The sequence below is a fragment of the Gopherus flavomarginatus genome, chromosome 1, assembly GCF_025201925.1.
Source record: "Gopherus flavomarginatus isolate rGopFla2 chromosome 1, rGopFla2.mat.asm, whole genome shotgun sequence".
NCBI lineage: Eukaryota > Metazoa > Chordata > Testudines > Testudinidae > Gopherus > Gopherus flavomarginatus.
In genome coordinates, this window is record NC_066617.1 from 41,576,195 (window position 1) to 41,698,090 (window position 121,896).

At 41.6% G+C, this 121,896-nt stretch overlaps 4 protein-coding genes across 12 annotated transcripts in view; 1 reads left to right on the top strand and 3 right to left on the bottom strand.

Moving 5' to 3' along the window:
• Positions 1-13,959, top strand: part of SELENOO (selenoprotein O) — a 20,452-nt gene extending 6,493 nt beyond the window's left edge. The window contains exons 4-9 of the mRNA XM_050936182.1: positions 6,050-6,180; positions 6,614-6,894; positions 7,095-7,245; positions 9,100-9,285; positions 11,944-12,100; positions 12,533-13,959. Coding sequence (XP_050792139.1) covers positions 6,050-6,180; positions 6,614-6,894; positions 7,095-7,245; positions 9,100-9,285; positions 11,944-12,100; positions 12,533-12,724 — 1,098 coding nt within the window. The 3' untranslated portion in view covers positions 12,725-13,959. The remainder of the gene's footprint in view (positions 1-6,049; positions 6,181-6,613; positions 6,895-7,094; positions 7,246-9,099; positions 9,286-11,943; positions 12,101-12,532) is intronic.
• Positions 13,960-39,852: 25,893 nt separating this feature from the next.
• Positions 39,853-66,500, bottom strand: TUBGCP6 (tubulin gamma complex associated protein 6). 4 transcript variants are annotated; one of them, XM_050936018.1, is made up of 26 exons: positions 66,391-66,500; positions 63,936-64,758; positions 62,059-62,222; positions 60,510-60,720; positions 59,779-59,952; positions 58,938-59,059; positions 58,284-58,359; positions 56,918-57,027; positions 54,824-54,915; positions 54,587-54,726; positions 53,532-53,681; positions 52,793-52,874; positions 52,613-52,701; positions 52,010-52,125; positions 50,882-51,020; positions 50,670-50,786; positions 49,038-50,445; positions 48,447-48,502; positions 48,179-48,362; positions 47,742-47,910; positions 46,664-46,805; positions 44,950-45,144; positions 44,470-44,602; positions 43,821-44,034; positions 42,453-42,652; positions 39,853-40,332 (listed from the first exon to the last, which is right to left on the bottom strand). In XM_050936018.1, exons 2-26 carry the CDS (start codon positions 64,680-64,682, stop codon positions 40,241-40,243), a joined length of 5,322 nt encoding a protein of 1,773 aa, XP_050791975.1. In that variant the 5' UTR covers positions 64,683-64,758; positions 66,391-66,500; the 3' UTR covers positions 39,853-40,240. The 4 variants fall into 4 exon arrangements, with proteins under 4 accessions (XP_050791975.1, XP_050791973.1, XP_050791974.1 ...); XM_050936016.1 differs by lacking the exon at positions 66,391-66,500 and adding an exon at positions 65,506-65,605; XM_050936017.1 differs by lacking the exon at positions 66,391-66,500 and having other exon boundaries at positions 63,936-64,905.
• A 4,451-nt stretch (positions 66,501-70,951) lies between these two features.
• On the bottom strand, positions 70,952-109,324 carry HDAC10 (histone deacetylase 10). 6 transcript variants are annotated; one of them, XR_007772053.1, is made up of 22 exons: positions 109,181-109,324; positions 108,112-108,178; positions 107,402-107,536; positions 102,597-102,693; positions 101,950-102,047; positions 101,579-101,683; positions 101,315-101,383; positions 100,441-100,567; positions 96,485-96,550; positions 96,070-96,129; positions 95,616-95,705; positions 92,233-92,339; positions 89,513-89,580; positions 86,486-86,774; positions 85,687-85,777; positions 83,876-83,961; positions 83,169-83,222; positions 77,532-77,616; positions 76,748-76,933; positions 74,940-75,099; positions 73,448-73,534; positions 70,952-73,321 (listed from the first exon to the last, which is right to left on the bottom strand). XR_007772053.1 is itself a non-coding variant. In XM_050936186.1 (21 exons), the coding sequence occupies exons 2-21, from the start codon at positions 108,174-108,176 to the stop codon at positions 73,524-73,526; spliced, it is 1,875 nt and encodes a 624-aa protein (XP_050792143.1). In that variant the 5' UTR covers positions 108,177-108,178; positions 109,181-109,324; the 3' UTR covers positions 70,952-73,523. The 6 variants fall into 6 exon arrangements, 5 of the variants coding, with proteins under 5 accessions (XP_050792143.1, XP_050792140.1, XP_050792141.1 ...); XM_050936186.1 differs by having other exon boundaries at positions 70,952-73,534; positions 86,486-86,600; XM_050936183.1 differs by having other exon boundaries at positions 70,952-73,534.
• Positions 109,325-112,112: 2,788 nt separating this feature from the next.
• On the bottom strand, positions 112,113-116,776 carry LOC127043073 (secreted frizzled-related protein 2-like). The gene is made up of 4 exons (XM_050936757.1): positions 116,547-116,776; positions 115,769-115,938; positions 114,743-114,835; positions 112,113-113,539 (listed from the first exon to the last, which is right to left on the bottom strand). The coding sequence occupies exons 1-4, from the start codon at positions 116,774-116,776 to the stop codon at positions 113,229-113,231; spliced, it is 804 nt and encodes a 267-aa protein (XP_050792714.1). The 3' UTR covers positions 112,113-113,228.
• Positions 116,777-121,896: the final 5,120 nt, after the last annotated feature.

A 121,896-nucleotide genomic window follows, 5' to 3' on the forward strand; every position in this document is an offset into this window, starting at 1 on the left:
CAAGAAAAGCGCTGGTAAGTGTCTATATTTGATTACCAGCGCTGGATCACCAGCGCTGGATCCTCTACACCCGAGACAAAACGGGAGTACGGCCAGCGCTGCAAACAGGGAGTTGCAGCGCTGGTGGTGCCCTGCAGATGTGTACACCTCCTAAGTTGCAGCGCTGTAACTCCCTCACCAGCGCTGCAACTTTCTGATGTAGACAAGCCCTTAGAATGTAAAAAGAGTCTCTTCTCATTTTGTAATGGGTGGGAAAAAAGGATGTTGACTGAGAAGAATGTAAATTAAAGGTTCACAATTTAAATGCTCAAAAGTCAGAACATTCAGTTATGGTTTTCTCAATAATCATTACTTGAGCTGTTAGCAGACATGTAGCTGTCTGTGTGTGTGTGTGTGTGTGTGTGTGTGTATATATATAGTATAAAATAATATACTGCTAAATTTATGCCTTAATAGAAATAGGTAATGTTGATGAGCTGAAGTTATTGTGGGAATTATAATTTTAAATTTCCTGACTGTTGTGTGCTTATACATCAAAACACCGATATTGTGTTAACACCACTTTTCACACAGTTTCCTTAGTTGTTTGTAAGGTGGTGGAAATAAGTGTATCTTCCTTTATTTCGATGAGCAAAATAAGGGATTAGGGAAGATGAAATGCTTCTGTTTCTATTTCAGTAATTGTACATTCCAATATTATGTGTTTTCTGGGGCTCTGTCCAGTACATCAATTTAAATACTATACCTAAGTTGGGAAACTGGAAAGCAGCATAGGACTTGCCTTCTGGGCTTTTCTGATTTTCTTAAAGGAAGAATGAAAAGTCTTAGCCTAACCACATGATGCAACATAAGGAGGTGTTTGTGAAAGAAGAGGAATTTGCCAGTAAGACAAAACAAGTCATTTCACTTGATACCTAGTTCAGTACTCCAGAAGACTTTGTTAGAGCTGTCAAGGTTAGCAGGAACTAGCCAGCAGCTACTTTAGGAAGCTTAAAATGAACAACAAAAATGCTATTTTAGAATAATTTTTGTAAATGCTACAAACAGAACTGTGTTCTGACAAAATCGCTCAAATTGATTTTTTTTTCCCTGCTGGGTTAATCATTGATTCTTGTCCTGTCTTAAGCCTTAGGGTATGTCTACATCTACAATTTTGCAGCGCTGGTTGTTACAGCTGTATTAGTACAGCTGTATAGGGCCAGCGCTGCAGAGTGGCCACACTTACAGCAACCAGTGCTGCAAGTGGTGTTAGATGTGGCCACACTGCAGCGCTGTTGGGCGGCTTGCAGGGGGGTTCGGGGAACGCGAGAGCAAACCGCGGGGAAGGAGACCTGCTTGCGGGGGGGTTCGGGGAACGCGAGAGCACACTGCGGGGAAGGAGACCTGCTTGCGGGGGGGTTCGGGGAAGGCGAGAGCACACCGCGGGGAAAGAGACCTGCTTCCCCGCGGTTTGCTCTCGCGTTCCCCGAACCCCCCTGCAAACCGCGGGGAAGGAGACCTGCTTGCAGGGGGGTTCGGGGAACGCGAGAGCACACCGCGGGGAAGGGACCTGCTTGCAGGGGGGTTTGGGGAACGCGAGAGCACACCGCGGGGAAAGAGACCTGCTTCCCCGCGGTGTGCTCTCGCGTTCCCCGAACCCCCCTGCAAACCGCAGGGAAGGAGACCTGCTTGCGGGGGGGTTCGGGGAACGCGAGAGCAAACCGCGGGGAAGGATACCTGCTTGATTACCAGAGAGGCTTCCTCAGGTATGCTGGGATACCTGCTTATTCCACGGAGGTCAAGAAAAACGCTGGTGAGTGTCTACACCTGATGACCAGCGCTGGATCCTCTACACCCGAGGTTCGACCGGGTGTACGGCCAGCGCTGCAAACAGGGAGTTGCAGCGATGGTAATGCCCTGCAGATGTGTACACCTCCTAAGTTGCAGCGCTGTAACCCTCTCACCAGCGCTGCAACTTTGTGGTGTAGACAAGGCCTTAGACAGTTGACTTTAAATCTAGTCGAAAAAGTTTTAAACTAGTTTGAGGTAGTAGATCTACCTCTGGCCCACCTGCTAATTATTATGGTCTTAGTCATTTTATATATAATATTGCACTCAAAAAACTACATTAAAACATTAAGGTTGCAAGTCAGGTTCTCAAGTTATAAAATTCCAGAATTTGGGTTGCCTGTGCAAGCTTAATTTGGCCTCTTTGTGCACACACATTATGATGATCTTCAGTTACCTGATCACATTCTATTTTTCCACAGGACTCCTGTCTCATTCAGTGCACAGGATGGATGGTGCTCTCTTGTTGACTGCTATTCAGTATTTTTTCTCGTCATTTTTTCAATTAATGTGTGGCCCCAGGCCTTATTAGCTGCACAGTATTCGAACCTTGCTTTGAAAACAGAATTATTTCCTCATGGATTTTTCTGTGGCTTTAATCATTATTATATCTGAATGCTTCACAAACATTAATTTATATTCACAACACACCTATGAGATGGGGGAGTATAATTATCCCCAATTTACAGATGGGGGACTGAGGCATAGGAACTAAGGTTAAAAGTTCACTCCTTTTGGGTACTCAGTTTGAGATGCCTATGAGCTGATTTTTCAGAGTACTTGTGAATGCTCAGCACCGAGGAACAGTTAGTGTGACCCCCTATGAAAAGTTTTAAGTGACTTTCCTATATGATGCCAGGGACTCTGTTGCCTAGACATTTATAAATCCAGTTCTCCAGGGCAGCCCTTGCCCGTAACTGTCCTTGCTCTCCCTGCAGTCCCCTTCCTCGTTAACTGCACATCTTCCTACTTCTGCACAAATGAAGCAAGGCTCATACAAAAGAGTTTCCTTTGCTACACAACTGTGGTTCATCCCTAGAGTAGGTCCATCCTGTGTCCTGAATGAGGCGGGGGCCTTGTGTGGGAAAAACAGTATGGGGTTGTGTAATTAAAGACTGAATTATAATGAATCTGCACATGGGTGCCAAATTCAAATTGCATAGGCAACTTTAATTCTGGCATTTCCTGAATTCTGTGTGTGTGACTTTGCAGTCTTAATCATCTTTTAACTTGGTTTTTGTGTTTTATTTCCTGGGTTTTTAAAAAAGCAAAGTGAAAACACAAATTCCATCACATGCCATCATAGACACCTATATCATCAGCAGGGTTGCAACTGCTTGATTCCCAACAGACCTCTGTTGCTTGAGCTAATAGAATATATGATAGCAGTAATAGGTTGTCATCGTTTCTGTGGAGAAGGCACAGTAGAGAGGGCACTTTGCCAATGGGTTTCATAGATATGTGGTGACAGCCTAGGAACACTGAGGCTTAGGAATCTCGGGTTACATTCCAGACTCTGGAGGGGATTGTGTTCAAGTGGACACAGACTCTATGCCCAATCCACCCGAACTTGACCCCATCCCATTCTCTCCAACCTGTCACTATCCCAGTCCTAGCTATTTCCATCCCAGTCTCCTCATCCCAGTCTCCACTCCTTAAACATCTTGTCCCTGCTGACTTAGTAAATCCTAGTCTCACTCCTCCTGGCTCCCACCACAAATGCCAGTGAACTTGCCGAGCCAGTCCCTGTTTCCACCACCTTGCTCTTCATCCAGACTGTTTCATGCTCCCATCTGCTGGCTCCCAATTTCCCCCACATGCTTTCCCACCTGACTCCTTCACCCATTCTCCCGCCTCACATATACCCTATATCCCTATTTACCTCCTCCCCATCTTCCTGACAGTTTCATCTGCCTCCTCCCAACTTCTTTTCACAAACTTCTCCTGTCTTCCCCTTCCAGGTTCATCTCTTGTACCCTCCAGATTCAAATGAGTCAGCTTCCTCCTCTACACTGCCTGGTCTAAGCAGAGGAGTCATTGAGAGTGCAGGAGAGAAATTGGTGATGGAGAGAAGTGTTAAATGAAGCTAGAACACAGACAATCTCATTCTAATCAGCAAATGCTTCTCTGGGAATGATCCATGTTTTAACTGCATTAGACTTTTAATTGGCAGTTTAAAGAAAACAGAACTTTGCTAGAATAACAAATCATATTATGCAGTGACATCATACAGTTCACATTTCTGTATCATTATTATGGGGGCTTTTGTTTTCAGTACTCTGGATCTCATCTTTATGCTTCATTTTACTCTGGTGGTATCTCATCTCTCTAGCATAGAGCCATAGCGCAGAGTGTGGCGACTTGCACTTGTTTATAGCGTATTACTAATCAGTTCTGTGCACATGTAGCTACTTGGAGTATCTTGTGTCATATGGCTTTTTACCACCCTTCTGAGCAGTGTGGAACCCATATAAAGTGTTTTGCTTGAAAGCATTATAATGCAGGCCAGCGAGGAACCTGGAAAATGGTGGTGAGGGGAATGCATAAAGTTAAGGTTTCCAAAATGTTGGCGTTCTAAACCCTTCTTTTTGTTTCTCTAATTTCTTGGAACTTTGTTCCCTGGGGCTGAAATTTTTCCAGGCTTTATCTCTGCCCCTGTTGGTTGATTTTGATGAAAGTTTAAGCAAAGATGGTTCTGCCATTTTTGAGAATGAGGGTTGTGTAAAGATGGCTTTCCTGTTATAAAAACACTTTTGCTACCTTAGACAGCTCTAGAAGGAAGGATAGGAAGTTTTGAAATTTGACAAGTTGATAGCTGTTTCGGAGGAAAAGTCAGTGTTCTGGTGCAAATAGGTTTTGATTTGACAAGGTTTTGAGGGTTTGAAAATCATAGTTCCTGTCATGTGATTTTTATATTGATAGCAGTTCAGTAATAGATTTACAAATTAGTTTTATTTTAAAAGTGATAATGACTTCGTTTTCTTGGAACAGACTTCATTTTGGTTGGCAAATAGTACTGAAATGAAGAAATTGATGTTATTTAAAAATATTGCATCCCTTTCTTTATGCACTATACCTCATCTAACTTGTTCACTGCAGAAACAATGCTATGGAAAAGTAATTACAGAACTGTTGTAATGCATGGATACAACGAGGAAGAGTTCAGCTTGTACGTGAAACTTCAATTTTGGCATTTCCTGATGTTTTTGCTTAGCTTTGGATCTTTATTGTTTCCTTAGCGTAGTTAAGGAATGTGATATTCCCCTACCAAAAAGTCTAACACTGAAGATCCTTGTATAACACTTCTTCGTTTTTCTAAATCTTTGTAAGTTTTATTCCCCCTCCCCCCGAAACTTGCACTTTCTCTTACGGGGAAATCATATAGCTCTGGTTCTGGAATTAGAAGTGGGCAACAGGAGATATTTGTTGCAGAGACTGGAATGATGAAGGTTTGTTCAATTTGGATCATTTTTAGCTAAAAGGGGTTTCCGTAGTCTAGTGTTTCTGACCTTTTGTTAGAAGCCCTCTTTGTGATTCTTGGACAGGTGCCCTTAGTTTCATCATGTGCTAGTAGTTGCAAGAGGCTAGGTGTGAAAGAACAAGGGAAGCATCTGTTTTTTGTTTTTTTGTTTTTTTTTCCTCCTGTTCTCTGGTTCCCACTTCTTCCAGCTCACCATTAACAAATTCACTGGCAGGCTACAGTAAGGGAGCCATTGTGACTCACAGGGCCAAGCTGTATGGGGCTGGCTTGTCAGTTAAGATAGATGTAGTAGGAAAGAAAATGGCATGGGGAAAAAAGGAGGAGTGGAAAATAGTCATAATGAATGAAGAAAACAGACACACAGCATTTAGACTAATGAAACTTATTTTGTTTATACATCCTGAGGCCCAGATCCTGCTTCCATTGAAGTCAATATGAATTTTATTTATTGATATTTATTTCAGTAGGAGCAGACTTTTAGTTTGGGGGAGATGCTGATAAAATGTTGTTGCTGCTGGGACTTGGGATAAATCGCTGTTTGCTTTTGGGGAGGTAACTAGGTTAGTGGAGCAGGAGGCCATACTTCAGTGAAGGTAGTTTTTCCCCCCCCTGAATTTCAAGCCCTACAGTATAATGCAGTCGTATCTTGTAAAATAACACAGTTTAGGTTAAAATGATAGATCCCTTGAAATATATAGAAATGTCTAAGTCGTAATCAAAGTTGAAGTGTTTGTTTCTTAGGTAACAAAGCGGACAGCAAGGATGGTTGCTGAATGGCAATGTGTTGGATTTTGCCATGGTGTGCTGAATACAGATAATATGAGCATAGTAGGACTTACTATTGACTATGGCCCTTTTGGGTTTATGGACAGGTCAGTATAGTTTAATTACCTGAAATGTACAATTGTGTGTTTTGCTGTGCAAAATAATCCTCATGCTTTTCCTGATTGTTTTCATTCCTTTTCAACATCCTCCTAAGTGGACTTTATTACGCCTTATATGTGGCAAGTCCAATTATGTTAGCCCTAATGGTTTGTATTCCTTGACATAACCATTTTTAACCTTCTGTAGTTGTCACATCTGTATATGTATAACTTTCTAGTATGGTTCTTTTCTTTGAAAGGTCTTGGGTTTACTCTAAGGAAAGGCAATGCAAGCGCATGCTTAGATTCATAGTTTTGGAGGAATGTCAGAAGTAAAAGCACTCTTCCTTCTTGCACTTTCTAGTCTCCTAAAGGATCTAACACAGTAGTCATTCTCATTGAACTAGAAGAAGACTGTTAACCATTTCTTCTTTATCTGTAGATATGACCCAGAACACATTTGCAATGGTTCAGATAATGCAGGGCGCTATGCTTATAACAAACAGCCGGAGATCTGCAAGTGGAATCTAGGGAAGCTTGCCGAAGCTTTAGTCCCAGAACTGCCCTTGGAGATCAGTGAACTCATTCTCAAAGAGGAGTATGATGCAGAATTTGAGAGGCATTATTTGCAGAAGATGAGGAAGAAGCTAGGTCTCATTCATTTGGAATTAGAAGATGATGATAAATTGGTGTCTGAACTTCTAGAAACTATGCATCTCACAGGTTAGTGATGAAAACAGGACATAACTTGGTTGTCTTGTTTCCCACATTAGAAAAATAACTGATCAGAGAATCATATTCCACTGACCACAAATGAACGTTTCTTCAAAAAGTTGGATGTATCTAATAGAAACAAATTAGACTATAAACTTTAAGTTGAAGTTAAATTAGACTATATCTGAACAATAAAATCTTGTGTTCAGGTGGAGACTTTACAAATACTTTCCGTTTGCTAAGCTCTTTCTTGGGCAATTTGGATCCTCTAAAATTGGAAGATTTCCTGGAAAAGATTGCCATGCAGTGTGCTTCCATGGAAGAACTAAAAGTTGCTTTCAGGCCTCAGATGGATCCAAGGTACGACTGAAGTAAACAATGACAATTTTGAATCGTGTTTTCAGGCATACTATCAATATATAGCTGTTTTTATATGCTTTTTCATGTTTAAATGAGTTTAGTGATCATTAAAGGTGCTGGAGCAACAGTCTGACGATCCACAGACCAGGAATATAAGATCAACAGCAGTGCAAGTTTTCCTGTGTTACCCTGTCAGGACATTCTAACCCTGGCTTGAGAGACTAGTTGTCTTTTTCCACATTTGGCTTCTCTGATGAGTGTGTCAAATTTGGTAGTTTAGTGATAAGGACACAATTCACTAAAAACTGGATTTAAATCACCAAAACCCCTTTCACATGTACTGTTAACAAGCTCAGAGATAGCAGTATCTTTCAATCACTGTGCTAAATACAGATAAAATATATTAGATGCTCTGTATGCTGTTACAAATCCTCAGAACTACTCAGTTTCCATCTTTAGGGCCAGATTCACTGGTACACTCCAGCTGCTCTACACCATTCAGCAATGCAGAGCCGCTGTAAACCTGACTCAGGTGGCCAATTACATCAGGATTACAGCTGCTTTGCATCACAGAAACAGTGGAAAGTAGAAAGAGCATTCTAGTGAAACTGCCCCTTAGTGTTCTCCATTGTTTCTAGTATGAAAGATTTTATATATTTTTCTATGATCTATTAATTGTTTCCATGTTTGTTTGGCAGACATTTTGTGTGCCTGGTGCTGCAGAAGCCAACATAATTACATTTATCTTTTTCTCAGAATTGTCAATGTGAATAAAAGTGTCTGTCTGTTAATTAAGCTCTGCTCGCAGCAGTAGGAATGATCACACATTTCTGATATCACATCGAGATGCTGGTGGTTGTTTATCACCTTGGAGTAGATGGGCACTTGAGTTCCAGCAATGATGTGGTAAATTGAAAAAGGAGGAAATTAATACTTAAGAAGCCAGTTGATATTACTAGATTATGATTTCAATGTAGACCAAACCTGGAGCCTAAACATAAATCTTGTAATAAGGATTAAATCTGTTGATTATACACGAGTTAGTCCTTTTGGGATACTATAGTCAGACTCAGAGGCAGCTCTAGGAATTCTGCTGCCCCAAGCACGGCAGGCAGGCAGGCTGCCTCCCGCAGGCATGCCTGCGGATGGTCTGCTGGTCCCGCGGCTTCGGTGGACCTCCTGCAGGCATGCCTGCTGGAGATCCTCCAAAGCCGTGGGACCAGCAAACCCTCCGCAGGCAAGCCACCAAGGGCAGTCTGCCTGCCGCCCTCGCGGTGCTGGTAGAGCCCCCCCCGTGGCTTGCTGCCCCAAGAACGCGCTTGGCGTGCTGGGGCCTGAAGCCGCCCTGGTCAGACTTTATACAGAGGAGCAGAAGTAATGAATAAATCGCATTCTTAAGTGTTTTTGCTTCCTTTTCTATGACACTATGTTGTTTGTATTACAGTAGTACCTAGGGTCCCCCAAGTAAAAGAGAAATCCCATTATGCTTGGCAATTTACAAACACGAGGCTGCAATTTTCAAAGCTCTCTAGGGCATTTAGAAACACCTCATTAATCTCGGGGAGAATTGTGCATCTAAATCCCCTAGATGGCTGTGAATTCCTAGCCTTACAATCTAGTTTTGATACAACACAAGAAGTGGATTAAACAAATGGGAGGAGGGAGATAACAGTAAAATTAATATACTTTTGCATAATAAGATGTAGTCTTTATCATAGGATACAGGGTATTTAGCTTTTCTGACAAAAAACAAGGTTACTTTGCTTGCTTGCTAAAGTAATCTGGCTACAAAAAGCCAGTCCTTGCCTAATACTGTGAGTTTAATGTCTGATATAATTTTCCTCTTCCCTGCAGACAACTTTCCATGATGCTTATGTTGGCTCAGTCTAATCCTCAACTGTTTGCATTAATTGGAACAAAAGCTAATATAAATAAAGAATTAGAACGCATAGAACAGTTTTCTAAACTGCAGCAATTAACAGCAGCTGACTTACTGAGTAAAAATAAAAGACACTGGAAAGAATGGCTGCAGAAATACAGGTGAGATTATTTAATATTGCCTGCAATACATTTGTGCTGTCATATCTACAGTAGAACCTCAGGGTTACGGATGCCTCGGGAATGGAGGTTGACTGTAACTCTCTGAAATGTTCATAACTGCACAAGAGGTTCCGGGATGCTTCTCAGGGAGGACTGCTCAGAGCAGGGGCTAACAGCTTTGCTTGTGAACTTCAACATCTTCACCTCCTACTCCTTGGGGAATTCTGCAACGAAAAATAAAAAATTCTGCACACAATATTTAAAAATTCTGCATATTTTATTTGTCAAAATAACGCTATATAATCAGGTCAGTTTCAATTATTTTGGTAATTTTATTTCAAAATACCTGTCAGCGACTATGTCTGACACACACAAAAATTCCCCTAGGAGTAGGGAGTTAAATAAACTCCTGTTTTTCTGCCCCCTCCCCCTCAGAGCCCTGCGGTCCCTGTCCCAGCCCAGACACCCACACATCCTAACTCCCAGAGAGCCCAGGGCTTCAAAGAGGGAAACAGCCTGATGCTGGGTCCTGGGCTTGAGTGGAGTTTCCTGCACACTGCCTCCTTCCTTCAGGGCATATGAAGAACTGCAGCTGCCCTCAACCCTCCAGCTCCTCTTCCTCCCCACCACCCCCAGCAGCATCTTTTATTTGCAAACTGGGCTCTGCCAGGTCCAGTAGCCCCTAGTGGCAGCCAGCAGCTCTCCAGCCCATTTCTGTGGGAGAAGAAGGAAATTCTATGCATACATTAAATTCTGCATGCGCAGTGGCGCAGAATTCCCCCAGGAGTAATCTGCTACCTGTAAGTGGCTGCCCAGCGAGTAGGGATGGGGATAGGCAGATGGTTCTAGCCCCCTCACTGCAAGGGTGGTGAGTGAGGCACCCTGGGGCACCACAGCATCAGTGGGTACATGGTGCAGGCTGTGGCCCTTTAAAATTGAGCTGCTCATCCAGAGTGCAGCATGCAGGCAGGAGGTTGGGCTCCAGTTCCAGCTGTTCATTCTCCAGGCCAGGTTCCAGCAGGAGCTCAGGAAGTTTCTTTCCCGGGCTGGGACTGAGCTTGCAGATTTGTCCCGCTCCTGACCACAGAGGGATGTGCGGAACCAGCACCCGTGGCTTACAGGAAAGCGGTGCAGACCTCAGTGCTGCTCCTGCCCGGGGGCTAACAGCTGTGCCTGTGAACTTCAGTATCTTCACCTCCTATCTGGTGGTGAGTAGGGGGTGGAGGTGAGGATAGGCAGCCTAGATGTGTCTACCTTTAAGATGCAATATAAGCACAGTACAGTATTCGCTGGCGGGGGGGGAGGTATGTTTGTTAGTTTTTTTTTGTCTCTGTTGTTGCCTAATTGCATGGTGTCCAGTTGACCAGTCAGTCGGTAACTCTGGTGTTCGTATCTTTGAGGTTCTGCTATACTGAGCAACAGTACATAGCCCTCTACAAATAGAAGACAGCCTGGCCCCAGCCTCAAAAGCTTTACAACGTAGAACAGATGTAGCTGATGCCAAAAAAAAAAATAGAATGTGAATAAGCTACAAAAGTTAGAATAAAACTCCCACATGTTCAATATTTTTCCTTGGAAATTTCATAACTTAATTAGTATTAATCCAGTTTGGTGCATTGGTACACATACATACAGACATTTGGATGCAATTGGGTATTTTGACTTCAATTCTAACATATACCTAAACTTTATTGTATTAGTTTGGATCATTAGTAAATATATTACCAAAACATGACTTACACCGGAGCTCTCCAACCTTTAGGGTAGTTCACCCATCTAATACTACTTCGCCTGAGGGAAAAATCCACACAATAATAGATAAAGCAACTGAAGATACTCAATACTCTTACTGTCAAGATGTGTTGTATTTGAATTTAGAAGAGCATGTGGGGTGCATAAGGTAAAGTAAAACAATGGGACCCACATTCTCTTCACCCCTAAGTCACTTGGTGCTTCATAGAAGTGCCAAGAGACTTTAAGATAAAATCTCCTGTAAAGGTAGGAATCGGCTGGCCCAGAGCTGGTGGGTTTGGTATAGTGTAGAAGCCTATTACACCAGCAGTGTAAATTAGGGCAGGCGAAGTCCTGCTTTAACTTGTGATGGCAGTCACAGCTGGCTTCCTGTGACTGACCCTCTTCAATACATCTGAGAATTGCAGCAGGAATAAGTATCAGTCATAGCTCTGATTCTTGACCATATCCCATGTCTCTACCATTGTAATCATGCAAGAAACTTAAATATACAATAAAGTGAATAAAAAAGCTTCAGAGTTGATTCCTTAAAGTGCAGGAACATTCATGTGATGACTTATGCGGCATGTTTTACCTGTCAAGGCTTCAGATAAGCAACGATATTTTCAAAAATGTGAAGTCTTCAAGAGAAATGTGTGTGCCTGCCACTTAGCACATGCTGTACTTCAATTTGCTGCATCTTATGGACTGTGAAACTAGTTCTTAACTGAGGTGGGAGGTAGAGTTTTTGTAGATTAAATTTAAAAATGGCTGAGCTTTCCAGACCAACAGGGAGGACTGTAGGCCGTGTTCTCATCTTGAAATTCCCATTTACGCTTGCTAATTCAGGAAAATGAGTCCAAATGTTAAAAACAGAATCTTGAAGCAAACAAAATTCTTAAATTGTTTCTTCTTGCTTATTCTCAGAGTAAGATTAGAAAAAGAGAGAGAAAGTGTTAGTAATGCTGATGTCTGGAATGCTGAACGTGTGAAGATTATGAATTCAAACAATCCAAAATATATCTTGAGAAATTACATTGCTCAGAATGCCATTGAAGCAGCTGAAAATGGAGACTTCACAGAGGTACAATATTACCATTCAACATTGCTTAAAACCCTATTTGCCAAATGGTGTTTTAAAATGTGATCACTTTCTATCATATTTAGCTCAACGTTATGTTTAAATACTACAGTGTGCAGATATAATTAACATATGTCTAGTATTGATGCTAATGTAAAGGTGTTCAGGTACTTTATTTTGGATAATATAAGCCTCCCAGTTGCTGTTACTCATACCAAGTTCCATGCAGGCTACAACAGACAATAAAATAATTGCAGAGCTCCATTTTCAGTTTAGATTATATCAGTGTATCACATGTTATTTCACTTTTCATTTGTGGCTCTTCATAGGCCGCTTATCCATTAAATACAGTTTTTCAGATTCCTTCGAACCCATTGAAGGTTCAGTTTTTACTTCTTAATTTCTTACCGCAAAATGTTGCGGCTTTCTCCCTAGGTAAGAGAGGTTTTGAAACGTTTGGAAAATCCATTTGCAGAGACAGAAGATCTCACTGAGCTACAGGAAGATCAAGAAGAGGAAACAGTTGCAGCAGCTGCCACTTGTTCTCCTGTGACCAGCAGCAGACTTCCATATAGCAGTAAACCTCCACTCTGGGCTTCAGAACTCTGTGTTACGTGATCTTCATAATGGCCTTGTTTTATTTTTCACTATAAACTGGAGATGCTGTTGCTTCTTTAGTAGTGGAAAATCAAACAAGGCAAAATCAAAGTGCTGTTAAGTCACAGAAACAGTTCATTTGGATGTATCTGCAACCACACTTCAGCAGCAGTGCTTATTTTGACACAATCATGGATCATAGGTTTAATGGACCAACAACAATCAACAGTTCATGTGCCTTGTTAGATTAATGTTTGGAGAGCTGAACAACTTTTTCTCTTCACCACAATGTAATTAGTGATGTCTAGGTGTTGGCACACCGTGATCTTTGAACATCCAAATGTAACTGTTTTTATATGAAGACAAAAATAACAAATCAGAAATCCTGATATATTTTTGACTGATGATGAATTAATAGTACTTATCCCCAAAATGTGGTTAATGCTTTTACTCTGCAGGGATGTATGATCCTCTTTAATGGGGGAGTAAGCTTATCATTGCTTATCTGAAGCTATGATTCCTTTAACTGAGTAGTTCATTTCTTGTGAACCTTCATATTAACATCAGTCTTTTAGAGAATTGTTTTGCAGGCTGGGGTGGGGGGAAAAGCAACTGAGTATAATTTTTTTATAATATACAGTATAGAAATCAGAATTGGGGGGGGACTAATTTGCACTCAGAAATCCTAGCAGAAAAATATTTAGCTTTAACATGTTTGTGTGTAACACAGACACACTTATTAAAATACTTGACTGCAGCTTGTAAGTCAGTTGACCTAAACAGGATCACTTTGCCAACTTAGCTTGTTCCATATGAACTACCCAGTACTTAATATAAGCGTTCATTTTCTATGATGATTTATGCTGTTGACACAGTCCCTTCTACATTAAACTGGCAGATGTGTACTTGTTCAACATTATTCAGTGTGACTTTTGTAGTCATATTTTCTGCTTGTGTAACTTAGTCTTCAATCCATCCATCATCATCACAGTCTCTGGAAATGTTACTTTGAAAGCTGCCATTCTAGTATTCTTATTTGCTAATATCTGGGGTGGTAATGTCTGAGAATGTACAAATGATGCTTCTATTTCCCCTCTTGTTGACTTTATGCAGTTTTGGTTCTGTATTTTGATGGATACTGATAATACGTTTGAGGTGAAAGGGAGAGCTGTGAATGTTATATCTGCAGTGTGAAACTGTTCCTTGTTAATTAAAATAGTATTCAGGGAGTCCGAAATAGATACTGATTGGTCATACAAAAGGAAGTATGTCTGTGCACAGTCAACCTGTGGAACTTTTTTCCAGAGGATGTTTTGAAGGCCAAGACTATAACGGTTCAAAAAAAGAGCTAGATAAATTCATGGAGGATAGGTCCATCAGTCGCTGTTAGCCAGAATGGTGTCCCTAGCCTGTTTGTCAGAAGCTAGGGATGGATTACTTGATAATTGCCCTGTTCTGTTTATTCCCTTTGAAGCACCTGGCACTGGCCACTATCGGAAGACAGGATACTGGGCAAGATAGACCTTTGGTCTGACTCAGTATGGCTATTCTTATGTATCTCTCACTGGAAAAATGTATTCCAGAACTGAGTGAATCCAGGCACCTTAATTCAGCTTTTGTTAGTCCATAGAGCAGTAGTTGAAAGCATTATTTTTTAAAATTATAGCATTTTATATTTTTAAGTGGAGATTGGATTTAAGTTTTGTTTTAAACTTGATTTGCATGATTATCATCAGGGACAAAGCAAAATAAATTGAATAAAGATAAGTGTGCTGTGGACAAAAGAGATCCCTGTATTGTACGGGGATAAGTAGGGTACTCGGACAAACCGTTAGCAGTAGCTTGTGCCACAAGCTTTCTCCATGGTTTAGTCAGCCCAGACTGTTTTGGACATTGGAGTAATGCTGAGTTCTTTCTCTAACCATAATGGGTACATCTACACTGCAATCAAAGGAGCATGGCACAGCTGTGGCTGTCTGGGTCAGCTGAATCAGACTTGGAGTCTCAGAAGCTGGGCTCCAGCCTGAACCCAAACATCTACACTGCAGTTTTTAGCCCTACAGGCCTGAGTCAGCTGAACTGCGCTCTGAGACTTGGTGCTGCAGGTTTTTTATTGCAGTGTAGATGTACCCAATGGGTCATATCACATCCAGTAAATAGAACACTGGAAACTTCTGCTTTGTTCATAATTCTTTTAGGCAGGCTTACTACCTGTACTGAAACTGCTTCAGGCAGAAAGCTTATAAAATGAATGAAAGATCTCATAATTTCTTTTGGACTCTGCAAAAATAAATAGAAGAGTAACTTTGTGAATCTTACTCATAGTTTTTAAGAGTATTAGTTATGGATTTTGACTGCATTACAGGGTTTGGGCTAACTTGTTTCTGAATGGTTACCCCTGGCCAGTATTCTAATTTCACTTAATTTCTGTGTGTGCAATACTGACCAACAAAAATTAATCTTCCACCCGGTTTGTCACTATCATCCATTAAGTGTTGCTCAGCAACCGACTCTTGAACATAGTACTTGTACATCTCATTCTGCATGTCATACAGAGAAACCACAACTTGGGGCCATATGTATCAAAGATAAATTTAAAAATTACAGCCAATGTGGTCTATATTCACATTAAAAGCAGAATAGCAATTTCTACGGTGAGCTGCCACTGATTGTTAAACTGGTTGAAAGAGGGTGCCAGCAGATCCAAAACAGTCAAAATATTTACTCATTTAAATAGTGCGTTCCTGGTGTCAGTCCCACTGTTACATAGAGAAAATAGAATGGTTGGAGTGGTACCTCTGTGCTTTATTTTAAGGGATGGCCATGCTGCTTCCATTAACAGCGCAAAAACTTTTCAGTTGTGCTTTATGAATTACTGTACAAGGCTTCATTTTAGTGTTGTTTAGTGTAACCAGCCTCCCTGGATTAATCGGCTTTTGCCTGATCAGCAAAAACTAATCAAAGTACAGAACAAGAAAGTAATATTGAAATCTTGTGCTTTTCTTTGTTCAGAAATTAGAAGAGATACCCAAATCCTGTCAAACTGGTTTTGAGCTTTTCAAATAATAAATCTGACAGTCAGAAAAATCAAGCAAGGGTCTACTACATATTGGGAACTTGGATGTTTCTAAAATCAATATACTATGGCACAACCTCTCCCAGTATAATAGTCACACACAAAACACTTATTTAATGTTCATTAGGGTTGCTGTGTCCTTCTCTAACATCTTCCACAAAAGCTGAAAAGCTTGGACTTAAAAGCAGTTAAAGTAAACAGTCACACTGTTGTTTCTCTACCTATGTAATAGAGTCTTTGATATTCTTCTTCCACAACACATTAATACCTAAGGCTTCATAAACTACTGTTTAGACTGACATTGACAGCACAATGTCACATTAAAAGTATGTCTTAAGACATGGGTCTCAAACTCCCGGGCCGCAGGCCGCCTGCAAGTCTCTCCACTGTGGCCTGCAGTCTCTCCCTTGGCCCACCTGCTGCCCCTGGGCGCTCTGCCCTCGGGGGCCCCAGCAGTGTAGTGGAGCTGAGCGATGTCTGCTTGCTTGCTCCAGTGGCTGCTGCCCCTCCCTGCAGCCCGGGGGTGGGGTGGGGCTGTGCTCTTGCATGCTGCTCCCACCCCGAGCACCCCTGAGGCCAATGGGACGCTCTGGGGGCAGAAGAGTGTGGAGGCTGCCCACCCTGCCTTAGACCCCAGGTAAGCGCCGCACCCCCAACTCCCTCCCAGAGCCTGTGCCCCATCTCCACACCCCCATCCCCCAAACTCCCAGAGCCTGCACCCCCTCCCAGCCCCCAAACTCCCTCCTAGAGCCTGCATCCCAGACCACCTCCCCCACTCAAACTCTGTCCCAGAGCTTTAGGCACGTGGGGGGTGGAGTTTTTGGGAAGTGGGTTCTCAGCGGCATGAGTGACATTGGCCCACTGGGAGGATTTGAGGACTGGCCCTGGCCCTAAGGTAAATTGAACTTGAGACACCTGTCTTAAGAGGTGCTTTTGTTTTGGCTTTCTTTGAAGAAAAAGCAATAAATCCAAACACATCTACTTGTACATGTATCAGACCAGTGGTAGAACGATGTCAAAGAAGGGAGTGGCTGTGGTAGATATGCAGCTCAGGGAAATACTAGCAGGTTCAACTCATCTTGCTTTTGGAAAGAATTCATCTTTGTACAAGTGAGTTCTCACAGTTGCTGGTCTCATGAGTGAAATGACTGCCGACAGGGATTAACACTCTATGTGTGAATTTGAGGGCACGGAAAACACCATGCAACCAAGCTTGTTTTGTTTGTTTAAACAAAGTCGATACCATGTAAATATCACCCCAGCAAGAAAGGGAAGAGGAAAGCTGCTGGCAGTGTGAGGAGCATTGCAAAAGCCTTGTTGACTTAAGTTTGCAAAAATAGTGATCTGCCTGCCACATCAACTCTCACTTCTTTTAGACCAGATTCAGACCAAACAAGATAAGTTAGACCGAAGTGATGTGATACATTCATGTGAATCTGTGTCAGTCTAAGTATGTCACAAACCCTTTCCCCTCTGGATTAAATTCTTCCAACAAGTGAAGGCATTCAGGAAAAATGTTAGATAAACCAAGGTGCCACAACTACCTGTAGCGGTTTCCATCTGTAAAAGGGTTTGTGGTATTTGGACAGGAACAGCCTATTACTGGGTGGGCACAGTGCCTAGCACAGTACCATCTTTATTAGTTGGGGCCAGCAGGATACTACTTCTAACTGATGGAAAGGTATAACTGCACAGCTCATTTCTATGCCTATTCAGTGTGAACTGCTGATGTCAAGAGCACGTCAGTGGTCCAGAAATTCCTCATCCTTCACCAGTGAAAATCCCTGATCCAGGGACTATCTTGGACCTACAGACATTCTCCCTTCTTTGGGTTAGCAATCCTGTGAGACAGCCTGAATGTGCCAGAATAGGCACTTTCTGAGAGAGTTCCTTGGGGCTATAGGGAATGCAGCGTTTAGGATGGCACAGTAAATGATCCATCAAATTAAGATTGCTTTAGATAGAATGGGTCAGCTAAGAGTGGAGTGCTAAATTGATTGAGTAGAACTGAGGTGACTTCACAGACATTTGGGACTGCTAAGCCCTCTTTAAAGTAATTTGGCAGCAATTTTTCCTTTTTCCTCTTTTATTTTTTCCTCTATGTACAAATCAGGGATGTTAAATGTAAATATTAGTATTTTACATCAATGCTACATGCATACAATTTATTAATATGTAGCATTTGGCAATAAAGTGCCCAAGGGATCCTTCATAGGGCTAGAGCCTCTAGTGTAAATCAGTGTAGCTCAGCTAAAGTGAAGGGATTTGTGTTCATTTATACCAGCTGTTCAGAATTTGCTATAGAAAAACTTAGGTTCAATTTCTAGTCCTAATAGCCCAAAACTGGACTACTCCCGAGCAGATGTAACCTTGTAGCAGCATGCAGAGTTTTCAAATGAGAAACTAAGACACAGCAAGTCTCTAGACGCTTCCAGTAGTATAAAGCTGGTGGTGTTTTGCCCTCGTAATTAAATAATATGTAGCCACCAGCCTGTATTCATCAGCTTGTAAACTTACACCTGCCTGTTTTGCCATTAATTCATGTTGACAGTTTAAAAAATAATGTTCATATCTTGCTCTTTAAAAAAAAAAAAAGAACCGCCAGATAAAACTGCAATTTTGCCTTCCTTCTTAATGCTTTTAATTCCTTTACTACTGTACTTACAGTGTGCTTGTTTTCTTTAGAAGTAGTTGTATTTACAGTAGTACCAGGCTCCCAGCTCATGCTAGAAGATTAAAACTATGAATACTTTTATGTTGCCTTCTGAGGATCTTAGGATAAGATGCATGCAAAGTTTTATCTCCCCCAACTTCTCCATAAAGCAGCTGAAGCAGGTGCAGAGATTCCAGCAGCTCAGGGGCCAAGGCTGGAAGTCTCAGCTTGAAACTTTTCACTGTGGAGGTGGAGAGTCTGGTTCACAATCTGGCATGAAGAGTTTATTTGTTGTGGCAGCTGGTTGGGGGTGCCCCCTTGCTGGGGCAGAGATCAAGGTGTCACTGGTCATGGGGAAGAGTGTTCTAGCAAGAAGAAAGGGAAGACTGAGAATGAAAATAATGAGTAGCAGGAGGTTTGACCAGTCTTGTTATTTGCTATAGTTGTAACTTCTGCCATCAGTTAATAAATGAAATATGCATGAGCTGGCCTGCTCAGTCATGCCTTTGTAGAGAAGTCAGAGGGAAAGCTAGTTGTGACCTGGTTCTCCAAGGGTGCAGCTGGAGAGAGAGATTTCTCCATGAAACTCCTGCTTCCTGATTATTCTACTCTCCCTATGCACACCTGGTTTTGTGAGGCACCCATCTTTAGTGCAACTTCTGTGTATATTCATTCCCCCACAACTCCAGTCCCCTATGTGGGCTTCCCCAGCAAATGCCAGTCACAATCTCAACACTAGAATTGTATGAGTCTAGGTGCAAGGAGGGGAGGCTTGGAGGAGTGCCAAGGGGATAGGTAGCCCCTACCCTGAAAAAGCCAGGGGGAAGGAATGTGAAAGAAAGACATGCACACATCCATCACAGCCAATAGCCTATAGCCTCTCTCTAGCCTAGTACACTCACCTGGGAGAGCTGGATTCAAGTCTTAGCTCCATGTCAGGCAGAGTGGTGATTTGAACTTGGGTCTCCCACCTCTGAGATGAGTGTGCTAACCACTGAGTACATGCCCCCCTTCCTTTTGAAGGGCAGAACTTAGGCCTCATTCCTCTCCCTGGTATTTGCTACTGACTAGCTTAAGCAGCTCCTGGCTCAGCTTGCAGGCTTCCATGAATTCCATTCTCATTTGTCCAAGTCTCAACATTCATTGCATGGGGAGCCTGGGTGCCTAACTCAGAGTTGTGAATTCCACTAGGTGGCAGGCAATGCAACACCTACAGGTCCATTCAAGGATCAAATAGCATGATCCCATACTAGCCACATAGCAGGTCCCCTCTAGCCCTTATCCTCATCCTTCCAAAGATCAAGGTTCCCTTCTCAGCTGCCTCATAGCCATACAGGAAGCAAGATCCCTGCTTTCCTACCATCCTGCTAATGTAGGTCCATAACCACCAGCTTTCCTCCTCCACCTGTAGAGTAATTAAGAGCAGAAAAACTATGAAAAGGTCCAGGAAACTTTACCCTTGGAAATCGGTCTTTGGGCAGTGCTGGCTTTTTTGTTTATAAAACCCTGACACAAGATCTTTTAAAAATCACTTTGCTTGCATAGCCCTGCCTGGGGAATGGGGAGATCAGAGATCTCTGTGGACAATAAGTATGTTCAAGCACAAAACGTTTTCTCTGGTGGTGATAAATTGCCTGGCTCTGTGCCAATTTACATATAATGATATTAGTCAAAATCTAGCAATGCTGTAATTTGCATTTGCAGCATTTAGGCTCTTTACCTATCCATACATTTCTAGAATAAATGAAGGCTTCTCCTTCAGGCTGGAGAACCACAAGATTTTTGTGCTTTATGTCTCAGTATGTGAGCTACTGTTAGGGTAACCAGATAGCAAGTGTGAAAAATCAGGACTGGGGTGGGCGGTAATAGGTGCCTATATAAGATAAAGCCATGAATATGGGGACTGGCCCTATAAAATCGGGACATCTGGTCACCCTAGCTACTGTTAACACCATGCTCCCTTTATCTTGGGGGCAGTATTGCCAACATGTCAACGATACAGGCCCAGCAGTCACATTTTCAGCTCAATGGCCATGTCACTGGGGAGGGGAGAGGAGAGAGCAGTGCCTTGATCCACTGTGTTATATCTTCTACTGGGACACTCAAACGTTTCATGTCAGGAACTCTATCATGATGGCTTTGTTGCTAGCCAATAGCAACATTTTTAATGAAATTCCAGGCTGATCATTTTTTGCTAATCAAGTCTTTGATTCACTTTTTAGAAGAAAATCAAGTTGAAGAGAAATGTTGCATACCTAAATCTGCAGTAAGGCCCAGCTCCACAAAGAGACTTAGGCACCTAAATCTCCAATTTAAGCATCTAAGTCCCAGTTTTAGGCTTCACTGAGCTCCCCAAAACTACAACTCATCTGCTGCCTAACCCTGTACGCACTGAAACTCACTTGGTGCCTAAATTTTCAAGATAGAAGTTCTATAGCTCTCTGTGTGTCTGCTTCTAGGCATGTGCACTGCTGCCTCATTCTAGTCCTAGAGTCACTGGATGCTTAAGCCCCAGCGCAGCCCATAAACTGGGGAAAGCTAGGCATTCCCATCTTACACTCCTTGCTGGAGCTGATCTGGTAGGTTTGCTCAGAGTGCACTGACTAGCTTAGGCACCATTCAAAATCCAGCAGGAGGCACGTGAACCGCCCACATTCTAACTTTCAGCCCAGTGGTCAGCTCAGTCACATGGGATGTCAAAGATCTGGGTTCAAGTCCACCTCTGCAGGAGGGAGAGAAAAGATTTGAACATGGGATCGTCCAACTTTCAAGAGTGCTCTAAGCACTGGGCAATGAGATATTCTGATGTGGGTTCCCTCAATCTCTCCTGTTAAATTTGTTCCATTTTTTATAACTGATTGAAGAGGCATTAGAGCGGGGCGGGACGGACCCTGGGTCTCCCATCTCAGTGACCTAACCACTAGACTATAGTGTCATTCTCGCACTCTCTCTTTGGCCCAATGCCTCTTTAAGCATGTAGCCCCAATGGAACAGCTTCAAGAGGCAATACTGGGGCCTAGTCTACACTACAGTTAGGTTGACGTAAGGCAGCTTATATTGACTTAATGTCAGTGTACATACTACAGCCTTCTCCCGCTGATATAAGTACCCTGCTACACTGACTTCATAACTCCACCTCCATAAGAGGTGTGGGGATTATGTCGGTGTAGTTAGGTCAATGCAGTGTCTATGTAGACCAGGGGTCTCAAACACACAGGCTGCATTATTAGCTGTGGCCTGCTGAGCTCCCTGCACCCCAGCCCCTAAGTTATTTCCTGCAGCCACCAAGCTCCCCTCCCTCACTGCCCTGCTCCTCCCCCAGCGTGCTGCACTTCCTGGCGCTTTCCAGGAGGGAGGGGGAGGAGTGGGGAGCCACGCACTCAGGAGAGGAGGCGGAGAAGAGGCAGGGCAGGGGCAGGGATTTGGGGAAGGGGTTGGAATAGGGGCAGAGTTGGGGTGAGGACTTTGGAAAGGGGTGGGAAGAGGCGGGGCAGGGGTGGGGGCAGGGAAGGTGTCAGTGGTGCGGTCCTCGGGCCAACGTACTAGTCCTCATGTGCCCCTCCTGGTCATTTGAGTTTGAGATCCCTGGTGTAGACACTGCAGGTTACTTACATTGGCTGTCATTCTTGTTAATTTCATGGTTCCATGCTGGAGCTGTGAAATTGACAAGAAAGCCACTCCTAGCTTAGGGCAGCGGGTGGGGGTTTCCATCTAGAGCCTGGGGGCCCTCCTGTGTTGGACAGAAATAAGGGAAAACTACATGAAAACTACTGCTGCTTTATTTTTAAGGAAATTTTAGGGAAAAACCATTTCCCTTAACAAGTCCTGTATTTTTCTCTCAAGTGTACTTTTCTACTGTCCTCAGGTCTACAATGCAATTACCATAAGCTTCAATATAATGTTTAAAATGGTATGTACTAGTTTAATAGAATACATCTTAGAATAAGGGACAGGTGGTTACCCCTAAGGAAGGCACAAAACAATGCACTTAGGGACAGGTGGTCACCCTTCTTCTTAGTGACCAGAGACAGGCGTTTTGAAGCTAACAGCTTGACCCATTGTCTGTCAAGTGTGTGTTGGGGTGTCCTTAGCTAGATTAATTTTTATTGCCTTCCTGTTTGCTCTTCTCACAGCCCTCTAGTAAGTTAGAGAGACAGTTATACAGGATATTCTGAGTCACTAGCTCACGATTTCCCATTGCTGACCAGATCACATACAGTGGTCATAAAAAAGGTTACATCTCAGTATTCATAACATTAGTGCATATCAGCTCCACATCTGTCATGACATCATGCCACCATCTTTCAATCATACTTATATTATCAAAGTCAGTCCATTGCAAGGCAGGCTAGTTCACTGTTTATTTCTTTTAAGCAGCTCACATTTGTATCCAGACATTAAGGCCTGGTCTACACTACACGTTTACACCGATTTTAGTAGCATTAAACTGATTTAACCCTGCACCCGTCCATGCAACGAGACTCTTTATATCGATATAAAGGGGTCTTAAAACTGGTTTCTGTACTCCTCCTCGACAAGAGGAGTAGCACTGAAATCGGTATTACCATATTGGATTAGCGTTAATGTGGCCGCAAATCGATGGTATTTTCCTCCGGGTGGTCTCCCACAGTGCACCACTGTGACCGTGCTGGACAGCAATCCAAACTCAGATGCACTGGCCAGGTAAACAGGAAAAGCTGTGCAAACTTTTGAATTTCGTTTACTGTTTGCCCAGCGTGGAGCTCTGATCAGCATGGGTGGCCATGCAGTCCCAAATCCAAAAAGAGCTCCAGCATGGACCGTACAGGAGATACTGGATCTGATGGGGAGACAAATCTGTTCTATCAGAGCTCCGTTACAGAAGACGAAATGCCAAAGCATTTGAAAAAAAAAATCTCCAGGCTATGATACAGAGTCCACAGCACAGTGCTGTGTGACAAGCATAACGGAAAACCAAAGAATCAAATGGACGCTCATGGAGGAAGGGGGCGGGGGCTGAGGACGCCAGCTATTCCACAGTCCCTGCAGTCTCCGAAAAGTATTTGCATTCTTGGCTGAGCTCCTAGTGCCTGTAGGATCAAACACATTGTCCGGGGTGTTTCAGGGTCTCGCTCGTCAATTTACATCCCCACCCCCCCATGAAAGAAAAGGGGAAAAAATCGTTTCTTGACATTTTTCAATGTCACTGTATGTCTACTACATGCTGCTGGTAGACGCGGTGCCGCGGCACTGAACAACAGCATTTTCTCACCTCCCTTCCCTGCTGGCAGATGGTACAGTGCAGAATGACTGGTAGCCGTTCTTGTCATCATCCCGTGAGTGTTCCTGGCTGGCCTCAGGTGAGGTCGGCTGGGGGCGCCTGGGTAAAAATAGGAATGACTCCTGGTTATTCCTGGAAGATGGTACAGAATAGCTGGTAACCGTCCTCATCATAGCAACTGGGGGCTGAGCTCCATTAGCCCCCCCCCCCCCTTCATGTCTAAAGAAAAGATTCTGTACTGCCTGGACTATCATAGCAGTGGGATGCTGGGCTCCTCTCTCCCCCACCATTTAATGTCCTGCCTGGACTATCATAGCAGCTGGAGGCTGCCTCCTCCTCATTTTATATCACAAGTCAGTGTTTCTTATTCCTGCATTCTTTATTACTTCATCACACAAATGGGGGGACCCTGCAACGGTAGCCCAGGAGGGTTGGGGGAGGAGGGAAGCAATGGATGGAGTTGTTGCAGGGCACCCCCTAGAATGGTATGCAGCTCATCATTTCTGCGGGATCTGACACGGAGCAGCTGTGCTTTCTGGTACACTGGTTCTCTAGTACACTTACCCCATATTCTAGGCAGGACTGACTCTATTTTTAAGATACAACATAAAGGAGGAAATAACCCAGGGGGTCATTCTCATTTTTGTCTTTGCGCCCCCAGCCAACCTCAGCAAAGGTCAGCCAGGAGCAACCATGACAGCAGCAGACAGTACAGAACAAGTGATAACCATCATCTCATCACCAATTTACAATAGCACAGCAGATGGTACAGAATAACTGGTAACCATCTCTACTACCTTGCAAATGTAAATGAATGTTGCTGCGTAGTGCTGCAGTACCGCCTCTGTCAGCGGCATCCAGTACACATACAGTGACAGTGACAAAAGGCAAAACGGGCTCCATGGTTGCCATGCTATGGCATCTGCCAGGGCAATCCAGGGTAAAAGGGCGCGAAATGATTGTCTGCCATTGCTTTCACGGAGCAAGGAATGAGTGATGACATTTACCCAGAATCACCTGCGACACTGTTTTTGCACCATCATGCATTGGGATCTCAACCCAGAATTCCAATGGGTGGGGGAGACTGTGGGAACAATGGGATAGCTATGGCATAGCTACCCACAGTGCAAAGCTCCAGAAATCGACGCTAGCCTCGGTACATGGATGCACACCACCGAATTATTGTGCTTTGTGTGGCCACGTACGCTCGACTTTATACAATCTGTTTTACAAAACCGGTTTATGTAAAATCAGAATAATCCTGTAGTGTAGACGTACCCTTATTTTTATTTTTGACCAGTTACTTGTTTTTAATCTAACTCTTTCATCACACTCTTTGTTGACAGTACAAAGCTTGCTTTTAAGGAGCCAGAACATAGTAAACTGCATGACAAGCAACATATCGGCCTCAAAAGAGCTTCAATGGCTGTTGGGATTTCACCCTGTGGCAATATTGTTCCAACTCTTAAATTCAGGCAAACAAACTACAGCTTTACACAATATGTACTCAATTGGCCCTGCAGATTAGATGGGAAAGTAGGCATGCTCAATAAAGTGGCAAAGGCAAGGTAATGTGTCATGCTGCAAAGCATAACTTGACCACCTGCTGGGGCCAGGAAGAAAAATACTGTACAGTTGTCCTGGTTCTTTAGGGTGTGTGGTTGGTTTGTTGTTTGCCTGCAACTGAACCATCATTTAAAATAGATCACCACCAGCGGCAGAATTGTGAGCTAACCAGGCCTTTGTTCTCTTTAGATATGGCAGAGGGTGTGTATGTGTGTCTGTCCGTCTGTCCGTCCCCGGTACATGCCTTCCTGGACATTACTGGTTTGTTTCAGTTCCTGCAGCATATTTCAACAGCATTACAAAGCGAGTCCTCGTTCTCCTCCCCAAAGATGCCTAGTGACAGCTTCCATGTGTCTGTGGGCCTGGGCTAGGCCCTACCTGTGCTGTAACCCTACTGTGCCATATGAAAGAATGAACCATCTTGAAAATACAATAGCTACAAATGTCTGGACTCTGACAGGCAGGAACTCTGCTCATTCTGGAAACATCGCCATGTCCTTCAAGGGCTTTGGCTCAGGCCCACCATGGTCAGACTAAGCCTGTACAATTATTTAATATATTTCAGATAAACTGCTTCTTCTTGCTCTTGTGCCTTACAATTGGAGCACCAGGTAATCAAGGCTCAACCCCTCCCCTTCCTACCTCTGCTTCCCACTGCCAGGTCAGATGAGAGGCAATGGTTCAGCCACTGGGTGGAGGCGAGATCTGGCCTCCACTCTGCCACCTGGCTATGTTCTTCCTCAGGGTGTCCCTTTCACCCAGAGCACTGATACTCTCGTCATTCTCTCAATGAAGCAGAGGACGTGCTCTGTTGAACACAGTAGGTAAGGAAGCTGCTTCTGCTACAGGTGGAGTTAAAGCTTAGGTTACATTTACAAGTGCATTGGGCACACAGACTGCCAATGTCTCTGTGGGCCAGAGTGGAGTAACAGAACCAGCCTGAGTAACCTGCCTCTTACAGCTCTTCCCAATATGGAATCTGGACAGCAAGATAAAGCTGCATATATTGGTTCTGTGGCAGGCAGGGTGGATGAGGGACACCTGGGCTGCCAGGGCGGGTGAGGGGGAGCTTGGCCGGCAGGCAGGCAGGGCGGGTGAGGGGGGGCTGGCCCGGCAGGCAGGCAGGGTGGGTGAGGAGGGGCTGGGCTGGCAGGAAGGCAGGGTGGGTGGGTGGGTGGGGGGGCTGGGCTGGCCAGCAGGGTGGATGAGGGGGAGTTGGGCTGGCAGGCAGGCAGGGGATGGGGTGGGGACTGGGCTGGCCAACAGGGTGGATGAGGGGGAGTTGGGTTGGCAGGCAGGCAGGGTGGGTGAAGGGGAGCCTGGCTGGCAGGCAGACAGAGCAGATGAGGGGGAGCTGGGCTGGCAGGCAGGGCAGGTGGAGGATGGGCTGGGAGATGGGCTGGCAGGTAGGACGGGTGAGGGGGAGCTGGGCTGGCAGGCAGGGTGGGTGAAGGGGGGCTGGGTTGGCAGGCCAGCAGGGTGGGTGAGGTGGGGCTGGACTGGCAGGCAGGTAGGGTTGGTGACAGGGGGCTGGGCTGGCAGTGATAATTCTCAGCACTTTCAAAAGAAGGTGTTTAAAGTTGGGGTCCTAAATTCATATTTGTGTCTAAATGTAAGTGGATTCATTCCCAAAGGAAAAGGGCACCCGCAGCTCATACTGACTGTGATGGGATTTGTGTGTGCTCAGGACTTTTGAAAATCAGGCCAGTTACTTATGGATAAAGGCTCCTCAGCTCCTAATCTGTAATGGGGGATGACGCTACTTCACCTCCTAGAAATCAGAGACGATGCCATGTTAATTAAATGCAATGGCCAAAATGTTGAGATTCAAGTTCCTATCGACCCTGGCCTCTCCCTCCAATGCCAGCTCTCCTTCAGGAAGGAGAGAGAACATTTCCTGGCACTATGCCCCACTGGGTCCCTGGGAAAGTCATTTCTGTCCTGTTCCACTCCCCCTGGGGGTAGAAGGTAGATAAAGGGCAGATTTCTGCAACTGACTGACTTGTGGTTGCGGTAGAGATTTTTGAGGTCAAGTGGGGTGGGAGAGTGATTTACAGGAGCGATCTTGGGGGAGCTGGGAGAGGTGAGATTTGCAGGATAGATTAAGGTTTTGAGCTCACTTTCCCACGTCCATTTTGCCAACAACCATCATTGTCCCTTGGGAACTCGTCAGGGCTATTCTGGACTCATTTCCTAGCTTGTTCTGGGCCTTGTCAGTTCTGGCTGTGTCCTGAGCCAGAGCCTGAATCTGGTCACGCCACAAGGGTTTTTGTTCCCTCCGGCTTTTCCTTGAACTGGTTTACTTCTATTCTTCCATCATTTGTATTTCTGGTGCCAAGCTAGGGATATGGGTTCCATCTATCGCCTCACCAGAGTTAGGGACTCCCATTGCAGCAAAGCCATCCACTATGACCTGCACATTTTCCAGAGTCACAACCTTTCATAGCAGCAGCTTAGCTTTGGCTACTTGCTTCACAGCAGCCCCCACAGTAGATTTGCCCACTCTAGATTGATCCCCGACTGACCGGTAGCTGTCTGGCGTTGCAAGCTATTGCCACTCACTTCTCAACTGTGAGGGCTGCTCGCATCTTGGTATTCTGGTGCTTCAGGGCAGGGGAAAGCAAGTCACAAAGTTCCATGAAAGTGCCCTTACAAATGCGAAAGTTTCGCAACCACTGGGAATCGTCCCACATCTGCAACACTATGTGGTCCCACCAGTCTGTGCTTGTTTCCCGGGCCCAAAAATCGGTGTTCAATGGCTAGAACCTGCCCCATTGTCAGCAGGATCTCCAAAGCGCATGGGCCTGCAGTTTGACAGAATTCTGTGCCCATGGCCTCATCACTCTCATCGCCACTCTGCCGTAGCCGCCGCCTCCTTGCCTGGCTTTGAAGGTCCCGGTTCAGCATTGACTGCATGAGAATGCGTGAAGTGTTTAAAACGTCCATGATTGCTGTCTTGAGCTCAGCAGGGTCCATGCTTGCCATGGAACAGCGTCTGCACAGTTCACCCAGGAAAAAAGGTGTGAAATGGCTGGCTGCTGCTGCTTTCACGGAGGGAGGGGGAGGCTGTACCCAGAAGCACCAGCAGCAATGGTTTTTGCCCCATCAGGCATTGGGATCTCAACCCAGCATTCCAATGGGCGGGGGAGACTGCGGGAACTATGGGATAGCTATCCACAGTGCAACGCTCAGGAAATCAGCGCTAGCCTCAGTACATGGACGCACACGGCCGAACTAATGTGCTTAGTGTGGCCGCATGCACTCGACTTTATACAATCTGTTTTAAAAAACCCAGTTTCGGTAAAATCAGAATAATCCCATAGTGTAGACATACCCTAAGAGTAGGAGAATTGTGAGATTCCACCTCAGGACAGGTAAAGGCATGAGGCCTGACACCTGAGGAGATGCACGCAGACCAGGAAGGGGACAGAGGTGCAGCTAGCCTTGTAATTGTGACAACATTAAATACAAAAATAAATGAAATTTAACTGAAAACGTGCAGTGCCATTAAGACTAGTATCTGTAGCAGGTATATCATTTTCTAGAATAAATGTTGCTATCACCGTCTCTGCAATAGGTTCTTACATTAGATGGTCAGTAATCAAAGCAATGGTTCAACAAGAGCCGCACTGACTTAAATAAGCTAACACCGTGGATGAATTTAGCCCACTGTCATGTGCAGTGGCTAATCCTCTGCTAGGATGGTAAAGACCGCTGCCCCCTGCTTTTCTTAACTAAAGGAACACAACTATTTGAATTTATTTTTTGATATTTTTTCTGTTTCAGTTATGAAACTGAATCGTCTTTGCCAACTAAACAGCACTGCAATATTCTTATTAAGCCTGTACTTTCAGCAAACAAGTGCAAAGGTGAGGTATACCATTACTTCAGTATAAGCATAAAAAGAAACACATGTTTATTGGCCCAAATTGATTAAAATTGGAGTTTCCTCTGACCAATGAAGCTGACTTATGTTTTGACATTGACTTAGAGAGTGAATTGTGCCTTTGAATAACAGCTCAGAACAATATTTAGTACTTAAATAGTACTTATCATCCATAGATTTCAAATAGCTTTACAAAAGGTGAGTATCATCACCATTGGGAAGATGGGGAAACTGAAACACTGAGAAGTTAAGTGACTTGCTCAAGTCTCTTGGTTGTGTAGAGAAATCAGCTTTCCTGGTTCCCATTCTAATCCCATGTTCATTAGACCAAACAGCCACTTTGTGTGTTAAGTGATGATCTGTAACCCCTGTAACCAGTAGCGTAGCTAGCGGGGTTCAGTGGCAGCAGCCGCTTCCCCTCAGGGTGGCAGGTGCAGAAGTGGCGCCTGCCGGCCGGCACTGCCAGCAGCATGGCCGAAGGAGCTGTGGGGCGGCAGTGGCAGGCCGGCGCGGAAGTGGTGCCTGTCGGCCGGATCTGCCAACAGCACATCCAGAGAAGCCATGCGGGGGCAGCAGACGCAGCCGGAGGAGCGAGGGGGCCGGCTCCTTGGCTCAGGGCTCGGTGGCCAAGCGCTCCCCGCCCCCCCCCTTGCTATTATGGCGGGCGGGCGGGGGCGAGGAGGCAAAAGGGCCCCTGTGCTATTAAGGCTGCTTGGCTGGCGAGTTCAGCGTGGAGCACGCTGAGCGCTGGGAGCAGGCCACGTACAGGCAGCGGTGCAGGAGGGAAGGTGAGTGGGGGCAGGGGGGTGTCCGGCTGGGGGGCATGGCCAGAGGAGGAGCCAAGGAAGGGCACCTTTTTTATGTTCGCTCCCCCTACACTGAAAACCTGGCTACGCCAATGCCTGTAACTGTGGTGACTGTGCCACATACAGATGGTCATTGACCTGGTACTGCCTTCCCTTGGGTGGGTCGTTGGCAGTGGGGGTTGACCACTGGATGTCTGGAATTTTAAGCATGAGCCTCTGCTGCCAAAGGTAAGAGAGCCAAGTCCATTATCCCAGGCTGTAACAGGCTCATGAGCCTCTATGTTTGGCCCAGCCACCACTAAAGGGGAACAGAGTGCTGCAGCGACTGGCTGTGGATTCAAAATACTTCATGTATTAAACATTTGCAGTGTGTAGCCACAGTGGTCCCAGGATGAGAGAGACAAGGTGTGTGAGGTAATGTCTTTTAATAGACCAGCTTCTCTTGGTGGACCAAACAAGCTTTTTTGCTGCACAAAGCTCTTCTTCAGGTCAGGAAACACTGATTATTTTTTCCAGACCTGAAGAAGAGCTCTGTGTAACTTGTCTCGTTCACCAACAGAAGCTGATCCAATAAAAGATATTACCTCACCCATCTTGTCTCTCCCATATATTAAATCTAAAAAGTAGATGGTGAATGTTTCATTTTCCGAGCTCTTCCTTCTCTTAGAAATCCTTTTAAAAGCAGAAAGCCTTTTGGTTTTAATCTGTTTGTATTGTTGAGTTAAGCACAATTTCTATGCATTGTACCACTAGTGTTATAGCTTAGTGTAAAATAAGCACTGTGCAATCTCTTTGCAGGTGATGACCACAGAGGCTGCTAATGGTATGATAAAGTTTGAGTAAATATTTTAGCCACTAGTCTGTTATTAATTCTAATATTAATCAGCTATCAGTACAAAGTTAAATAAATATATTTGCATAACGAATATGATCAGCGAAATTAATTTCAGCCATCAAGAGCAATGTAATGTTATATTTAAGAATGGAAGCTCTGCCAAAATACAATTTAGTGTCTTTCTTTTTCTATTGTATGGCTCTTACATAAATTATTATTACATATTTCCATAGCACCCACTGCAGTGAAAACTAGACCCCATGAAATTAATGGAAGTCCTTCAATGGCTTCTTGCATCAAGCCCTAAGGTTTGTGGGACTGGCAGATTTCCAACGGCAGTAAATTTCAAACTCCTCAACCAAAAGAAATCTTGGCTTTTCTAGTGGACTTTGACACATAAACCATGTTTGAAACTTTTCGCCTAGGCACATAAAATAAGTAGTCTGGTTTTCAGATTTGGACAGGAAATGATTTTTTCCCCTGTGAAAATTGTTGATGAAAACATTGTTCATTTTTGCTGACATTTTTCTTCAAAATATTTTGGCTTTCGTAACAACTACCTTCCCCTGCCTTACAAATATGCAGTTTTTCTATGAAAAAACAGAACATTTACTATGCAAGCAATTTTGGGGCAAAAATTTCCATTTAATCAACAGCCATCATCTATAAAAGAAAAGTTTCACTGGAAAATTTTTGACCAGCTGTAATAAAAACACTAGCATACAGCACCCTTCCTCCCCCCCCGCCGACACTTCATTCAGCTTTAAAAACAAACAAAACTAACCAAAAAAACAAAACAAAAACCCCTCACCTGTAATTCTTTTCAATTAAAGGACGTGATTGCACAGAAATATTTGCTGAAAATCCTAATGCTGAAAGTAGAGTTTAGCTGATAAAACCAGAAAAAGTTGCAAAGCTTTTTAAGGTAAAATGCTATTTCCAGTCTTGCTGATGTTTCACATCTGTCTAGAAAGCATCTAGTACAAATAGCAACCTGTTTCTTCTCTGTCAGCCACTAGATAAGTGTTGATAGAATGCTTAGATCATACTGTGATTTGGCACTAGATAGATAGACAGTCATAAGGGAGTCTTTTCTTCTGAAATTAATTTTGTACTCAGATTGCTCAGAAGAATGTTACAAAGTCTTTAAGCCACCGTTAGCCCTGTTCCAGCAAACAGAACAAATCCAAAAATTCTGGACATTTCTCCAGAGTTGGGCTTGTATCAAAATCCTGGATCCAGACAGCCCTACACTTATAAAAATATCCATAGCCAAACTGTGGCCCCACCCGCAACCTCCAAGCCAATCTGTCTGGGTGTACCCTTACACCTTCGGGGCATGCCACTGTCCTCAGTGGAGTTCCACACAAGTGCGAGGGTTCTCCTGTGGAGACTGGATTGCAGGATCAAGGCCTTTGTGAACTGCGACGTCAACTATGAAAACAAGTATTTATAAAGAGACTTTGAGAACTGCTCTTCTTAGAGCTCCATCTCACTAATTTACTGTGGCACCAAAATACTTACAACTAGACTGTGAAAATATCTTCCCAATCAGATAATTCACGGTCATTTGTGTTTTATTAAGGAAAAAAACATGACCCATCTCCTGTGTCCTCTACAGCAGTAGTTTAGCTGTAATTTTATCTCTGGATGGCGAGAAAATCTTCAGTTGGATACAGTGGCAATATTTGTTCTTGACTCTTAATTAGACATTGACAAGTTAAAGTTTTTGAAATTCCTTAATATTTGTTTTCAAGTGGATTTCCTTGTGTCTACAAAATGACTGCTCCCAAAGAGGAATCAGGTTAGAGACAGTAAGGTACATGGCTGGTGGGTGAAACTTCCCTTTGCGGAGGCTAGCCCCTGCCCCTTCTGCCTGAGGCCCCCACCCTACCCCACCCCTTTCTTCCTCCCCCCCACTGCAGCTGGAGGAGCCCCAGTCAAACTCCCCTAACCACTGGCCTGAGCCCAAGGGCCGGCCTGAGCACTGGCCTGAGCACTGACCAGCCAAAGCCGGGGACCTCTCAAGAGGGTGGGGTGGAGGAGAGGAGGGATTCACCAGGCAGCAATGGGTGCTGGGGATCTCGGGGAAGGGGTGGAGTGCAGGCAGGGCCACCATGGCCCAGGCGTCCAGAGGTGCTTCGCCTGGCCTATTATACCTGCTGCCTGTGGTAAGGTACCTGTATGACCTATAGTGGTAAAACAGCTAAGTGAAGAACAATGGGAAACATGTTCTTTGTTGGGGGACTTGAAGCGCACAGCCTGTTTGGGCAAATGGAAAGGGCAGTTACAAGGAGACAGGTTGAAGGGGACGCAGCTAGGGCCTGTGCAGACTGAGGAGTACACAGAGTTGTTCACGAGCAGCGTTGTGTAGGTAAATTGGCACAGCTGCTCAAGGCTAAATCTGCCTTGAACTGTCTTTAATGTAACTAAGCTGTGACAATATACTGATTCTGTGTCCCTATCTCTTTTGAAAAGGAAACAGTCCACTCTGTGAGCCCAAAGTTTACAGGCTACTTAGATGACTTCATCAAACTTCATTGCAGCTTTTTCTATCTATGTTCTAAAAGCTTTTGTTCTAGCTTTAAATCAAATTAAAAGTTGACTTTAAATCTGGAATTCCATTGTTTTATTTGCTAACCAGGCAGCATTAGCAGGTAAACAAGACCTGGGCCATTTCCCTTATTTTCATTAGAGTATTGTTAGCCCTTTTTGGCCCAAGTAGCTTGTCAAAGTTTCGGGGCCCTGCGGATGTTGGAAGTAGAAATTGATGGAGTCTGGTATTCTCTTCGATGCAGTTCAGTATCTTTGAACACAGAAATAATCTAATATCAGGGAACAACTTCTATTGCTCATAGCACCAAGAGCACCCTTTTCAGCTGGCTTCCCTGCCCTGGAAACCCTCCTCAGGTGTCTTCCAGGATCAGCCACCATGCTTTCAGCAGCTCCTTTAGGCTCTCATTTGCTCTCTTTCCCAGACTTTTTGTTCTGTCTTTCAGTGCACACGCGCACACGCACACACCACTCAGTCAAAAGCACCTGGGTGCAGTACCGGATTTACCATGGCACCACTGGCACCATGCCCACACTTCAAAGGGGCCCCAGGCCAGCCTGCTCTTCTCTGCCCCAGCCAACTGCTCTCTCCTGCAGGAGCAGGGGGCAGAAGCTTGGTCCTGTCGGCTCCTCTGGCAGCCAAGCTTCTCCCCTCCCCCAGAGCGGGCTGCTTTCCTGCTTCTCCCCCTTCCTGTGCTTCCCCGGCTGCCGAACACAAGGTGAGCAGATGTCCCGATTTTATAGGGACAGTCCCGATTTTTGAGGCTTTTTCTTATATAGGCACTTACCCCCCCATCCCCATCCCGATTTTTCACACTTGCTGTCTGGTCACTCTAGTCCAGTGGTCCCCAACCTTTTTGTGGCCAGTAGCACATTCATGTTTTCAGAAGAGTGTGGCGGGCACCAACAATTTTTCAATGCTTATTTTGTATTTGTACATTAAATAATATGAAAATCATCATATTTAATATTACATAATATATGAATCCATAAGATAAAAAGGGTAATTTTACATGTAAAAGGTATTAATTAAATTATTCGGCAATTACTCTTTCACCTTACCATGTGAATTTGCTCTTTTTTACCTATCTGTAAGAAAAATTAAGGAGTTTTTACAAAATAAATATCATAAACAGTTTTTATCTTATGTATTTTTAAAAAGTAAAACATTGTTGAACTGCTGGTCCAAATATATTTATTATTCTTACTTTAACATAGAATGAAGCCTGCAGCCCTGGCGTTCTCTGTCCCTGTCAGGCGCAGGGCCGCGGTTTCTCTCTGGCTTAAGCCGCGGCCCTGCGCCTGCCGGGGACCAAGAACACCAGTGCCCGCAGCCTGCAGCCCTGGAGTTCTCTGGCCCCATCAGGGCCGGGGCCAAGGCTTCAAAGCTGGAGAGAAGCCGTGGCTTGGCGCCTGCCAGGGACAGAGAACACTCGCACCCACAGCCCCGGAGAAGCCACAGAGGAGCCACAGCCCCGTGCCTGCCAGGGACAGAGAATGCCGGCGCCGGCAGCCTTGGAGTACTCTGTCCCCAGCAGGTGCGGGGCCCTGGCTTCTCTCCCGTGCTAGCCACTAGGCAGACCCTGTGCCTGCTGGGGACAGAGAACACCAGGGCTGCAGGCTTCATTCTATGCTAAAGTAAGAATAATAAATATATTTGGACCAGCAGTTCAACAATGTTTTACTTTTTTAAAATACATAAGCGGCAAAAAAGAAAAAAGCTCTGATCGGCAGCAGCTCTACCACCGCTGCTTCTTCCTTCAGCAGCAATTTGGTGGCAGGTCCTTCCCTCCGAGAGGGTCTGAGGAACCCGCCACCAAATTGCCGCCAAAGAGCCAGACTTGCCGCCCCTTTCCGTTGGTCGCCACAAGCACCTGTTTGCTGAGCTGGTGCCTAGAGCTGGCCCTGGGCTAGAACTAGGGAGAAGGCAGGTACCCGCTCTGTGTGTGCAGGGGTGGGGAGATCCTGCTTACCCCCTCCCCAGCCCTGCTGCAATTGCAGTTTAGCCCCCGGCCCCTTCCTTGCTCCAGGGCCCAATCCTAGTTCCCACCCCGCTGTGCTTTTTCCCCTGGTCCCTGCCTTGCTCCAGTCAGCAGGGACTAATCCTTCCCCCTTGCCCCACTGTGCTCATCTTGCTCCTGGCCCCTGCCTCGCTTCAGGTGGGGACCAATCCTCCCTCCACCCACACCAGGCATGGTGCCCGTTGGGCATCTCTGTCAGGTTGGATAAAAATCAATATTTTTTTTTAAATTTTTTTATTTAAATCAGATTTGAGGAAAAATCCTATCTAAAAATATTTTTAATTGAGATATAATGTATCTCATCATGGAATAGTGATTATAAATTCTAATTCTATAGTATGAGACAATATAGTCATGTAATGTTTAAGAAAAGTATTTAAGAATGGTGTAGCCAAAAGAGCTAATCCCATTTTGGGATACCTAATCAGAGGAATTTAAACAGAAGTAAAGAAGTTACTTTACATCTATATTTGGCACTGGTGTGATCCTTGCTGGAATATAGTGTCCAGTTCTCATGCTCACAATTCAAGAAGGATGTTGATTAAATTGGAGAGGGTTCAGTGAATAACCACAAGAATGATCGTAGGATTAGAAAACATGCCTTATAGTGACAGACTCAAGAAGTCCATTCTATTAAACTTAACAAAGAGAAGGTTAAGGGGTTACTTGCTTAGTCTGTATTATAGATATTTGCATGGGGAACAACTATTTAATAATCTACCAGAGAAAGATTAATACAATCCAGTGGGTCAAAGTTGGACAGTCAGACTGGAAACAACACGTACATTTTTGACGGTGAGGGTAATTAATCAACGGAATAGTTTATCAAGGATTGTGATAGATTTTCCATCACTGACAACTTTTAAATTAAGAGTATGTTTTTCTAAAAGACATGCTCTAGGTATTATTTTGGGGAAGTTCTATGGCCTGTGTTATACAGGGAGTCAGATTAGATTATCACAATGGTCCCTTCTAGCCTTGGACGCATGAATCTGTAATAATTCAGTTCTCGAGTACTTGGTTGCTTTTCATTTTGATCCCGTATGATTAATGGCTTCCCTATACATATATGAAGGAAAAAAAAACTTGGCTGTGCAAAATATTCCTATGGAGAGCACTGGTGCAGCAGTGGTTCCCACGCATGCATTTTTCTTGTAAAGTATCAAATCCTTAGTGATTAGGAAAAAAACGGAGCAGCATTTATTACACACACTGTCTACCTTAGCACTGGTTTTCCTTGCTTTTGTTGGTCGATATAATATATATAGACCTTCAGACTGGCCCTTTCTCACTGAGAAACCTTTCAAATATAAACCCATTCGACTGTCATATATTTTAGAAGCTATATTCTAATTGCTAAAGCTATTTTTGTCTTTAAGAAGAGAGTCCCCTCTCATAAGGCTCTGCTGAGACTGCACCTAAAGTGCTCCCTTTAGTTCTGGATCTCTCAGTACTAGACAGATACCTAGAAATTAGAAGAAGTTCAGAGTAAAGCAGCAATTATAACTACAGGGGTGGAGGGAGCTATCAAAGAGGATTAAAATAACTGCAGTTTAGCTAAGTGAAAACAAGGACAATCTCTCTCCATGCTTTTGAAAGGGATAAATGCCAAGGAGGAAGAAGTGCAGTAGGAGGGGTTATTAATTAAAATAGGATTAAGAGGATTTTAGAGTAAATATCAGGAAAACTTTAGCTGCATTGTAGTTAAGGTTGCATCACTATAGTTAAGTTTGTGTCATGACATCTGTTTAAAGGTGAACATTTCTAAGCCATGTAAAATTGATATGCTCACTCTAATTTCTTTGAAATTTAGCATGCCTCAGGAGGAGTCTATATAGGATTAGTGATCCAAATTTGGAGGTATTTGAGCCAGGAGTTCCAGAGATTAACATTCCCCTCCCTCCCCCCTACACAAACACACACACAAATAGCCATTTTAAAAAAAGGTTTCTAGGTTGAGTTTTGTTTTGCTCAGAGGTAGAGATCAAATTATTGATGTGGTGCATCTATTAAGTTTTAAATAAGGTAGTGCATGATACCCACTAAATCCCTGGTGGACCTGAACTCAGAACAGTATTTAAGAAATTGTACATTTTTTAGGGCATGTCTACACTGCTGCCAAGTATTAGCAACTGATTAGTGGGAAACTTTTTTTTTTTTCCTTTTTGTCCCTTAATAGTGTTTACTACTGTTAGATGGAATGCTATTGGTGAGAGTGAATGGGTTTTAAAAGGAAATAAATAACTTGTACATTTCAGCAGCTGTGCAGTTGGCAGAGTAAAGGTATGTATATTAACAGGGCAAACTGGGGCCATGCTGAAGCAGGGCAGAGTTAATGTTGCATTGGCAATCTTTACTGTGCATTTCCTGGTGTTGCTCAGCTCAATGTTCTGCAAGGGAATGACCTATCACCAAGCAACTGCAACTCTGCTTTGATGTAGTTTTTGCCATTGAATAGTATATTAAACTGTGGAATAATCATTCTCAAAAAGTGCTCAAGAAATTTAAAAACTAACTACATCAACTACTAGTAAGGATCAGAGGGGTAGCCATGTTAGCCTGGATTTGTAAAAGCGGCGAAGAGTTCTGTGGCACCTTATAGACTAACACGTATTGGAGCATGAGCTTTCACCCACGAAAACTCACGCTCCAATACATTGGTTAGTCTCTAAGGTGCCACAGAACTCTTCGCCACTTTTACTAGCAAAGCGTTCCTTAGGGGAAGAACTAGGTAAGCTATAGGTGCCTTCCATGTCTAATTTTCTCCTATCATCACTATCTTCCCTTCATAACACAGCACCCAATTCAACTCCACTGAAATCAGTGGGAATCTTTCCAATGACTTCAGAGTGAAGTGGATTAAACCCATAGGAAAGTTAACACTGCCCTTCTGAAACTGTATTACAGAAAAAGATGTGTGGGGTTCAGGTAGCTCTTTTTCTAATGGCCTATTTCTTTCTATTCGCTATTCCCTTTCAAAGTTGTCTGGCTGACCTCTAGTGGAGGTTGTGTGCCAGGATAGACACAAATCGGAAATTTGCGGATTTGTTGTCATTTTTCCTCTCCAAAGTATTGCTCTTATGCCTAGGTTTAATTCCCCCAACATTTAGCCAGCTATTTATTATTAACTGGCTAAATTCTGGGGGAATAAACGTATATAATAATTCTACAGGTGTGAATTCCCCCTCCCACTGAGGACAAAGAAGACACTAAGTACATATATTACAGACACAGTTGTGAAACAGTCTGAGAGATACACATTGCCATATTTGAACACTGCAAACCTTTAATACTAAATATGGACTTGCTCCTATAAGAAACTGAGCAGCCTAAGCTCCCAGTGTAGACAACTTTACACTTGGGATTTTCTGACCGAAATGTTTGATTTCACAAGCTAGAAACAATGAAATATTAAGTTTCTGCATTTAAGTCCTCAGGCACGTTTTAGAAACACAAAGAAAAGAAGGTCACCATTTCACCAGCTAACAAACACCTCTGATGTCTCTTAATAGTGAATAACTGAGCATGTACAGAGGTGCATAGACTCGTGAAAAGAGCACACACATATTTATATATATATATATATATATATATATATATATATATATAGTGAACACACATGTTCAGCTAAGCGTCCACCTGTAGGCTTTAAGGTTTTTTCTACTGTGCATGCACAAAGCAACATTGTAAAAAAATGGTAACTCAAAACCAAAATATTTCAAACCTAGCACAGGCATTACACACCTCCATGAACCGTAACTCCATGTGGACTGTGAACCTTTAAAATTCAGTAATGTACTCGAAGACGGGGGTGGAGGAAGGAAAAGGAGGGGAAAAAACTAACTAAAAAAAAAATCTTGATGCAACTCTAAAAGGATAAACACATTTAGCTCAAATTTTTAAAACTGCCTCACTATGCACACTGCCCCAGTGCTGGGAACCCTGTGTTTCCAGGGTCTGTGGCTTTGGTATAGCCCCATCATGTGAATCAGAACAAAATCAATTTTGAAAAGTAGAAATTCAGAGTTTCTACCAGCTCTACTAAATATGAATATATGATTTATCTTTGCAACTTAATGGTTTATAAGTATATGGGATTTCTAGTTTTACTGGTTAAAAATCATTGATGTGAGGTTATTCATAGTTAGAGCTTTGATTTGTGTTAGTGATACTAAAACTTTCATGTTTGCCATTTTACATACCAATCTCATTTTATGCACAATCTTCAACCAAACTGTTTGGTTTTTTTAAGTAACTGCTTTGTGTTATGTGGTCCAATGACTTACTGTTTCTCACAAATATTCCAAATCCAGTCTCACTTTCCAGCAGCTGAGCAGATGTACTCAAAACATGATATTTCAGCCATATTATTCATTCCTTCTGAATAGCAGCCTTGTAGAAATAATTATAGAATTTTAAATGTAAATGTGATTTAGACTGAGAATACGAGTCAGTTTTTAAATAAATTAAATGGACCAAATTTGGGCATACTGAACTCCAAGAAGTTTTAAAAGGTATCTTTTTATTTATTTCACAAACATGTATTTACATTGAACATGAATTCACAACACTGAAAGGAAAAATGTATCCTATACATTAACCAATTTACATGCATGTCCTTTCCCATGTTAACACTAAGCCCCATTCTTTGTTGTATCTGTAATGACAGGATCAATTCGCAGTGTGCTGATGAAGTGGTGATTTGTACAGATTCTAAATGGCATCATTTTCTAAGTGCTATGGTTTCACCCTTCAAAGTTGTTTTGAACAATGGATTACTTCTTAAGATAAGCCTCTGTTATTAGCATCAATTTCCATTAAGAATAAGCATAAAGCTGTAGCGGTATTTTCTTTACCATGCTACCAGTATTCCTTACAGTATACTAGAGCTCAGTTATCTTTGTAGTAGTTATTAAAGTTGATTCGCAGCAGGAAGTCCTCCAGGTGAGGTTGGTATCCCCTATTTACAAGTTTGGTTACCACTGTAGGAAAAGGAAACACACAAATCTTAATTTAAATCTCTAACAAGTCAATCTGTTCATTAACTGTACCAATACTATCATGGAAAAAGCCTATTGCAGATGTCTGAGTAGACAGAAACAAATCATTAAAACTGTATAAAAGAGCCCCTGCCTATTTCTGGAATTGCAAAGTGCTCTCATTAACTGTCTGTACAACAAATCAGATGCAAGGCAAGGAACAGAAACGTCAATCCTAGACAGTGTGCATATAAATGGAATTTTATTCTTCTAATTACAAGTACACTTTATCCAAACTATTTTAAAAAGGACAATTTTAGGTTCCCTTAACACAGGGGTTCTCAAACTGGGGGTCAGGACCCCTTAAGAGGTCGTGAGGTTATTACATGGGGGGGTTGCGAGCTGTCAGCCTCCACCCCAAACCCCACTTTGCCTCCAGTATTTATAATGGTGTTAAATATACAATAAATGTTCTTAATTTATAAGGGGAAGTCACACTCAGAGGCTTGCTGTGTGAAAGGGATCACTAGTACAAAAGTTTGCGAACCACTGCCATAACATCATATTAACCAGTGGGCAGGCATTACTGAGATGCCTGACCTCTTTAAAAGAAAGCAGCTCTGCTAGTTTTCTTATGCCAAGACCACTGTTTCAGAAGGGACCATCAGATAAACACCTGGGATGATTGCAAATCTTAACTATAAATTGAATAATAAACTTACTAATGCTAACCATCATTAACAACAAAGAAAGGATCTTTCCAATGTATGGGCTTAAATCAAAGAAAGAAAAATTGCCCTGGCTTCATAAACATCTCAGACACCAAGGGGGATTTGCAAGCAGTAACAGCATGCAAGGAAGAAGGAAAGGTTTACAATATACAAGATTAGAGCCTGATTCAAAGCCCACTCAAATCAACAGGAGACTGTCCACCAGCTTTGGATCACATTCTTTGTGAGAGACAGAATCTTGTAGATTACAGGGACATGTGTAAGTACACATCTGTTTTGTGGTGATTAATACGGGGGAGTGCAAAGGACCAGGTCACTCTGCATATTTCCTTACAAGAGGCTCTACTGATCTCTGTTCATGAAGCAACCATAGATCTCATAGGAATGGCTTAGATGCCTCCCAGAAGTGTTTTGACCTCCCAGAGGCTTTGGAAGCAGCCATTCTAACTCATCCTGAAATATTTGCTTTTGTTGTTTTCTGTCCTGTGACACCACTTTTTGACACTCTTAATGGATAAAAAGGGCATCTCATTTTCTGAAGGATACAATCTGATGGACACAGCATCTAATGACTGATATTTAAAGGAAAAAGTGGCACTTTCTTTGGATATTGGGGCTGCTAACAAAGGAAAGTGAGAAGCTGCTTGTATTCACATGAAAAGGTGAATTTATTTTTGGTAGAAATACAGGAAGGGTCTGTAAGAGCAGTATTATTTGGGAAATGTAGAAAATTAGGTAGGGTCTCTCTAACTTGCCGACCCTGCAAGCTGAGGTGACAGCCACGAGGAATTCTATCGTGAAAAAGAACATGAACTACGTGGCAAGAAATCTGCACAGCGGCAAAGTTCTTGTCTGCAGAACTAAATTTTACTACTTCTTGCAGTAGGTGAGCAGACTGTGGGCCTTAGTCGCTTAACCCCTTGCAGGAGCCAGGAAATTCAATCTCACAGTAAGATGTAGTATGTGTCTGATCAGGAGATGTGAAATACAGTTCAAAGGAGTTTTTTTGTGTTGCCATTTTAGATATTTTTCTCTGCCATATGGTTTCAAGGACTACACTGGAGATAAATGGTAAATTTAAGCATATATCAGGCTAAGAAGCAATTATTTACCAAGGATTTACTCCCCGTAAGCCACCACATGTGATACTTATTGTCAGCTATGGGACACATGCCAAGAAAGTCAGACTTCTGATGCTTTACATTAGTGCATGTGGAGAGATTAGCTTTCCCAGAAGTAAAGCACTAAGCAAAATGAGTTCAATATACACTTTCTCCTGCTTTTAGGTTGTACAACTGCAACTGCAAGACAACTGCAAGAACTGATGGTTTTTTCAGGTGTCAGTTGATTGAGGCAATATAAATTAGCCCAATAACATATCTGAGTTCCTACCTTTGAATAAGAAGTGAGAGTAATATTTGAAAGTATTATAAGATTGTTGCATCAAACCAAAGTTGGGATGAACAGCCATTTGCTTGCCAGCATCAATGTTCCATGACTGAGAGATTAACTGGCTGCGGAACTTCAAAATGAGACTGAAGATGCTGTGAATAATGTTCATCACGGGGATGGCCTTTTCAGTCAATAGTCCTCTAGGGAAAAAAAACAAAACAGACTTTAGTTTTTTAAAAAGCTATTGTTTATTTGAGCAGTTAGAAGGCAGAGAGAATTCTTGGGGTTCCCTCTTTAATCATTTCAAAACAAAACAAAATATGGGACCATACAGGAGTGAATTTATGTAACACTTGAGCCCAGTATAGTTTACCTCCTTTTCAAGGTTGCTGACATTTACATATGAAGAGCTCAGCCCTTTATTTTTATGTTGGTGGGATTAAATTTTAAGTGTAATGCTCTAGTTCTTCTTAACTTTGCCCAGCTAATTTGGCATCCGTCGTCATTTCTGCCACTTCCCACTGCCTGAACTGGCTTTTCTGGATGCACCTGTTCTTGTCTGTAACTAACAAGAGATGCCACTTCTAGCAGGACACACACTTTTGACTCCTCCTGTTCACCCTCTTCTCTTCCTCCTTGGTCATTCCTGACCTCTTCTTTTTCTCTATATTCCTTCCTTTCTTACCCTACCACTCCCATATCTACTTACCTCTCAAGCCCATTCTTCTTATCCTATTCCTCTTCTCTTTGCTCTCTATCACAACATCTCAGGGCCTCTACAGTTCGGTGTTAGTAACAACTGTAGTGTATGAGGCTCAAAGTGTTAACAGCCTCTTATTCTTAAAGCAAGTAGTACTACTTCCACTACTCATGAACCCTAGTGGTGGTCTTTTTTCAGAGACAACGTCTGTGATCAGATGACAACTGCTCTGCCAGGGTATGGTCCTGCAGCCTGAAATTAACTACTCTGCATAGGTATTCAAAATATAAACAATTTATAGAGAGAGCCCTGGTGCAATCTTTGAATTTGGATAAGTACATACTACTTATTCAGACAGACAACACTCATTTCCCTAAGCAGTAGGTATTAACTACAAATCATGAACTTCCCTTTCATCACAGCACTAATATTCTGGGTGCTTCTGTTGTACCTATGCAAAGTTTTTACAATTTTTGGGGGCTATAATTACTACTTTGTCTGTTTGTTGAAATAATTTTATGTGTATACATATACATATACATATACATATACACACACAGACTGTGTGTGTGTGCTATACCATATTTACAAATCCTCTGCTGGTGTAAACTGAAACAGCTCAGTTGACTTCATTGTTTTTCCTTGAGGTGTTTCTCTGCTTTGCATACCTGAAAATTGCCTTGTTGAGGTATTCTGCATGTGTTCTGTGAATTTCTTCCAGGTTTCCTACAGAAGACAGTTTGTTTCCAAATTCACACCATGTTACATGCAATATTTGGTTAGCAATGTAACCTTGAATAACTTTAACAAAGTGCTGCATTTCATGTTTATATAGCTGGAGCTGTCGAAATTGAACAGAATTTGATGCAGGACTCACTAATGCTGAAAATAAAAACAGAAAGATATTATTGTTGACACTGCCCAGGCATTGGGGGAACAGTGACTGTGAGGGAGGGGCCAGAGGCTAGCCTCCACCCCACTCACTGTGCTGCTGGGGAGTTGGGCTGGCTCCTCCGCAAGCCTGTCCTGATCCTACTCCCTGGCAGGAGCTCGGAGGTCAGAGGGAAGGGTCCTGCAAGCCAGATATGGCCTGCGGGCCGTAGTTTGCCCCCCTCTGCCGTAGAGACTGTTCCCATAAAAATCATGGTTGGACAAAACTATCAGAAGAAATCCGTCTCAAATTCCAAACAAGTTTCTTTGAATACATTTTGATTTTAAGAACCAAAGTACCCGTTTTAAATGGTATGTTTACAATCTATTGTTTGGCATATGGAGCTAAACACGTTTTTATGTAGTACCTTTACTAATTTATCTTACCAGTACGTTTTAAGTGGAACCAAATATCCCTGAGAGTCCACACCATGTGCTTCAACTGCAGCAAAAAGGAGAAGATCTTGTTGTATTTATTCATGCAGCTCTCAGTAATGACAATGTTCAGAGGCCAATCAACCTAAAAACATATATAATATATATATATAAAAAACCAAGTGTCATTAACGTGCCTGTCCATGTCATATTTGATCGTTTCAGAATATTTCACAGCCCTGTCAGTCACAGGTACTACAGGCTGCTGAAACATAATTGAATGAAATTATAAATGGCATCATAGAATGACCAGGATGAGCGAACCCTATGAATTCATTTAGACTAGCCTAATTTCTTGACTCTTTTCTTCTGGGAGGTAGTAAATCATCAGTTATTACACATCAAAGAAACATGGAAGCATGGATGCTCACATGATCATGGTATAAGAGGAAAGTATAACTTGCCAATAATCTTTTCTACATGCTTTCTTACCTTGTACCGTAGCTCCAAGCAGTTCAGAGCATCAGGAGCATTGGGTTTGAACATTTCTGGAAGGTACTTGAGTGCAAAAGAAAGATTGGACGCAAGCTGGGTGTCTCCGTGAAGGCTATATTGTAATGCTTTATTTAAGATAGAATTGAGAACCAGTGGATTCAGAAGTTCACCTGGAGTTTGCCCTGAACCAAGCTTGAAAAAAAGAAATCTAAATTCATTACACATATAATTTTTAGAGACATACAAGTTATGTTCTTGCTTTAAGGTAAATTTTTCAAAAGCACTTAAGTGATCTAGGATCCTAAGTCCCATTTTCAAAAGTAGCTTAGGTACAAGTGTTTTATTCATTTTTGAAAATGGGACTTGACTGCTTTTGAAATTTTTACACTTAGTCTTCTGGCTCAGTACCATGATGATCATCATCAGAACAACCTAATTAACAAATTAATGTGACAGAATCAAAATTAATACTGTGAAATAAACCTCTCAATTTTCACCTTTAGAACTTTAAAGCAACTTTAATGTGCTTTCTGACATATATTTACTAATGAAATTAATATATTTGTTGAAAATCCAAATAAGAACTTGCTAATTCACTTTTCAAAATATAAATATAAAGCCTTAACTGCTGTTATGGAAAATATAAATAGAAGTACATAGCAAAATCAGAATTGCAGGTGTCAGGTCTCAAAATGAATAAAGAACAAAAAAAGATCATGTTGTTCTAAACATTTCATTTATGTTATCCTGATCCCCCTGCAACTATTAAAATGACAGTACTGAGCATAAGACTCAGATCCAAAACATTTAAGCACAAGCAGTCCCACTGACTTCAGCAGGACTTCTCACATATGCTCAAAGTTAAGCATGTGTTTAAGTGCTTTTCTCGACCGTGACCAAAATGCGCTCAGCTTCTACAGAGCTGGTGTTTTAACTATCCTGTGCCCATGCACGCCCTGATAGCCAGACATAAGCCCAGACCATCCTTCCTGTGACCTTACTCAGGTGGACCTCACCCAGGGACACAGAAATGAGGCATACAAGTGCCACCTCTGCAGAGGAGTCCAACATTCCCCTCCCTAATTCTCCTTCAACAGTGCACTGTAGGATTTTTGAAGTGGGAATGTAGACCAACTTTTCACAGCACAGGCCTCTGCAGGGTGATGGAGGGGAGTGGTGGGACTCAACCAGTGGCAACAGTGTCCTCCCAGCAGGGGCCAGAGCAATAGCGCAAACAGTCTAGCCTTTCAGAGGACTGGAGGTTCTCTTCCCGGAAGATCTCCAATTTCTGCTGAGTTTAGAGGTCAGACCCCCTAGCCTCCTTTGCAGTCCGCCAAATCCCATCACTCTATTCCTCAGGGAGAATATCAGCAAAATATATTGCTCTTACAGAGTTTCTTGGGCCTCATGTATCCCTAAGAGAGGGTGCATTTCGACTCATGGTCATTAAGGCCTCAGCAGGGCCTCTTTGCTACAGAATTTGCTGCCGTGGCACAAAGGGGTACAAAATGGATAAGGGGAAAAATAGCAGATAGGATTTTAACCCACAACTCTCTACAACCCTTACTCAGGTAGCTTAAAAATAACCCAACACATGTCAACACTGGGAACAGTCCTTAATATCACTTTATGAGATATTAGAGGTTCACAGACATCATGTCTATTGCAAATGACCAAATACCAGAGTTATAAAACAAGCCAGCACAAATACCTTCTCAAATAGTAGGTCACTAAGCGACTGAGCAAACTCTCCATCTTCCATTAATAAAAAATGTCGTAGGGCTTCAAAATGCTTCTCTATGTTCAGTTCCACAAAGTAGTAATCGACTATTGCTTTGTTCACAAGGGAAACACTAATAGAAACATGAACTGATAATCACTCTTAAGAACAATTCTTTCCTTACTATTAAAATGCAGTCATGGATATTACTATCAAATTAACATTTCAATACTTAGCATGATGTACAAGCTTGCATGACATTCACATGCACAAAAGAAAATGAGAGAAAACTTATATACAGATAGTATCCAGAATGAGCCAGAACTAAAATGAGCCAGAACTACCACTACTGAGAACTATAGTTTGATTGGAATTGCCAGCATATCTGAAGATTGGCTATATATAAAGGGCTTTAGTGACACTACATGGACTATAGGAAAAATATTAGCAGTAACCTCTCTTTATGAAGCTTTCATCTGGTGGGATCCAGACTGGTTAAGCAAAAGTGTCATGTCTGTATCTTTGGAGAGGTGTGTACTTCACCCAGGCAATACAGGCACCTTTGATGCTAGTCACTAACAGAGAAGAAGAGAGGGCAGGAGATTCAATTCTTGAATCCTGGAACTCTGGGGATAGTCCGGAGACCAGGGAGGACTTTCCCCAAAGGCAGGGATGGGAGGAAATTATCCTATACCCTATACTTACTAAACTAGATATAAAAACTATTCACAACAAATTTAGTTTACAGGTTATACACTGAAGGACACAACTCCAACCAAAGCCATGCAGCATTAAGAAGGAACTGGAGCAGCATCAACTCGTGCCGCCTATTATACCCTTGGTCGGGAACATGAGGGAAGCTAATGTGCACATGAGAGTCAATGGACACTGCTTTGAAGAACTTCCAGACTCAGGCACATGGCATGCATGTGTACACGTGTGTGGAACAGCACTCTAAAAAGTAGTAAGTAGATTTTCGTCCAGCTCTGTCTCAAGGGAAAAATGACCAGAGGAAAAAAAAATAACTGAATTAATAAAAGTGGATTTGTTATTCCTAATTAATACTTACTGGGACACTAGTGGAGCAGTAATAGAGTGTTTCATCAGCACTGGCAGAGATAAAAGCTCACTTAGTTGTACAGCTGTTTCATCTGTTGCTGACTGTACCAAAGGATCCACTGGGAAAGTGTATGACCTGGGTATCACATGATGCAAGAGATGGGAAACTGGCAATTCCGCTAAATTGAAGAATACATATAAAAATTGTAAAATGTTATACTTAAGCTATTTCAATTAATCTCCTGAAAGTCATTCCAGATTAGAAAAATCAAAACATGCTACAGTAGATTTCAGATTTTTATGCAAAGAAAAATAGTTTTGCTACTGTACTTAATAATTTTGACAATAAAAATCATCTAAGAACTTTTCCTTATGCTAAACACCTGATTTCTCACTCAAGACCATCACATCTTCTTGCTGAACTACCATTTCAAGAGCTCTACTCACACATTAAATCATAGCTGTCCTGGTATTTTTCAAGGCAATACTGGTCTGATAAGGCTTTCAGATAAGCTTGTTCTTTCTTCCAGGTATCATCTTCCTTCTCTTTAGTCTCAGAAGCACAAGCCTCAGAAAGTAAAGTTTCTTGAGGTGTAACAGTCAGTGCCATCGATTTTTCAGGTTTCTCTGTCTAAGAGAATGCAGACAATAACTAACACCTTCTCTCAGAGCCGAACATCTCATAAATCCCATGCACAAATGATGTGTTCCTTACCTGTGAACTCTGAGGAAGCTCCAGAGGGAGATCTTTGCAGACATCTTTTGCAATTACTGTAATAACACAAACTGAAACAGTATCAGAAAAAAAACCAAAACTCATGAACATACGAAATACAGCTTACTGCCTATAGTCACTGGATCATATCTCAAACCTGATCATAATTCCAAAAGCATGCAAAAATCTGTAACAAAACCACCATTACAATGCACTTGAAAAACAGGGAACTTTAGGTTCACATGCCTGTATATATTACACAGTGACACTATTAGCATTAATATATTTAAAGTACTGTCAGAACATTCTTTAATTTCAGAGCGCAAGGTAGCTATTTAAAACACATTAGAATTATAACTGGTCTGCAAAGTTTCAAACCAGTGGAAAATTTTAACATATATTTCACCCTTTTCATGCAGGAGACCAGACCAGATGCAAATTCTCACCTAAAAATTCTAATAGTGTTTAGCCATATACTCAATGAATTAACTCATAAGTATCCACATAGAACAAACACACTTGATGGCAATTTTGATAAGGTCCTAAAAAATTACTGACCAATTGAATATAGTTTGATTGTCTTATTCTAACCTTCTTGTTTCTCTCTCTCTTCTGTCATGTTTCCTTGCTTTTCACCTTCAATATTAGAATCTGAAAGGACTGGAACACTGTCTGAGGACTGTGATTGGGGTAAGACCTCTTCCTTGCCGTCTGATGATTTATCGTCTCTTTTACTTTCATCAGTGGGAGAAAATTTTCCATTGTACAGAAATGTCTGAACTGTAGAGTCTGATGAGTGACCAGAGATGGTTTTATTATGAGGTATCGGATCACTTTCTGTGGATGGAGACCACTTCCCTATTTCAATGTTTGACTGAGATGCATGGCCAAAAGGGCTCCAACGAGGTTTTGAAAGCTCACTATCTGAAACTAGCTCTCCCATTTTAATGTGTGATTGAGAAGCATGTCCATGGATATTCCAGCGAGGTCTAGATGTTACAACCTCAGACACATTTTGCCCAATCTTGATATTGGCATCAGATGCATGGCCATGGATGCTCCACCGAGGTCTAGACGGTACAACCTCAGACACATTATCCCCAATCTTGATATTGGCATCAGATGCATGACCATGGATGTTCCACCGAGGCTTTGTAGGTTCTATGTTTGACACATATTCGCCAATCTTAATATTAGCTTCTGAGGCATGTCCATGAATATTCCATCTGGGCCTTGAGGGCTCTACCTCTGACGTATATTCCCCAATGTTAATATGAGCTGTAGAAACATGCCCATGAATATTCCAGTGTGGCCGACTAGATTCAACTTCAGAGGTATATTCCCCAATCTTTATGTGCGAATCTGAAGAATGTCCATATGGATTTGAATGTGACTGGGAAGTCTCTTCATGAGGCACATATTCCCCTACATTAATGTTGGCATTGGATACATGTCCATGAATATTCCACTGAGGTCTCCTACTCTCCATAAACACATTTTCTCCAACTTTGCCATGTTCTTGTGAAACAGCAGCTGGCCTGAGAATTGTATTAAAATCATATTCACTTTGCTGATGTAACTGTGTATTGCCTTCTCCTTGCAATGCTCCTATCAAAAGAGGCTGACTTTCACTGATTTGAGTAGTTTCAGGAAGTTTTGAGCTAATATTTTGAAATGCTTCATCTAGTAAAGATCCTTCATCTAGTAAAGAGCCAATGGCAGCAAGTTGTTCTTCCCGTGATTCTGGTAGGAAATCCTCAATATTTAGACTGGATTCAGGAAGAGAATTAGCACTCTGCGATGGATCCCATGTTTGTTCTGTACTTAGCAGCTGGGATTCAGTTCCTGCTGCAGCAGGCTCAGAATGTTGATTAATGTGAGTATTTACTGACTGGGGCAAAGCCAATGGTTTATCAGCAGAAGTAACACTCTTCAGTCCAGATTCAGAATCACCTCTGACAACATTATTGTCAGAATGCACAGGTTCCACAGTAGACACCTAAAATATAAATAATTATTGCATTCTTCAGCCATATTTAAACTATTTTTCCAGAACAAGATTTTATTTCCAGTCCCCACTTTTATTCCCAGCACCATAATACTGTAATACTCATTCACATTTCTGCCATGGTGACTCTTCTGTTTAGTGATCACAGATTTACAAAACTCACATTAGGAAACTTGGAATTGTCATGCAGTGCTTCTGTCAGAAAATAAACCAACCTGAGAGCTTGATTCTTCTACAACAGCATCCATAATTGAGACTATTTGGCACTGCTTATGCGGAATAATGTCTAATTTCCTCCTATACTTCCCATCAGGAAGTTTTTCAAGCATCTCCTAAAAATCAAAATAGCAAAACCAAAGAGCTTTTAAATGTATGAAATGTTAAAATGCTACAAATGATATATTTCTTATAAAAATGTAGAAGATACCTCAATGTGTTTTTGATCTTCTAATAGAAAGTTGAGACGGGCTGTTTCCAGTTTGTGCCGCTGGATTTTCCATAAAGCTCTTTGCTCCCTACGGGCTGCATCATCAGAAAGTTTGCTATAATGGTCAATTAATTCTTGCCTGAAGGATAGTAAAGATACTATATTACAGACACTCCACTTGCGTCATCTTGCACTCTGTATATTGAAACCATATGCTGGTGTAGAAGAGCAAGAAAATGATAGATCTCTGACTATATATATTTAAAATTAAAAACCAGAGGTTTCATCCACAGTACAGAATCCAGTTGAGAAAATGTAATGAAAAGAGGATGGTATTTTTTTTGTCAGTAAGTTTTTGTAGAACCATGTTATTGAGACACTAATTTTTCATAACAGATGTGCTTAAATGTATGATAGAAAACAAAGACAAATTACAATTAGCTGTATATCTTGATGAGCAATGTCAAAGCTTGTAATAGCTATAATTACTATGCAGAACTTACATCAATTATAATTAAGGCTACGTTTTAGTCACAGGTATTTTTAGTAAACGTCATGGACAGGTCACAGGCAGTAAACAAAAATTCACAGCCCTTGACTTGTCCATGACTTGTACTATATACCCCTGACTAAAACTTGGGCGGCTCAGGATCCCCGCTGGATCCAAAAAAACCAAATAGCATTCACCAATGTATAAACTGTGGCTCTGACCATGCAATCAGACCCACTTGGGTGGACCTTAGGCCCAAGTAGAGCCCCACTGAAGTAAGATCGGGGTCCATGTAGACTCAGAGGAAAGTATCATAACCCACATTTAACATTAGCAGTAAAACAAAAAAAGGTCTGTTAATTCCCATATACCGATTTTTAATCTGCTCTGACACATCCGATTCTTTTGCTGTGGGGGCAGCTTTTGATCACAAATTTTGTTGTTTAAGTTTTTCCCTAAAGCCATGATTATGACAAAAAACAAATCTGGATGTCATAGGTGTAGACTGTCTGTTCTCTAGAGCATTGCTAGGATGCCAAAATGAAGAGCAATTTTTTGTTTTTTAAAGCCAGACCTTACAGGAAAATGTGATCTGAAACCTTAGGAAGACTAACCACAAATATTGTTTAATACATTACCTTGCCTTTTTTTCCAGTTCTTCTTCTAAGGCTTTCAGTCTTTTCTCTCTCTCCCTGAGCTCTCGGGCATAGCTGAAATCATCATCAATCTCTTCCTGTTTCATCGTAAGTCGACGCTACATAAACATTCAGAACTCTTTAAAAAAATCACTCACAACACCAACCCAGTCAGATAGATGTACACATTTTAAAGAGTTTTTTAAACTGTATATCATTAGGTGATTTCAGAATGTGCAGCAGATCCCTTATTTTATAAACTAATTGGTGATTGAGGAGGTCATAAAATTGAACATTTCAAAATTACAGTTGGTACGGTGCATAAACTGAAGTATGGTCCACTACATTAGTCTTCTCCTTCAAACCACTGCAAGGTGATTTCCAATGCACTGAAAACATCAGAATGTGAAGGGTTGTTGCCTTTTTCTTCACAGAAATCACTATTACATTATTTTTCCCTCCCATCAGGCAAAATCGTTTGTATAATTGGTCGTTCCTAAGATTAGATTTCATTATAATTGATGTTTCACTGTAAAACTGGAATTTCTCTTTGTTTTTCCTTTAGTAAATAATGTAATTCTCAATGCTATCACACCACAGAAATACCTCTTGATCTTTTGCAAACTGTTCTTTTAATTTCTGAAACTGTTCCCGTTTCCTTGCATCCAAAGTCATTCTTTCTGATATTTGCTGATCTGTATTTAAATTGAAAATAGTCACTTTACAAAAACATATTGAAAAAACAAAAACAAAAAATCATTAGATGAAAACTTCACTGAAACTTACCATTAATGGCTTTTAGTACTTTACTAGCTGTTTCTCGAGCATGAACAATCAACTCCTGTTTCGCAATCTCCATACGCAAATCCTAGGAGATAAATATATATAGTTTCATTATGTTTTTCAAACATGAAGAGATAGCGTTGCAATTTAAAGTGTACAATTTCATTCCAAGTATACATAGCAATAATGTCCTAAGGTAGCTGGCTTCCAGGATTTATAGCCACTTAATAAATGGGACACTTAATTAGACAAATCACTGAATGTAAAATCTAAGGTTATACTAAAATTTATTAACACAATGATCTGTTCATAGTAATGAAGTTCTACTAAAACAATTATCCATGCAAATTATTAAAAACTTGACAAATGGAACAATCTGATTAGTTAATAAACAAGTTAGACTCTGATAGTGTACTAGTTGGGTCTTGATTACCTTTCCCTAATAGATTAAAGCAAATGCAACAAACTCCTGGTGAAACATCCTCCAAAACTATTTCCAAAAATCATGAAAATGTCAACAATAATGGCATGCCAGTTAAACAAAAAGAAGGAAATAATTATGTTAGGTTCTCTTCCTCCCTCTCCCCCCCCTACCCCCGAGATAGCAATAGTAAGCAAGCAGACCACCACAGGAAGACTATAGTCATGTCAGTACTTTTACTTATACAATAAAATTAGGAATCTGAGCTCTCTTTAAATATGCTAATAATATAAAATTCATTCTTCTTTAATACTCATTTACCTTTTCTTCCTTGCTAATAGAACTGTAACGGGCGATTCTTTCCATTCTACCGACATATACCGCACAGTCTCTCTCAATCTCTTTCAGCTCCTCAAGGGAAAAAATAACAGAAATCCGAGGAACAGGGATATCTGACCAGCATATGTAATGCTACAAAATAAGAAATATTACACAGTTAAATAGCGGGGAAAAAAGTCTGCGAATTTTAAATGACTAATCAGGCTTTATGATTGCATAGCATATATTAACTGTTTGAGATACTTCCTATGAGGAGTCTTGTTCTGAGCCATTCTGCAGATGTTTAAATATCTATTTTTAATCATATTACATTCATGAATAGCTTATAGCATTATGTGTCCAATAACGGCCACTGCTTGCCTTTAGGTACAACAAGAACATCCAGATATTAAAATGGAACTGATATAACAGGATCATGTTTCTATACCTTGTGACTGAAACCTGCAAGGTACATAAAGACAAGATCTTAGAAATCAGATGAAAAGATCTAAGTGTAAATTAAAGTGAACTTTAAATTTATTATTTCAAGCATTCTTCCTACAACAAATAGATCTGTTTTGCAAAAAATGTGTACAGTGGAACTATTACAGTGTGTCTGAATAAGGGTGCAGCAAAAAAAGCCAAAATAATGAGGGGAGAAGGTATGATCTCCAGATTGGCTAAACTCAGCTCTTTAGGGAAAGGAGGCCCTCTCGTTTGGTCAATATTGTCTGGGTGTTCGAGAACATTAGCTTGGAGGCCTAAAACATTCAGGGTTTACACAAAGGAAAATATGAAACCTAAAGTTGTATAAAAGGTACTTTAAACTTGCTTCTGCACATTCATAGTTTGTCAATTTGATATCAACATCTGGGTTACACTGGAATACTGAGGTCACAAATACTTGACTGTAAAGAGCTAAATAACATTCTTCAACATCCATTCTTGACAGGGCCACTAATCAATAAAAGTACACATTTATTTGCCACAGAGCTAGTCAACATATGTTAATAATTTGTTTTTGTAGCGCAATGTGAAAGAACCAAGCAAGTACTTGCCCTGGGACAACACAATTTCAGTAAGTTTATGGTTTTCCCACAAATGTACACATCATTGGCTATATGCTTCAGAAACACAGGGACACAGTCTTCTACTTCTTTTGAAATCAAAATATATCCATGAGTCCAGTAATGTTTATCTATAGATCAAATACAAGATCAAAGTATATTGTATTTAATAAAGATAACAAGAATGCAAACTGAAAAAACTAAAAGTTCTACATATACGTACTGTACCTCTGAAGCTAAGATAATCCTCATTCACTTGAATCATGAATTCACCATAAACATCCCTGAATACACCACTGTACACCCAATCATAGATAAACCTAAAAAATGAAGATTATTATACAACAGAGTTAAGTCCCTCTTTCCTTTTTAAAATTATTTATTTTGAACCAATACACACAACAGATGATTTTCTTTGACATATACATCTCAATCTGTATGTATGCACGTGTGAGTGCAAGTACATACCGCAAATATTAAATCAGCAACAGATTCGTCAAAAAGTGATGAGTAAAAGGTAAATCTTTAAGTCATGTTGAGGATAAATATAAAAGTTAAGCATAATTACATCAATAGTTAACTCCCCAAAAATATAAAACCTCATTTTGGCATAACAAGCATCTTTTTCAGATAATCTTAACTGCAAACATTTAGTTTAAAATCATTCTAATTCGAGTAACAATCTTTTTTTACTGATCTGGACATATATAAAAACCTTTGCACTCTCATAATGACAGAATACATTTTATGGGGAAGGGGATAGGAAGAAAGAATTTTAATTAGATGCAACTTGTTTAGAAGGAAAAGAGAGGCTATAGAACTCCAGGACACAAATTCAGACAATTTTTCCATTGAGCTTGAGCAGCTTTTGATATATCTGGAGAAACGTGAACTACTATTTTGCGATAAAATATTCCTTTTTTTCATATATTTATGATAACACTCTCTTGACCCCAGTGTGATGCAAAGGTTACCCTCCCAGTATGTACAGAGGAAACAAAATTATTGTAAGTTACAGATACTGAGACTCAGGGTCCCATAGCAGCATCAGCCCAGTCCTTCTTTTCTACTGGTTACTGTAGAGGTCTAATGCCTAGGAACAGACTGGTACTGTAAACAGAAAAATGTATCCATAGCAACCACAGTTCAACTTTAACCTAATTAAAAATAAGGTCTTTTGTGTATTAATATCCTTATATTTTTATGATTTATAATCGCAACAACAACTTCCAGGTTGTACATTTCCTGGAAGTTAATGAATTAATGACTGGGTTAACATCCTCAAGACAGCCATTAGCTGGCAGGAAATGACCTCTATGGCAACCATTATTGCTTAAACAATTGATGTTCTCATAGTGACTTGTTACAAACATATTTAGGCCTTAATCCTGCAAATTTTTATGCATGTACTTATAACTTTATTGTCCAAATCCTGCAATACACACAGTGACGATCCATCAGTCTGCCAATGTATAAGTTGCAGAACTGAAGCCATAATTAAGTATTTCAACGGCTTTACAGCTGAGAAGGTCTGAGGGCCAAACTTTGACTGGGAAACTGAACATACAGAAAGGGTGGCAGTGGTAGGAGTTTTCAGTTTAGAATATCTTGATGGGTTTGTTTTGTCCTGTTTAATTTTATTATACTTATTGTAGTTCCTAAAAATGTATAATATTTTATATACTCCTTAGCATCTCTATAGAAGTAGGTAAGCAATTTCCAAAATTGTGTGGATATTGATTACATCCAAGGGACTCTATTAAAGATAACATCTTCTTACTCAACAGCTATGCTTATGTTAGTGATATAAAAGACGTTTTTACTACTTTTGAACTCCTGTTAACACTGAAGAGCCATGAGAGTGAGGTGGGATCTCTCCTGGTTGTGTGTGAGATTAAATATCAGCTGCAAGATCTTTATTACTGGTGGTGATGTATGAGAAGGAAAGAAACTGAACCCTGGTTGAGTCTCAGATCCCTGAGTGAATTTGCTGGGTTGGCAGTTAGGAAAAAAATATCCTTTTATTTGTTTAAAAAAAAAAAAAGTTTTGATACAAAGTCACTGGGAAGCAAATATGGAACCACACAATGCCATTTTTGCAGTCACTTTTCAGAGCCGAACCACACCTTAAATCACTGAAAATAATTCACATCCACTCTGAAAATCTTCAAGCTAATGGTCTGCCCTATATAAACTAAACCAGTCTAGTTATCCACTTTTTCAGAGTGGTTATTACATTAAAAATGTCCAAATGGAAAACCAGTAGGTTATTATTAGAGCCACTGCTAAGCACAATTATAAAACAAACAGTCTGCAACCCACCTGGTATATGGTTCACAGCTGGTTTTTAACAATGACAGAAGAACTGGGTAATGTTCATTACTACAGTTATTGAGAGCCTCTTTGTACAGGTATGAAAGCAATCTTACTCCCTGAAATGATAAACAGCTAAATTTCAAAACAGTAAAATCCATTGTACTACTACTAAAAAAAAAGATTAATAATATACACATCTTTACATCCATTTATTAGACAGAGACAATTTGGTCATGGCTCAGTCTGGATAAAACTGAAATGATATTGGTGGGATGGGTCAATAACAACCAGAGGAAATGGTAGAGATGACATATGCCCCTTCGACTGACAAAGCTTTGTTGGAATCTTCAGGATTCTTTTTGGATCCTGAATTGGATCCTGATACCCAGATAACAACTGTAGCCATGCATCTGACGAAGTGAGTATTCACCCACGAAAGCTCATACTTCAAAACATCTGTTAGTCTATAAGGTGCCACAGGATTCTTTGCTGCTTTAATGTAGACATGAGTACTTCTCTCAGCTTTACTTGAACACGAGATTGCAATCTTACCTACTAGATGTACACCTTACCACTACTGTCCCTGCATTTACCACCTCTATATACTGAATTTCGGCAATACTCTATGTACATCTTTACCATAGAAACTTAGATAGTGTAAACAGCCCACGTACATAGCAGAGTTTCAAGCATAGCGCATATTACACCAGTGCTCCATAGACTGCACTACCCTCTAACCAGTATCCAGGGACAATTCAAGGGCTTGATTTTGAACTCTAACAAAAGGCTTTAATTTGGGTCCTGAATATCTGAGGGTCCATGTTTTTTGAGCTTTACCTCATCCATTGAAATCACTAGGGCATTCTCATTGGAAAACCATAGACGCTGAAGTTCACATTTCCCCTTTGGTCTCACTGAGCCTGTATGTTCACCTTCAGGTTTTATCTATTCACTGAAGCTTTTCAGAGGGGCAAAACTAAACAGGAAGGATTGTAGCAGGCTGTCTTCTGTTGAGCATTGGTTTTAATGCTTGGATTATTTTGTTAATACAATAGAAAAATATTTAAAATTGTATATGTTATATTATAAAAGTGCTTTTATTGTATACCCACTTACAGAACAGTGATGGACATCCAAGATTAATTTAACAATTTATAATCAGTATTTGAATTCTCTCTCATTTAATGCAACACTTACGTGGAATTTTCAACAGCATTCAGCACTGATCTTATAGTGTTCTTTGCTAAAACTCCCATTGACTTCATTGGGAGCAGAGGTCAACACTGAGCATTTAAAAAAACCTGCTCAATTGTATTTGAAGCTGATATATTAACACTAAAACAAAAGTTTTCCAAAAAAGATCAATAATCACCGTAGGAAATGAAGCACCAGCACCTCTGCTGATCCCCAATACAGTTGTTCCTATGCCACAGAGCTCAGCTAAATACCTAAACAAAAAAATTACATTTATGTAGCATCTTTCAGACAGAAGTATCCCAGGGCATTTACAGTGATCAATGAAATGTGCCACACTTGGGTGGCATGAGGCTATCATTCTGCAGCATCAAACTATAACAGGTGTAGGGAGGGGAGGTGGAGAACATTTCTCCAGTTCAAGCTATAGAAAATATTTAGATAAGCAGACTGTGACTCTAGCTGGAATTTGGCCAGGACTCTAGGTCTATTTATACTAAAGTTATCTAGTTTATCAGTCCTTGTATATCCATACTCACTTCACCTCCTTGTGCCACAATTTCCCCATCTGTAAAAAGTGGGGCTATACAATAGGAGCTTATTTGTAAAGTGCTTTGAGATCTACCGATGAAAAAGACTCTGTAAGAGTAATAATACTACATAGCTACCACCAGCCTCTGGAATTTAAAGAATTTTTTCTGTGAAAATATTATGAAGTGAACACCAAAGACTGAATAAGAAGGCTTCTCTAGTAGTGTATTTTTAGTGTTCATAAAGAAGGGACTGGATTTCATTTTTTCAGTGCTACAATGCTTTAATATTATAATATTACCTTAACTGTCGTCCTAATTTTCTGAAGAGAAAACTGATTGTTAGAAGGCTTAAAGTGGGAGGTGTTGACAAAACACATGCTCGATAATACTGAAGGTATTTCCTCAATCCACTTGTGAATGCCTAATAGAAGAAAAAACATTGACAACACCCTGCTGTTAAAACTGTTAGTGCTCAGTTTACATTCACACTGATTACAGTACAACAACATGAACACACATTTCCTGCATTCTAACTGGGCATGTTATCTTTAAAAAAAAAAAAAAAAAAAAAAGTCCAGTTTCAATGGCAAGACAAGAAAAGATGTGTATTTGAAAGATAATAGAATTTTTTCCTTTTCATGCATATGTACAAGTAAATTACACTGAGTATTTTAAAAGAGAATGCATCAAAATTGGGTAATTTTTTTTTCATAGTTGTAATAGGGTATTACAAACAAAGAAGATTTCCTTTGACCTCTGGTTAAAAAATAATACTTGACAGCAACAAAATTAATTACACTTCACCATGCACAGAAGATTCAGCACATTGCTTAATCCAAGTCACATTTGGAGAACTAATATCTGCAAGGAAGCAGTAAGCCACTTCAAACTGACAATCTAATAAAAGGTATTAAAGTGGACTGTTTCACTCATTTTATTTTTTTGACACTGTGAAGTGCATTTACATTTACAAAAAAGAGCTATATTTTTAATATATTTACTATACAAATATTTAGCAATACTGCAGAACCGGAGAAACAGTCACTCTTTACTTTCCAATAAAACAGCATGTCAAGATCATTCCTCTACAGGAAGAATAAACACACTATAGAGCAGGCTAGCACCATTCAAGTATATTACCTGAAATACAAGTCCTTTGTTGTACAAGGAGTCTAAAACTGGCTGAAGAGAGAAGCGACTTAATCGTGTGTAATATGTTCCATATTCAGCAACTTCTGACAGGAGATTGTTCATGCTCTCCGGTGATGTTCCAGATACATATATCCCCTGCTTTATCACAAATGTCTGAGCAGCCTGGAATAGTACAGAAAGAGAGAGAGTACCACTTAGTTATTTCAGAACTATATATTCAGTGCAAAGTAATTACACAACCTCACCCCCAACTGCCTGAAAACAAACCCCCTCATAAAACAAAGGCACACAGATTTACAGTTTAAATATTATGGTGACTGGAGTTAAATACCTAAGACAAAAAGATAAACAGATATAAAAAGGTAGCACAATTTTAGAAGGAAAATTAAAATCATAATTATTTTAAAGTGCATATAAAAATTCTTGTTACTTAATCTTTTAACCAAACAGTTCTCTATACATTATTTTCATCACTTTAATGCATTCATGGAATCCATTAATTTACTTCCTCACACATTTTCTTGTGCAGATCTATGAGGACTTTTTTTGGACATTTAAACTGCAGTAAAAAAGAGGTATCTGATTATTTTAAGTTATACTAATAAGAGTCACAAAACTCAAATGCAAAAAAAAAATCTATTTCTCTTGCAAAAATCTCTACCAAAAATGATGAAATCTGTTGTGACTGAACATGATCATTCTTAGAAAGTTTTTCATACCTGATTAAGCGAAAATGTAGCAGATACCACACCAATAAGGACATTCAAAACATCTTTAACCAGTTCAAATTCTTTCATTAGCACAAGCTGTGGAAGCTGGAGAATGGTATTACTAAATAGTTCTAATTCCCCTTCTCGAAGCCTATAAAATTTGTCAAAAGCCTCTCTTCCAGCTTCAGTAAGATATGGTTCCTCTTTTTTACCAGGTGGGCTGTGTCAGAAAAAATATAAAAACAACAGAAGCCAAGAATAAATCAACTGCTTTCCTTTAAAATAAAGACATTTCAGAACTTTACACAGTCATTAAAATGTTTTACCCCAGTGGATTATCTGCAATGCATCCTTTGCATAAGGAGGCTGTGTGGATAACTGTCAAAAGCATGCACGAAATAGCATTCTTGAAGAAAGTGATAGATGTATTTGACCTCAAGATCCTGTCTGCACCAGCTCCTGACAGGAAGAGTGAAAAGACCAGGTTGGGTTCCCAAAGAGGATGGGAAGGAGACCACCACTGCTTACACAAAATTGCCTATACAAATTAACTGATGAAGTTACAATAATGTTTGTTAAAATAGTAAGTGAAGTTCTGCAGCACAATTGTTAAAAACGCTAGGCAACTGCCAAGAGCTAATTCTGAACTACAACCTAAAAATCTCCCCACTACCAACTCATTCTTAATTATGATAATTTTTACAGTATCAGATGTGCTCTAGAGAATTTACAAAACAAACAGAAAGGCATGTCCCTGCATAAAAGAACCTGAAATCTAAACACAGAACCAAAACATACAAAATACTGTTCATATATTACACACAGCTTCCAGTAAAAACTTAATTATAAAAAGAACAGGAGTACTTGTGGCACCTTATAGACTAACAAATTTATTTGAGCATAAGCTTTTGTGGGCTACAGCCCACTTCATCGGACGCATAGAATCGAACATATAGTGAGGAGATATATATACATACAGAGAACATGAAAAGGTGGGAGTTGCCCAACCAGCTCTAAGAGGCTAATTAATTAAGATGAACTGTTGTCAGTTTCCCCCAATCAGCAAAATGCGGACAATATTTATTTAACTTGTGGTTGATGTTTGTTAATTGCTTTGAAGAGGAAAAGGGATCCTATAAGCTCCAAGTACTTGTATTAACATATGCAAATCCCCTCCCCCACCTTAGAACAAGAATAGCTGATCATAAAATGAGAAATACTCCCTCTACCTAAAGTGTTATTGATTTCTATTATGGTAGCACCCACTACCCACACACAGTTCATGCCACTAAAAACTCAAAATCTAAATGGCAGCAGGGAAAACTGTGACGCCCCTTGAAAAATGCCATAGAGCACTACACTGTCAACCAGCAAAAACATAGCTCGGTGGGAAAAAAAATAAGCTTCTGAGCCTCAAGATATTGAACTCCATGTTCCAAATCAGATGGTATATTCCTTTGTTTGTTCGTTTGTTCTAAGTAAGGTCACTTCCAACTAAAATACATACAAACCATACAAAAGCATGCAATTATTTTGCATCTTAACATCAGACACATACCATCCAATTCTTTCCCAGCATCTTCGTTTGCTGGGTCCATAAGTAAGTACGGCATCCCAGAGGTCTATGTCTGGAGTCATGCTGGGTTCCGATTGAGAATCAGGAGTCAGATTGGATGCTGATTGGAATCCCTCATCTTCTGATTGATCTATACTTTGAGGAACCTGTAAATAACCATGAGAGTTCAAACTTTACACATATATGCAACATTTATTGAAGAAAATTATGCTAATCCCATTTAATTGTTGGCCTCAATTTAACAATTAATCAAAGATGCTCATTTTAAGCACTTGGGCTTTATTATTTATACAAACTGAAACTTTGTTATTTGTAACAAAAACAATAAAATCCACTTCAATTTCTGACAACTTTTTTTTTTGTAGCCAGTGGAATAATCAAACTAAGATATTAACAATTTGTTAGTACCAGAAGTAGAAATATTTTACTCTGAATATAACATCAGTTCAAAAACTAGATGTCAAATAATACATAATGCTCCAGAACAATATATCTGTTCAGTTTTTCTTTTTCACAAAATAAGTGACTTAGGCCCTGACCCTACAAATTCTTACACATGTGATTAAAGTGTCTATGACCAGTTCCATTGTTTTCACTGGGACTACTCATGTGCATAAAATCAGGCACGTGTTTGCAGGATCAAGGCCTCTAAACATCCCAATCATGGAACTCCCACTGACTTTGTTGGGAGCTTGATGTGCAGTGTAATACCTCAAGTCTGTGTAACAGGTCAAGTTGAATGGATGCAAGTTGCTCCTAAGAACGTTTAACACAGTGTTTTCCAAGCTGAGAGAAGGGGTACAGGCATGTAAAGAAAAAGGGTTGCTTCCTTGACCCAGGATCTGACTCACCCCTTCAACTACAATGTGCACTCACAGCTACAGGTAAAGTGGCATGCAGCTCCTTTAAGCATACCAGCCTTCCTTCCATGTTCCCATCGTAAACCCTAATGAAAGCTGAATCTGAAACTCCTGTGCATAGGGCTGCAGATTCAGACAGCAACCTGCTAGCCCAGTGGTAAGCAACCTGTGGCTCCTCCAGGGTAATCCACTGGTGGGCCACGAGGCAGTTTGTTTACATTTGCATGGCTGCCCGCAGCTCCCAGTGCCCGCAGTTCGCTGTTCTCGACCAATGGGAGCTGCGAGAAGCGGCGGCCAGCACGTCCCTGCAGCCCACGCCGCTTCCTGCAGCTCCCTCCATTGTGCTAGCCCATGCCTCTGCTCCCACCAAACTTCACTCAGTAGCAAAAGCATACACTGCCTAGGCAAAAGAAACTGCGAATGGACCAACTTCACCCGAAGTAGCACGTAGCCGCCTCTGTTAAATGGGAAAATTACAGGGGCAACAATAAAACAAAAGGAAAAAAGAAAGATTAAAAACAGAAAAAGCAAAAGATACTCATCCACAGGGGAAAAAAAAAAAAAAACAAATTTGTTAATCTAGCTTCTTCTGCAGTGCCTATCAGTGCTATATTAAAATACAGGATAAAGAGAAAAACAATAGCAATAAAGAGAATCTATGCTTAGTGTGTGTGTGGGGGAGGGGAGCTGCAACAATCCATCTCAAGAGCTCCAATTAAAAAAGCTTAAACTACTATTTTATATACAAGTAGACTTTGACAGCAAAATGATCATAAAATGGACACTAGAACAGATATGTACAGAGGGATGCTCACATGTAAATTAAATATTACGAGCAGGGAAAGATGTATGCAAATGTTTTAATCCACACCTTTGTAATATTGATACTACTACAAGCAATGGCTATTAAAAAAAAAAAAAGGTTCAAAAAGGCATATTGGAAGTATGTATATACTCTGAAGTAAAATAATAAGTATAGTGAAAATAAAGACATCATACTTTAATCGCAAGTCCAGACAAATCCGCACTGTCAGGGACCGGTGGCAGATCCAACCTGATGTCCATGTCATATGTACGGCTATGGACAAGAGCACCAAAAAGTGAGACACGTGTTTCCTTCTCAAACTTGTCACCAACAGGGTAGTTCTGTGAAAATAATCTGATGGCAGGAAGTCCTGTGCCAGGTGCAGCTTCCATTATCTGAACTGTCTTTTGAATTGTGTCATTAAACTGATACTCTTCATTTGTAATTAAAGTCTGTATATCAGCTTCAAATACACTCACATCATAATAATCATAACCCTGATATTTAACATTTCTCCCAACATACTTGTTGTTCAGAAAATAGTCCTTTTTTTGTGAAAGAAGTTGAGGAGGACCAGTTCCTACAAGTTGTACTAGAAGATCCAGAATAGAATTAATTTCTGTAAATGGTAAGCAATCAGATGTTTCCAGTTCCTCCACGAGTTTCTCCAGCCTATCTGCTTGAGCGCCCATTCCACCAACTCTCAAGTTGAAAGACAGCATTAAAATTTTGTTTTTCACTGGAAGTCTGGAAATGTTTGACTGCACGTTACGTGCCTCCTCCTGAAAAAGATTCATGAACAGGGCATTATATGCAACCCTTTTTAGTTTTTGCTTAGCCCTTTTCTTGCTGATCTTCTGTCTGCCCAGGTGGACCTTCCATGACAAACCTGTCATGTGTGCTTCACACAAGTCACTAAACAGCTGTGTAATACTCTCCATTTCAACACAAATGAGTGATAAAGTCAATTCATTGCAAATACAACTGTATGTTTGATCTTTGATTCCATTTCAAAACCTGGAAAATACAAAGAAAAAAAAAAGAGACATTAGTGACTAATTACACACATAGAACCTCTGTAAGTGTTAATGTACTTAAATTTAAAATATAGTTAGCTCAATATGTGCAGTGTTACAGATGAAACCAAACCAAACTACTACATCATAACCTCTGTTTCATTATATATATATATAATGTATATAAACCCTAATTTTGATCTCACACTTTTTTTTAAAGGATAAGTTACACCATAGAGAAAAAGCCTGCCGTGGTACATGAATGAACACAGGTTACGTGGTACCTGAATGAACACAGGTTACCATTGGAGAGGAGTGTTTCGCTGTCAAGCACTAACACATGAAAGTGTCTTGTCAATACTAACTTTTTTCAGGCTATTTCCCACTAACAACTTGATTAACAAAAATAACTTTCAGCTATATTTATACTATGAGTTCAAACAATACAGCGTAAAAACAGCGTGAGATCAAAATTATTCTGGTGATAATAATAATTTGACCACTAGGGTAGACAGGGAACGTAGTCAAGAGCTGCTAAAAGTAGGGGCAGTGCCTAGTCCACCCTGTCGCCAGGGGCGCGCACACACAGGTAAAAACATCAGTGCCTAGTCCACCCTGTCCCCATTGCTCCCACCAAAAGATGAGCACCAGTCCACGTCCCCTTCAAAACAGGTAGTGACTGTAACCTGTCCCGGGCGAGCAAGGCCACACTCACCCAGTGCCCAGGGGTAGACCCCCCAGCCTCTACCCCGCGCTGAACAGCCCCAGGCGCCTCTCAGGGCCGCTAGCTCCCGCGGCCCCACCGGCCGCGCCAGCTCGAGAGCAGCCACCGGCCGCGCGTCCCGCCCTCCAGCTGCAGAGCGCGGCGGCGGCGGCGCCATTGGCACGTCACGGGAGAGCGACGGGGCCTGGCAGGCGGGGCTGGGGGAAGGCGGGAGCAGGGCACCCAGCTCGCGGGCGGGGGCACAGGGCGGGGCCTGGGACTGCTGTGGGGCGGGAGAGGATCACAGAAGGGGGGGGCTCCCGGGGGGGATGGGATGGCATGGCAGAGGGGGAGGGGCTCCCACAGCGGGTGTATTGAGGCGGGTTACGGGGCAGCTCGGGAAGAGGCGCATAAAGCCACGTGTTGGGCTTAGGTGGTTTCTTTTTGCGCCTGTTGTTTGCTCCGCAGTAGGGTGAACAGATGTCCCGTTTTATAGGGACAGGCCCGTTTTTTGGGACTTTTTCTTATAGAGGCGCCTGTTACCCCCCCACTCCCGTCCCATTTTTTCACCGTTGCTATCCGGTTACCCTACTCCAGAGGGAATTCTGCACCCAAATAAAGAAACAAACAATCTGCACACACTATTTTATAATTCTGCAGGATTCTGCAAATTTTATTTGTCAGTAAATAAATGTGACGGCTCTAGCACAGGGTGGCCTACTTTCTAAGGCGTGAAAACCAGGCACTGAGCACCACGCTCCCCCCTTGCTCTTTCTCTTGAGGCCCTGCACCTCCCCCACTCACTGCTCTCTCCACCTCCCTGCTCCCACCAGGTGATCGGGCCTGCAGGGGTAAATGGGTGTCTGGGGCACAACGGGGGCGGGGGGATGTGTGAGTGGGGAAGGGTAGAGGAGGGGGAGCTGCCGGTACCTCTCCCCACTGGAGGGAGCCGTTCCTCAGTGCTCCTCCAGGCTCCAGCAGCTGCTACTCTTCCCCTGCCCCAAATGGCAGAGGCTGGTTACTGAAGATAACCGGACTTAGTGTCCAGTCAGCAGTGCTAACCAGACTTTCCCGTCGAAAACTGTACACCAGGCAACGCTACTCTAGCACGGCAGTGGGGAGTACTGCAGCACCTGCACAGACACAGAGGCTACACCCAACCCTGACACAGTGCAAGCACCGGGCTTGCCCCAGAAACACCACAGGGTCCTGCCCCTCTGCGCCAGGTGTGGGTAGACAGGCTCAGCCTGGCAGGATCCAAGTGTGGGGGAGAAGGTTCTGTATGGGGCAATCGATGCAGGCAGCTCAGTAGGGTTGCCAACTCTCCCAGATTGACCAGGAGCCTCCCACAATCAGAATCGAACTCCTGGTGGCTACTGAAACCAATCTGGGAGATTTTAACAGGCCACTAAAAATCCAATCCTAAACACAGCGGGATTAAGGCAGGCTTCTTACCTGCCCTGGCTCTGCATGGCTCCCAGAAGCAACCAGCATGTCCCTCTGCCTTTTAGACACAAAGGTGGCCAGGGGGTCTATGTGTGCTGCCTCCACCCTGAGTGCCAACTCCGCAGATCCCATTGGCCAGGAACCACAGCCAATGGGAGCTGCGGGGGCGGTGCCTGCAAGCAGGGGCAGCACATAGAGCCCTCTAGCCGCCCCTGACTCTAGGTGCCGGACATGCCAGTCGTTTCCAGAAGCTGCCTGAGGTAAGCGTCGCCGAGACAGAGCCTGCACCTCTCACCCCCTCCTGCACCCCAACCCCCTGCCCACTCCTAAGCCCTGTCCCACATCCAAACTCCTTCCCAGAGCCCACACCCCATCCTGCACCCAACACTCTGCCCCAGGCTCAGCCTGGAGTCCCCTCCCACATGCCATACCCCTCAGCCCCAGGCCAGAGCCCACTCTCCCTTCCGCACCCAACCCCCTGCCCAGTGAAAGGGAGTGTGGGTGGGGGACAGCGAGTGATGTGATGAAGTGAGTGGGTGGCGGGGCCTTGGAGAAGGAATGGGGCAGGGCCGTGGCCTCAGGGAAGGGGCATGGTAGAAGGCAAGGTAAGGATGTTTGGGTTTGTGCAATTAAACAGTTGGCAAGACTCCAGATCCATGGGGGACCTGGGTGCAGGGAGGAGCTAGATGCACACGGGCTGATTGTGGGGTTCTGGGCACAGGAGCAATGAGATGCTGCACGGGGTCCAGATGAAGGTGGTTGGGGCTCATCGGGGGAATGCATGTGGGGGGATGGGGCTCAGCACATAGGGGCCTAGGTGTGGGGGTTTGTAGCTCGGCAGGAAGGGTCTGGGTGCAGAAGGGCTCCGGATGCAGAGGGTGAGGCATGGCAGGGTGGGAGTTTGGATGCGGGGAGTTCTGGGGAAGGTGAGGCTTGGTAGGTGGGCCTGGGCATGGGGGGTCCAGATGCACAGGAGTTGGGTGGATGGGGAAGTAACTCCCCATCCTCAGTGACCCCTCCTCCCATGGCTTAGAAGCGATGGGGGCAGGAAGGGGGAAGAGCTTCCTGCAGCCAGGGATGGTTTCTGGGGGTGGGTCTGCCGCAACCCCATCACTCCTTGCAGGGGAAGAGTAAGTCCTGTCCTCCCCAGCCCAGCTGGGACTAGCAGTTAAGCCCAGTACAGGGTAGGAGCCACCAGTTGGGGCGTCCCCCTCCTCTCCCCGCCGCAGTGATTTACGTCTCTGCCAGCTGTTCTGGGTGCCTGAAATGATGCGCCCATGCTGCTGAAAAGGGGCGCGTGACCACTCTTGCAGTTTCCATTTGCTTCCCTGTCAGAAAGTCATTTTTCTGCAGGAAATTAAAGAAATCTGTGGGGGACATGAATTCTGCATGCACACAGTGGTGCAGAATTCCCCCACGAGTACTATTTAAACTCTTCTCTTCCCTCTGTCAGTAGTCAAGGTAGATCAGTGGAACAGTTTTGAAACTGCTTGACCTGCAGATAGATGATTGTCTTGATTTAGGGCAGAAGAATGGGTACCTCCATTCTGCATTTCCATGCCTTTCAAAAAAAAAGTGTTTTGAATTTACTGGCTTTCAGACATTGAAACACCAGAAATAAAAAATAAGCCATTTTGTGTGTATTTCCTGTTTCTTTCAATAATGTGAAGCTAAATGTTATGTTAGAAACCGAAATAAAAGAATACAATCTTAGTGAATTCTTTTATTTTATTACGGTGGGCTTTTACTCTAAATATGTGAAAGAAGTGCTACAGAAGACTTGTATCTTTAATAATCATTTTGTTATGTGTATTTGTTAGTGAAACAAGTGTCAAGTTATAACAAGGTATATGTGTTACTTGATTTCTAAGCTACAAAATTAGCATGTACATTAAAATGATACTTTGTGCTACTTGTATACATGATTTTCCTAAACATTTTCATAACAGTGATTTAGCCCCAAAGATGCTTAATTCTCAAAGGTATTTTCCTCTTAAGTTTCAGGTACATTGTACTAACTCCAGCTCAACATTTTTTGTCTAGGACACGTTCATGTACATCATTTGCTTCCATGTATCACACTATCCAGTAGTTCAAGGGTTGCCATATTTTGGTCCACTAAAAACTGAATTAAGCATCATCATTAACAAGTTTCTCCTGCTCTGTTCAGTCTGGATCTGCCAAGCTAAGATTTTGCTGGCTTTTGGAGACAGCAGAGCTAAGATGAAGGGAGAAAGGTTTACTTGTCTATTTGTAGTGCTGCTCTTGGATCTGCCTCTAGTTACAATAATTTTACATTGCCTTATGTTTTCAAAGTACAAGATAAATAAGTTATCCCTATTTTATATACACACAAACAGGAATAGAGGAAGTAAGTGGGTTGCATGGGACACAGTTTAAGTCTCTCAATTGACGAGATGTGGGACACAGTCAGGCAACTTGGAGTTCTAATCATGGTGTTACCACTCCCTCAGCTTGTAGCTTCTGGCAAGACACTTAAATCTCTCCGAGCTTCAAATTTTGCGACCTGAACAACGGGAACAGTGATACTTATCTAGATCATGGGACAGGGAATACAAGGCATAAAGAATATTTGTAAAATAGTTTTAAATTCTTGGATGAGATATGCTGTATATGTTAAGTAGTATTAAGGCAACAGAGTGTAGCACTTTGGAATAGAATTGATGAGTTCTGGCTCCTAGTCCTTTTCACTCCTGGGGGAATTCTGTGCCACTGCACATGTGCATAATTAATTAGCCATGCATATTTTTAACTTTTTGTGCAGAAAAAAAGCTTCTGCTGAAAAGTTGCTGCAGTTCCACATTTTTCCCACCAGAGGGCGCTGTAGTGTCAGAACACAGCAGCACCTCACAGCAGAAAATAACTTCTGCAGTGTTGCCTTTTGCCCACCAGAGGGCGCTTTGGCAATAGAACACAGCAGCAGCTCCCAGCAAGCTAGGGAAGAGAGCGAGCCTGCAGAGCCTTCTACCAGTGGGCCAGGTCAGGAGACAGGGGTTATGAAGGGACAGTGTGGAGGGCTGGGGGCTCATAAGGGCTAGTAGGGCTCTTCCGTTACCCGGATTCCTCCCAGCCTTTGCATTGCTTCATGGGGGTGTGGGAAATATGGTTCTGCATTATAGTTTAAATGGATTATTACTCAGAGTTCTGTATTAGATTCCTTGCTAGGCATATTATTTGTCAAAAAAAAAAATTGAATCTTTTCTGTTGTCTGTGTTGTTAGACATACCTGCTGACACGTATTTTGAAATAAATGACCAAAAATAATTGAAACTGGTGTGATTATACTGTGTTATTTTGACAAATAAAATATGCAGAATTTTGCACAATCTGAAAGCATTGTGCGGAGAATTTTAATTTTTTTGTTGCAGAATTTTTATTTTTTTGTTTCAGAATTCCCCCAGAAGTAGGCTCAATTAGACCAGTGGTTCTGAACCAGGGGCACGGGGGCCTCCTGGGGAACTGCTAGCAAGTTCCAGGGGGTCCGCCAAACATGGCTGTCATTAGACTTGCTAGGGCCCAGGGCAGAAAGCCAAAATCCTGCCACACGGAACTGCAGTCTAGGGCCTCAAGCCCCACCACCTGGGACCAAAGCCAAAGCCTAAGCAATTTTAGCTTCACCTTGCCCCCTATGGTGTGGGGTCCGGGTCAAGTGCCCTCCTTGTTACCCCCTAACTCTGGTCCTGGTTTTTATATACAGAAAAACAGTTGTTGTGGCACAAGTGGGCAGTAGGAGTTTTTAATACTTTGTTGGGGGGAGTCTTCAGAAAGAAAAATGCTCAGAACCTTTGCCTTAGACTATGCTGCCTTGTTTTAGGTGCCCCTCTCATATCCACTGCTGGTTACTGCAAAGCGCTTTGAAGAATTCTGTATGTTGTTTTGATTCACCTTATTGATAATTTGAAACCAATACCTTAAATTGGATTTTCCTTTCAACTAAGGCTGGTGGTTTATTTTTAGGCTGATTGCTATTGTTGCATCACACTTTTAGCATTTACACTTCCAATATATTTTTGTGTAGACAAAGTTATAACAAAGAATGTCATCATTTTATTGTATATTATAATAGTTGGCTTTCTAATACATATCAACCTTAGAAACAATCTTCTGATATTACCTGCAAAGTAATCCTACTGAAAAAATATACTTGAAAATCTACTTAATTTGATCAAGTGCTCAAAAACATTATTTATATTAAAAATACTACAATCTTCATGTCATTCAAGCATTGGCTATAGAATATTACAATTTAATGAAGGCAGGTCAAAAGTAGAACTTGTTGGGAATTTTTCAACAAAATGTTTTTTCATCAAAAAATGCTGATCATTTGAAACAAACATTTCGCAGGAAAGGGTTGGTTTAGACAAATTCAAAAATTTTTAGAAATGATAAAATTAGTTTTGAAATGGTCAAAATGTCCCATTTTGACTTTTTGTATTAAAAAAAAGTTCAATTTTCCAATTTAAAACAAATTTTGTTTAGAAATTTAAATTAATATATAGTTTAAAAAAATCAAATTGAAATGTTTCGATTGACCTGATTTGAATGTTCTGGTTCATGAGAATTTGAGATGTTGACATTTCATCCCAATTTGGGACAGTAAAAGTTTTCAAAATCTCAAAAACTCTCTCAGAAGGGGAAAACCTTTACCTGCCCATCTCAAGTCAAAAGTCAGTATGAGCTAGAAAATCCAAAATAGGAATAGCCATGTAAGACCCATCTTAAGAGAATACTACTACAGTTTAAAGTTGTGATATTCAAATTGTTTAGGACATAAGTACTGTTATGTGATAGATCCCCATATGGGCCCCAATCTTGCAAACACATGCATATGCTTACATTTTAAGCATGCAAGTAATCACTTTAGGTAAAATTTTCAAAAGCATCTAAAGTCACATAGAAATGTCAGGCGCCTAACTAACTTATGAGTAGAGCTAGTCAGAAATTTTCAGTAAAGGCTGAGTCACTGGACCAAAATGTTTTGTTAAATCTATGCAGATTTGACAAAACTTCTATAGAACACAGTTGGAGCCGGATCTCTGGGGGCTGTTAGGCTCCTTTCTCCTTAGCAGAAACCAAACTTGCTGAGGGTCCCATGGCTGGCTAGGCTTCAAAAAGGCTGACTTTCAGAGCTGGCTAGGCTCCTCCTCCTCTGTGGCTCATCTTAGGTGGTTTTGATAACTTTACCTTTGACTTGAGCAAGTTAAGCATGTAAGTATGTGTGTTTTAAGGATGAAGATCATGTATAAAACATTTACCATTTATTTCAATCAAAGTGACAGGAATGGACTTGGTAGAGATAAGTAAAAAGACACCGTTTTATATTAGAACCTGGAATTAATACTTTGATTTCATTGTGCTAGAAGCATTAGTTTTGAACAGGGGTCAGCAACCTCTGGCATGCAGCTCGTCAGGGTAAGCACCTTGGCGGGCCAGGCCAGTTTGTTTACCTGTCGCGTCGGCAGCTTCGGCCGATCGCAGCTCCCACTGGCCGCGGTTCGCCGTCCCCGGCCAACGAGGGTGGCAGGAAGCCACGGCCAGCACATCCCTCGCCCGTGGTGCTTTCTGCCACCCCCATTGGCGAGTGCGTGCCAGAGGTTGCTGACCCCTGGTTTTGAAGCTGAGAACTGAACTATGTCACCAGATAAACAAGTAAGCTATTCACATTCATTTTTCAAAAATGTTCCCCCTGTTCATGTTACTTTATCATGATAAAATATTAATATTCCTATATATAGTCTCTCCATTGCTTGAAACTGCTGCCCAGCTATTTGGTCCCTAGTCTGTAACAGTGAATGGGATTCTTCCGTCCTAAGTGCAGGACTCTGCACTTGTCCTTGCTGAATCTCATCAGATTTCTTTTGGCCCAATCCTCTAATTTGTCTAGGTCCCTCTGTATCCTATCCCTGCCCTCCAGCGTATCTTCCACTCCTTCCAGTTCAGTGCCATCTGCAAACTTGTTGAGGGTGCAGTCCACGCCATCCTCTAGATCATCAATGAAGATAGTGAACAAAACCGGCCCCAGGACTGACCCTTGGGGCACTCTGCTTGATACCGTCTGCCAACTAGACATAGAGCCACTGATCACTACCGCTTGAGTCCGATAATCTAGCCAGCTGTCTAGCCACCTTATAGTCCATTCATCCAGCCCATACTTCTTTAACTTGCTGGAAAGAATAGTATGGGAGACTGTACCAAAAGCTTTGCTAAAGTCAAGAAATAACACCTCCACTGCTTTCCCCTCATCCACAGAGCCAGTTATCTCGTCATAGAAGGCAATTAGATTAGTGAGGCATGACTTGCCCTTGGTGAATCCATGCTGACTGTTCTTGATCACTTTCCTCTCATGCGCACTTTTGCAGACACACAGCAAGCACTCTCAGCTTGAAAATGTTGCCTTTTTAAACAAAAATATTTAATTAAAAAGTCATAAAACAATTGTGAATGGCTCTTGCTGTGGCCATATCTTGATAATCTCTTTGTTCATTGATTTAAAAGAAAACAACCAAAAGTGACAACACACTTTTTCCTTCTGTCATGATGAAATGTGTTAAATGATAGAGCCCAAAGGTAGTCAAGTGACCTCAGCTTCCAGAAACTCAGTCCCTTACTACAAAGAGAAGAAACAAAAGCACAATTATTAATGAAGCTACACAGCAGAATCCCAAAAATCCAGATTACATTTTACTGTCTATAGGAGCTGTTCAGATGATCTCAACCACTTCCACGAACAACTACAGGTTTTGTGTTTTTTTTGGGGGGGGGCAGGGGGGAAGAGGGGAAGAGAGTGTTTGCATCCCCATTTTTAATTTTGTTTGTCTAAACTTGTTCCCTTTCCCCTCCCTTCCAAAACAAAAAGTTATTTAGTAGAGAGTGTTTAAAGTATATAGCCAACTGATTGACTACAGTTCTGGTTCCATATTAAAAGTATTCAGGAGACCAAATAACCAAGCTCAGCCAGTTTACTGCCTAAAGCAAGATTGTATAATATGCAAAAGAGACATTTCAGGAAGCAATTTTTATCTCACAGCATATTCACTGTGACCAGTAAGTGCACTTCAAAAGATATTTCCCCAAAACTACTTTTATGTCATGGCTTTTATAAGTTAAAGCACTTTATATGTTACCTAAGATCCAACCCACCAGTTCATACCAGTTTCGTAACTTGTTGTTCTGTACCTTTCCTTATCTCTGGTTTACCACATTCCAGGTACCAACAGGTGGGAAGGCTCTTCCTAAGCTTGTACCCAAGACAAATATTTATGTATCTTGCTTTTGGCAGGTTTTATATTCACAACTGCCAAAAGCTACATTTTGCTTTGCAGATGATTGTGGGCTCTCTCTGTCTTGATATAAATAAGCAAAAGCATTAACATAACCGCCCACTTGCTGGTTAAAACATGCTATTATGGTGTGCCCTATCCCTAACATATATATGTACTGGCTAAGAGGAAGCTTTCTGGATCCAGAAATTTTAAAACATATTTACCTGCTAAAAGTCAGAGTCCTGTACCAACTCAGGCCCTGATTCTGCAAATACTTATATATGTGCTTAACTCTGAGTACATGAGTAGACTCTATGATGTTTAATGGGACTACTCATGTGAGAATAGGTGAACAGGTGAATAAGTGATAGAAGACTCTGAGCCACATTCTGAAAAAGATTAACAGATTCAGAGCCTGTGTGTCTCTTCATTGTTCACCGAATATACAATATTTTGATACAAAAACTAATTTTCAATGTGAGTGCTTAACATTAAGTACTTGAAGTGACTTCATTCCATGTTCCATGCAGCCACTGTGGTACTGAAATCAGCGCTTTCTTACTTCAATGATGCGAACACCAGAAAGACAGATCTCACCAGCATTTAAGGTCTTGATCTTGCTCTTGTTCAAGTGAATGGAAAAACTCCCATTGACTTTAATGGTACACAACTGAACCCTTAGTAAGTTTATAGCCTTTTTGGAAACATGCTAACTGTACCAAGAAGCGGAACTACAAACAGATTACTTACCTGAACATCGAAGCATTTTCCATTCCTGTTGAAGCTGGTCTCTTAATCGTTTTATTTCAAGTACATTTTCTTGGGAAGCAGGTGCGTAGGCTCCAAAGTCAGGTGTAGAAACACCCGATAAGGCTTTGGCCACACTTTGCACTAGTTTTATTTCTGTGTCCTATTTTTAAAAAAATATTATTGTGGTGAAGCAAACTTCTATTTGTTTCAACAACAAAATGCAATATTGTAATGAAGTTGACAGTATCAGTAGTAACAACGAGTAACTTTCAGTTTTCAAGTCTGAAAGTACTACCAATGGAGGAGCTGAAGCAGATAATGAAGGAATTCATACTGTGAACTCCTAAAAAACTAATTTATCTCAAATACAAATGACCTCTCAGTTACTCTTTTATGAGACAAAAGAAACAGCACAGAATTAAAGACGGAAAAAATGGAGAAATATAGGTCTTATTTACTTCATAAATCACTGTATTTTCCATCACTGATAAACAGTGATTTATTTTGCTTTGACCAGTCATGACATTATAAAAAATTTCTGGAATCTTTTAACAGTTTAAATCAATGTTGTAAAGTCATTGAAAGCATTTTCTGTGCTCATGATTAATGGTGAAGAGCATGCCAATTATTTTCATTCTTCAATAATGTTACTGAATGTAATTGAAAAGGGATAACATGGATTTTAGTTCTTCTAAGTCAAGCACACTATATCAAATCTCCACATTTTTATTATAGGAACTACCTGCTAAGTGTTAACATAAATCTGTTTGTTTCAGTCATTCATTAGAGGCTCATATGTCCATCTAAATTCCTCTTTCATCTCTCAGCCTACCCTTCAGACTCTCAATAATCCTTCCCAGCTGCATGCTCCTAATCAGTGTGCACAAATATACTATGTTTCAGTATACTGTATATCAATGTACAGATTATTTTAGTTCACAAAGTTTAAATATCATAGCACAGTAAATTCAAAGAAAATTCTCGAGAAATGTAGAGTAAAGTATGGTAAGATCACTTAATAGACATCTTGAGAAATAGCATGTCCCTAACTGGGGCCGTTTCCAAGAAAGAGATTCCATTTTATGTATTTCACTACATTAAAACAATAAATAAATGGTACATTTAGCCCATGTAAGTACTTGTCAGTAAGTCTGTAAATGGATTCATGGTAACTTACATTTTCCACTTTTTCTTTTTGTTCACTTTGCTTCTTTCCTGCTATATAATTCTGCTACTATTTTGTACTTATAATAGCACCTACTATGCAATTATCTTAAAAAGAGTTAAAGTGCATAACACCTTTGTGGTAAATAAAGCAGTATTATTCCAGTTTTACACATGTGGAACAGAGAGAGTAAGAGCCACTGTTCTAAAGGTATCTGGATGCTTACAGACCAGGTGCCTAGCAAGATTTTCAAAAATAGAACCCTCGATGATTTCAATGCACAAAGGATTTTGAAAATTCCAGCAGGCACCTATCTGCATCTTTAGGCATCTAACTACCTTTACAAATCTGATCTTTAGTGACTTGGACTAGGCCACACACATGCTCCTACCATTATACAGCCTTCTTTTAGATTGGCTGTTTTTTTTTTTAATATTGTTATGTTTTGTTTTTGTTATTTTAAAGGGAATTGGCCAAATAAAATTGAATATCTCCCAGCACAATGTATTCTGGTGAGGCTCTGATAATGAGGATGCTGACAGCCTACTGTTACTTCTACTCAAGACAATGGTGCTTAATAGAATAGTTTCTCTTTGTCATCTAAAAGGATTTTAGGATAATCAAGATGAGCACCACTTCTTACCTGTATTACCACAAGAATTTGAGACTCGGCTAATCCTTGCAGTAAACAAGTAAGCAGAGAAATCCCATTTACACCAAGGCTCCTGTTTGGTCCAATGACTATTATCACTAAGTCAGGTTGATAGCTATATGCTACAGGAAGAATGAATCCAAGTACAGCACAAAAGAAATTGTTTCTTTCAGCATCCTTCAACAAGAAACAGAAAACAGTTTAACATTTATGTGAGACTCCAAAAATCCCTGTATGTAACTAAAAACAGAGTTTTTATTAAAAAAAAAACAAAAAACAAAACACAGAAATAAAGGGGAAGAACCAGAAAAAACTTCTAGAATAGATCACTGTTGAAAACAACATACTTGTCTTATCCCATGTAGTGTTCCTATTTTCATATGAATCATTCATTGTATTAATTACGCAGCATGTATTATTCATCTCCTCTTTCATTACAATTCCCCCCCTCTAGGCCTAGTGTCAGAGGCTATTTTAACCTTCTTCAAGCTGTCACAACTTTGGTGCCTAAGATGCACTGTTCACAAATGGAGAAAAAAGATAAAAGGGGAGATCTTTAAAAGCCCAATGGCAGTTAGATGTCTAACTCCCATTTGTATCTTTGAAATTCTCCCCCCCCCCAATTTCATTAGTAAAAACTTGAATCAAACTGATAATCTAGACACTACTGTCAGTTTTACGAACTAGTAAATATACTTGATTCTATCCTAACTTAGTTAAAAAAGAAAAAAAAATGTCCTTTATCTTATTTGGTTTCCAGAATTTTTTAATGTACCTCTTTCCAGTTCAGAGAAATATAGTATTTGGAGTTAGTCTTTTCAGTTTGTTGTTTCTGACAAATGTTCATCAAAAGTATTTTTCTGTAGATAAAAAATACATTTTGCTATTTTATCAACAACGTCTAATGAGATAATAAAGACTACTACTAAAATTAGTGAAAGTGGATATTAAAAATTATTCTTTGGATGATATTCGTGGCTCCTTATATAAATTTATCTCAGCAGCAAACACTTCTGAATCATTGTGGTCCCTTGTTTAAATTATGAAAAGTAAGATTTAAAAAGGTCAATAACAGTTAAAACTGAAATCTCAAAGTAAATTTTTTGTATTAAAGTTTCTAAGAAAATAAATGATCAAGCCACTTTTAGTGGAAAGAGGATCTGGAGAAGAAGGATATTGATATGTAAAGTTGGCCTTCAATAAAGGATTGTCCATTTGACTCTTCTTCCCCCCACCCCACATATGATTAGCAAGCACATTTTCATAGTATGCAATAAAGAAATAACTACTTTCACAGTAGCAAAACTGGGAGACTATGTTAGGTTGGGAAAGATGCTTAAGGAAATGAAGGCTCAGATGATCTTCAGTGGGATTCTGCCTATCACTAGAGGAGGAGAACGAAGGCGAGATAAGATTATGATGATCAACAGATGGCTCAGGCAGTGGTGCTATAAGTGGGACTTTGGGATGTTTGACTACTGGGAGGCATTCATGGACAGAGGACTGTTCTCATGGGATGGACTCCACCTGAGTAGGGAGGAAATAGACTTCTAGGATGGAGGTTGGCACAGCTCATTAAAAGATCTTTAAACCAGGAACTTAGGGGAGATGCGCATGTAATTTCCACACTTGATTTTAACATTGAGAGGGAGAAAAATCAAATAAGAAAGGATACAGGAATGGAAAAAGGAACAGCAGTGGGTACGACAATGTACATTAACAGGAAGAACAATGCTGATACGAGTCAGATAGGTGATACTGGTAGTAGAATGACCATACTCAATCGGGCAAGGAATACGGGGGAAGCCAAGCAGCAACAATTAAGATGTTTGTAAACCAATGCAGGGAGCCCGGGTAACAAAATGGAGGAACTAGAACTATTGGTGCAGGAAGTGAAATCAGATATTATAGGGATAACAGAAACATGGTGGAATTGTAGGCATGACTGGAGTACAGGAATTGAAGAGTATGTGCTGTTCAGGAAACACAAATAAAGGCAAAGGTGGTGAAGTAGCATTGTATATTAAATAAGACAGACTGTAAAGACATTAGAAGTGATGGAATGGATAAGATAGAGTCTGTTTGTGCCAAAATCACTTTGGGGAAGAAAGCTTTTAGAAGTTCCCCTGGGTTAGTGCTTGGGGTGTACTACAGACCACCAGGATATAATTTGGATATGGCTAGAGACCTCTTTAATGAAATAAATAGTACTGGAAATTGTGTGATTATAAGATGCTTTAACTTCCCACATATAGATTGGAGGACAAGCACTACCAATAAAGCCAGATTTTCTGGATGTGATAGTTCACTGATTTCTTCACCAACTAGTTGCTGAAGCAACAAGAGGTGATGCCATTTTAGATCTGATATTAGTGAGTAGTGAGGACCTCATAGAAGAGCTGGTTGTAGAGAACAACCTTGGTTTGAATGATCGTGAGCTAATTCTGTTTAAATGCAAGGATAAACAAAAATAGATCTGCAACAAGGGCCCTTGATTTCAAGAACTAACTTTAAACAATTAAGGTGAGAGTGTGCTAAGGAAGTGGACTGAAGAACTCAAGGATTTGAAGGTGAAGGAGGCTTGGAATTACTTTAAGTCATAGTTGCAGAAACTATCTGAAGCCTGCATCCCTAGCAAGGAGAAAACATTTGTAGGGAAGAGTGGGAGACCAAGCTGGATGAGCAAGCATCTCAAACAGGTGATTAAGAGAAAGCGGAAAAGCCTACAAGGAATGGAAGAGGGTGGGGATCAGCAAGGAAAGCCAACCTCTTGGGAGGTAAGAAAGTGTAGGGATAAAGTGAGAACTCCCAAAAGCCAAGCAAGCAGAGTTGGACCTTGTAAAGAAAAAAAAAAAACCAACAGTAAAAAGTTCTATAGCCATATAAATAAGAAGAAAAGAAGGAAAGTAGAAGTGGGACCACTAAACACGGAGGATGGGGTAGAGATTAAAGATTATCTAGCTCTAGCCCAACAGCTAAACAAATACTTTGCCTGAGTTTTTAATAAGGGTAATGAAGAGCTTAGGGGTAGTGGCAGTGTGGCTAATGGCAATGAGGATATGGAAGTAGAAATTACCACATATGAGGTGGAAGTCAAAACTCATACATTTTAATAGGACTAAATTGAGGAGCCTGGATAATCTCCATCCAAGAACATCAAAGAAGCTGGCACATGAAATTGCAAGTCTAATAACAAAGATTTTGAATGAATCTGTAAACTTGGGGGTTGTACCCTATGACTACAGAATTGCTAATATAGTTCCTATTTTTAAGAATGGGGAAAAAGGTGATCCAAGACACTACAGTCCTGTTAGTTTGACCTTAAGTGTTTGCAAGATCTTTGGAAAAAATTTTGAAAGAGAAAGTAGTTAAGGACACAAGTGAATGGTAATTAGGATAAACTACATTATGGTTTTACAAAAGATGGATTGTGCCAGACCAACCAAATCTCCTTCTTTGAAAAGATAACTGATTTTTTAGACAAAGGAAATGCAGTAGATCTAATCTACCTGGATTTCAGTAAGGCATTTGATACAGTTCCATGTGGGAAATTATTAGTTAAATTGGAGAAGATGGGGATTTATATGAGCATTGAAAGGTGAAAGAAACTGGTTTAAGGAGGGACTACAATGATTCATACTGAAAAATGAACTGTCAGGCTTGAGAGAGATTACTAGTGGAGTTCTTCGGGGATTGGTCCCAAGACCATTCTTATTTAGCATTTTTATTACTGACCTTGGCACAAAAAGTGAGAGTATGCTAATAAAATTTGTGGATGACACGAATTTGGGAGGTATTGACAATATGGAGGAGAACTGGAATATCCTAAAAGAAGATCTGGATGACCTTGTAAACTGGAGTAATAGAAAGAGATGAAATTTAATAGTGCAAAGTGCAAGGTCATGTATTTAGGGACTAAACAACAAGAATTTTCCAACTTTCCACTTACCAGTTGGAAGTGACAGGAGGAGAAAGACCTGGATGTACTGGTTGATCACAGGATGACTACGAACCATAAGTGTGATGTGGCCGTGAAAAAGGCTAATGCAGACCTAGGATGCATCAGGTTAGGTATTTCCAGTAGAGACAGGGAAGTGTTAGTATCATTATATAAGGCACTGGTGAGACTTCATCTGGAATACTGTGTGCAATTCAGGTCTCCAGCATTTAAGAAAGATGAATTCAAATTGAAACAAGTACAGAGAAGGGCTACTAGGATAATCCAAGGAATAGAAAACCTACCTTATAAGAAGAGACTCAAAGAGCGTGGCTTGTTTAGCCTAACCAAAAGAAGGCTAAGGGGCGATATGATTGCCCTCTATAAATGTATCAGAGGGATAAATACCAAGGAAGGGGAAGAATATATTAAGCCCTAATGTGGACACAAGAACAAATGGACATAAACTGACCATCAGCAAGTTTAGGCTCTAATTTAGTCAAACGTTTCTAACCATCAGAGGAGGGAAGTTGTGGACCAGCCTTCCAAGGGGAGAAGTTGGGCAAAAAACCAAACTGGCTTCAAGACTGAGCTTGATAAATTTATGGACGGGATGGCATCATGGGATTGCCTATGATGGCATATGGCCCATTGGTGACTGCCAGTAGCAAAAATCCCCAACGACCAGAGATACGACACTAGATGTGGAGGGCTCCGAGTTACTACAGAGAATTCTTTCCCAGGTATCTTCCTAGTGGGTCTTGCCCCCATGATCAGCATCTAACTGACTGACATATTTGGGGTCAGGAAGGAATTTTTCCCTAGGTCAGATTGGCAGAGACCTTGGGGGGGGGTTTGCCTTCCTCTGCAGCCTGGGGCACAGGTCACTTGCAGGTTTAAACTAGTGTAAATGGTGAATTCTCTATTACCTTGAAGTCTTTAAACTCTGATTTGAGAACTTCAGTAACTCAGCTAGAGGTTAGGAATCTATTACAGGAGTGGGTGGGCGAGGGGGGCCATCATTATCATGTAAAGTTTATGAGTTGAATGTCACAATTGGCTTGCCCCACAAACCTCTAAATAGCATTATTATTAATTAGGACCCAGTTGTGCTAGATACTGTACCAAACACAATATGCCTATATCTGTACAAATAACAAGAAATTTGCCTTCCATGTTAGGTTCTAATACTGAGGTAGTTTGATACCATTTAGCAAATTCAAGTCCTACATGGTATTTTGTATACATTTTGGAAAAGACTGTGTCTTTTAAGGCACAGCTCTGTGATGAGCATGTGTAGCCATATTAGCTCAGATCCTCAAAGATACTTAGGGTCCTAGCTTCCACTGAAATCAACTGAATTTCAATCATTGATTTCAGTGGAAGTCTAAATACCTTTGAGAATCTGAGCCATTGCTCTGCTGGGATTTCCAAGAACGCCCCCCCCCCCCCAACCCCCATGGTAAAACCCACTGGAGGTGACTCAGATGGAGGAAATCTTCTGTCCCCTGTGACCCACATGGATCCTGGGGGAACACTGGTGGACCAGGGCCAGCAGCAGGGAGGTCTTGTGTCTCTGCAGCCATTCTGTGCCCTGGTAGCTTTCCATTCCCCATGGCTGACTAGAGAACCCCCTCAAAGAGGGGTCCTAGCCATGGAGAGACCCCCAAGGAAAAGATAATATAGCCATTTTTTGATAAACTGCAGAGCTGGGTGGTAAATGATGTATGCATGCCCTCTCCTTGCTATTTGCCCAGTCCTGCTTCTTCCTCTCCCATGCAGATCTACAGAACAGCATAGAGACCCATTGAGTTTAGGGCTCTAGATGAGCATGGGCAAGACAACCCCTGCTACCTCTTTTACAGCATGCATTATATAGTTCCTAATCATAGTGCCAGTTGGCTGTTCAAGAGGGCATGACCATGGTCTCACCCTTTGTTGATGCTAGTTTCACTGTTGTTCCAGCCTGGAGCTGGCATTACCTTAGACAAGGACTGGGAACATATCTGGCCCCTGTGCAAGGGCACATGATTGGGAACACAGACGATATTTTGTGCCCTCTCCCCACCATCACATTCACCTGTGCTGGGCCCTCAGTGACTTAAATAAAACCCCCGTGATTAACAGCTATGCCTTTTATCACATACTGCTCTTTTTTAGACCCTTTTTAAAAGAGCCTGTCATTTCAATCTCAATTTTCAATAATATCGAAAAGGATTACACTTTAAACATACAGCAAAACCTACGTGAGACAAGCGATATAAGGCAACCTTCTGTCTTTAGAGATCATCCCTAAACATACTGAGTACAATTCTGCTCCAACTTTATTAGGTGATCAACTCCATTAAACAACTAATGTTTGTTGGGGGCTTGGGAAGTCATTTAATGCAAGTTTCCTCAGACATATGTTCATCTAGAAGCATTTATAAATGATTCTCTGGGATTTAATCACCTGAAATGAATGGAAAACCTTACCCATCATCTAAGTCGAGTTCAAGATCCATGTCTCCAACAACTATGCAGAGCACTCTACAGAACACAAAGAATAATCATGCATATGTGTGTGCACGCACACGCACACACACATATATATATGTGTACACACACACACACACACACACACACACACACACATATGTATACACACACACACACACACACACACACACACAAAACTTACATTTATAAGTGTCTTTTAAAAACATGCAGTGCAATTAAGTAATCAGTACAAGAGAAAATGTGGCCATTTGGCTATGGGGTTTACATGTGTGGAAGAGAATTCAATCCAGAAAAAATAATAAATGACTGTGGGTCTGCTCTGAATTTGACCTCTTAGCAATATAAAGACAGTGGGATATGGCAGTTCAGGACAAAAAACAAAGAAAACAATAGGCTGATAAAAATAATGGGGACTTAGGCAGTCAAAAAACAGAGTTAGAAAAACTGTTATTTAACAATCACCCTTAAAATTTTGAGTTTTGCCTTTGATAACTAGAAAACTTTATGGTCACATTTACAGGGTTGCCTATATTTAGTACAGGCAATGCTATACATATTGAGATGATATTGTTTCATTACAGAGGCAAATGAAATGTTTTTAAGGCAGCCCATTCTAGTTTATGAACTTGTATCACATTTTCAAATTTTATAAGAGAGCACCATATGCAATGAGCATAGTTCACCTTTGTAATCCAAAATCAAAGCAGTGCTTTAGTGCAAAGGTAGTAGAAACAGAAGCCACAGATGATTCTGCAATTCCACTGCACACCTAAAAACAAAAATTTGTATTAATAAATCATAATAAATCCTGTACCATACCATTTTTTCAATTTGTACCAATTGAACCTGTTTTTGTCTATATATTACATATAAATGCAAACAAAGCTACAGCTGTGTGAAAGGAACATTAATGATGTAGCCTAACAAGATTTGGTAAAAGTCCTCATGGCCCACTACCTGCAAAGAGGATGTGTTTGGTTGTTATGCTACATAGTTGCTCTGTTTGGCAACTTATTTAGAAGTGTTGTTCTACGCTGAAAAGTGACTCTATAAAAACAGCACCATGGGGTTCCACGTTTATTGCCTCTCAATGACTTTCAGATCAAATTTGCTCAGTTTACAAGTAGGCACTGCTCAGGAGGAAGAAACACTGGTCTGGGATTCAGGCTGTCCTGAGTTCTAACTGTCACTGTCACTGTGATTTCGGCCAAGTTACTTCACCTTCCTGTCCCCCTATCAGTACAATACCTACCCCCTGCAAGGATTAATTCGCTAACGTCTGCGTCATGTCTTCAGCTGCTACATAAATACGGAATAAAACAAGGTTTTCCCAATTTCCAGCATGGGAAGCTCAGCCTAGAATCTGAAAATCAAAATGGGAACTCTTTGGATTTTGAACAATAAAGATTCTCCACCTGCAATTTAGTTATTAGTTCTCTTTACTGTTGTAGAACTCAGCTCCCTCTCCCAGAGCTGTGTGGCGTTTGTAATGTTAGCAGACATCAAAAAACTTGCTTTTGCCACCACCATCTGCAAATGACTAAATATTAACAGCAGGAAGCAGACCTGTTGAGTACGAAGGGGTCATTTTGACATAGTTACTTTTCTGACCAGTACTGTACTTTAGAATGAGACATTCATCCAAAGAGAAAGTTTGCAATTTTAGAATGACAAAATACAAACTCATTTATGTTTCACTTGTTATTTGTAATTCTTCAGGTCACACTTGCTAATTGTTGATGATATCTGTGTTTAAATATAATCTTTCCTTAGTTCCTGATCCTGCAGTGAAATTATCACACTGAATTTGAGCTATCACATAAATTTTTGTGGCAATATATTGCGATATTTTAAACAAAACAAAGAGGATTATTGCTTCGCTGGAGAGTTAAACATAGAGAAAATCTCAGTTCTGAGTAAACTGTTATTCAGACATCAACAAAAAAAATAATAATAAAAGGGCTAAACTGCGCATTTAACATGCAACCCATAATAAGGATGATGTGTAACTGCACTTGCCCTAATGGTAGGACCAAAAGGCAAAATTACTCCCAATGTGCACTGGGAAAGGAATAATTTGTGACGCTCCTTTATGGGGCGCAACATACTCCATTTGCATAGCCATGGCTCTACCTTCTCCTCTCTCAGTTTTGCATGAAGCATCCAGCGCACAGCCCTCTGCACTCCCTTAAGAGTCAGAGCAATGATCTGGGTAGGCCTAATGCACAAGGGGGATGCTTGCTCCCTCATATGCCCCTGCTCACATAAAGGCAGGGCACAATCAAAAAAATTACTGAAGTAAGCTGCTGTTCATATATATTTTCTCATCTTTCACATTTACTTTAGTAAATAGACACAATTTTAACATAGCTACAATCTAGCAGAGACTTGAAGGATAGGAAAAGACATAAAAGACATAACTAATATTGAGGTAACACTGAAGAACAATCAAAGAGCAGAAGAAACTGAAAACAATCAAGGTAGTTAATATTACCTTCTTCTTTAATATTTTATCTAGAACAGCCAACACATTCTGAAGAGAGAGTAAAGCTTTCTCTTCCTTCACAAGTTCTGCATCAAATGCACTGTAAAATGAAAGTTTTTTAAAACGAATTAAAAATTGGGTTATGAATAATAATCTGTTATATTCTGAATAGTACAGTTATAGGTTGCTTTTCAGTAATAATGTTAATTACTAAATGTTTCTGAAGCATTATGTAGGTGCTACACATTCGTCCTCAAAGAACTAAAGGTGGTCAGAGGATGATAATTTTGTTTCATGACAATTTTTGAGATCTTGAACTTTGTTTTCACTCCACAAAACCCTTTGGGACACTTTCCAAAACAGAATTCTGTCAAAACAGTTGTTTATGGACTGAAAAGCTCAAGTTTTCAATTCAGATCTCCTTCTATCAATCTCTGGTCAGAAGTGAACAGAGAGCCCTGGCCCTCAGAAAACGTCCTACTGCAAACTTCATTGAAATTGATATCTTTCTGCAAAATGTTTCAGTTTTGAAAAAAAACAGCACATTTGATTAAAGTGCTTTTCGTCACAAATGTTCTGAGAAGTTCTACAAAGAGCTTTGCCGACATGGGAGGCAATTATCACTTACCCCATTTTGCAGATAGAGAAACTTAGGCAGAAGTTAAGGAAGGCCAATGCCAAAGAGAAAGTTAGTATCAGAGAACTAGGATTAGAAGGCAAGAGTCACTAGTTTCCAGTCCTTTGGTCAAATCACTATACTATGCCCTCTCCTCAACATTAAGTTGACAACCACGTAAATAAGGCCAACCTGACAAAAGTTTTCAGTTCTTGTGCATTCATTTCCATCTCCACTTGAACAGATACTGGTAGCAAATGTGCATCAGCTTTAGAGACAATTGCTGCTGCTGTTTTAACAGGAGGCACTGGAAAGAGAATTTTTTTCATGTGTGATTCCAAAAACCTGTCTGTTTTGATGGCTTCATCACTCTTAGTTGTCCCAACTGCTTGCTCTGCTGTGGGATGTGTACTAGTTTGAATTAGCTCAGCCTTCATCATCTGTTGTGATTTGGTGCTGAGATCGTGTAAAGGAGTTGCTTCTAGAAAAAAAAAATATGTATTTTTTGGTTTCACAAGTACCATAAAACACACATGTAATTCTTGGGCACTAAAAATGTTACTTATTAACATGCACAGTAATTGTATTTATTTACCATAGAAAGGTGCATTTGCCTGGCTGGTGCAAATATGTATTTTCAGATGCTGATTTAAAATATATTTATGCTACAAAGAAATATGTAATTTTCAGAAGGGATATTCGGCATTACTGTGTTCATTTTCATAAAAATATGGCTTCAAGCTTCCTTTGGTTAATATGAAAGATGAGCAAATAAAGCTGTTTCTAAAAATTTTTATTTACAGAGTAAAATAAATTGTTCTGTATTCTTTGAGGGCCCAATCCTACATGTGCTTAACTGAACAACTCATGTACATAAAGTCACGCATCTGTGTAAGTGTTTGCAGAACTGGGGCCTAAAGGTATACTCATCCTTCAGGTACCACTATTTGAATAAAAGCCATAAAGATTACTGGGAATATCTTTGTAAATCTCAAGAGATTAGAATCCTAAATATGAAGCTTTTATCCACCAACCTCAACTAAAAAAAGCCATTAGCTGGGATGGAACGAAATAAACAACATGGAAGGAATATTTTTCAGAACATGTACAGCTTTTATATTCTGAATTGGTGGAATGATTCAGCAGAAAGAAAACCAGCTGTAGTTAGCATGGTTTTTGTATCAAGGAGTATCACTAGTAGTTGTAAGAAGAAAGCAAAGTAACAAACAGAAAAAGAACACACAATACTCCTCAGCATGACATTTAACTCAGACTTATGACACTAGTGCCAAATCCCCACAAAAGCATTCTCTGCCCCTCTGGCGGCCAATCTGAGCAAGCATACAAAGGGAGGAGGAAGCTGAGCAAAGATTAAGCCTTTGCTCACTGGGACCAGATACTGATTGTGCATCCCGTCATATATATTAGCACTTCCAACCAAGACGAAATTCAATGTTGATAAATGTATCACTTGTATTAGTGATAAATGCAAAGTAGTGCACATTGGAAAACATAATCCCAACTATACATACAACATAATGGAGTCTAAATTAGCTGTTACCACTCAAGAAAGAGCTCTTGGAGTCATTATGGATAGTTCTCTGAAAACATCCACTCAATGTGCATCGGCAGTCAAAAAGGCTAACAGAATGTTAGGAAGCAATAGGAAAGGGACAGCTAATAAGTAAGGCTGTGGTTTAGTCATGGGTATTTTTAGTAAAAGTCATGGACAAGTCACTGGCAGTAAACAAAAATTCACAGCCCATGATCTGTCCATGACTTTTACTATATACCCCTAACTAAAACTTGGGCAAGGGGCCACACGTGCTAAGCAGTGGGAGGGCGGTCTGGGGGCACCACGGGTGCTGAGCGAGGTGGCCCAGGACACCGCTGGTGCTGGGGGAGGGTTGACAGGGCTGGCAGGGGCTCACTATCCGGCTCCACATGTCCCTGCAGCTCCTCAGCGGCCGGCGAGCCAGGAGGCTTCGCGTGCTGCTCCTGCCACAAGCACTAGCTGTGCAGTTCCCATTGGCCGGGAACCGCAGCCAATGGGAGCTGCAGGGGCAGGGCCTATGGATGCGGGAAGCACATGGAGCCCCCTGGTCCTTCCGCTGCCTAGGAGTGGCAGGGCCATGTCAGTGGGAGCCAGGGAGTCTCCCACCCCAAGGTAAGCACCTCCCGTACCACCCAACCCCCTGTTCCTAGACCTGAATCTCCTCTCACACAGCTAAACTGCTGCTGCCAGCCATAGGGTTGCCCAGCTCGGGTAGCCCCTAAGCCAGCACCGGTCACTGAAGAAGTCATGGGATCACGGAAAGTCATGGAATTCGTGATTTCCATGACAGACTCACAACCCTTACTAATAAGACAGTAAATATCATAATGCCACTATATAAATCCAAGGTACACCCTCACCCTGAATACCGCATACAGTTCTGATCACCCCATCTCAAAAAAGATCTATTGGAATGAGAAAAGGTACAGAGAAGGGCAACAAAAATGATTAGGGGTATGGAACAGCATCCATATGAGGAGATTAATAAGACTGGGACTGTTCAGCTTGGAAAAAAGATGACTGTGGTGGGGGATGTGACAGAGGTCTATAAAATCATAACTGGTGTGGAGAAAGTGAGCAAGGGAGTGTTATTTACCCCTTCACATAACACAAGAACAAGAGGTCACCCAATGAAATTAATAGGCATCAGGTTTAAAACAAACAAAGTACTTTTTCACACAATGTACAGTCAACCTGTGAAACAGGATGTTATGAAGGCCAAAACTATAACAAGGTTCAAAAAAGAATTAGATACGTTCATCAATGGCTATTAGCCAAGATGGTCAAGCAACTCCATGCTTAGGGAGTCTCTAAGTTTCTGATTGCCAGATGCTGGGGCTGGAGGACAAGGGATGGATCACTTGATAATTGCACTGTTCTGTCCATTCCCACTGAAGCACCTTGCACTGGCCACTGTTGTAAGACAGGATATTGAACTAGATAGACCATTGGTCTGACGCCAAGTGGCCATTCCTATGTTCTTATGAGCTATGCCAAATTACACCAGCAAAGAATCTGGCCCTGAATAACGATCTCTCACAATGTTTCCGTGAAGTAAGTAGGTTATTTGAACCTACGAATATTAATTATAAATCTTTTCTAGAGTTCAAGTATGTATCACATTTATCAACCACATTAGCAAAAAGAAACTGAAGAGCAATTACCTTCGTACATCAAACATTTCCAGTATGGTTTATGTGCACCTCTCACATTTTGTATAGACTCTATAGCACTACAAAAGAGAAGTGATTAGCATCATCAGTTCAGATGAAAATATAGGGAAAATTACTTGACAAGCTAAACATAAGACTCCGTTTCTAAAGTCTTGGCTAGAAAAACAAAGAGAAGCGCATGTTACTTGGAAGGATTACTTGCAAGTGTCAGTCAGTGAGCAAGAGACACACCAGATGTGTTCACTATACCATCCTTTAATGTTCTGCCCGCAGGTACAGCTGAGGTTAGCTTGAATAAGGTATTTCTCAGACAGTGCCACCTAGAGGCTGAACAGTATAATACAGTTTAGTGTTCCATTACATGAATACACTGTTAAGTATCAGAGGGGTAGCCCTGTTTGTTGCTTTTTATAGATCCAGACTAAGAGTCCTGTGACACCTTACAGACTAACAGATGTATTGGAGCATAAGCTTTCGTGGGTGAATATCCACTTCATCAGACGCATGTAATGGAAATTTCCAGAGGCAGGTATAAATATGCAGGCAAGAATCAAGCTAGAGATAATGAGGTTAGTTCAATCAGGGAGGATCAGGCCCTCTTCTAGCAGTTGAGGTGTGAACACCAAAGGAGGAGAAACTGCTTTTGTAGTTGACAAACCATTCACAGTCTTTATTTAATCGTGAGCTGATGATGTCAAATTTGCAAATAAACTGAAGCTCAGTTTCTCTTTGAAGTCTGGTCCCGAAGTTTTTTTGCTGTAGGATGGTTACCTTTAAATCTGCTATTGCGTGGCCAGGGAAGTTGAAGTGTTCTCCTACAGGTTTTTGTATATTGCCATTCCTAATATCTGACTTGTGTCCATTTATCCTTTCACGTACGAACTATCCAGTTTGGCTGATGAGAAATTGCTGAGCTTCAGTTCATTTGCAAATTTGACACCATCAGGTCACGATTTAACAAAGACTGTGAATGGCTAGCCAACTACAAAAGCAGTTTCTCCTCCTTTGGTGTTCACACCTCAACTGCTAAAAGAGGGCCTAATCCTCCCTGATTGAACTAACCTCGTCATCTCTAGACTGGTGCTTGCCTACATATTTATACTTGCCTCTGGAAATTTCCATTACATGCGTCTGACAAAGTGGGTATTCACCCATGAAAGCTTATGCTCCTATACATCTGTTAGTCTATAAGGCGCCACAGGACTCTTGTTGCTATGACCACATTGCTTTCTATCTCTTTCAGTACCTTGGAAGTGCATACACTTATACACTGTTGAGTGAAATCCTGGCCCTCAAGATGTAAGTAGCAAAACTGCCACTGCCTTCAACGAGGCCAGAATTTCACCTGTTGTCTTGCATCTTTCCATTGCTTCAGCAGATTAAGACATCAATCCTGAAATCACATCTATCCATGCACACACTTGTGGAGCCCTCTTGAAGTCCGTGGGGCTCTGTGCAGGCACAAGGAGTAGATGCAACACAGGTTTGGGACCTCAGAAAATAGCGATATATCCTTTGCTATTTCATTGTGTTAGAAGCAGTAGGTCATTTTTCATATTATTATTGCTATGTAAGTATATTACAGTAGCATTTACGAGCCTCGTCCAGAGCCCTGGTCCTCACTGTGCCGGGTGAAGGGGTGATGGAAGATCCCTAAAAGTGGGGGGGCCACCAGCACCTGAACCATGGCCCCGCCCCTTCACGCCACCCCTTCCCTCCGAAGCCTCTGCCCTTGCTCCGCCCCTTCTTCCTGAGCCCCTGCCCTCTCACTGTCTCTTCCCCAATACCACTTCTTCCCCCGAGGTCCCACCTCCCACTTGCTTCTCTTGCCCTGACAGTCAGTAAAAAGTGGGAGGGCACAGCCCTCCCACCTTTAAGTGATGGGGCCCATCAGCCCCTGGCCTCCCTGTTCCAGGACCCTTAGCTGGGTGTCGTACAAACAGTAAGTAAAGAGACAGTTGGTGCCCCAAAGATATTACAATCTAGATTCATGACAAGATATTGTGTGAATTCATAGTTCACCTCACTGGCTGCTGTTATCTGATACTGCCACTCATGGCATTATGAGTTCAGCTTTGACTGAGGTGGATGTCTATAGAGAAATGAGGTTTAAGGATAGAGATAGTGAAAAAAATTCCCCTCCTGATTTCACTCAGATTTTATTCTTAATTGGAAATAATCCCAGAAAAGGAAAACAAAACCAGAAATAAATTGATCATTTTGAAGTGGGAGTGATCAGAGTCAGAAAAATTATGCATTCTAGCAGCATATTAAAGCCCTGATTCAGCAAACTATTATAAGCACATGTTTAACCGTCTCATTGATGGAACTATTCATGTGCTTAAGGCCAGGCATGTGCTTAAGTACCTTTCTGAACTGGGGCCTAACTTCTTAATTTGCATTTATCAATATTATGATCATATTGTTTAATATTTTTGAGCATCAGCATTAAGAATGTAATCAATGAGAATTTTTATTATTTTCTGGAAATTGTAGCATTTTTAATGAAATGTTCTGTTTCCCACATTTAGGTTTTAAGGTAGTTTTCTTCACACTTGATGATAAAAGTAGAAAAAATATTATGAAATGCCCATGTGACTTGATTTCTAGCTCACACTCAAATAGCTCCAATTCAATGTACAATCAGTGTCTTTCACAAACAATAAGAACAGACATATATAGCATGAAACAAAATATTTCTTGATCCATACCTTAAGCATGGTGCCATTTCTCCAGAGATCTGGGGGAGAGGGTCTCTAAGCAAAGTTTTTACAGTCATGCAGACTGATTCAGACAATGATTTCAAATGGTATCCACCCTAGGAAAATTAAAGTATGTTTTGTGTAATGCAAAGAACAAATGCATAGTAAATAAATTACCTGTAAAGCATGCTTGTACAAAGTATATTTTTTCATTTAAAAATATTCTACATCCATCTTTTGAAATATGCCTGCATGTTAGCTAAATGGAAAGTAGGATCTAAGGGCTAGTGCCATGGAAATAGTCAGCTACAGTTTCTGTTTCAGTCTGAAAACGCTTAGTCAGAAGTCATGGAGCAGGTCCTCAAGGAATCAATTCTGAAACAGTTAGAGGAGAGGAAAATGATCAGAACAGTCAACATGGATTCACCAAGGGCAAGTCATGCCTGACTAACCTAGTTGCCTTCTATGACGAGATAACTGGCTCTGTGGATGAGGGGAAGGCAGTAGATGTGTTATTCCTTGACTTTAGCAAAGCTTTTGATATGGTCTCCCACAGTATTCTTTCCAGCAAGTTAAAGAAGTATGGGCTGGATGAATGGACTACAAGGTGGATAGAAAGCTGGCTAGATCATTGGGCTCAACAGGTAGTGATCAATGGCTCCATGTCTAGCTGGCAGTCGGTATCAAGTGGAGAGCCCCAAGGTCGGTCCTGGGGCCGGTTTTGTTCAATATCTTCTTTAATGGTGTAGAGGATGGCGTGGACTGCACCCTCAGCAAGTCTGCAGATCACACCGAACTGGGAGGAGTGGTAGATACACTGGAGGGTAGGGATAGGATACAGAGGGACCCAGACAAATTAGAGGATTGGGCCAAAAGAAATCTGATGAGGTTCAACAAGGACAAGTACAGAGTCCTGCACTTAGGAAGGAAGTATCCCATGCACTGCTACAGACTAGGGACCGAATGGCTAGGCAGCAGTTCTGCCGAAAAGGTCCTAGGGGTTACAATGGACGAGAAGCTGGATATGAGTTGACAGTGTGCCCTTGTCGCCAAGAAGGCTAATGGCATTTTGGGCTGTTTAAGTAGGGGCATTGCTAACAGATCGAGGGACGTGATCATTCCCCACTATTCGACATTGGTGAGGCCTCATCTGGAGTATTGTGTCCAGTTTTGGGCCCCATACTACAAGAAGGATGTGGAAAAATTGGAAAGAGTCCAGCGGAGGGCAACAAAAATGATTAGTGGATTGGAGCACATGACATATGAGGAGAGGCTGAAGGAATTGGGGTTGTTTTGTCTGCAGAAGAGAAGAATGAGGGGGCATTTGATAGCTGCTTTCAACTACCTGAAAGGGGGTTCCAAAGAGGACGGATCTAGACTGTTCTCAGTGGTACCAGATGACAGAACAAGGAGTAATGGTCTCAAGTTGCAGTGGGGGAGGTTTAGGTTGGATATTAGGAAAAACATTTTCACTAGGAGGGTAGTGAAGCACTCCAATGGGTTACCTAGGGAGGTGGTGGGATCTCCTTCCTTAGAGATTTTTAAGGTCAGGCTTGACAAAGCCCTGGCTGGGGTGATTTAGTTGGGGATTGGTCCTGCTTTGAGCAGGGGGTTGGACTAGATGACCTCCTGAGGTCCCTTCCAGCCTTGATAGTCTATGATTCTGTGAACTTGTTAAAATACATCATTGTGAAATGACACCAATGAGCATAACCCGGTTTGAATGCATTACTGGAAATCAGTTATGATCTTACCAAAAAAAAAAAAAAAAAAATTGGGAAACTTGGGGTGAGATTCTGTACTGAGCCACTAAGGGTATGTCTACACTGCAATTAAAAACCCACAGCTGGCCCCTGCCTCGGGCTCACAGGGCTCAGGCTCAGGGGCTGTTTATCTGCAGTTTAGATGTTTGGGCTCGGGCTATAGCCTGAGCGGTGGGCGGGTCCCACCTCACAAGATCCGAGAGTGTTTTCACAAGGGGACTCCTCACCTAGCTGGAACAAGAAATTTTAGGACCCCTTTATATTGCCCTCTTACCCAATATAGAATGGGCAGAGCGGGGGTAAGGATCTTACCCTTGATGTTTTATCTCTATTAAACCCATTTTCATCTGCGAGTATCTATTCTGATATATACCTTAGTGCTCAAAAGTTGCAACACTGACACCTCTGGAGACTGAAATCCACTATTCATCCATTGACAGGTATAGAATAGTAAAAGACCAATATACAATATGCTATTGTGTGTCCAGGGAGGTTGAAGTGTTCTCCTATAGGTTCCCAGATTTAAAGGTAGACATCCTGTGGCAAAAAACTTCAGGACCAGACTCCAAAGAGAAACTGCTGACCTTCAGTTCATTTGCAAATTTGACACCATCAGCTCAGGATTAAACAAATACTGTGAATGGCTAGCCAACTACAAAAGCAGTTTCTCCTCCCTTGGTGTTCACACTTCAACTGCTAGAAGAGGGCCTCATCCTCCCTGACTGAACTAACCTCATTATCTCTAGACTGATTCTTGCCTGCATATTTATACCTGCCTCTGGAAATTTCCATTACATGCGTCTGACAAAGTGGGTATTCATCCACGAAAGCTCATGATCCAATACATCTGTTAGTCTATAAGGTGCCACAGGACTCTGTCGCTATTTAATGGAGAATGAGGGTGAGAAATGGGTTCACCTTAGGAAAGAAACCAGGCTTGGATGCCTTGAGTGAGTAGTAATATATCTACAAACTCAACATGCCCACAAGAGCCATCAGTTCTTTAGGATGCTGTTGAGAGGGTGAGTTTGAAGGATGCACCATGAAATGTTCAGAAAGATAAAATATTTTCTTAGTTAAAAAGAAAGCCTTCAATAGCAGTAGGTCGTGTAGAGATTTTTTAATAAATACAATGAGAAATCAATAAGGACACCATTACTGGGTAAATATGTACTTAGGAAGATGTCTTTAAAAGCTCTAGTGGCACAAGGTTTACTTGCAAAAATGTCCCTAATGCAGCCTTGTTCTTAATGGATCTGATATGGTTCAGAGTAGCACTCCAGTCTGTACAAAAGCACTATGACCCCACATTGAAAGCTTTATTTTTTTAAATCAGAATATAAAATCATCATATAAATTCTCTCTCCCTCAAAAGTGTAGACTACAAAACGTCAGTTTAAAAAGAGATGCGGTTTTCCTATACACTCGCAAGAGCACTGTAAAGTCTTAACCATTCTTGCATTCCTGGTTCTCAAAAGAGACATTCTAGTAAAGCTTCACGTGCATACGGAAAGAATTTATTTTGCTGAGCTTTTTTATTTCTAGTTCCAGGCTAGGGATTTGAGGCTCTTATACAAAGACCCTCCCCTCCAAAATGTACAAAAAAAAATGACACGTTTAAAGCTTTACCTCTAGAACTGCACACAGCCTTCCATTAGCTAACTGCATTAGGAAATGTGTAAGGTGAGCAAAACATTCTGGAGTAGCATTCATCTGACCCTAAAAACCAGGAAAGTGTTAAAAAGAAATAGAAGCCTTGGTCAACAAAGCTGGTAACATAAGAACTGCTATAGTGGATCACCCATAGTCCATGTAGCCCAGTATCCTGGTTCCCGCACCATGTATTTCAGATAAATGTGCAACGTGGAAAAATCTGTACCTCCCCCCCAACAACCCATAAATGTCTCAGCCTAATCCCTAAAAGTTCAAGATTAGTTTAAGGCCTGAAACATGAGGTTTTATGCTTGGTCAAAGTGAAATCTACTTATCAATAGGTGGACAATTACGACATTTAAAATATAAATAAATTTTATTTTTAAAGTAATGGATAAGAGAAGGTGCAAAATCCTGTATAATTGCTTACCTCGGGGTCACCAATTCCTGAATCATATCCAGAAGAGACCAGAATAAGTTCTGGAACAAACTATAATAAAACAAAGATACATTATATAGCCTTTTTGCAATCTCTGGGCCCAGTCCTGTCAACGCACATGAATAAAGAATTTTCCTGAGTAAAAACGGCATGACTTAGCCTTTGTATTGTTTCATTAGAGCCTTTTATATTGAATATGTAAAAATAAAACTCTCATTCATGTCAATATTTCACTATTCAGGCACCAGTCATTCAGACAGACACTCCTTTCAGTAGAAACAATGGACTGACTGCATTTCAAATGCACACAGCATTCCTATACCTACAGATATTTATAAAATCACCACTTTAAAAGGTTTTTTTATTATTATTATTTTTATTTAAAAAATCAGAACAAACACATTACCTCAAAAGCCACTGGAAGCAACACATGGAAAAATGCAGCTAGATAATCAGAATTCCCCATTCCAACCTGCAAAACCAATACACGAGATATGAAGCAGCTCTTTTTTCTGAGAAAGTAATGTGTTTATTTTCTAGGGGCCAGATCCACAAAAGGGTTTAGGTGCTGTGATCCTAAGTATGCCTGTATTCACACCCTGCACACTATTATAATAATCTTTGTACAAAATATGCCTTGTGAGGTATCATTTGAAAATTAATAACTCACTGACCATTTATATTCTTGTGTGATATATGTATGTGGTGTATATTAAGAGTTATGGATATATGGTGGAATGATGACTAAGGTATGTCGGTGGAGCTGGTAAACAGGAATGACTTACACAAGGTGATGTGTATTTGATTCTCTGACCAGCCCAGTATTCAGTTAAAGACAATGACGGTCCACTTTTAAACATTAGGTAACAAAGCTATTAAACTAACAAGTGGAGGGAGAAGGGGAGAGCATGGAGCCTCCTTCATCACCAGATTCCATGTGGCTTTCCTCACAGCTTGAATAAACTTTACTTTGAGGGGTACCCTCAGAAAATCCATTTCAAAGGTTTACTGGTCTATAAGCACAGGGTGGCAAACCTCAAGTGATAAGTAACTGAATTAACTTATTTTTATAATACTGTAGTATTGTATACAGTGTACAGACGTCTTTTCTGAAAGTAATGACACACTGGTGATTGATATCATTGTGAAAGGTATTTACCAACACTATATGAGGAAATATGGGTACTTAAATGACAGCATGCTTTAAAGTCTGTGGCCAAACACAGTGAAACAGGTTCCCTTCCAGACAGGATAAAATGCAACTATTTACCCGTCTCCTGTAAATTAGAACAATGGAAGCTCATTTACAAGCAGGGTGGTGGGAAGCTCACAGGAAGGGAACAACAGCATGAGATCATCCTGCCTCTTGAAACAAAGTCATTGAACTTTGGAAGATAGAAGCCATCTTTGGCATCCATCACTAGATAGACACAAGGGAACAGAGTTCATGCAAGCTGAGAAAGATGGGTTCTTCAATAAAGGAGAGGTTGAAGTCTCTGCTAACTAGGTGAGAAACCATCTTGAACAAAGCTTGTACAGTAACTCCTTGCTTCATGTTGTAGTTATGTTCCTGAAAAATGCTACTTTAAGCAAAACGATGTTAAGTGAATCCAATTTCCCCATAAGAATTAATCTAAATGGGGGGAATTAGGTTCCAGGGAAATTTTTTTCGCCAGACACACACCGTATACATTTTAGACAATTTAATACGTACACAGCAATGATTGTGAAGTTTGGTTGAGGTGGTGAAGTCAGAAGGTGGAAGAGAGTAGGATATTTCCCAGGAAATACTTTAATGCTAAATGATGAACTAACACTTTGGCTGAGCCCTCAAGGGTTAACATGTTGTTAATGTAGCCTCACACTTTACAAGGCAGCACGAATGGAGGGAGGGGAGACAGCATGGCAGAGAAAGACAGAGATACACGCTGTGTGTGAGAGAGACGTGCATTGCCTCTTTAAGTACAGTGACCCCACTCTAAATACACCGCCTTTTCAAGTAAATCAGCAAGTTGAGACAACAGCTGCTGCCAGCAAGCTCCCTCAGTCCTGAGCCCTGTCATGTCCCCCACTGCTCTGTGGAGATGGCATGATGACGTAAAGGAGTGGAGGGGCAGGAGTGGGGGGGTAGGGGGGCATCCTGACGTTAGCCTCTCTCCTCCCCCCCACGCAGCAAGCAGGAGGCTCCCGGGAGAAGCTCCAAGGCAGAGGGCAGGAGCAGCACATGGCAGTGGGTGGAGGGACAGCTGAACTGCCCGGCAATTGCTAGCTTGCTGGGCAGCCGCCACACAGGGAACTTAGGGGAGTAGGGAGCTGATAGGAGGGCTGCCGGTCCACCAGCTAGCTCCAGTGGGCTGCTCTTCCTGCAAGCAGTGGACAAAGCAGGTGGCTGCCAAACGTTATAAAGTTGCATAATGCTCCCTTAAACGAAGATGTTCTCCAATTGATCAGCAACATAACAACAAAACAACATTAACTGGGATGACTTTAAGTGAGGAGTTACTGTACCTTGCTAGATTGGGTTTTAGACTGTTAGATGTGTGTTTTTCACTTTTATTTGCTTGCCCTTTCTCAGTGTTCTTGGCATCACTTAACCGATGTCCTGTCGTTAATTAATTTGTTTTATTTTTACTATAAATCAACTCAGTGCTGTGTTTAAAGGGAAAGCTGCATTTATTCATGGTAAGTTAATAAGCTGTAATGTGCTTGTGTGTCTTTAGAGAAACAAATGAACCTTATGATTTCTCTGCACTGTTCAGATGAGGACTGGACATTGCAGAGCACGTGGCTTTCAGAAAATTTGGGATTGGGAGCGTGTTGGGGTCACCTTGCTGGTTGTAACCAAGGCTGGTGGAAGACAGAGTGGGGCTACAGACAGGCTGCTGGGGTCAGAGCTGCTGAACTAGGACTGTCTAACACACAGACACTTCACTGCATGTTTGTAGGTTGTGAATATCCCAGGCTGGGACCTACAGCAGCAAAGCATTGTAAGGCATTCAGGGTAGCAGGGCAAATAGTGACAACTGCTCACTGGTCTGGATTGCATCCTGAACCCCATGACAGGTGCCTATGTCCCAGTTTTAGGCACCACTGCAATCTGCAAAACCCTCACCTGGCTGCCACCTACCCCCCCCCCCCCATAACCTAAATTCTCTCAGTACCTACACTTTTGCTGCAAAAGTCCCCTAGGCAGGTAAATTTCTGCCTCCGAGCATGCACATTGCTCCCTAAGACAGGTATCTAGATGCCTATCTCATGGCTAAGCTCCAACCTGATCCTCAAACCAGGAGAAGATAGACGGAGGTATGCCTATCTTACTTTAATCCAGCAGGCAAGCTCAGAGCACGCCTAACACTAACAAAATAGGCAGCGAGGACAATAACCTTTAGCCTAGTGGTTTGAGCACTCACTTGGGATGTGGAAAACCCTGGTTTAATTCTTCCCTCTACTTGATGAAGAGAAGGGATCTGAACAGGGATTCCCTCCACCTTTTGAGTGCCCTAATCACAGGGATAAAGGTTATTAGGGAGCTCTCCTCCTCTTCCCTTCCCCTGCCATCTTGTGCGGAGTGAGACAGGCCACAAGAAACAGTTCAGGCACCTAAGTCACCTGACTCCAGACAAAGGGTTTCCACAAGCAGAGACAGGTGCCTCTCTGCAGGCTGGACTTAGGTGCCTAACTCTTAAGAGCAGAGGGACTCCTGCTATTGTCAGCATCTCCCATTGCCCTGCCTAAAGTGCTGGCTTTTATGGATCCCATTCTCAGGTGCCTGTCTCTCCCCAAGTACTGTACAGAGGGCCTAGCATCCTAACTCAGCCTTTGTGGTTTTCAAGGTGCCTAAAAGTTAGGCATTGCAATGTTGAGCACTGCAATGGCTAAGTCCCTTTGTGGATCCAAATCTCAGTTCCTTCAAAGCCAGGCGCAAACAGTTAAACAGGAGGAACAGAATACAAAGCAGGAGCCTTAGCTTTTAAGGCCTCAGGTACAGCCATCCATCCCTATTCAGCAAAGTATGTACACATTCAAATTCAGTGGTCTTAAGTATGTGCTTAAGTTCTTTGCTGAAGAGGGATCTATTTCATCATGTGCTCAAATGCTTTGCTGTATTGGGGCCTAACCAAATAACATACAGGTAAAGGAAAGGGAATGTCTGAATTGGTGACAGATTGTTTAAATCATCACACTGAAAGTCATTTTCTCAGAAGAGATTCCTTTCGCTGGAATGTGTGACCTCTGCCAAGTAATCAAGTCAATGCATTTCTCATCAAAAGTATTACTTCTAAAATTGCTAACACATTGCTCTGAATGCATGACAGACAAAGCTATTGAATGTGCACTGTTATGCTGTCAAGCAACATTTACCTTATTCCAAGGTACATTTAAATTGAATCCTTTTCCTTTTCCCTGACCAACAGCATCATAATCAGATTCTCTGAGCAAGGGCCAGAACTGCTGATGCTCATAGCGATGCCAGGAGTAATAGAGAACACTGAAAGAAAGAACAAACAAACCCAACTGAAACAAAAGTTACGAAGGATCTTTTCACATCTGACCCTCTCTGGCTCATTTCACATACAGCAGGAAAATAGGCCTTAAGTAGCAAACATTCCCCATCTTTCTCTCCACTAATATTGCTGAACAAACTGGCACCCACTTACTTGAAAAGCTCTGCATAGTCTAGCACAACAGTCAAATTCAGCTAGGGCACTTTTGCTGTAAGTTTCTGGCACAGACTGCTCTAGGGCCAGAGAAAGGGAATTTTTGAAAGAAGGGTCTTGCTGATGGGCTCAGAGTTCGTAGCTTTTAGAAAACAGCATAAAACACATTTGTTTAGACCAGTTGTTCACTGAATATTTGGATAGTGTGCGGAGAGAGCTTTCTATCAGCAAACAAAGGTAGCCACAGGGCTCATGTTGTGTCAATTTTTCTAGAGCAGACTTACAAATTACTTTTAATTAGGTTTAAAGATTTGTTTCAGTTTGTTTGACAAATGAGAATAAATAAATACAGTTTCAGAGAGAATGAAGTACACCTCTATCCCAATATAACGCGACCTGATATAACACGAATTCAGACATAACACGGTAAAGCAGTGCTCCGGGGAGGGGGTAGAGGTGTACCTAGAAGAATGAGAGGCATTTTGTAGGAATTTCTATTTTCAAAATAAGAAGGGTTTTATTCTACTGAGAGGCAACCAAAAATAAACCAACTTGACATGCAAAAGAAAATTACAAACCTGGGATCCTCTTCAAATACATATTGAATTCCTTGTCCATGGTGCACATCCCAGTCAACAATGAGAATTCTGCATGAATCAAAAGGAAATATTCACTAGAACCATCACAGCAACCCAAGCCAAGAGGATAGTAAGTAACAAATAGAGGAGAAGATTGTTAAAGGCACTTTGGTGCCAAAAGCCTATGGTCTTTCAGTGGAAGTTAGGCACCTAACTGCCATTTGTGTCTTTGAAAACCTACCCCAGAGATAAATATACACTAACCTCTGAAGACCGTATCTTCTTTTGGCATACTGAGCTGCAATAGCAACATTATTGAACACACAGAATCCATTGGCTGCATTTCGCTGGCTGTGATGACCCGGAGGCCTGAAACAAAGCTAGACATGGTTACTCACTAAGAATGAACTTTGGTTTAAAAGTAATGTAACCCCTGCTTGGTTGGAGTGGCACCCTGTACCCCTCTAGTGGTGGCTGGGCCAGCAAGAGATTGATGAGCCTGCTACAGCCAGGGCTAAGAGACATATCTTTTAGCTCAGGCAGCAGAGGCTCATATATTTAGCTCAAGAGGTCCCATGGTTTATCCCTGCTGCCGGTACCTCTGTGAGGGTCAGAACTCTTAAGTGCTTCATTACCTTACTAATGCCATTCCATTGCGCACTTTTCCTGACATCACAGAGTCCACCAGTTGCAAAGTTGCTCCTACTGCTAGTTTAGCACAGCGGTAAGTATTCTAAGAAAAGAAATCTAATTATTGTCATCGGCCACCGACCAGCTGGTTTAAACTAAACATAACTGACATGTTTTGCATCACTATAACAGATTATTTGAAGTGTTCCCTCCCCAGTGAAGTTAGATGTAACTGAAAGCAGAATTTGACAATGGAAACTCAAGTATGACTTTTACTAGAAATATTTGTGTATATCATGCACTGTTCAGAAGCATGAGCAATACACAGGCAAAAATGGGAAGAATTATGGGAGGAAAGTGTTGGCCTTAACTCTTAGTCTCCTTACTTTTATTAGTTTAAAATAAAATCCAAAACTATACTTCAATCAGGTGGTGTGGTTAGAGAGCAGAAGCTGTGCAGCTGTTATGTTTGTTAGTTAAAATTACTATACTGATACTTGTAAGTACCTCATGAAAAAAACTACTAGTATATTTAAACAAACAAACAAACAAACAAACAAAAATGTTGGCTATTTTAATTCCAGCTATAAAAAATGGGCTTCTAATGCAACAGTAAATAAATCACAACAGGGAAATGGCCATGCCCACATACCGGATGAAAGTAAACAGCATCGTAATTTTCTGAGACTCTTTGGAGTTCTTCTTCATTCATTGTCTGGGTGCTCTTTACAACTTCCAAGTATTCTGAACTTTAATTGAAAAAAGAGAAAGCAGGTTAACTGATATATGCCTAAAAAATCTCTACTAAACATAGAATATCAAGGTCAGAAAGGACCTCAGGAGGTCATCCTGCTCAAAGAAGGACTAATCCCAGGACAGATTTTCATCCCAGTTCCCTAAATGGCTCCCTCAACAACTGAACTAGCAACCCTTGGTTTGGCAGGCCAATGCTCAAACCACTGAGCTATCCCTCCTCCTTTACTAATGTGAAAAGAAAAGAGTATGTGATAATATGAGAGATTGGTGGTAGCATGTGAGACCTAACTTCAGAATGTCAATCCCACAGCAGGATTCTACTTTGATCAAAGCAATAAAATCAAAATACTCTCTGGGTCCCAAGAAAATGCATTCAGATCACAAGTAAAATTGAGCTTGATGGTTTCATCCTAATATACCATCAACATTTGCCCACACTGAAAAACCATTGCACAACATGGCACAATTAAGTCTGGGCCAGGGCTACAGCCAGGGCCTTCTGAGTTCAGGAATCCCATCTCTGGGGCACCATCTCTGAGTATGTATGCCACAGTCCCTCTGGGCCCAGGGCCTTCTGCAGAATTAAATACAATGCATTTCTATTTGATTCAATTTATCTTGGATAATTTCCCCTTCTTTTCCCCTCAACATCTCTCCCTATTTGATTTATATAAATTCCCATTTTTCTTGCGTTCATTTTTTCTGGCAAAGTTGGACTAGTTTTGTTTAAAGTTTACTTTTAAAGTTTTACATGTTCAGCGCCTCAGTTATATGCAGTTAGCACATGCATCCGACGAAGTGGGTATTCACCCACGAAAGCTCATGCTCCAATACGTCTGTTAGTCTATGGGTACGTAAGTCTACACTACAGGATAAATTCGAATGAGCTTAAACCGATTTTATAAAACAGATATTATAAAGTCGATTGTGCACGTCCACACTAGGCACATTAATTCGGCGGTGTGCGTCCATGGTCCGAGACTAGTATCGATTTCCTGAGCGTTGCACTGTGGGTAGCTATCCCGTAGCTATCCCATAGTTCCCGCAGTCTTCCCTGACCCTTGGAATTCTGGGTTGAGACCCCAGTGCCTGATGGGGCAAAAATCATTGTTGCGGGTGGTTCTGGGTACAGCCTCACCCCTCCCTTCCTGAAAGCAGCAGACAGCCATTTCGTGCCTTTTTTCCTGGGTGAACTTAGCAAACGCCATAGCACAGCAAGCATGGACCCTGCTCAGCTCAATAGCGCAATCGTGGACCTTGTAAACACCTCGTGCATTCTCGTGCTGTCTATGGTGAACCATGAACTGCAAACACAGGAGAGGAGGCGGCAGCTATGGCAGCGCGGCGACGAGTGATGAGGACATGGACACTGAATTCTCCCTAACCGCAGGCCCCTGTGCTTTGGAGCTCCCGCTGGTAATGGGGGAGGTTCTACCCATTGAACGCCGATTTTGGGCCCGGGAAACAAGCACAGACTGGTGGGACCGCATAGTTTTGCAGGTGTGGGACGATTCGCAGTGGCTGCGAAACTTTCGCATGCGTAAGAGCACTTTCTTTGAACTTTGTGACTTGCTTTCCCCTGCCCTGAAATGCCATAATACCAAGATGAGAGCAGCCCTCACAGTGGAGAAGCGAGTGGCAACAGCCCTCTGGAAGCTTGCAACGCCAGACAGCTACCGGTCAGTCGGGAATCAATTTGGAGTGGGAAAATCTACTGTGGGGGCTGCTGTGTTGCAAGTAGCCAAAGCAATCATTAAGCTGCTGCTACGAAAGGTTGTGACTCTGGGAAACGTGCAGGTCATAGTGGATGGCTTTGCTGCAATGGGAGTCCCTAACTGTGGAGGGGGGGGATAGATGGAACCCATATCCCTGTCTTGGCACCGGAGCACCAGGGCACCCAGTATATAAACCGCAAGGGGTACTTTTCCATGGTGCTGCAAGCACTGGTGGATCACAAGGGATATTTCACCAACATCCACGTGGGATGGCCAGGAAGGGTTCATGACACTCGTGTCTTCAGGAACACTACTCTGTTTAAACAGCTGCAGCAAGGGAATTACTTCCCAGACCAGAAAATAACAGTTGGGAATGTTGAAATGCCTGTAGTTATCCTGGGGGACGCAGCCTACCCCTTGATGCCATGGCTCATGAAGCCATACACAGGCAGCCTGGACATAGTCAGGAGTTGTTCAACTACAGGCTGAGCAAGTGCAGAATGGTGGCAGAATGTGCATTTGGCCATTTAAAGGCGTGCTGGCGCACATTACTGACTCACTCAGACCTCAGCCAAACTAATGTCCCCATTGTTATTGCTGCTTGCTGTGTGCTCCACAATCTCTGTGAAAGTAAGGGGGAGACCTTTATGGTGGGGTGGGAGGCTGAGGCAAATCACCTGGCCGCTGATTATGCGCAGCCAGACACCAGGGCGATTAGAAGAGCACACCAGGAAGCAGTGCGCATCAGAGAAGCCTTGAAAACGAGTTTCATCATGGGCCAGGGTACGGTGTGACTGCTGTGTTTGTTTCCCCTTCATGAACCTCCCCCCCTTTATTGACTCCTCCTGTAAGCAACCCACCCTCCCCCTTCAATTACAGCTTGCTTATGGAAGTAAAGTCACTATCGTTTAAAAAGCATGTATTCTTTATAAAAAGTCATTCCCTGTAAGCAACCCATCCTCCCCCTTCGTTTAAAAAGCATGTAATTATAAAAACAGTAAGAGAAATAACAAGGTATCACAGGAGTGGTTTGGGAGGAGGATAGCAGGGAAGGAAAAGGCCATTAAGCACATTTCAATGTAATGACAGCCTTTTGGTTGGACTGTCCATGGGGATGGAGTGGGCTGGTGCACAAAGCCTTCCCCCACGCGTTCTTACACGTCTGGGTGTGGAAGATATGGAATATGGTGAGTACTGAGGGTGGTTAAACATGGGCTGCAATGGCACTCTGTGACCCCGCTGCTCCTCCTGAAGATCCACCAGACGTCGGAGGATGTCAGTTTGATCACGCAGCAGCTCCAGCGTTGCATCCCGCCACCGCTGATCTTCCTGCCTACACCTCTGATCTTCCTGCAGCCACCTCTCATCTCGAGCGTCTCTCCTATCCTCACGTTCACTGGCATCTTTCCTGTACTTTGCTACCACCTCCTTCCACTCCCCCAGATGAGCTCTTTCATTGAGGGTTACTGCCATGATTTCTGTGAACATTTCATCTCGTGTCCTCTTCTTCCTCCGCCTTATCTGAGCTAGCCTTCGGGATGGAGTAGGGAGGCTTGAAAAATTTGCAGCTGCATGAGTGGGGGAAAATAGTGATAGAAGGATTATAAAAGATACATTTCACAGAACAATGGTTATACTCTTTCATAGTGAACAACACTATTCACCTTACATAGCATGTGATTTCACTACAAGGTCGCATTTGGATTCTTTTAGTATTGAGTGCCTGCGGCTGTGGTGTAACAGATCAACACAGACGCAGGTCCAGGCACCACAATTCAGCTTGAATGCGGTCATGGTAAGCCATACAAAGAGGCATATAGCTTCTCCCTGTGCTGCTGCTTTAACAAGCTCTCTGCAAGCTCTTCCTCCTCTTCATCTTCCCCCTCCGCTGAATCCTCATCCATGGTTGAGATTATAACCCCCACCTCGGAATCCACAGACAGGGAGGCGGGGTTTAGTGGTGGCGCAGCCCCCTGAAATTGCATGCAGCTCAGCGTAGAAGCGGCATGTTTTTGGCCCTGATCCGGATCTTCCATTTGCTGCTTTGGTTTTCTGGTAGGCTTGTCTGAGCTCCTTCACTTTCACTCTGCACTGCACTGAGTCCCTGGTGTGGCCTCTCTCCCTCATGGTATTGGAAATTTTTTCAAAAGTTTTTTCATTTCGTCTTTTGGAACGCAGAATCCTCTCCCCATATAGTGATAAGATCCAGTACCTCTCGTGCGGTCCATGCTGGAGCTCTTTTTCTATTCTCAGGAGACTGCATTGTTACCTGTGCTGATGGGCTCTGCATGGTCACCTGTGCTGATGAGAGCTCCACGCTGGCCAAACAGGAAATGCAATTCAAAAGTTCGCGGAGCTTTTCCTGTATACCTGGCCAGTGCATTAGAGTTCAGTTACCTGTCCAGAGCGGCCACTAATGCACTGTGGGATACCACCCGGAGGCCAATAACTTCGATTTGCGGCCACACTAACCCTAAATCGATATGCTAATATCGATTTTAGCGTTACTCCTTTCGTTGGGGAGGAGTACAGAAATCGATTTAAAGAGCCCTTTACATCGATTTAAAGAGCATTGTGGTGTGGACGGGTACAGCGTTAAATCGATTTAACAGTGTAGTGTGGACCAGGCCTATAAGGTGCCACAGGACTCTTTGCTGCTTTTGCAGTTAGTACTGTATACAATTGGCAATCTCTGCTCAAAAGAAGCCCAGAATAGGAAAAGCAAGAAAACTGTCGGACAGGATTTAGGTGCATTACAGACTTGTGCAGGGAAGTTTGTTCGGCACCTGCCCTCACCACACCTAGATCTGACTAGTCTTTCATTTGGAGCCTGATCCATTGCCCACTAATATCAGCGGGAATCTTTCAATTGACTTCAATCAGCTTTGGGTCAGGACCTTTCATAGCAGCAAAATATATGAACAGTTTTTTGTAAAGATCAAATAGGATCCAGGTGATTAAATTAACATTATACTTGATATCTCACCTGTGAACCAACATGATCTCTTCTTCGGTTCCTTCCCTGACGGGTACATGGATACATCTTTCCACAAGATGATAATGTTTAAGTTGCTCATAGGAGGATAACAATCTTTCCGGCACTTCAATATCACACTCAGGGCTACAAATAAACAATAATTATCTTGTTACAATACAATATCAACAAAGCTTATTATAAATCCTCTTCAGGGATGCTTAGGCTTAAATTTAATTGTGAGAAGATTCTTTTTTCTTGCAAGGGTGAAAGAAAAAAGATATTTGAAAACTTTCCAGTTTGTGGAGTTGGGGAGGTGTGGGAACAACAAACATTTTTTGGTTATAAAAATGCATGAGTAAAAAGGAATTTTATGTGGCTCTTTAAAAACATCAGGAGTGCAACCGACAAAGAACGAAGCCCCCTAAAAGATCAATAAAAAATAGAGCTAGAGCTCCAAAATAAAGAAGGCAGGAGTACTCAAATGAAAAGAGCATCAGAGATAAATAATGCTCAAGGCCAGCAGAGAAAAAGGGGATTTACAGCAGGATTCTACTTTGATCAAAAGCAATAAAATCAACATACTCTCTGGGTCCCAAGAAAATGCAGCTCACAAAATGGAAATCAGGACCACTCATCAGCTCTTGTATAGAGCATTTCTAAAAACGCTCTAATAACGGATAGTTGATAGAAAATTCAGCAAACCTGCAGCTCTGACTTACTCATCCCAAAGCAGTTTGTAACTTGTCATTTCATCATCGTAAATCAAAGCTGTTCCTGAAGCCATTGCTAAAACAAAACAAAATAGACATCCCAAGATACATTTGTGCATATTCAGGCAGAAAATTGCCCTGCAATTGTCTGAATACACAGCAAGCCAACATTGTTGCCACAAGCCCACCAGCCTCTGTTATCCAAACTGTAACATTGCAATACATACCTATCTGTCAGGGCTGGTCTGAATGTATGTTTGTGAAGTATTGGGTAATCCCCAGACTGGTGAAACCAAAAAGTGTTATTATTTATACCATAGCCATTACAGTTATAATAATTTATCACGTTAACCTTTATAAGGTTTACTTTTAGAAGGATGGGTTTTGTGGACATAAAAATAAATTAATTTTAAAAACAGATACAAAGTGACAAAAGGAAATTCAAATGCAGAACAATAAACTGGTGTAATCAAAGGCAAGGACCAGAGATCAGCCAGTGGGATGTTAATATGTAACCTAGAACTGCCCATATCAGCTCAGCTTACCGGTTCAGTCTAGTATCAGTTTACTTTAGAACGTCTAAATTACACGGGGGTTCCCTATTAGTAAACAGATCGCGTGTTTGCAGCGAGACTAACTGCAAGATCAAATCGTCCAGTCACGCCCCCACCCTCCACCAGTAAAAATAAAGCGACGAGCGAGTTGTGCGAACACTTGGGATGCTAGTGAAGCTCCAGCGCTCTCACACCATTACATACCCCGAGGGCAGTGGCACCCCACAAAAGGCCGTGAGACCCCTTGGCTCAGCAGTGCAAGCACAGAAAGAGAAGTTGGGGGAGAGGGTATGAGAACGCATCAGTCCTGCAGGCAGGCAGGCAGCCACCACGTGGGGGCGGACGGCACAAAAGAACAGTGCAAGTGGGAGGGGGAGGCCGCGTCCTCCTCGTTCTCTTCCCGGGCTGTGCCTGGGGGTGGCGGTGGTAAAGGGCTTCAGGTTACCGCCCCTCGGGGGGAGGCGGGGTGGGTGCGAGGGGCGGGGCTGTATCTTTGCTCTGAGCTGGGGCCTTGCGTCTCCTACCTGGGCTGTCTTTGTACCGCTCCTGCGGCGCGGCGCGGCCCGGCCCCTTTGTCTTCCCTGCCGGTTTCCTTTGTCAGCCCATGAATCCGGAGTGAAACCCCCCTACAGCTCCACCTCCCTCGTCCGTCCTTCCTATGTAAGTGGCTCACGTGACCGATCTTTGAGGGAGGAGTTACATGGTAGAGTGTCATACGTGTGTGTGTGTGTGTGTGTGTGTGTGAGAGAGAGAGAGAGAACTGGGGATGGCAGCGCTATGTGTGCGAGGCTGGGCACTCTGTGTGTGAGGTACAGGGCAGTGTGTGTGTTGGCGCAGGGTGGCAGGACACTGTGTGTGTGGGAGGGGCAGTTCACTGGGATGGAGGGGGCACTGGCAGGGCACTCTGTGTATGTGTTGGGGCTGGGATGGTGCACTCTGTGTATGTATCAGAGGGTAGCCGTGTTAGTCTGGATCTGTAAAAGCAGCAAAGAATCCTGTAGCACCTTATAGACTAACAGACGTTTTGGAGCATGAGCTTTCGTGGGTGAATACCCACTTCCTCAGATGCATGATGTGTGTATGAGGGGCAGGACACTGTGTGTGTGGGAGGGGCAGGGGTGGCAGGGCACTGGAGAGGAGGAGGCATTGGCATGGCAGAGCACTCTGTATGTGTTGGGGCAGGAGTGACAGGACACTCTATGTCTGTGAGGGGCAGGGCACTGGCTGGGAGGAGGCACTCGCAGGGCACTCTGTGTATGTGTTGGGGCAGGGGTGGCAGGACACTCTGTGAGGGGTAGGGCGCTCTGTGTGTGTGAGTGAGAACCTCACTGAGGAAACTTGGAGGGCCTGATTCTCCTTACACTAAGGCCACTTTACACCTCTCTCGTGTGTAAAGAGGTTTTCTGGTGTGTAAATACGTAAGTTATATCCATTCTGAGGCCGCTTTACACTACCAGAGCTGTGTAAATAGACTTAGGCCTGGTCTACAGCTGAAACCTAGCTACTTCACTCAGGGGTGTGAAAAATTCACACCCTCAGAGACAGTCCGCTGACCTAAACCCCAGTATAGACACTGGTAAGTCAATAGAAGAATTCTTGCTTGGACCTAGCTACCACCTCTCAAGGTAAAATCCCTTCCATCGCTGTAGCAAGTGTCTATACTACAGCACTACAGTAGCATAGTTGCCACGCTGCAGGTGTGCCGCTGTAGCGTAAACATATCATTAGTGCAAACTGGTATCAGCCCTTTTGTCAGGGATTGTTTTGAATGTGTTTTCCGGGCCGATCTTTGTTACACTCCCAGACAGGGACAGTTTAAAACAGGAGTATTTTATTAAACTTTTGGCATAATCCAACAAAACCCTTCAACCTAAATCCTGACTAAATCCCTCAATATGAAGGTAAATAAAACTAAACTAAGGAAATAACTCATTTTATTTTTTATAAAGAACCACGAATCTAATTCCCTGTGGATCATACTCAAAATGTACCTTTTAGTATGATCAAAACCAGGTTAGTGATGTTGTTGACCATTCTGAAAGCTATTGTGCTTCTAAAATGGGTCACCTACTGCTGGGTATGAATGTTACATTGAAGAGAGCCTTTTTATGCAACCTTTATGGGAGAGTTGGTGCTTGTATAAGCACTGACAGAGTTCTTTAAATATTTACCATTGTATCACCCGAGAGTGACACACAAGCCACAGGACAGAATGACCTGAGCTTTTGAACAACATGCTTTTTTAACCAGTTGCTTCATTATACAACAGAGCTTTAAAGTTTCAGCTTCTGGATATTTCTCAATCTGTATTAGTTTTCCAGTCCATAATAGCAAACTATGGGCTACCTCTGGTTCAGATGCATATATATAAGAACATAAGAATGACCATACTGGGTCAGACCAAAGGTTCATATAGCCAAGTATCCTGTCTTCCGGCAAGTGGCCAATGCCAGGTGCCCCAAAGGGAATGAACAGAACATGTAATCATCAAGTGATCCATTCCCTGTTGCCCATTCCCAGCTTCTGGCAAAAAGTGGGCATCTCTGCCCATCCTGACTAATAGCCACTGATGGACCTACCCTCCATGAATTTATCTTGTTCTTTTTTGAACCATGTTATAGTCTTGGCCTTCATAACATCCTCTGGCAAATGATTTACATTTAATGAATGTCAGTGGGAATAGTGGACACCTACCTAAGGATGGGATGTTTCCCAGTAACAACAGTACTCAGTTCATAACAAGAGTTCCACAATATATACAGAAACCTCTATGCCATATGAATTTTAATTATAAAAGATTATATTGGGGCCTATCTGCTCTACTTGAATAAACATGCTTGTACACAACTCTGTTATGAATGGGGATACAGTTAATACAACTTTTTATTGCCAGTATGGATAGGCAAACAGCTCTGAAAATATATTAAGATCTGATTCAGTCCTGTATTTTCTTGTCCTCACTGGTAAGAAGAAGCCATGTTGTTACTATTGGCCTTAGGCAAAGAGTGGGACTCCATAGTGCTGGGAACTAAACAACATGGGACGGAAGACAGTCCCTGCCCCAGAGAGCTTACAGTCCGCAATGAGCTCTGCCACGGTAGACTCAATCAAAGCGTTTATTAAAGGATTGGGGTCTAACTAAGGACAATATGTGACAGGTGAGTATAGGACACAATGGTGGGAGGAGAGAAGACGGGTAACAATGATAGGAACACAAGGTTGTATATATTAGCTAAGTGTAAGCTAGATTTTTAAATTTTTGTATGTAAGTGAACAAGAAGGAGATTAATGAATCACTAAAAAACTATTTGCTTAGTTTTAATAAGGATGCCCTGGAGCATGGTAGAGAATCATGTGCTAGCAGGTATAGTTGGGATCTTAGGACCTTGCTTTAAAATTCCAGATTCTTTTTTAAACTTTTTAAATATACAAACAAAACAGGAAGCATATTACTGGTGTAGCTGATAATTTATGCAGTTTTTCTGTTGATTATACATCTTTATGAAATTAGTTCTTATGTGTTTGAAATTAAGCTGAGACCCATCCATCACCACTGTTTTTAAAGATTAGCACAGGCATACTACAACTGACTATGCTAATTACAATCATTTGGCCAGTATAATGTTTTACATTTCTTGAATATTATCAGTGCCTTTTGCAGTTGTCTTAGTCTCGTGTAATTCCCAAAGACAGCTGGTAAACCACCTGTGTTGATTTTTTAAAGTAACGAATGTTTCATTTTAATTAATAAAATGAAAACAGACTAGATACATTCAGTAGAGTTCTGATTCAGGTTCCAGTAGGAATGTGCACTTTCAAAATGATCACACACAATAAATTACTTTTTCAAAAACTGTACTCGTCTTATGCTTTAAAATATTAATACTATGGCATTGTAAGTGCTATCCATTATAAAATAAAACTAGCCATCCAACCATGTCCTTCTGAGGCTGAGGTCCTTTGGCCCTGAGGCACTCAAACTGATGTCTATTTGACAGAAAAGGAAACCATTTTATCCATATAGAAATGTCCAGTAGAGGGCCACCTTCTTTTAAAACACTCCATCAGTGTAAGAAATTAAGTAGATTATTAGTGTAGATCTAGGCCAAATTTTATCAAAGCATGTGCCTAAAATTCGGCACCTAAAACCACAGTTAGCCATGTAAAAGTCAATATTGAGATATTACAGTGATGAGCAATACAGAAGACTTAAGAAACTGTAGACAGATTTTCAGAGGTGCTGAGCACCTCAAACAGCATTAGAAGCATTCATAGTTATGATTTGCATAAGAAAGTGTTTTATGACAGGGTTATGCATATTATGCAAGATTTTTCACAACAATCTGAGAATACACATTTACACATGCTGGGCCAAAGTGGCTGGAACACCATTTACCACACAGAACTTATGTCCACTTATACCCAGGTTGAATTCAACCTGTTATAACATATTTTTAAAAAATTACATTAAGACTTTACATTGCATTTATAATACATTTCTATTTACAAAATTGCATTGGTAAGAGGAGTGTAGTCACCTTTTACATGTATCAGGGATCACAAGATAAATATTTATAAACATTTATGGTGTTTCCACTTCCGTGTGGCCAAAGTCAGCTGGGAGTCCCTCCTCTGCCAGCGGTAAATTTGGTTTACTAAAACGGTACCCTCCTCAATATTCCCCACAATGAGATACACCACGGGGCGGTAGGTTTGGGTCATCCTCTGAGTACAATTTTCATTCATAAGCAACCACTGTTGTACCATGTTCTGAGTATCATAAGGCAAGAGCAAACCCTGGTTGATGAGTTCCACCTGGCATTCAATATTATACGCCTGATCACCAGAAACTCTTCTCTTTTTGGACAGCTTTACCTTCACCGCTGGGGAAAAAAACACGTAAGTTGCTTTAACTATTTAAATGTAGCAAGGAATCCTGCCTAATGAGCAGTGGAGGGATACATAGTGTGTTCTAAAGTATAAGTATTAGGCCATACCTTTGTTTTGGGTCATTGCCACAGATTATGGCAGTATTTTTTCAAAGAGGGACATAGATAAGAGAAGTTTTTCACAGAATCACACAACCAGGAAAATGTAACCTCACAAAGATCACTGCCATATATCTTTAGTGACACTGCATGTGTCCAACTACTAGGGTGACCAGATGTTCCAGCACACTGGTATTCCAGCTTTGTAGGGCAGCCCAGTATCCCAGCTAATCTTATTGAAATTGTGACTTTGTCCATTTTTCAGCAGAATCAACCAGCAAAATATCTGGCTACTGCTGCCTGCTCTTTGCTCCCCCTTCTTTAGTTCTTCCCTTTCCAGATCCCATCCAGCTCTTTCCCCACATCTAACTGCATTATTGTACTTCCACACACGCTTCTTCTAAGGTCTGATCCAAAGTCAACTGAAGTCCATAAGAGTCTTAGTATTGACTTCCGTGGGTTCTGGAAAAGGCTTCTAGCTGTAATCTCAAAGCATTGTCAGTGGAACCCCAATAAGGCAGCAGCTAGAACATTCAAACCCTCATCAGGTAGGACCTTTTTTTAATGTTGCTGTTTACTGAATTTTGCTTTGTGTGGTGGGAATAATGCACATGTACACAATCAGTAAGGAACTTTCCTCTTTTAATGTCAAACAGCCACTTTCTTTTGTTTTTAACTGCCAAAAAAGGGCTACTTCACTCCTGTGCCACAGATGTTATCCATAAAGTACACTGCAATAAAGTACAGCAAACTAGACTAGAATAAAAAAGCCACATGGTTATAAAATAGACAATAAGGCAACCTCATCATTCAAAAGAAATCAGCATGGGACCTATTTGTATATTGTTTATAGGAGAAAAAAGTTCCAGAAAATATTCATTTGGGGCTAAATCCTGACACACACACACACACCCTGAAATCGGTGACCAAACTCTCATTGACTTTAGTGGGATCAGCATTTAGCCCTTGATATCCACTCACAAACTACTAGTTATATTAGAGATAGTTTTTGAATACATCTGAAGTGACAAAGAGTGTCCACTATTCAGGAATCAAAATAATAAGTGTCTAATCATACATATACTAACAAGAACTTACCAAAGTTGTTCGCACAGAAAACATCTAGTACTCTTTTCTGTGTAAAGAATTCCTCCACTGCTGGGCAGGTCTGGCATATAGGCTTTGGCAATTCTGGTAAGAAATATTAAAGTCTCGTTATTGTTTTGTCCTTTGTCTGAATTTAGTGCCAATGAAAGGTGCCAGAGTGACAGGCCTGAAGAGTGGCCTTCTCCATTTAACCACAGAACAGGTGTGACATAGGCAAGCTTCCAGACAGTGCTCTGAAAATGGGCCCCTTCTATGGATGAAAAGGGGTTTCATTTTCCATGCCCTTTCAGTCCTTGCTAAGAGTGACAAGGGTATCAATCTGTACCATTTATGGCATGTGTATGGCAGCAATTCTATTGGTGATGCTATGCTAAATTCATTAGAAGGAAGATCTTGTGATTAAGGCATTGGACTAGGGCTCAGGAAATGGTATTGGTTCTGCCACAGGCTTCCTGTCTGAGCTTGGGCAAGTCACCTATGGCCAGATTTCCAAATGTGACTTTAATAGGAGCTGCTGGATGCTAAAATCTGGGCATTAATCTCTCCATGCCTCAGTTTCCCAGAACTAAAATGGGAATCCTTCCCTACATCACAGAGCTGTTGTGAGGACAAATTTATTGTGTATATGAAGTACTCAAATACATGGTGATGAGGGCCATAGACACGCCTATCAGTAAATAAATAAAATACATTGACCTCTATTGATACAGTGGTGATTATGCTGCATATATGCATGATTGTATTAGCCTTCCTCCTGCCTTCTGACCAGCCTTCCTTGACTTCAGTGGCGTTATACTGACTATACCAATTAAAATCTGGCCCAGTTTACACTGAAAGTGTGCAGCACTTCACAGGATCAGGTGCTAAATGGATCTGCATGCATGCACAAACTGAATAAATGTGCACCCATGGAAATGACTACAAGAGACTGTTCTCAAAATTTGTCCCTCAAGTTGTATTTGATTGATTCTGTACACTTGATTTTAAAAGAGCTCACAGCCACTCCCACCCATCTACCTTTATGAATATGTTTGTATTCTTTGCTAAGAGATGCTAGACACATATCCTCATCAGCAGGGAAACGATCACAGTCCAAACTGTCAGGCCAAGACAGTCCATGGCAGAGGAGCAGAGGAGCACAGCTGTCACGAACAGCGACACACATACTCCTACAAGGATGGATGAAGCTGTGAAAAAATAAGAATCAGGTCCAATCAGCTACATTTATTGGAAGTCAGTAACAATAGTGATTACTACTACAGTAAATTCTGTAGAGTTGTGCACATCTTTCTTATATGTCAGTGTTTAACATCCTCAGTCTTCATGAGTGATACAATTCTACCCAGACAGAGGGTGCTGCTGAAGGTTCTGTATCTGGGCCTTGGGCTGGCTTTTAGAATTCATGCATTGTTTAAAGAAAAATGCCTGTATGTCATTCAATAAGGGCCTACTTCTATGTCCAATAACTGATTTCAGCAGTAGCTGGATTGGACCCTACATTATTAAAATGAATAACACAACAATCAAACAAAATAAACCTCAACATTGTTTGATCACAGCTCTCTCTCTCTCTTTTTTTTTTTTCTTTTACATCATGACCAACGTTTAAGTAGAACACTTGTGTGGAATTTTTTCCTAGAACAGGCAGGCAAAAGAAAGGTTAATAAATATGCTTCAGCAAAAGAGAAACAATTTGGCAGAGAATTATCTTCATTTTAAGATTAACCATGTGCATTCAGATTGATATCTAATCAGGTACGCAATGCAGGATTTTAGAACATGACTTGGTACTTACGTATCTAAGCAGACTGGTGCAAACAGAGAGCACAAGAATGTCCTTGCATGAGGGTGGCAGCCAGTTTCCACAAAGTGCTGCCATTCAGCAGATTTTGGAATAACCTCTGCCATACTTGTGTGTCCCATCAGGTTGGGAAGCCTCATTTCAGAATAACCAATGCTGTGGCACATGCCCATCTCCATAGGTATTGCTACACACTTAGTGGATAATCTGATGTCAAAACCCATTGTCAATCTTAGGAAGCTACTCAGAGCAAAGAGCATCTGTGCTGCAGGAAACATCTTTGTGTGACTCCTGAGTTGCTAAATATGGAGTTGTAAAGTCCCTCCCCAGTGTTCAGACACACAAGCCTTGTGGTTTATATACACCACAAACTCACTGCCCCATTCGTTTATCAACAGCTTATCAAAACACTCAAGACAAGACCTGGGCTTATTGCCCATTCAAGTGATTGTTGTGATAACCAGGGAGGTGGAGACAATGACTTTCCTTAAATGCAAAAATTTACATATGGGATGTCATGAGTCTAAAAATGTCAGTGCTGCTGCTGCAGCATGCTATGTGGCATATTAAATTGTGACACATGGTAGTTTGTTATGTGCATGCTAAATCAAATTAAGCGAGCCCCTAGAAAAGTACTTGACAGACAGGCTGTCTCCTGGGGTTGGTGTGTCTCTCTTGTTGTCAGACATTGCTGATTTGGCAGAAAAAAAACAGCCTAGGTTGACTTGTTTTGCTTTTGGTAATTGCCCCATGTCTCTTGCACTGTTTTACAACTTCAAGAGGCACTTTCTTTATGTGGCCATGTACTACAAAGGAGACAGCTTTCTGTTAGTAAAAGAATATTCTGTCTGGAACCTTCTCTTAAATCCTAATCCCATGAAGTGTTAAATCCACCACAACTACTGTTGATTTCAACAGGAGTCAGAGAACTGAGCGCTTGTGGAATTTACTGTATTGTCTCATTGAGTAGGATATCCAGAAGCAGGGTCATATATTTAGCTATGGAATGTTCATCTTTCATTGACTAGATTAGCAGAAGGTATATTCAAGTTCAGAGGTGGGGGAAGTTTTCCTAAATAGAATCATAGAATCATCGACTTTAAGGTCAGAAGGGACCATTATGATCATCTAGTGGATAGTATAGGACCATATTCTGGCTTCAGCTACAGTCATCTATGGCAACACACACTTACACAAAGCCAGAATATTGCTTATAGTTTGTACAGGACTTTGGGAGTGTTTGAGATGAAAGATGATATACATTTAAGGCATTCAGATGATTATGTATTTTAATTATTTTACTAATAAATTAATATCATTTCATTAACATTTTATGAATACATGAAAATGTATAACTGCAGATACTACTCCCATCACACTTTTTTTAGCACAAGTTCTATTGTCAATTTTGTAAATTAAAAATAAATAGAATTGCTGACAGTCAAAGTTATTTTCTTACATAGTATTAAAACAAAGGGTGCCAGATACCCCAGAAAAGGGAGCAGATTAGTTGAGGCCGTATAGGATCTGCGTTACAGCTAGCATACATATTGCTATTAGAAAAGTTATATCAAAAGAGGGTTGAAAATTTTTGAATTTCAAACTTTAGATAAAAAAATTTTGTGGACATTTTAAATTTTGATGAAAACAGATTTTCCCATCAGCTCTATTTATATCCAGTTTTTTAAAATCCATTTATTATCTCTTGATCCATTTCTCCTCAAATAATTCATTTTTTACTCTGAAGCACGCAATAATTGGGCTGCTTTACAATATGTAAACTTATTTCAAGCACTTCTTAGATATCAATAAAATGCCGGGTCCTAATCAGACTGAATCTACTACAAAGTATTTTCGCTGATAAATAGATGTGTATATAATTAAAATAAATAGGCTCATAATAGCTTTTTGAAGGACTCAGACATGGCAGTTATAGTGCTTGATTTAAAATATACTCTTCTAGAATGTTTTCAGACCTCTAGCAGCAACAGATTTTAGAAAGACAATACACTAGATATCTAGTATCGTGTTATGTGTAAACGTCTAGGGGTGAAATCCCAGACCCATTGAAATCAATGACAGAACTCCCACTGACTTCCATGGGCGTCTGGATTTCACCATACATTTTTGTTTTATTGTTTGTAAGCTAGCAGGAAACTTACATAATCTGTTTAAATACCCTGAAAAATGACAACATAAAAGTTCCCAGGGATTAATACTGTTTGGAAAAAACAAATATTCAATGGATGTTTTTTCTTTTATTGTTTCATTTCTTGCTCCTTGTTTCTGAGGACAGATATGGTTTATTTATACCTGTCTCCATTTCCTCAAACTAGAGGAGAGCAATACAAAATAAGACTAATCAGGGCTATGGGGAAGCACTTCAATCCTTTATTCATGAATGTCAAGTTCATCAAGTGCTCCATCTTCAACTCAAATTTAGGAGCCACATTTAAACTCAATAAAGATGTAGTTCCAAAGAAACTGGTTTAGTATCATTGACTTCAGTTGGACCAGGCTTTTACCTGTTGGCTTTAGAGCTACTTTGCAATGACATTGTGGCACAAAGCAGCCTTAACACAGGAGAATCTGGGCCTGAGTTTCAAACCAATTCAAAGAAACTCTTAAAACTGTCCTCTGACATGGTTTGGCTGCCCAGTGTGCACAGAGCTAAGTCATAGACCTGATCCTGCAAAACCTCTATGTACATAACTTCCAGTTAAATCAATGGGGGAGGCCTTAATGGGGTCACCCAAAACATATAACCCATGGGAAGATAACACCATGTAGGTAAAATCCTCCTCCAAAAAGGCCCTTAGGGCATCACCACTCATTCTGGTTGCCAAAGTAGGAGGGACAAATGAATAAGAAGCAGAGTTGTGATCAAGGCTTCTCTGTGTCCTGGCAATCCCTGGCAGCTGTAACAACTGCTTGGGGTTCTTGACAGGTGATGTAATATATGCTGATGGGCTGGCTCAGTGCCCAACTGGAGCAGGACTAGGAGAGCACAAAGGCGGTTTACAGCCCCTTTTGCATCCCTCAGCCTTAGTGGCACTGCGTATTTTGAATGGCACTCCAATGAACCCCAATGTGTCCAAAATTAACAAACCCCAAGGAGTTCTGTATTCACCCATGCTGTGCACAAGCCTTTGCTGAGTAACCTCATAATCCTATTGTTATAATGCCTTCAGCCTCTCAAAATTATTTTGTTGTATTTTTCATTGCTTTATGTCCGAGATTAGGTTGGAAGCTTTCCAACATCAGGACCCTGCCTTCTTATTTGTAACATGAGCTTCCTAGCACACTTTTGAGTGCTGTAAAACATATATTATTAAAAGACGTGGGGGCTATTAACTATTTTGAACATAATTCCCACAATCTATATAAAAATCCTATTTGATTTCTTCCAAACTATTATATAATGGCAAAACATAGACCTAAGACAAATTATCAGCTTGTTGCAGGCAACATTAATTCTTTCACTCAAATGGTGAGATTGTGCCCATGCATTTCTCAGCCAAGCAAGAGAATAATGGGGTTTAAACACTCAAATTCTTGATCAGCCTACATGGGTTCCAGTCTGTACAATGGAGAACAACTGCTGGTCTCTGGGTTATGAGCAAGTGGGTGGGGAGAGGGAAGAAGTAGGAGGGGTCCTGGCTCTGAGATGCTGGCCAGGTGTGAGTGGGGAAGCAAGTGGAACCCTTTCCAGGACTGTATTATATAGCAACTATTTCCTTCTCTCCCCTTCAAAGTAAGGAATTGCGAATCTCTGAGTCACAATTTCTTCCTGGTGCTGTTCCTGGATTGAAGCAGTTATGAGCTGCCACTTACTCAGCATTAGGGTGACTAGACAGCAAACGTGAAAAATCAGGACGGAGAGTGGGGGGTAATAGGAGCCAATATAAGAAAAAGACCCAAAAATCAGGACTGTCCCTGTAAAATCGAGACATCTTGTCACCCTACTCAGCATTGTATCTAAAGACTCACTCTAGTCCTAAATTAGCACTGCAGGAAGTTAAATCAATTTTCATGTTTGCATACTGTGCTCTGTCTTTAAAAGGATCTTCACTTTCTAACTGTAAAGAAGACTATTACTATTGTGTGTGAGTGAATGTGGTTCTTATTGAGGCAGATGGACTGAGTATCCTGCAGACACAAGATCTCAGGTTATAGAACAGGTACAGCACAATAGAACGAGCATATCAAGTGTCTCCATGCTGGCCTCTCAATATGCCTCCACCAGGAATTGGAGGGACAACTCCTCTTGTACTCAGAGAGATCAGTGCAGCCTGTCAGAAGAGACACATACTGTGTGCTCTCTCATGGAGGCTTCACTTCTGCCCTTTCTTGTTTTGCTGTGTATTCTTATCATTCTGACTCCTTGAGTATGGAAATAAAATGTGATGGTTTCGAATACACTTTACTTTCAGCTTTTTAGTTCATGTGAATCAAAAGCCAGTGACCACACAGCCCTACTGTGATCACTAGCTTTCATAAACACATACCCCTTCTGCTTGATATTTGTCGCTGCTTCTGGGTCGAGGCAGCAACTGAAACCATTACCTAGTAGGCCATAGTTCCTGTTATTTTTACTGGCTGCCTTTTGCCTGAAAACAAAGTCCTTAGGATTGGGCTCTTGAGTCTGTTGCACCTTGATAATCGTCCAGTTCAAGGGTACATTAGCTGAGTCAAATTGCTCATCCTGTGCTATTCTCAGCAGCATCATTTCCCAGCTAAGCCTTCTCCCTTCTGACACTTCAGTTCCAGACATTCTCAGTTCAGTCTTAAGTACAAGGAAGTTCTTAAGCTATATTTATTTGTAGGCCTCAGTAGTTTGACATCCTCCATGGAGGGAACTCCAATTGACATGCAATCTGCCAGCAGTTGTCTATACTTCATCATTTTTAACAATCTAGCAAGCCAGTCACTAAACAGAGACATGGCTTGCAGAGCACTTCACATCAATTAGTATGTTGACTCCTCCACAGAAGTAGGAGTTACAGCCCTTGGTGTTGCCTTTTCTTTTTGTGGCTACTTAGCTGCTCATCACTATGGTGTGGAAAAGTTGCCATGTGAATTTGCACGTGGCTTCATAAGGGGATCCTTTTACCATGTGTTTCACCACCCCGATCCCACTTTGATGTGTTGTTTCGTTTCATTCATCTGGTTATGCTGCATCTCTTGCTGCCCTTCCAAATCCTTGTGGGACTTCAATGGAAGGGCTGCCTGAGTAAGGACTACATAAAAACAAAGAAAGTAAGAATTGCTGAGGAAACTGAGTGAGGAAATTGCAGGGCCTACATGCCTTTTTTGTCATTATTATTAAACTAAGTTTTGCTAG

What these genes read in the sequence shown, in the direction of transcription:
- TUBGCP6 (XM_050936018.1), bottom strand. Translation starts at nt 64,682, where the DNA reads ATGGAGAGTATTACACAGCTGTTTAGTGACTTGTGTGAAGCACACATG. An exon ending in AAGATCAAAAACACATTGAG is followed by an intron (nt 50,787 to 50,881) that starts GTATCTTCTACA and finishes TTTGATTTTTAG; the next exon opens with GAGATGCTTGAAAAACTTCC. An exon ending in GTGACCTACTATTTGAGAAG is followed by an intron (nt 45,145 to 46,663) that starts GTATTTGTGCTG and finishes CTTTTTTTCAAG; the next exon opens with CTTGGTTCAGGGCAAACTCC.
- HDAC10 (XM_050936183.1), bottom strand. Translation starts at nt 108,176, where the DNA reads ATGGCTTCAGGAACAGCTTTGATTTACGATGATGAAATGACAAGTTAC. An exon ending in ATGCTGTTTACTTTCATCCG is followed by an intron (nt 102,048 to 102,596) that starts GTATGTGGGCAT and finishes TTCTTTTCTTAG; the next exon opens with AATACTTACCGCTGTGCTAA. An exon ending in GTATTTGAAGAGGATCCCAG is followed by an intron (nt 100,568 to 101,314) that starts GTTTGTAATTTT and finishes TCTTTCTTTCAG; the next exon opens with TGTTCTCTATTACTCCTGGC.
- LOC127043073 (XM_050936757.1), bottom strand. Translation starts at nt 116,776, where the DNA reads ATGGGTTTTGACATCAGATTATCCACTAAGTGTGTAGCAATACCTATG. An exon ending in ATACAAACATATTCATAAAG is followed by an intron (nt 114,836 to 115,768) that starts GTAGATGGGTGG and finishes ATTTCTTACCAG; the next exon opens with AATTGCCAAAGCCTATATGC. An exon ending in TTTCTGTGCGAACAACTTTG is followed by an intron (nt 113,540 to 114,742) that starts GTAAGTTCTTGT and finishes TTTTTTCCCCAG; the next exon opens with CGGTGAAGGTAAAGCTGTCC.